This window comes from Conger conger, chromosome 2, assembly GCF_963514075.1.
Source record: "Conger conger chromosome 2, fConCon1.1, whole genome shotgun sequence".
In the NCBI taxonomy this organism is placed as follows: Eukaryota; Metazoa; Chordata; class Actinopteri; order Anguilliformes; family Congridae; genus Conger; species Conger conger.
Window position 1 is genome coordinate 63,499,612 of NC_083761.1, and position 144,179 is coordinate 63,643,790.

The window sequence follows — 144,179 nt, forward strand, 5'->3', positions numbered from 1 at the left end:
ATCAGCTGTACAATGTTATTTTTTAGTCGCTATTGCACGGTCTTGTGTAGGCTACTGGTGCATGCAAAGCGAATTTCGTTTGATTGAAATGTACGTATACTTTGTTTTCCGTTACGTAATTATTTCTATAATGTTTCGTTCTTTATTATTCTGACACAATATATACCTACATTTAATGTATGGTTTGCACTGCTTTTTAAGAGGCGGGGATGTGAGACATTTCATTTAATCGGTTAGCTGTGGATTCGGTTTAACAGTAGCGCATCCATACGTGTTTGAATTTTTAGTTTGGCCTTAATTGTTTGCATTTGTATTTACATGTATGTTTACAGTGCCACTGTCGTCCCAAAGCTACTGACTGAAATCTAATTCAGACTAGCTGGGAACATTAAAATGTACGATACATAGCCTATTGATGCAATTTTGTGGTTACCTTGTTATAATTGGCAAATGTTAACATTCACAGGCAGATTGTTTACACAAAAGCAAAATGCTGAATCACAGGCTAAAACAAACCCCCATTTGTGCAAATGAATGTGATGAACAAAGGGGTTGTTTATTACACCATGTGTCATATATGTATGTGTAAACAAATGCCCGCACTAGTGTTAACAAACAACTGTACAAGTGATTGCATTGTTCGTGGCAGCCTCAACACATACTCTCTCAATTTCCCACTGCTCACAGCTCTCTTTCTCTCCCTCTCTCTCTGTCTACACACACATACAAACACACTCATGGATGGGATGTACACACACCATCTCTCTCTCTCTCTCTCTCTCTCTCTCTCTCTCTCTCTCTCTCTCTCTCTCTCTCTCTCTCTCTGTCTGTCTGTCAGTCTCTCACTCTCTCTCATACCCATGCACATACACACACATACACACACACACACACACACACACACACACACACACACACACACACACACACACACACACACACACACATACACTTAGCACCTGGTGCAGTCTAATGTACTGACACACCCACTTTGCGTTGTATTGTAATTTCACTGTATTGGTGGTGTTTGTGGTTTGTGTCATCACATACTGCTGGCTGGACATTCTGTACTGCCTAATCAGTAGCTGTCTCTCTCTCCATCTGTGTTTATACCCTGTTCCGGGGAATGGAAACTATTCCAAGCCTAATCCACTGTGGGCATTTAAGCTTAGCTGCTTAGGTCTCTCCAGCGGTGGCAGCTGTAGTTCAGCTATGTTGGGGTACACTGAGCTGGGTCTGACAGAACAGAGCAGATCTTGGGCCATGGGAGCTGCATGCTATGTGCTGTGCTCTCCTCAAAAAATGGTCTGATTTGTCAATAGCCTCTAGCGGGAAGAAGCCTGCAGCACACTCAAACTGGTCCAGTTAACACAGGGAGCAAAATACTGGCAGTGTATATGTTCACTTGAATGTACATCTTTACAACTGCTTTACAAAAATTGAAGGATGAAAAGGGAGAGCTGGGCCATGAATGTTTACAGTGCTGAAAGTAGTTTTTTAATAAATTAAAGACTCAAAACATTGACTCTTTATACATGAGCGCCAATGTATGAAGAGGCCACAGTGATGGGCTGCTGACTGGCTGGCTGTGTTTGGAGAGCACTTTCCATGGCTGCAGATATCAGGCAGTGACCATCTCCTCTGAGCGGTGGCTGAGCAAACACAAAAGAGATGCAGTTAGGCCAGACCCTTTGATGTGCTCCAGAACTCCATAACACTCCCTGGGCATCACAACTCACAGCCAAGAGCCCACACACCAGTATATAGATCATAGAGAAGAACAGGACACTAGGGGCTCTCCCGGCTTGAGAAGTGGATTAGTTAAGTTTTCCCCAGAACCCCAAAGTTATGACCCTACACAAGCCCAGAAAAACATTACAAACATTCTGGTTCAACCTCCAAACTTCCCCCAGACACAGGCGCCTGAGAGCAAATAATGAATGTTGACGTGGTTAAGACAGACAATTAACTTGCATCAAATTGAAATTATTCAATTGAGAAATTACTCCCATTTGTAGTGCCCACTCACCTTGGGTAGAGCATGGAACCAATAATTAAATCTTGTTCATTTCCATTTTCTCAGAAGCATTGAACATGGAAACCTGGCAACTGTGTCTTGCACAATCTTATACAAGCAAACTCTTCCTGTGTTACGCCCAGAAAGCTTTGGAGAGATAAGGCTGCCAAGCTGTGTGCCCTGGCCACACTTCTCTGAATCTCACTAATGGGATAGACTACAGAAGAATGTCTGAAATAGTTTCATGTATTTGATTTGGCTTTCATGTTAGAATGCATTTTGTCATGGGTACTGTTTTGAATACTTGCTATTTCTGAAATTTTGTCAGGTTATGTTTTTAATTGTTCATCAGTGTATAACGTCATCTCCCCAGCTGGTGCCACAATCCCTTCCATTATGCCCATGTGTGTATGTTTACCCAAACACACATGAACTCACACATGAATGCGCCCACACACACACACACACACAGTATATTAATTAATCATTGAATAATATAATTATTAAATTATTATAAGTACCTAAGACCGGACACAATAAGTCACAAAAGATCTTGGGATACAATCTTGAGTAAATCTGCCAGTATGGAACATGTGTTAAATTCTAATACAATACAAGTACACATCAATTCCAAATGCCTCAATGCTAAGAATGTCTTGAAATGCCTCTTACGATCCCCAAATGCTTTTTTAGATGAAAGAGAAAAATATCCTATTATTCATGGTAATGATCTTTTCTTTTAATATTTATGTATTTGGAATTGAATATTGAATATTTGGAATCAAAATGGGTGGCGGCACGGATGGTGCAGTGGGTAGCACTGCCGCCTCACAGCAAGGAGGTCCTGGGTTCGAATCCCCGTCGGCCGGGGCCTCTCTGTGCGGAGTTTGCATGTTCTCCCCGTGTCTGCGTGGGTTTCCTCCGGGTACTCCGGTTTCCTCCCACAGTCCAAAGACATGCAGGTTAGGCCGATTGGAGAGTCTAAATTGCCCGTAGGCATGAGTGTGTGAGTGAATGGTGCGTGTGCCCTGCGATGGACTGGCGACCTGTCCAGGGTGTATTCCTGCCTTTCGCCCAATGTATGCTGGGATAGGCTCCAGCCCCCCTGCGACCCTGTTCAGGATAAGCGGGTTCAGATAATGGATGGATGGATGGATGGAATCAAAATGGTGTACGGAAAGTGAGACATATTATTGTTATGCATGTATCTTTCTGATTTGGCAAATTGCAATGGGAGAGTCCTGATGTTGACAGCAAATAATATCCATATAACTTAATAATATCCATGGTGGGGATATAATTTTCAGACTCCAGAATGGCATTGTTGGTGTAATAAACAAGAACTGTAACAAAAGTACAATTTCAGACGAAAGCAATACAAATGCACTTTCCCCTATCACAAGATAATTTCTTTAGAAATATACAATGAAGAAAGTCCTTGTTCTGTAAGCCAGTCAGATTGCCAATATAATCAAAATTGCTTATGGCACATTCTGTAGTGAGAATGTAGGTCATATGCACTGTTTGTTGTCAGAAAGTGACAACAGACTTTCAGTATGCTGTTTCATTTTTCATTTTCTTTCAACCAATATAAAGAAAAATATAAAGAAAAGTACATCCTCTCTTTCTTTGTCTTAACAAAACAGATTGTTTCACCTGATGCCATATAGTATATGCAATAGTGGTAAATTTGGGCTGTTGTACTGAATGAATTCCAGCACTCGCTCTGTGCTCCTTATTAATTGTGTTTTTCAGACAAAGAGTGATTGTCTCCCGGTACTTTGCTATGGCTCTGCTGTTTTGGTAGTGCTTTGTTAATTTGGATCTGTGTTCTGAATGTGCTGTTAAAGTGAACACAGAAGCGCAGGGAGGATTTCTCATTTAGTTGCTCACTTTCACACCCCTGCAGTCTAAACAAAGCGCATCCGAGACGGTGCTCCATCCCCTCCCTCATGGTGTTTAAAGGCTACACAAAGAAACTTGCTGAATTAATTTGATGTAATTGGACACTGAGAGCCAGAGCCACTAGGGATTCATTTTAACTATTTACCAAATGGTTTTTATGTCATAGTGGGATGGATGAAGTGAGAATTCAGTTATATGCAGAATGTAACTGCTGTAGGTGAGGTCCAGTCAGCCCGGAGGTTATTTGGTGAGATTTGGGATTAAGAAATGCCTAGCGTGGAGAGTGCGAGGCAGATTTGATGCGCAGTCACCATGACAGCTCAGAATCCCAGGTACCTGTCTGCTCTTTGTGTTTTGATAGTTGCCTCAGGTGTTCTTTAGTGGGCTCCTCAGAGTGAAAGGTTGTTCTGCTGGGGAACACATTTGCTGTGTGCCATTGGTAAATGTTTCTCTTCCCTGTGTCGGTATTTCCATGGTGTAGCATTGGTCTGTTGACAGGAAGAAACCCACTTGCTGTAGCACGTTGAGGAGTGTGAGTCAGTTATCAGGGTGATGCTGAAGAAGATTTAGGTTCTACCTATGGAGCATGTTATGAAACCTGGCAGCTGCTGCTTGAGTAACATACCACTGCGAAGAGGAAATGTACCAAATGTATTTCCGCGAATTCAAAACTTCAAAGTGTTATACAATAAAGTGGATAACAGGAAAAGATTTACCGGGGCCTTCAAAATTCTTTAAAAAGGCAATTAACAAAGAGGACCAGCTCTGTCAGCATGTAGGGATTTGAGCTGGATTAATCTGGCTGTAGCAATATTAGTGTTCAAGCAATCTGCAGGATTTGTCTAGTTTTGTTTTGGTAATCTGAAATGTAGCTTAACTACAGTTCCTTTTTACAGACCTCTTCAAGTCACCTATATTTTTGGTACTGTTGTTCAACGCACAGATATATTTTCCTTTATTACTGTCTGCCTTGCACAGTCCTGAGGCATTGATTTAACTTTAGAAATGATTATTAGTCTAAGCACTTGTGCTGTCAACAGCACTTGCTGCAGGATGGGACATCAAAGGTCAGTGTAACACAGGATTCTTCATTGCGTCATCCTTTTTTTTTGGATGGGGGGAATGGCAGCTTCAGAGGGGACTGACAGAGAGAGACACAGCAGACTTTCATTTCTCCACAGTTTTAATTCCGGTCCTACTTTCATCCTTGGCCTCATCACGCTTTCCCCCGATTCTCCTACGAGGCTGTCATTAATTGTGAAGTGTGCCTTATAATCGGCTTTGGAGAGATGTAAGAACCGCGAGACCGTAAAACTGTGGCCGAGTCCATCTACCCGTGTGCTGCTGCGTCTATACCCGCAGTGTTGATGCAGCACGCACCACGGTCTGACTGTCAGAGGAAGTCACCACACGCGGTCTGTGTTTGTCACCGCACACGGTCTGTGTTCTCTTGTCACTGCACACGGTCTGTGTTCTCTTGTAACCGCACACGGTCTGTGTTCTCTTGTAACCGCACACGGTCTGTGTTCTCTTGTAACCGCACACGGTCTGTGTTCTCTTGTAACCGCACACGGTCTGTGTTGTCTTGTAACCGCACATGGTCTGTGTTCTCTTGTAACCGCACACGGTCTGTGTTCTCTTGTAACCGCACACGGTCTGTGTTCTCTTGTAACCGCACACGGTCTGTGTTCGCTTGTAACCGCACACGGTCTGTGTTCTCTTGTAACCGCACATGGTCTGTGTTCTCTTGTCACCACACATGGTCTGTGTTTGCTTGTAACCGCACACGGTCTGTGTTCTCTTATAACCACACACGGTCTGTGTTCTCTTGTCACCACACATGGTCTGTGTTGTCTTGTAACCGCACACGGTCTGTGTTCTCTTGTCTCCGCACACGGTCTGTGTTCTCTTGTCACCACACATGGTCTGTGTTCTCTTGTCACTGCACAGGTTCTGTGTTTGTCACCGCACACGGTCTGTGTTTGTCTGTGTTTTCTCGCTGCTTGGTGCTCAGGCTGCAGCACGAATGCAGCGTTCAGCTTCACTGGGTGCGACTCACCACTCCGTTTTATATTATGGATTTTAAACTGAGGTTTTTTGGCACGTTGATGACCAGCCAGGATTATTCAGTTCAGCTACGCTAGATCGCAGTATGATCAATAGTAAAGGCACAGCAATATCAACATCAATACAGCAAGATGAAAATGACAAGAGCGTAATTGTTCTCTGCCATAGCACACTCTGGAGATCAGATGCACTGCTTGAGCCTTTTCGATGACATTTCTTAGGAAGTAAAGGGTTTATGAGTGTTAGATTAAGTGCAACACTGGAGTATATGCCATCTTGCTTCACTTAACAGGATATGAACAGAACATCAACCTTGTTTCAGAAGTAAAAGAGCAGGTGCCTCCCCCAAATAGGATGCTGTTGCTATTTTCCCACCAATCATTTTGCACAGAGAAATCAGTGAAGGGTTTACAATCTGACACCCACTGCAAAAGAGCATAGCACAGCTCTGAGATCCCCTATTTAGCAGGATTTGAATTTTATTAGAATTGTATTCCTGCTAAATTTCTTCATTACCATTATATGGACTCAGGTACATAGGTACTGTAGCACTGCTGTTTCTGGGTGCCCAGGCTACAAAAAAGCTGATGCCCATTGAGGTAAACAATCAGGGCCTCCTTCCTTAATGAGCATAGCTCAGTACTCTCCGTACTCCCAGAAGCCCTCCAGGGAACGGCAGTCACATGAATATTCCAGTGACAAAGCCATCTGTGAGTATTGGCTGCAGCAGAGGCACGCTTTTTAATTGGCTCTCTCCACTTGATTTTTTCCCCTCTCATCTTTAAGCCCTTTATTTAGTCAGAGTGGCAGTGGCACACGGCCGGGGTCTCGGCTACATCTGTGAATGTGTGAACTTCACCCGGCGCTGCTTATTTCCGACAGGAGGCTGAGGCCGGCATGGGTATCAGCCAGGCAGCAGGGGGTCCTTCTGCAGCTCTCTCTCCAAAACAACACCAACAGACACTTCCTGTCCTGTTCAGCTTCTGCAGCTCTCTCTCCAAAACAGCAACAACGGACACTTCCTGTCCTGTTCAGCTTCTGCAGCTCTCTCTCCAAAACAGCAACAACAGACACTTCCTGTCCTGTTCAGCTTCTGCAGCTCTCTCCAAAACAGCAACAACAGACACTTCCTGTCCCGTTCAGCTTCTGCACTCTCCCTCTCTCCTCTCTGTCTAGAGAATGAGAAAATTCTAAATGCATTAATGATATTGTTCATTAATGATAATGTTATTTGTCTAGAATGGCAAAGATACTGTTTGAACAGACTATCAGACTATCAGTGCATTTGGAACACTAGTTTGAGGCTTAATGACATGCCAACCAGAAACAGATTCTGAATCTGGTTCAAAAGCTTGCAGTTAGAACACCTGCCTTCTCGATGCAAGGTTGAGGATGCAATGCTGGGTCACACCGAAGCATTTCAAAATGGAATCCGTTGTTTTTTCTGCTTGCCATTTGTCATTATGGAGATGGATTGGGAGTACTGGATTTGTGACAGGCTGGCATTCTGCTCTTGTGTGTGAAGTTATTTTATGGCAGAGAAGTTGGAGTAGGCGCCGACCCCATGAATCATAATGGCAGGAACACAACTTCCATTTTGTTTTGGACAGAGATGTGCCTGCACACAGAGAGAAAACAGTGCTTATAACAGCTGCCAGCACCACTGGAAGTCTGTTTAATAAGTCTACCTCCAGGTTGTTGAATTCCTGAGTTGAAACTGAAAGCTATTTCAAATATATGATTAAAAAACACATAACTGAAAGCGCATAGCTGAAAAAAAGACAGAACAATTTCCTGAACACAAACATGCCTGTCATGTGCTGTAACCTGCAGTGCAAACTAAGCACTTCTGTTCCCTGGCAGTAACAAATTGCTCCCTGTGTTTACGGCTACCACAGTGCTCCCCACATAGGAGCCACCTACAAAAGCTAACCGCTGTCACAGCAATGCCTGTTATCTTCATCACATATCGGGTCAGAGCCTCAAACATCATTTGTGATAACCTCGTGATAAATGGTGTTATATAACCTGGGCCAGGCTGTGAATAAATACACCAATACATATTTCAATGAGTGAGTAATGCATTTGAAGATTACAGGTTACTTTTCTCATGGAAAGAAGTTCATTTATTTTAAAAGTTGTCAGAAGTATCCAAAGTGGAAATGGCAACTTACTGTTGATCATTTGACTATAGTCCTGTAATGCAAACATTAATTATTTGATACATGGGTTAGGAAGGTTTGGGAATACCACTTTTTTATAGCAATAATGTTAGTAATAGTCATTCACATTTACTGTGAAAAGAACAGTGGAATCATTTCATGATGTATGATGCATTTCATAGATGGGATGAAGTAGAACTGATAGAACTGTGCTCAGATAAGCTTGCTCCATGTGCAACATTGTGTATTATATAATGCTGAGCTGGCTCCGTCTTAGCACACAGAAATAATATGCAAATCTGAAGTATTTTGACTTTAGAATACGAGGAAAGAATACATGGAAGAAGAAATTGTATTCATCTGCAAATAACATATTTTCAAATTCAACTGTAGTCACACTGCAGTACTTGAGGTGATACAGGGGCAAATGTATACATTTCATATCATGAAATGCATCATGACAAACTGTTCTTCAATAAATAAAACATGAACATTTCGTTTTTTTACAGCGCAGATTTTATTCAGTAATAGGTAATTTGTGGAATTCTCTTATGATTGTGTCATTGAAAGCTCTGTTACTTCTTCAGAATATTTCACATTTCTTTTCACATTTATAAATGTGAGTAATGTTGAAACACATTGTTATTTCAAAGTAAATTTAAAAAATTGCCCCAACTATTTATCAGCTCCCAAATCCTTTTATTTTGTTTCTTAAAACATATGGTTGCTGCCAAGGTGCAGAGTAATTTGTTTTTTTATGATGCTTACAATGGAAATTTAAGCTTTTCAGCCAACTGCATGTGCTGCTTTCGGTGTGTTCTTGAAAATAGGGCAAAGCTGGCTTTAATGAATACATGAAGAGAAATCATGTTATCTTAAAATAATGCATACTTCTTCTTAACCATGCTTCTAATTCTTTTGATTTTTTCATATTTAAGTGATACCTTAGCAAGGTTTCTTTGGAGAGAAAGTAGTATGATAACAGAGCAGTGGTTTTGCTTGATTTTACAGTAATTTAACAGTCATTCCTTTTCTGATGTGTCGTGTACTCTAGAGTAAAAATAAGGTCAGGGATATTAAACATAGAAATACCTGTAAGTGCAAAAGATGTTGATTATTGTATGGTCTCTATTATATTATACGGAATGTATAGTTAAACAACAACAATAGTATCATTGTATAGCTATTTAACAGAACACTGGTAATGTTAGGGAAGTACCACAAATTGATTTTTTAGAATTTTGTGTAAGTGCAAAATTCAAATAATTGAAAGTCTCATTACAACATAATTTAACTGCATTATACAACGTAACCTTAAAACATGAAATTGTGGATGCACATTTTCTCATGTCATAACTCATGCAGCTCTAGAAAAATCTATTTACTACAAAGTTACAACAATGTTACAACAATTTCCCTCTTTTTCTGCCTCCAGTAACTCCAAGCAGCCAATCATCGTCCTACTCCACACGTAGCCTGTCCGTCTGTAAGAATGAGCTCCTCCCCCCTTGTGTCCCGGGCCTCCATCGACATCCTGGAGGAGCTGCAGCTGATCGCAGCCCAGAACCTGGAGAAACTCGAGGTCAACAAGTACTATGAGGTCATCCGCGAGCTGGGCAAGGGGACCTATGGGAAGGTGGACCTGGTTATCCATAAAATTAGAGGTGAGCTTTCCATCTAGCCAAACATTAGTCGAACATGCATTTGTTAAATGTTTGTTGTACGGACGATATCAGGACTGGTTCAAGACTAATCTAGATAGCATATCAAATTACTTGAAACTAATCACAGTTAATGTAATAAAGCTTTTCAATAATTGACCGTATTTGTACCCTGCCTCGGAATGATTAAATCTTAATTAATCTTTCTGTATTTAGCCTTCTTTTTGAGGCAATTAATTAAAGCAACTGTCTCGTGTTCTTAAAATGAATGAAATGGAAAATCAGGGAAAGGAAAGAATTGACAGCAGGGAAATGGGATTCCACAATGGGTTTGCACTGTATCAATAGAGCAGTCAATTTATGGGTTCTAACAAGAGCCAACTCCCATTCAGCCTCCAGCATACTGACATGCACTGTCCGCATAATCCTTTAATGTCATACAGTATCTTAGAGTGTCATACAGTGTCATACAATCCTTGATGTGGAACGTCTCATGGAAATCCTGGGCAGCCATATTGCTAGTCAATACAATCCCAATGGCTCTTTATATTCACTCCATCTGAGATGAGAAAACCCTCTCTCAGTTCTCTGAGATTGCTGAATTGTATTTGTGGTGTGAGCAGCTTTATGGCCTAATAGCATTTCCATTAGCCCCTGCAGTGGGGTATTACTGAAGCAGACTGCCATATAAAACAGATTTACAGCCTTCTTCTGAACTTCACTGCCTTTATAATACAAAATTAATATAATGACAACATATCATTTTGAAAAGGAAAATACAGTATGCGCTATTTCTCTTTTAGCAATTGGTAATTAGTTTGGTATTGACTGCAGATGGTAAGGGCATTTTATATACCGTAACACAGCTGTTTCAGACTCTGATCATTGGGGAAAAAATTATAGAGATAATCAGAACATAATATAATATAAATAATGAATCCATTGATCAGGGACCATATATTTAAATATATTCAAGTAAAAAAAAACCACAACCAAGAAACTTCATCATTAAGCAGTTTGATACAAAAAAGTCATTAGATGCCTACTCAGTGGTTGTTGTTTGTTGTGAGCAGTATACAACTACAAGATACTTTTTATCAGCCCTATGAGCTGCTATTGGAGCAGTGTATTACATGAAAGTGCTTCCTTCACTTCATATCTGGTCATTTTCCAGTTTTGGGCATATTTACTTCAGGGCTTCTTGTACTGGAATAATTGGCTCAATCAGCTCAATCTGACTTGCTTTCCAAACAATTTCTTGACTGAGAAAATGCACAGAAATATTTGTTAGTTTTTTCTAAACCCCCCCCCAACTTCTTTAATGTTGCTTGTTATCATGCGGAGCAGCCTGTGCACTGAAGGAGGACTGTTCTAGTTAAAGCCTTTCTTAGTACTATTCTGCTGTTTATGTAACATGTGAAGTGTGGTCATTAAGCCAGAACCCATGATAAAAATTCATTTGAATTTAAAATGCAGTTTTCTAAGTAAATTTATTTAGCCTTGTTAACTCAATTTATCATTTGTGGGCAAGGGTTACACATTACACATACGTAATCATTACAGCATTAAGAAGCCTGATTACCAGTCGCTGAAATGTTTCTGTGTTCTTTAAAATGTCTTGTCTCCAGGCACAAAGATGGCCTTGAAGTTCCTCAGAAAGAAAACCACGAAGCTGAAGAGTTTTCTGAGGGAGTACAGTATCTCGCTCTACCTCTCACCTTGCCCTTTCATCATCAACATGTTTGGAATCGCGTTTGAGACAGACGATTACTACGTCTTTGCCCAAGAGTATGCCCTTGCTGGAGATCTCTTTGACATCATTCCTCCACAGGTATGGTCGACGAGATGTCCTCTGGATTCAGGCTTTCATTATATGAGAGCGCTGTGTGTGTATATGATCATACATGGTGGTGTTCTTATTTATTTACAATATACATTTCAGTCTCATTAGAATGTCCTACTCAGGCTTCTATTGCATGGCAATAGTAACTACACAGATCACAATCCAATTATGTAGGCTCCTATTAATAGACTTTTCCATTGTGGCCAGACATATTATTGATTAAAAGATTCATTTGAAGAGCTAAGGTGTCTACTTGACTAATTATTGCTTAAGTATAATTTTAGAAAATGGTTGGCATTTGAGGCGGCACGGATGGTGCAGTGGGTAGCACTGCCGCCTCACAGCAAGGAGGTCCTGGGTTCGAATCCCCGTCGGCCGGGGCCTCTCTGTGCGGAGTTTGCATGTTCTCCCCGTGTCTGCGTGGGTTTCCTCCGGGTACTCCGGTTTCCTCCCACAGTCCAAAGACATGCAGGTTAGGCCGATTGGAGAGTCTAAATTGCCCGTAGGCATGAGTGTGTGAGTGAATGGTGCGTGTGCCCTGCGATGGACTGGCGACCTGTCCAGGGTGTATTCCTGCCTTTCGCCCAATGAATGCTGGGATAAGCTCCAGCCCCCTGCGACCCTGATCAGGATAAGCGGGTTCAGATAATGGATGGATGGATGGGTTTGCATTTGAAGTATGACATGATGTAGCAGGTTTAAAGTATCAGTCACAACAGGTGCAAAAATACTTTTGAGAGACTATCAGAACTAAATTAAACAAACATTTGATGAGGATAGGGTAACAGCTGAAATGATAAGTGTTCAAATTCCTCATAGGTTAATGCTGCTGTTCTCATGTGCATGGTACTTTCTTCCATGAATATCCAGTCATGGGTCAAAGCAAATAAAAATGTAAAATGTGGCACGAGAATCTTGAGAGGGATGTGCTGAATTATATTATTTTCTTGTGCTTGTGCTTGTGTTTTCTCACATGACCCATTTGTAATACTGTCTCCTTGTAAGTGATTCTTTTTCTGCATTGCCTCACAGGTGGGCCTTCCCGAGACTGTGGCCAAACGCTGCGTCCACCAGGTAGCCATAGCGCTGGACTACCTGCACTGTAAGAAGCTGGTCCACCGCGACATCAAGCCGGAGAACATACTCATCTTCGACAAGGAGTGCCGGAAGGTGAAGCTGTCGGACTTCGGCATGACGCGGCGGGCAGGCTCCCCGGTGAAGCGCGTGAGCGGCACCATCCCCTACACGGCCCCGGAGCTGTGCGACGCCTCCAAGCACGAGGGCTTCTGCGTGGACTACAGCACGGACGTCTGGGCGTTCGGCGTGCTGCTCTTCTGCATGCTGACGGGAAACTTCCCCTGGGAGAAGGCCCTGCCCTCGGACACCTTCTACGAGGAGTTTGTGCGGTGGCAGCGCCGGCGGACGGGCGCCGTGCCCTCCCAGTGGCGGCGCTTCACGGACGAGGCCCTGCGCATGTTCCGGAAGCTTCTGTCCATCGAGCAGGAGCGCCGCTGCACCGTGAAGGAGGTGTTCGGCTACTTCAGCCACTGCTGGATGCTGGACACCGACAACGGGAACGGCCGCCCCGCCGAGCTCTGCTCGTCCTCGTCCGAGGAGGACCTGCTGGTGGAGCGCATGAAGCAGCAGACGCTGTCGCCCGGCTGCGGGGGGGGCAAGGGGGGCGTCCTCATGGAGCCGCCCGCCCGCCACTTCTCCTCCGTCTCCACCAACAGCTCCGTCTCGTCCACCAACAGCTACGAGCGCGTGCCCCGCGACAACGCGGCCAGCAGCCGCATACTGGTGGCCACGCCCATCGAGATCTGCGTGTAGAGAGGTCCGCGTACGGACACGGGACCGTCTCCCTCGCCCCATGCCATCAGACACACGTACATACAGGCACGTAGACGCACTAAAGCAACCATGAACTCAAATGATCACAAGGAAAATAGAAAATCAAAAAATCCGAAAATCAGGACCATTCTGCACAGGGGGAGAGGAATTATGAAAAGAATGAAGACACAAATCCTCCTAGTTACAGCTGTCATTTGGCATTAATATCTATATTAGTATTCAGAAGAAGCAACCTCTGTTTCCCGCAACAAACATTTGTGACGGAGACACTGACCTTTGGAGCCGAACCTCAGCTCTGTAACGCTGAGGGAAAGAGTCTTAGACACGACCCTGTAATCATCCAGTTGTGCGTATGTTACACTTTCCATAGTTTCCTTTTCAGTGCTTATAGTCAAACAGGCTGAACATGAAACACACCAACAATTGATGAAGAAAAGAAAGAAACCATGAAAATATGTATGGGAAAGGCACTCTCAGCTGAGCTGTTGTACTGGCATTGTTACAGCTGTGAAGTTGACCAAAACTTATTTCTTAAAGCAATACGTTTAACATTTTCCTGCAAAAAGAGAACAAAAAGAATTAGAATTGAGTTTTTTAAATGCACGCAGAAGATGCTGGCATAACTTTTTTTGACTGGTTTAAGCAGAAATTCTGAAGGACAAATGAGACCGGACTATTTCTTTGTATTTTTGAAGCTGTTTGAAATACAGCAAAAAAAAAAGATTACCTTGTAGAATGTGTCCTGAAGTAAAAACACTGAATTGAAGTGAACATCAGTTGTGACATTAACTGTAAATGCAATGTGAACTCTGGTACTAAGTATGTGCGCGTGTGTGTGAGCAAACGTGTGCGTGCATCTGTGAGAGTGTGTGTGTCTATGTTCTGTGTGTGAACTGAATTTTCACTAAGAAGGAGCAACAGGTTTTTTTTTTTGCCTTGGGTTCAATTCATTAAAAAATTATTTATTTATTTGAATCCTGTATTCTCAGAAATATATTTTTTCTATTGATTTTGTAATGTAGCTTTATATGTTGGGCGTTTGACTTATTTTAATACTTATTTTAATAGGTTTGCTAATGCTGTTGTGCCAAACACATTTGGCATTGTGCGGCCATTCTGTAATGTGAGACTTGGATGTATTCCTTCTTGGCAAAGGAAGCTCTCATCAAAGCTTTTGGAGATCTCAGTTGTGTCATTAACACAAGTCAGCTTACATTATAGTAGCATTACACTCTTTTGAGCTGTTCCGCCAGGGCGTTTTGATGCTCTATTAATGGGATGTCACCCTGTATGTATTCTCCACTTGACCGCCAGCCTGGTCAGCCCACAGGCCTCCATTGTGATAGAATGGAATGTGCTAGACTCTTTCCAGATGCCACTCATGTCTGCTGAGCACAGGCAGACAGAGAGGGTGGGAACATTGCACACAGTTGGTGTCACCATGATGAAATATATCAGAGGATTTTCATGAATACTCATGCTGCTGATTGAAATGAAAGTATATGGGGTTCATACTTCATTATTTTCATTGTAATGGTTGTATTGTAATTGGGCATATATATGGCAAAACAGTGCAGGCAACCTGTTCATTGTTTTCCGTAACGATAAATACATATGTGCTTTTAACATGGTGAGATTTGTGATCTCCCATGTGTAATCGACTCTTCACTGGCATGGATCTTTTTTCTTAAGTCATTCTGTTGCTGCATTTTCCAGGTGGTCTTTTTTGATGGAGCAATGGCATTGTTAACTGGTGCCGCTATGTAGCTTTGAAAAGATCAGAAACTATTTTCAGGTCACTGAGAAACATTCACAAAGATGAATGTTGTATTGTTGCCAAACCTCCAGATCAAATCAGGCCTATGCTTAACTTGTGTTTATTCTTACTCATGTTCCAAAAATATGACTGCTATGATATTTGCAGAGGTACTGCTTTCACATGGATAGCCAGGGGGAGTTAACCGTGAGCCCTAACTGAATGACACTTCTGGTACTTGTTGTTGGCTCTTGAGGTTTTACCAAATGTTAAAACCCAGTACACGTGTCAGTAGACTTGAAGTCAGTATAAGTGCTAGGTTTTTGAGATGACAACATCATGGAGTCCTTATCAATAATGAAAAAAACATGACCTAAATTTTCTGTTTAAAGGTACAATAGGTAATTTCTTCTCTTGACATGCCATTAATAATGGTCAAGCCACAACCCACAGTCTATGAATATAACACGTAATATAAAGCGTTCAGTATTCTCGTGCACTGTTTTGGAAAGCTGACAGTGACAAACGCAACAGAGCCTGCTGTCTTTTTGTACTGTTCTAGTAAGAAAATGTTTGCCGAACAGGTGATGAAATCTTGACTTTGGTGTGCTACACAAAACCATTTAGGCTGTAGTTTTTGTCTTTTTGGAGTTTTCATTTTAGCTAACCAACTATATTGTGAGCAAGCAAGTTATTTGGCTACGTAACAAGCTGGCTATATAACTGAGATATGATAGTCTACCACAAACGATGCAACTGTAACTTACAGTTTGAGAGAAATAAAGGTTTAGCTAAACACGGATGATTGAACACGTAAATAGATAAAAGGAACGTGTAGCTGCCCAAATTGCACTCCAGACAAGCGATCACTGAAACTCTATACTGTATACTATTGCTTATCTAGCTTCAGAACAATTTCGGTTCGCTATCAGTAACAACAAGCAAATTAGCTATTACTAGTTAGCTTCCCGAATTTCCAAATATCCACCTGAAGCACAACACTTGTGCAATCGCTACTATGTTCATATTGCAGCTACATGGAAAATCGGACTAAGCGCCCACGCCATTGGCTGTGGCAGTTAGAACCAGTTTTCAACCAATGAGCTTGAACTGCTGTACTGCTGTACAAAAACATAGTGATGGCCTGATAAATATACCATTTGAAACTCGAATTAAATACTATAAACAGTCAGAGGGTAAGTAAACATGTCAGTGAGCATTTTCTAATGATTTTCTAAGGATTTACAATGGCCTTGTAACAATGTTTTAACACAAAAATCTTACCTATTGTACCTTTAAGTATGGAAAAATTACATTCATCCAATCGAAGGGGTAAAGCATGATGATGGATCTTAGAACAAATCAGTAAACAGCTTCACACGGTTCTTGCTCTCACTTGTTTTCAGAGCTATCATATAAACATCACCCCAGACCAGGGGCCTATTCCACAAAGCAGGATTACTGAGTTAGCCAAATAACAGCTCTGAGTAAAACCCAGAACCCTAAATCTGTAACATGGACTGGGTTTTACTTTATGCAGTTAACTAGCTAACTCTGTAATCCTGCTTTGTGGAACACACCCTAAGGCTACAATTCTGTTATCTCTCCCTTTGTTTGGCATTTGAAATTCAATTCCTTTTACAGTGATACAGTTCCCATTGCAGAAACATTAAACTGCACATATTTTGTACATGGTAACAGACTTATCTGTTTGAAATACGTTGGAAGAGATGTAGTTTTCTTGATTTATTGTTTTCTTTAAGCTGATAAAGCTATTTTATGGTGCAATGTTGCAAATTATAATGTTGTATAGCAGAAAAGAGTCATTGATGATGTATGAAAGTGCATTTTTAAATTGCATGGGGATTAAAAAACATATCTTTATGAAAATTGAACTCTGTTTATTAAAGATAGGCGCAGAGTGTTGTGATGTGAAATTTTGCTGTAGCACAATTTCTTGCATAATGTTTCAGAGTGAAAATTGTCGTCATGACTTCTCAACAAACTAGGGCTAAAAAAGAGACAACCAGTAATTGTTAGTTTTTATTAAATGTGTTGTATTTGTATGCTGTCGTTATTGTGTTACTGTCTAACCAAAATCAAGGAAGTATGTGTAGAGATTAGCTGCAGATTTGTGTGGAGACATTAGAGAGGGACTTCCTTTTGTACTACTGTAATGAGATGTTTTTTTTTATTATTATTTGTTTTGATGGATGGGATTTAATTTCCAGAAAAACACATCAAGATTGAAAGAAGTACATTTGAAGAAGCAGATAATAGTTTTCTTACTTCAAATGCTGAATGAATTTCCTGCTGCAGTATGGCTCATTACAAAAAAAATACATTTTGTAATAGATTTCTTGCGTTTCTGTGTTCTCCTGACATATTTGCATGGATTTAGGATATTATCCTGGAGATACATTATGGAAAATTACATATGTATAGGCTGCAGTATCCCCGTCAACTGACAGTGTAGAAGATAGGAGACGTTTTCCTTGATATGGTGTGGACTATTTTCCAGTGATGACAAAATGGCATCTCTTGTCTGTGGTGCATAGTGGTAGAGTGTCCTCACTCTGTGCTCAGGACATGTTCAGGACAAGGCCGGATACTACACTCATTACTCATTGTCATTAATTTATTCACCTTTGACCTCAGTGTGCTCTCACACAAAGACTTGTAACAACAGCTGCTCAATCATGATGCAAAGAGCATCACCAGTGGTATTGGGCAATTGGGCACTGTCACATGCCATTAACAAAAAAAAAAGGTTGGACAAAGAGGCCTCAGCAAACTGTCATGATGTAATGTGTTGCCAGTAATGTAGTTGAAATTCCTTGTATATCTGTAAAGTGACATATTTTGCTGCACTATGTTTTTAGTGGAGTTTTAGCCAGTAGGTAACACAATGCTAGAACTCGTGTCCAATGCAGTCATTGCAATACAAATGTCTTCCTGTAAGTTCCTTCTAATTTAATCAAAAGTAAAACAGAATAAAGCAAAAAATAAAAAATTGAAGCGTCCCTTGAATTTGTTCCCTTTGAAGTGTGAGATGCTCTTGAGGACTGTCAACTGCCTGGTGGAGACGGGAAGTGGATCATGCTGGCAGAACAGACATTGAGAAGATTGCCATGAATTACATCATATCTGAGTACTGGGAGCCAGCTGGTAGCAGGAACAAGTACATTGTCACATTGCGTAATCTTAAATACAGTTGCTTGGGCTCTGATTTCCCATTTAAATTAAATATTACATATTTGTGATTATTTGGGCCATTTTTCTTGAATGTGGAATTACTTGTAGCAGCACACTTGGCTTGTTTTTTGTTTCTCAGAGGACATAATGAAAGCAATACATTCATTAAAAAAAATAACGGAATAAGGAATGGAGTGACAAAAGGGGAGAGGCCATGATGCTTGCCCCTCTGATATGGTGGTGGTGGTGTAAAATGGATCTCCCAGAATCTTTTGCCTATAATATGCAAATGTGATGCAGGGAAACCCACTGAAGCCAACCACTGACATGGAACTCTTCAGAGCATTGCACATCCTGCATAGCAATGACTGCAGTGCCAGGCTGGTCTCGTTAGAATGATGGCCTTTTTCCATAGACTGACAGACGTATTCCATAGGTGATGGACATTTTCCTTATACTGACAGATATTTTCCATTGACTGACGGATGTTTTCTATAGATTGACATGTTTTCCATAGACTGACGGATGTTGATGGATGTTTTCCTGAGATGTTGTCTCAGGGCCTCCCTTATACCACACCTCCCACCAACTGCATACAGCTCTTAGTAACTCAAAATGACTTCATTTCCAGTTCATTAATATTCTATAGGGCAGTCACATTGGACAGTGTTCTGTTCTTTTGGCTCGGTACTCCAGAAATGTGAAATGAAACAATGAATATGATGTTAAAGTGCAGACTGTTACCTTTAATCTGAAACTATTTACATCCATATTGGGTGATCCATGTAAGAATTACATCCTTTGTATATGAAGTCCCTCCATTTTAGGGGACCAGTTTGGAGTTTGTTATTGCCTTTGTCAACATGAGGAATTGTGCCAATGACAGTCAAGTCAAGTCTGAGGAGAGAAAAAAAGGACATGGATCACCAGATATGGATGTAAATAACCACAAATTACAAAGATGACAGTCTGCACCTTAACCTCATATTAATTATTTCATTTAAAATCTAATGTTCTGGAGTACAGAGCAGCGATAACATAAATTGTACCACTGTCCAAATACCTAAGGACTGCACAGTAGTTTCTATGACTACATGGAAGAGATCAAGTAAAAGGAATGGCACTTTAATGAGTGTCCGTGAGCATTCATATGTGCCTCTGTAGAAATGTGTGTTTCTGACTGTGTGACGGTGGCTGTGTATATATGCTGTGCATGGTGACGAAACAAGCACACTGATTAATCCAGTAATCCCTAAGAAGTGGCCTTCTGAATCCTAGGATGCTGGAGAATACACAGCACTGCCCACTGCTATATCACTATCTGAACTCGGCTGAACAAAATGATGCAGATACAGCTCATTAAACACAGTCCAGTCCAGTAAGGGACCCAAGACAATAAAATTACCCTTACCGGGACACCATGCCAAATGGTGTTATATCTTCATACAGCTGCATGTTAGAGCACTGGAAACAGAAACATCTTTATGTAACTGACAGGAAAAAGATGGTTTTCTGTTTGGAGCATACTGACAGCATGTCTGATGTTCACAACAACCTGCAAAGATGCCATGATACGATGTTGAGATTACGGCTGTGATTATAATTGAATGAGGCTGTCAGAGTTTACAGGGCTGGATATCGCTGTCTCCAGAGACTACGCAACGTTTCTGCAGTGAGCCTGACGAGAGCAAAAGGATTAAATCGGAGAGCGGCGTAATGAGACAAACTAGGCTTTTCATCTCCCTCTCTCCTTTAATCTGCCAAATAAACAAGAGAGATACGGTCTCATCACAGGAGCTAACAGGCATAGACACAGCCACCCTTAAAACACATCTGATTTGCTTCAGGAAAAACTGGACTCAAAGCTCAGTTCCCATTGGGCATTTCTCACCATGAAATATAAATCATATTTGAATAAAAAATATATCGTCCAAGGTTGTTACCTTGTGTCTCAAATATTCATCTGTGCATATGGCAAGGCTGGAAGGCAGTAAACTGGTGCTGCTCTTCCTACATTTACTGTTATCATTGTTGTGTGGGCAGGAGTCCGCCTTCAGAGTTATAATTGAACAGTACAGACTTTACAACTGTATCCTATGGTTAGTGCCATTATGAACTTTATTAGTGATTGTATCAGTAGTGAATGGCATGACAGTTAAGATATAAGTAGGGAATATGATATTGCAGGTCCTGTTTGAGAGGTTTGATGAAATCATAGAGTGCTGTAATCAACTACCAGCAGCACCTGTCTGCTATGTAAGGTCTACTTGCAGTGTGGGCAACCTTGGAATTTCTCTTTCTGACCTCAACACTACAGTCTGCTGAAACGAATCCGTATTTTAAAGAATTGACACGTCTTGTAAACCAACTGCAAGAGGTCTAGAGGTTATATAAAATACATAATAGCAGCAGACCTGTTAAACAGATGTAAGCTACAGTATATAGCATCGCCTCACTTTCTCAGTTTAACAAGATATCCAGCCAGTGCAGCCTCCACCTCATTATATAAGGCAAGCACATCGTGCCGTGTCTGCTGCAGCTGATGTGTCTGTTGCCAACGGCCTGTGGTGATTATGATGTATGTCATTCACAATGATATTATAACCAAATATAAAATAAAATCAATTATATAACTCATTTCATGGGAAACAATTTGGGAGCAGGGTCTGTTTTTTTATTTATTAAAATAATTCTCACAGTTCATTCATATATGTACATTCTTTATTGATTTATTTATTTTTAACGTTTTTTAAGGCCATTAATGTCCCAGGTGATCTTTGATTTCCTATTATTATCCTGGGTTGTTACTTTTGATTAGTTGCGACATTTACAATTTTCCAACCACTACAACCACTTTTTCGACTACACCAGTATGTGACCACAGGAAGGCGCCAAATCCCTCATTACAATATCCACTGGAAAACGCATCATACTGATTCAGGCACTCAACGTTACAGTGGGCAACACTTACAGTTACAGGAACTAGTAATCAAATAACAAAGTAAACGTGTACATATTTGTACTTAAATATGCCCTATATGTAGTGGTAATTTTGGAAGGAGGTTTTGGAAGGAAAGGCACGGATAGATATCACTTTTCACTGCATGCAACATCAAGCAGATACTGTAAGTCATAAGTTGTCATTTAAATGACTTAAGAGAATTTGAAATGAGCGCAGACAGATTTATTGTGAGGCTATTTGCACTCAGTGAGCACTTTGTTAGGAACATACTAATACTAATACTGGCCCTCTGTTTGCTCTCAAAACCGCCTCAATTCTTCTTGGCATGGATTCCACAAGTTGTTGAAAACATTCCTTTGAGATTCTGTTCCATGTTGACATGATTGCATCATGTAAGTCCTGCAGATTTGTCAGCTGTACATTCAAGCTGCGAATCTCCCATTTTACTACATCCCAAAGGTGTTCTATTGGATTCAGATCTGGTGACTGGGAAGGCCACTGAAAAACACTGAACTCATTGTCATGTTCATGAAACCAGTTTGACCTTTGCTTTGTGATATGGAGCATTGTCATGCTGGAAATGAGCCATTAGAAGATGGGAACATTGCGATGATTGATTGGTGTTAACGAGCCCAAAGTGTGTGAAGAAAAAATTCCCCACAACATTACATCATAGCAACCAGCCAGGACTGTTGACACAAGGCAGGTTGGGTGCATGGATGTATGCTGTTGTTGCCAAGTTCTAACACTACCATCTGAATTCCTCAGCAGAAATTGAGATTCATCAAACCAGACTACATTTTTACAGTCTTCAACTGTCCATTTTTGGTGAGCCTGAGCCCACTGCAGCCTCAGCTTTCTGTTCCTGGCTGACATAAGTGGAACCCGATGTGGTCTTCTGCTGTTGTAGCCAATCTGCCTCAAGGTTTCTGTATCTGCATGATTCTATGCATTGCGCTGCTGCCACACAATTGACTGATTAGATAATCGCATGAATAAGTATGTGTACAGGTGTTCCTAATGAAGTCCTCAGTGAGTGTACATCCATATTGGGCTATTCTTGTAGGATTTAGCCATTTTTATGCATAGATCCCCCAATTTATGTTGCAAATCCTCTGCATTCGATGACTACCTGAAGTTGTGACGCACAAATATCACCAGACACTGGGTATTTTCCCTGGTGGTGCTTTGCCGTGCCTTTACTGCAGCAATCTTCAGCTCCTGTTTCTGTCTGTCCCGAACACTTCAGAATTTATCCTGCTGCTGCTGTCAGCAGTCAGATCATCGGACAAGACACGAGCCAGTTCCAGGGGCAGCCATACATGCCCAAGCCATGGCACTACCTCCATCTTGGATCAGTTCCTTTCTTTTTGGATCACACTTTCCTCTTTCCATCACTTTAGTACAGATTAATATTAGTCAGATCAGTCCATAAGACTATGTTCCAGAAGTATACTTTTTTTCTAACCACATCAATCTATTCAACAGATCTGTTCGACAGTTGAAAATGGTTTTCTTCACAATTGAAAGCATTCTTTGTCATCCACTACAGTGGTCTCACATGGTCTACCAGGTTGCTATTGCTGAGCTCAGTGCGTTCTTTCTTCCTAATAACATACTTTTCAGCCTCATAATAGACATAGTGCAACTTCCACACAATCTTCTGCATGGCTAATGATGCAACAACAGCTGACCAACATGACAGCTGATCAGCCCAATTGTTCAATTACATTTGATCCCCTAAAATAAGGAGACAATGCATGAAAAGCATGACAATTCCTACATTGATCAGCTGATATTGAGGTAAATACCCTTATAATAAAGCTGAAATTCAGTACCTTTTCTTTCAAATCCAATGTGCTGGAGTACTAAGTGAAAACAACCAAAATTGTGTCACTATCCCAAATATTTACACACTGCACTGTATAGTTGAAAGTAAAACTAATTACTGCAGGGCACAATTCCCTTGGTCATAATACCCAATAGATCACCCACAGGAGCTGGATCACACACAGCCCAGCTGCTTGTTGAGTGGGATTTCAGCATTATGCCAAAACAATCCTCAATCTAAAATAGCACATATGGTAAGGGAATTCAGTCATGAATTTGAACAGAGCAGTGGCTCTGAAGCAACGCACCAGAGTATGTCATATCTTTCTACTCATAAAATAAGTTCTTGGGAGTTCTACCAAATTATTAATCTAAATTAGCCTACTACATTTTCTCTGCATTTCCTGCATGTCTAATATGTTGGTTAAAAATGAGCACATGAAACTACTGCTTTACAGAATTCCAGCAGGTCATGTTTTTGCTTGCAAATGAAAATTATTCTACTTTTATTAAGTCAAGTGCATTAAAATCTGGGAAACCAACTGTGCCAAGCATCAAAGTGAAATTATAAAAATTTTATTATAAAAAAACATTTTAATAAAATGCAGAATTAAATTAATAAAAAACATATAATCCTGCAGAGCGGGAGTGAGGATACTCATGAGTCCCCAGCTGGCAGCCTCTCAGCTGGAGTTTACTGCAGTGGACAAGGTCTCCTCAATGCGACTACATGTGGCAGAGAGGGAAAGCTCTATGCGCCATTTTTGGAGGTGGACGGGGTGCTAGAAAAGGCCCCAGCTAGTGAGTCCATCATCCTAATGGGAGGACCTCACAGTAGTCTCTGCTCCCCTGGATTCAGAGGACTCAGTGGAGGTGCTTCGACCTGTTAAAGATGCCCACTGGGTGCCTCCCTTTGGAGGTGTTCCAGGCACGTTCAACTGGGAGGAGACCCAGGACATTTTGGAGGGATTATTAAGTTGGGGTGAGGGATATCTGGACAGCTCTGCTTGACCTGAGCCCACCGTGACCCTGAAACTTAGATTAAGTGGCTAGTAAATCAATGGATGGAGAACAAAGTTCAAGGAAAAGAAAAAGTACAACTTAAAACACTTTTCTTGTTGGACACACTTTATTTTGTACAAATTAAGACATGATTCAACAACTACAAAAAAACACTACATGCCAGTTGTTGCCGAGTTATAAGAATCGCCTTCAGTCATAAGCTTCAAGATGAGAGCACTTGATGCACAACGATGATGACACATATAGATTCATTATATAAGTGCTACACATACTTAACACTTACCTTTGCAAATAGTATGCAATGCGGGGCATAGTTTAACCCATTCAGTCCCCAGCTCAATATGAAATGGCTCCACCCAAATCCCAAGGCGTTTTGGCTTTGGGTGAGTTGAAAAGGTATCAGGTCGAGAGTGCCATATGGAATTCTTGGGATTTTACGGTAATTACGCTTGATGCCATATGGCACTCTTGGGACTGAAATGATTAACTTCAACAAATCAAAATGTGCAAATGGCTTAAATAAAAAAAATAAAAAATCCATACTGATAGCTGTTTATCCAGATATAAAATAACACTATTCCAGGAAAAACAGGTGTGGAGGAATGTGAGCAAATGCCTGCTGTCAGACTATGGTCCTAATTAATGAGAGAAAAGGAACAGAAGAGAATAAAACATGCAGGAGGAATTGAAGTCTAGTCAGTCAGAACACTTTGAATTACCGAGACTCAACCCTGAGATATAGATCAATTTCACACATCATTTTAAACAAAATACAAAAGAAAACCCCTCAATTCCTACAAGCAGGATCTACGAGGATGTATTCATGTGTTCTATTCGACAAAATGTATTTGGACCGCTTTCTCTGTGCAGCTACAAGACTAAATCAATTCCATTGCAACACTCGACATAAGACATATGGAACACAGCAAGTGAAACGTGAACACGTTCTTGGGCAGGTTATGTAACCTTGCCATCAAAAGTGACGTAAACACCTTTTGACCTCAAAGACCTCCACAATACTTTACATTGCAATGCAAAATACAATTTAACATACATGACTAAGAAAATGCCCAATACCCTCTTTGCAGTATTTTACAGTTTAAGCATTTCATCTGCAGCACATCTAAAATGACATAAATTAAAGCAACTAAAGTCAGCCATCCTTCGGGGACTGAATCCAGATAACGTGACTGGATTGTCTAACATGCAGGTTAAGGACAATAAACAGTCAACCACCCATTTCTCCCTCTCAGACTTCTAGAGTTCAAACTTTATGCATCTTGTGCTTGATGCCGACACGGCATATTCTATAAATCTACATTGTTCATTATGTGACACTGGAATGTGGGGGGAAAAAAGCAGCAATTAGCAATGGAAAGACCTGAATAATTTATTGTGCAGATCAGAATCGGGGTGCAGATGAATATCCTGAAAGCAGTAGCTAGTGAAGAAAACACCTCTAGAATGAAAATCACTTAATTCCATAAAGCAGCTATCAAAGGGACCAAAGGGACAGATGAAGGTACTGTACGAATATGAGAGTATTTATTGTGACAGTTCAAGGTCATTGTGTTGTTTTATCCCTTTACAGGACTATATACAGCTACACAGATACACACATACAGAAGTGATAGGAGAGGCCTTTGAGAAAACCCACCCAGCCCAGCCCAGTCACCCCACCCACCACCGCCCAAATGAAAACGCCATTTCACTCTCTTGTCTAACGCTTAACATTAACAATTGACATTGACAGCTTTTATATCACTAGATGCGAAGGAGCTTCCCTTCTTTATCTCCCACAGCACAGCAGATAGTCATAAATATACATAAATACACATTATGCATTAGTATGAATACCCCCTTGGAGCACAGGCAACAACGAGTTACCATGGAGAGTCTTTTATACATTGTCCTATGGCATTCCAACAGGAATAAGAACAGCACTGGGGAGGGAGGGGGCATTTATAAACAAAGTAAACATGCAATGCAAATTTAGCTCATACATTTTAAGTCACAATATATCATCAAAACAATGTTGATTGGGGTTGTTGGGAGAGCTGTGCAATTCAATCATTCAATACATAAAAAATAGATATTTAACTTAAATGTATTGCACTAGCTTCTGTCATGGCACTCGAGTTGCACAGATCTCCTTGGATGTGCAGTACCTTTTTACATGTTTCGACAAACCATTAACCCTAGTCACCCTTCGGGTTCCCACTTAGATGATGGTTAGACATTCTAAGAAAATATCTACGGACGTTCACTGCAAAGGGTGACTGGTAAAAATGTGGGTATACCACTGTAATATGAGAACTAGTCTGTGTTATGGAAACCAATATGCAAAAATGAAAAACCAATACATACATTTTAAAAAGTGCAGTCTTTCCCATAAACATTGGGAACATGGAACATTTCCTTCCAAGGGATGGGTAGTCACCAACAAGTTCATTAGTAAACTGGCCGATGGTCTCAGACAAGTAGAGTCTGGAAGCATTATCTACATCTAACATGAGCTCTCAGTAGCCCGCAACACTATTCTCCCAGAAAAACAGCCAAGATCTCTACGATAGCCCATTTATGCCACCACTTTTGCAACAGCCTGGCAAGCCACCATCACTTAAATCTATGCAGCTGACCAACAGCATACAGATTTACTAATTATACATACTGGTCTCTGTTGAAATGTAGCCATTGTTAAGGAAAATGGTGTGCCACCGAATTTGTAATAACTTCAATTATTGTCCCATTGTGCTGTTGGTTACAGGTGCCTTCAAAACAACCAAGTGCTAACTAGTGACCACTGATACAACCTCAAATTAAACAAGTGCAATTTCATGTGTGGTAAATAAAGGCGGTCTTCTGACAAATTGGAATTTACTTTGGGTATCCATTGCTGTTGAGACCAAGTTGTAACATCAGTTCCGCACAATGGCAAACATTAGGCATTACATCTGAAACGATGACTCCTTGGTTAATATCTCATGACTCCAAAAGAGATTGGGAGAAATTGCGCACATTCAAGCTGTTTTTTGCGGAAGATGAATGTGGCCAAATGAATTGAACCATGTCTGATAATAAATAGAGGGGCTGAGGTCTATCCAAAAATGTGGGGTCCCATATCTCAATTCCCAGTCAGAGGTAATTGTGCCTCCATCCAAGTAAAATAAGGCCAGAAGCAGTTTAATCTGTAAATGCAATTCAGCCTGAATACCATACCATAGGCAATAATTGGATGTGGGACTCATTTTCTGCCTGGACAGGGAATTCAATAACTTAAGGTTTTAAGTGCCTCTTCAAAGTGCTTTCAGCTACCCCTCCCCCAAGTAGCCAAAGGGAAAAAATTACATTCATGAGGTGAAGATATAAACACATCAAAGGAGACAGCCCAACCATCGTCCATTTTAACATTGCATTATAATCACCTTCATGTTTTTTCTTTTTTTAAATAAATGCACACACAAAATATTTATATACACCTCAATTTGTCTGCAAATAATTACATCGAAAATAAAATATAAATTGCTGGCAGCTCATCAAAAACTAGGAAAATAGAATTTGTCCAATTGAGATACAAACTCGGAACTTGAATGTAAAGCCTGTCCTTCCACCCACAAGCCCTTTCTTTTGAAATGACAGACTGAACGTGGTACTACGGTTAACATGGCATTTGCTTTTGTCTGTACTTGGTCACCTACATTAATTAGGGCCAAGGACACAAACAAAATCTGCCATTCTGGGGTGGCTGGACCAGGAGCCCATCTTCATTCAAACCTCATCCCCTGCTACAGGCAGCAGCGGCACCATCCAAGACGACATCAATGTGGGTAGACATTTCAGTGAGGACTAAAGACAGCGGTGAAAATCTAGGTCCTGCTCTGCTGAAGCAGAAAGTTGTGTACATAAATAGTAGATTTGATAAGAAAAAAACGAAACAAAGCAAACATCTGAATTAAGGTTTGTGGGTGTTTGCATTCAGCTGAGCCTTGCTGCCAAACCGAATGACATTCTTCCAGTATCATCAAGGTTGTGGGACTCACTTGAGGAGTCCGCCAGCAGACCGCCAGAGATGGAGTTCATCTGGTAGGGAAAGGAACAAAAAGAACTTAATATTAAGGACGCTCTATTTATACTTATATTCAAAGTCACCATGCAGTCAAAATGATTTTTTTGGAGGACCGTTAACTAAAGGTTCAAGACTGGGAATCTCTCACTTTCATGAGATGCCAAACCATAAGCAAAATGTAAGAACAAAACAAACAAAAAAACAACAGGAAAGGAAAGGAAAAAGGCATCACATTATCACTCTAGTCATATGAAATGCAACAAACCACTTTCCTCCCCTTGTTCAACCTCCACTATTGATTCAGTACAGCCCAGAAGAGCCTGTGCCCTCCTCTGAAGCATATGTCAGCTGTTGCTTCACATCACATCAGTTTGCAAGTGGACCAGAGCAGACATTAGTCAGAGCTTCACATGTAGCTACGTGGTAGACTGGGTGGACACCCAATGGCCTATCACCCTTTGGGAGTGCAAGCCACACTCAGAACAAAACATTTTTTAATTTTAATTTTAATTTTTTTTAATCAAACGCGTTATAATGAGAGTGATATACAGTACATGCAATGTACTAGTACAAACCTTCCAGAGCACCTCCACCTCTCCTGTCACCTGTTGTCCTGTGTTTTCACAGAGGCTCTGACCGACTTATTCTGGAAGAGAGAAAATGCACAACACAAGGATTTATTACACATCAGGAAACTGCTTTGTCTTCGGACATCATGATATAAGCCAGCACCAGATAAACGGCTTTCAAACAAAGATGCAAATCTGAACTTGAGATTTAGCACAGCACTCCAGCCTTGTCTCTAGGGAACAGAACAAACCCTGAAATGCCTCCCTCTGGGTAACAGATTACTTGGCTGAATGCCAACATCCACGCATCCAAGGGTAAATTCTGCTTTTCCAGTTTTGAAATTGCTCTCTGTTCTTGACAGTAATCAAACTTAACAGGACATTCTGTTTTCACCGAAATGCTGAGTCAGCCTTTAAATTAGACTACAAGGACAAAATATCCTATACAGAGTATAGCACACAGCAATTCAAGTAACCAACCAAATTTAAACCGTAAAAAGCAAGACACCAGCACACATATTGCATGCGACAGAAGGTGCTGGTATTGCTTATTTGCATGTAGATACGGATGATGAAGTATGGCTATAAGTGTAGTTATCCTTGTTTTCTTAGTTTTAGTGGACAGCTCCTTTAACATCAAAAACCCTCTATTGCTGGAAAGAGAAAACTGACCTTCTCACAAGAACCAGTCAACAGTGAAATTAAACCAATTTATGCTCAACAGCTTTGTGCCTACTGGAACTAATCAACCTGAGGCTGAAAAGAAGATGAAAGATTGTTATGTTGACAAAATAACAAGTCATCATCAGTTGAAAGTCAAGTTCCAGCCAATGTCCTTACAAGTCAGCTGTTTCTCCAGCAAGAATAATGAAGAAAAATGGCCGACTCCCACCTCCCAGAGTAGTTCTCTGCAAAGTCCCGGAGCAACCACATCCGTACATGCTTTGGTTTTCCTATTTCCTATTATATGTTCATCATCACATAAATGAAACAGAACATTTGAATTAAATTACCTAATAAGCAAAAACTAAACAAAAATCTATCTAGTGCAAAGCCATTTGATGGTGTAAAGATCTTTGTTGGAAGCCACTAGTCAAGGGCAGTCAAATGCATGACAAATATATTCAGACATGGAATAATCGCATGTTTTGCAAGCAATGCTACAAAAGATGTTCTGAGGTGCGAATGAATAAAAAATAATTAATACAAATACAGAATAAAACTAATGTACTGATTCTAGACATAGCAAATAAGAACTACCTTGTGCTTTGTACATTTCATGGAGAAGTTGTCTTCATTGAGTACACAGCCTACAAAGATAAAAGCATGAATCAATAAAAGCAGTCACCAATTGGGAGAACAGTTTCTGTATAGCGTGTTATCAGCAGGTATGGCTAGCCAGATTTCCTCACATGCAGGAACAAAAAGCAGACAAGCACAGAAAAGGCTGGCTGAATACATACCAGCTACATTAAGGAAACAATAGATGATTTGTGTACAAGTGCTATCACAGTCAGAAATGTACTGTGTAAACCTGAGCAGGTAAGAATTTAATGCTGTTCCAACTAGCAATGTCACACCTTGTATTACAAAGCGGTTATAAAAACTATGCTGGTAAAATTTTATCAGGACATTCTTGTTGCTCTGCTCATCTCCATCTCAAGCTCAAACATGTCTGCTGTGGAGTGTCAGTCAGTGCAGCAACTGGGAACAGGCTGTCGTATGAAGAGGCAAGTAGGTGTTAATACCCTCGGTCTCACCATAGAACCACATAGGAACAGTCTTATTCAGTCTCCTAAGCAGACTAATTACACTTTGATCAAACGCACAGGAACAGATGGGTAGGGGTGAAGCTCACCTGACTGCACTGCACAGGCGTAGTGATATTTATTAGGGCATCCTTTGAAAAGGCACCCCAGCGTTGCGCCCACTGAATGGCATATGGAACAAACCTGAAAATCACACGGGTCATGTTACTGACCTAATATGCTTACTGGCCAGAGGAACACAGCATGGCGTCAGCAGCCCCAATCAACTTCAAACAGAACAGTGCCTCATTCAGCCTTAGGTAATTACTAAACCCCTTATTAAATATATATTACAAAATAACTACTGCAGCACAAACGCATGTCAGACCTGCATTAAAGAACTATTTTTTTAATTTGAGAAAACATCCTCTTTTGAGATTTGCCAAATGTTGTGTGTTTCTATAAAAAACAAGAGAGACAGCCAATCACACACAATAGATGGCTATGAGTTGGCACTTAAATTAATGAAATGTTCATTTATAACCAGTATGACAAAGCAGGGATGGGCAATTCCAAACCTGATGGGCCAGTGTGCATGCAGGTTTTTGCCAACACCAATTACTTTTGGCTCAACTGGCCAATTATTGCTATATGTCAACGGTGTTTCACTCAAGGACTAGACACAGTAAATCTATGATTCATGAGCATATCAGTACTGTATTTAGACAAAATGAAGAATAACTTAAATTAATAGGCTAATTAAATCATTAAGAACCAAAGTTGGCATGAAATTCAGTTATCTGATAAGGCCCTCCATGCCCACCCCTGATAAAGCAGTTTAGTACAAACCAGTGTTCTGGGTGTAGGCTATACTTTGGTAGAATAACTATTTTAAGGCACAGCTTAAAACTTTGTGGTGAAGCAAACTAATCTTACGGTCTCTTTTGCCAACCGTACAGCTTCTTCCAGCCCATAGAGCTTTCCTTTGACCAGAAAGACACCAGCCGACCATACGCCGCAGTCCTCGTGAAGCCAGTATTCGCCGGTGTCTAAGGGCACGACGGGGGGGCTGTACCAGTCGTCTGGAGCAGATTCTGCCCGGGGCTTCTTGGCCAAGGGGCTCTGTGAGCCGTCACTGTCACTGCCCCATTTGCGGCATGCCCCAAGCAGAGCCGCCCGTTCAAGCCTGTGCCGTGGCCTCTGGGGCAAGGAGCCGGCAGCGTGGGCGCGCTTCCCGCCCAGCACGCTGGACAGCGAGTCTGAGTCACTGTCATCCTCCTCTCCCTTCAGGCCCTGCAGGCTGGGGTGGGCCTTGAGGGCGGGTTTGAAGCTGTCAGGATAGTAAGGTCCGTGCAGGTCCCCCAGGTCTAAGGAATTGGCCGACTGGCCGCACAGGCAGCAGACCAGAGAGCTCTGCCGTTTGCTCTCCGTGCTGAGGCGACCCAGCTGTAAACACGAGGTGGAGGGAATGGCCCCAGGAACGAAGCCGCTGCCGCCCGCCTGCTGCTGGCCTTTCTTCAGCCGGACATTCTCCTCCTCAGGGTAGTTGATGACAGTGCAGGTGGAGTGCTCCTTGACCTCCAGGCGTACAAACGGAGAGAACCCTTCCGACTTATCCCTTCGCTCTTCCTTGTAGTTCACGTACTTCAGCTTGATTTCCGGTTCTTTTGGGGAAAACATGCAAGACTGCCTGGCGTTGCATTTTCTTTGCTTCCTCTTGGCTTTATGGGTTTTCTTGGCAGTGCACGTGGATTTGCCGCTTGCGGATGCCCTGAGCTGCTTGGTGGGGCTTTTCTGACACACTTTTGGCACAGGCAGTGCTCTCTGAGAGCACTTAGCTGGTGAACTGCAGGACGGTCCCTTTTCCGTTCCCTTCACATTAGAGTCGCGTGGTTTAGATGGCTTTGGGGATGTGCTGCCGTGTTGAGGTTTGGAAATGCTTGCGTGTTCAGAACCTGAGGTAGACTTCTTGTTGCTGCAATGGTCTGGATAAATGTTACCTGTATCCTCTTGCAAGGATGAGGTCTTTACAGTGGGCTGCTTCTCTGGACTGTATATTTTTTCTTTATGGTTTTGGCTGCCTACAGATTTAAAGATGCCTGGGCCTACATTTGCTTGATGCGTTTCATTGGTCTGAGTTTTAGGACTGCAGTGTTTCTTTGTGGAATGGGCACTGCTTGTCACTTTATACCTGGAAGGGGTGATGTTCTGAACAATAGCCTCTAACCTCATCCCCCTCCCGGAGCGAGGTGGAAGTTTTTTCCTTTCGAACCTGCTGCCATCCTCCTGTGCATTCCCATTGAGAAGATCAGGGGTCCTCACCTTTTCCTCCATGACTGAAACGCTTTCTTTACAATCGGGCACACCATCACCCATCTTCGGTGATTCCACATATGGTTTTGGCACAGCTGAGGGCACCGTGTTTATTTCATTTCTACTGATGGGTATTTCTATGACATCATCATCATCATCATCATCACTGCAGTCGCTCGGCAGGGAACTTGCCCCTACTACAGATGTAAGACTTGACTCCGTTACAGAAAGATCAGAACTAGGTCCCCCATTCACTGGATTCTCCCTGGTGGCGTTTGCTGCTTCATCTGTGAAGGAATTTTCTCCGCTAGGAGAATTTAGTGTCTGAGGCAAAATGAAAACATCTTCCATGTCATCCATTGAGGTAGTAGAGGGGGATAGAGGATCTTCTAACGGACTAACATAGTCTCCATTTAAGGAGCTGCACAAAAAGTGTCTAGGACCTTGGCTGTCCTGCAAAAAGATTGGATCATCAGTTCTAGAAATCAATAAAAGCACTTCAGAGTCACACTTCTTCTGGACTCCTGGACCTGTGTTCAGGCTCCCTGAGGATTTTTCCTCATGCGATCTGAGAATCCATGGACTTCCACCCACACCATTTTGCACACAACCATCTTTGTCCTTTTCCTGAGATGACATGCATTTCTTGGAGCTGTCTCTGTGACCAAGCTCAATATTGTCCATGCCCCAAGGACTGGCAGCTTGCTTTCCATTCACCTCAACAGCTTGCTGCACTAAGTGGGTCCCTGTTACACTCTCAAAAAGCTGAGGCTCCTCCTCAGTCTCTAAAAGACTGGACTCTGATGCCAGTCCAACAGGCCTAGTGGCATGTGAGAGGGAATCCTGGCTAACCTCCATGCAAAGATCCCCTCTACCAGCTTCTGTTAGCACTGGGTCTGTTTCAAAGGAAGAGGAGTGGCAGGACAGTTTTCTACTGATGGACGAAACACCACAGAGTGGGTGAAGCTGTGAAAGGGAATCACGGGAAGAGAAAACATGAGACCTGTTCACATAAGACAGTGTGACGGTTGTGTCGGAAAAGGCATCGTCTGGCTGGATCTGCTCACTAGGCCGGGGTGTATGATCGGAGTCATTTTCTGGAAACACTAGTCCCTTGCTAGTCACAGGATTGATGCTGTACCAGCTGGGCCCTTTGACCACATGCAGAGTCTCCATGGCATTGGTTTTCAGCAGACTTTCTTCCCCTTTCCTTGTAAGGTCAAACACAGTGGTCAGGCTGCAGAGGGAGTGGTCTTGAGGGTGTAAAGCACCTGACTGGCCAGAAGGTGGGGGTTCCATATCAACTATAACACAGATAGAAATAAGGTTCAAACAATTGTCTCTCAATTTGATACATTTTTCTTTGCCGTTTGCTTAATTCAATTTTGTGTACAATAGCATGTAAAATCCGATTAATGCTACTGTTAATCTCCAACCGTCACGAAAATGTTAGCCACAAGTGGTTGAAAAGAAATGCACCATCCACTGAGTCACTCAGACACACAAACACACACGCGCGTTAACCTCTTGGAACTCGTTCAAAAAATCTCATGTTTTGTTAGTTACACTAGTTAAGAGTAGCTAGTGCCGGTATAGAGAAGTTTTGACTATCCAGTATCTAGCCAGGTAGTTACTTCCTTGAATAAAAGGTGATGGACAAACTGTGGGGCAAATCCACAAACTGAAAAAAGTGAGGAATTGCTGAGTAGGAACGTAACGTTAAGTCTCACTGTCACTTGAAAACCAGTGTTTAGGTAGCATCTGTCATTTAACCAATTAGCTATGCAAACTAGCCAACGACTAATCCGTTAAAATTTTATCGACATAATGTATACAACATTACATTGACAAGTCAAAAATTAAAGCGACCTGCAAGAGGCGAAAACTAGCTAACAATATAATATCCCGATATAAACGCAACAATGTAACGTTAGCTGGCTAACCTTAACTGTTACTCACCCAGCGTGTAACAATCGTACGCCTCGCCAGCATTAACGTTTCCACATTTAGCTAGCTAGCTTAATAGCCAGCATGAAACAACAGCGAAGCTAGCTAACGGCAAAAGACAAAGCTCAACTATTTTAGTTTGAATGCTTATTTTAACGCTTCTTTTTGTATCATACATTATAACCTGGATAGCCAGGCACGTACATGTTCCTTAACGTTAGAGCCTGGATTATATTCAAACAACAGGAAAATCCCGTCTTGAAGACAAACATAGGGAACTCCCAGCACATCACCAATCGTGAGCTGACAGATCAAAAGACTGTCTCTATCTTCCTCCACAATCTGGTCTCAGGTCCACACTAGGCCCTTAATTTCCGAAACAAAAGAAGCGGTACACTGTGTTGCCTAAACTAGCTAGCAGGCTAGCTTGAAACTTACCAAAATGAGAATTGGGGGATTCTAAAACGTACAATTTAAACAGGAATCAACAGCACCTCGGATTTCGTTCAAGGTCCAGTCTGCTCCAGACATCTTAGAAACTACGATTAAATGTGTATCATATATCTATTTCAGACAAAGAAAATAGGTAAATGGTTGAAAACGCCGCACTTTATACACCCTCCAACACAGCGCGTGAGCCACACTTCAAGAACAGCACCAGTCAGCTGGTCGCCACGCTAGGGCATCATGGGAGACATAAAGGGAGGTATTATTGAAAGAAAACTGCGATTCGTTTCTTAATAATTGATAATCTGATTTAATAAAAAAATTTGGTACATACATGTAGTAACTTAGCCAAACGTAATTCATTCGTAGCCTATATTTAAATAATGGAAAACAGATGGTAAGATATAGCAAATTTAAACAATTCCGTGCAAAATTAGGATGTACTGTATGACGTAGCCTACTATAGACGCACAATGATCGATTTCAGTCATTGATAATACTAGTAAAATGGTTAGCTATATAGGTTCTTCCGTACGTCGACAAGGAAAACAAAAGTAAACGTACCTGTGTGTCGCGCGAAACTACTGTCCCGTGGCCTCCAATGCTGCAAAAATACAATTCCCGTGGGACTCCCTGCTAAACTGACGCATTTGCAATTAGCTATGCGCTGAATCACGGAATCAAAAATAATTTGATTGGCTCATCCTGTCCGTCCTGATCACTTTAGCCAATCCAACCCCTCTCCTTATTCAAGCTGCATTAACTTTAGAGCTGCATGGAGCAGTTATCGTTTTATTATATAGGCTACACTCAGTGAGCACTTTATTAGGTTTTTATTAGACTTATGTTTTAGACATAATTATCTCCTGCTTCTGCAGCCTATCCACTTAAGAGGTTTGACGCATTGTGTGTTCAGAGATGTTCTTCTGCATACCACTCTTGTAATGTGTGGTTATTGTCTTACTGTCACCTTCCTGTCAGGTTTGGCCCTTCTCCACTGACCGCTCTCATTAACAAGGCATTTTTGCCCGCAGAACTGCTGGTCAAAGTCATTTAGATCATTTTTCTTTTTTGACATTTATTTGCTGCCACATGGTTGGCTGATTAAATATTTGCATTAACAAGCTGGTATACAGGTCTACCTAATAAAGTGCTTAGTGTGTGTAGTGTGATTTTATATGTCCACTGAATGGCCAGTGGACATGTAGCCTATAATTAGCATCTATATAATAAATATTGACAAGCAAACAGATTCTGGACATCCACTAAGAGGATTAAATTTTCATCTATGTTTTATGATTTAGACATCTATACAACCTACTTTAATTACTCTGCGGTGCACCTGGCGTTAACTTTTAGTAATCATACAATATGCTAGCTATATTGATTTTAAGTTAAATAAGTAATAATATATTTGCACAATAATTGCTTAAAGATACAATGCAACATGACGTTAATATAAGTGGCTTTGATATGGTTTACCGTTTTTTTTATTTGCATGTAAGATATAAGGAGGTCACAGTTAAACATTATACGTACCATAAACAAAAAAACAAAAAAAAAAGTCATGGAAAAAATCAGGGTGCAAAAATATTTATTGCTAATAAACCTGTAGTCAGTTGGTGTACATTTGCTGTATATTTACAATGACAGAGTAGAGTACTGAAAACGTGTGACAAAAATCCAAAACATTCAAATAAATACAAAGGGACTGCCAATGAAGGACACTACAAACATCCAACTTAAAAAATGTACTCCCACACAGCTGAGCAAACCATTATGATTACAGAAAGGAAAAAATATATATAAATTTATATATTATACCAACAATTTCAATCCATGTGAATTCAGCCATTGCCTTCATGAGTCCTTATTTTATTTTCCCTCTTATAGCTTCCACTACATTTCTAGGCACCATGTATGCACAAGCCAACAATACTCGGGTAAACAAGCAAGGGTCAACCTAGTCGAGTAAAACTTGTAAGATGATGCAGCCACATGTTTCACTTTGAAATATTATTCCTAAAGCTTGCAAACACCTGCAATAAGGGCAATGGAAGGAAGCATTAGAATGTGCATACCGTCCAAACATACCGTTATACACAGTGGGATGAAGGCAAGAACACCTTTACTGCTGACTATTAAGTAATATTCAGTGATCAATGTTGTCATGTTTTGCCATTACAGACTTATTCCTTTGGCTATTCACACATACTAAGAGCATGTTTAACAGTAGCTTACACAGTAATGTTTAGAATACACATTATAGATGCTTCATTAAAAACAATATAGAATATTTACAGTAAGACGTGTCAATGAAAAAAAAGTCACAGTAACTGAAGTGCATGAAATGCAGATTCTAGACAAAAAATTCAAAAACTCCATACCATGTTTAATATAAGACTTATGTGACCAGTGTGTTTCTAGACGATTAATTACTGGGCTAAAATATAGTGTGTCTCAAAACATGCAGCAAGACTGGTTGACATAGTTTGTATATGTTAAAACTCCTTAGTGTCCTTGTTGTCGAACAAATGGAGTCTTTGCTCAGCAGTCAGGCCCTCCTTAAGACTCTAAAGTGAAAGACACAAATAAAACAGCATCAGTAATTATGAACATGTCCATCCTGCAGTTTCAAAAACAGTAAAACACTTGGACACAATGGCACACTGTATTAGATGATATTATATTTGTTATCTACAGTACACCACTCTGTTCTACTATCTCCTGCCTACTACTTTGTCTCTAGCTCAAATGTAATACTGCCTGCAGAAACAAGTAGATTAGGCTGAGGAATTTATGCAGAAACTGTTACCAGGGGTAATCAACTCTGGCCCTCAAATCCAAATCCAGCCCTGGTTTCCTTTTTTCCCCAGCTAATTAGTGCTACTGATTGGCAAGACTGACTTTACACCTGACTTCCAGGTAAAGGAACAGTGTAAAACCAGCACAGTAAGAACTGCTAAGAATCCATTTCCACATGCAAATTTTAAGTAATCCATGGTACATATATCAGTTGCCAAAATAAAATTGAATTGAATTAGAATTATAAACTGTACATACAAAGGTTTACATCGACTTGATGTTGCATCTTAAATTGTAGTATATATAAAGGGGACATAAAAATTCTCCCCACAGAACTGCTGGAACTGCAGTTTTATTCTGCACCATTCTCTGCGAACTCTAGAGACTGTTGTGCATGAAAATCCCAGGAGATCAGCAGTTTCTGAGATACTCAAACCACCCTATCTGGCACCAACAATTATTCCGGTCAAAGTCACTTAGATCACAATTCTTCCCAATTCTGACCTTTGGTCTCCATAACAGCTGAACCTCTTGACCACGTCTGCATGCTTTTATGCAATTAGTTGCTGCCACATGATTGGCTGATTAAATATTTGCATTAACAAGCTGGTGTACAGGTCTAAATAATAAAGTGATTACTGAGTCGACATGTTCTTTCAAAATTCACATTTGACATCAATATATATCCCAGCTATGCATATAATGTTCACACAATAGCATTCAAATGTTTATAAATGTAGTGAATCAAAACAAAATGGTCTTGAACTCCACTATTTCTGAATCTCACTTTGCGAATGTAAAAATACTGTAAGATGTTAGACCTATATATATATTTCAAGTCTATATATATTTCCATAGAAAGCAGGCTTTAAGCTTTAAGCTTTGCTACCATTTTGTCACTTGCTTAATTCAGTCACAATCATAATGCAGGAGAATACATATTTAAGAATACATCACAGCCAGTGATGCTCAGATCTGCACATGCACACTCCCTCATACTGTAAACCTAATGTACGATGTTCACTGAATTCTGCTTTTATTACTTGCACTCACATTATATGTTTAGCCTGAGCCACAGTATGCAAAATTGCACTATAAATGTTAGGGAGATACAGTCGCTTAAATGTTGATTGCATGCCACTTTGTTGCTCCTTACCTTTCACCTTTACCTAGAAATAGCTTAAACACAGCAAAAGACATACACATGTAACATTACATTCAGTGTGCTTTAGTCAAAGAGTGCACTTGAGCGAAATAGTGAGATGTGAGGGAAAACCTCAAAAACCACACGTACACCTTGTGCAAATTTCAACAAAACACCACGGCCTCCTCTTATCCTCTTAAACACAATGGTGCTTCTCCCAGCCTCGACACGCCACAGGAGCCCTTTCTGAGTCAGGATGGAATGTGCTATTTTAGACAGAACGAAACCAGGTCCTGAGACAGCACACTGGCTCTTTCTGGGGAGCACATAATGTAAGAGGGGTGGAGGCACACGGTGGCTACACACCCGTGAGCCCAAACGGTCCAAGGTGTGACCCAGTGTGACCCTCAGACCAGATTTAGTGACAGCCTTCTGTGACTGAAAAGCCTGGCTGCTGAAATAGCACTCCTAATCCCGATGAATAGCATTCTGCAAGAAAATAATGGACTGACTTTGATGAGACGCAGCATCAAATGTGGACACATGCGGTTGGTACTGATATGGCAATCCAAAACAAAACCTGTACTGAATGATATCCAGTACACAGTAGCTACAGGAAAATGGGGGGAAACTTGGTGTTCAGCAATAAAACACTGAACCAAGCATATTATTTCCAAAATGCAACCGCCAAAAAGCAGCCAGAAAATGGATCCTCAGATCTCTGCTACAGGCATTGGTCTTTTTCCATAGGATTTACCTAAAGGAGAAGTCAATAGGTCTTCAGGCAGCCTTAGCTGTCCCAGGGCATGTCACGATTCGCAGACTGAGGACAGAGGGAGGAAACGCACCAGGGTGTGTTAGACAGGAAAACGGAACAACATACCTCTCCATACTACTGCTAGCACATGCCTTTCCCTGGGTCAGATGCAAGAATGTAATAAACCTATTACTGAACGTTCAATTCCTATCGCTTTAGCACCTATAGAAATGTGCAGGGTTAGTTCAATGTATGTGCATTGTACGCGATTACAGCCATAATATGTTGTGCTCTCTGTGGTAACAGGTGTCTTCACAGCAGAAATCATGTCCCACTGCACCTTTCAACATTCAGGGGAAATAACATCAGTAGCTCATCTTGGGTGTGTTTCTATTCATTAGCAACAGATGGAGCATATATAAACTAACATAGTACCAAGGCTGAGGTCACAGCTTACCATGCCGAAACTGCTGACTAACCAACTATTTGCAGGAGACTCAAAAAGAGTATAACTTTTAAATCTGAATGAAGGAATTCCCCAGCATTATGTAAATAAAAAGTACTTATAATATACAGTCAGGTCTATAATTATTGGCACTTCCCAGATATGGAAAATACTTAACACATTTTCCACTTAGAAATTTAGGCTTCACAATTATTGGCACCCCTGTGATTAGTACTTGAGCAGCCTCCCCTGGCAAGGAAAATGGTACGGCCAATAGCACCTGTTTCCAGTCACAAGAAGCTTGAATTTTATGGTTGGATTTTGTCCATGTATCCCTTCAAAAAAACATTTGGTATGAAGGTGGCATGGATTTTGAGACTTGGTGACACTGCACTTATTAAACTGTTACTGCCTGGTTTGTGTAAGTCAGAAATCATCCGTCCCGTTGCTTGGATGTCCCATGTTGATGGATGACAAATTGATTTAACATGTATTTTACCTAACTTTCATGCCCTAGTGAAACAGGAGCTCAAGTGATAAGGTCAAAAAACAATCCCGTAACTACAAAATGAGTTCCTTTGTATTGCAGTTTTCATTTTAATTTAAAACAATCAAATGGGGTGCCAAAAAATCTTGACACAAAAACAAATTGTATTACTCAATAAAAATGTTATATAAACAATAATAACAAAAACTAAATGAATTAAAACATTTGCATTATATGAATTGCCATTGTTATCATGATTATGCACATTATTATCATTATTATAGGATACTCCGACTGGTCTACAGTGTTTTTATTTGAAATTTGCCGATATATGGATAATCATTTGGAAATGTTCCTAATTATAGATAGATGCTTGAAAGAGGCCTGAATGCACACACACACACACACACACACACACACACACACACACACACACACACACACACACACACACACACACACACACACACACACACACACACACACACACACACACACACACACACACACACACACACACACCCACCCACACCTGTGAGAACCTAGTACAAATAATAATAATTATTGTGAGTATATACAAATTCTTCAGTGGAGAATGCCACAGACAGGTCTGATATGAAAGGAGGTGTGGTGCTATTGGCCTGAAGGGGGCAGTGTGACCTTCCTACAGAGGTGCTAGAAGAAAAGGGCCAGGGCAAAGCCCTTTCATGGAGAATTATTTTCTGTTCATCCACCAAACATTGGAAATCAAACATCATTGCAATACCATGTGAATCTAATGCTGTAGTTCATTTTACAGAAGCAGCGATTCACCACAAACCTAATTTGTGCTACACTTTCTTCAAACTGACATAATCATGCCTTCAAGCACTTTTGCTTCTGAGGCTTGCGGTCCCACAAGGACTTACAGCGTTTGGATGCTCACCTTTGACCTCATTGTGCGCTCTGAACGTTTGGCGGCCGCGGCAGCCATCTTGAGGATGTCCGGGTTGCTTTTGGACTTCATGATGTCTATTGGGAGATGGGAGCAGTCAGAAAATATTCAGAACAAGACTTGCAGAAGGTGAAACGAATAAGGGTGCTACTGGGTCACACTGTGACTGATGCATTTACGGTACATCTCTGGCCTCTTGTCCTGAGTGGGGTAAAAAGGGGACAGGTGCCTACCATAACCACTGCGCTCCATATCCTCCATTGAGGGCTCTCCCATTGCCTCATGGGCAAGCTGCAGCTGCTCCCGAAGCCGGCCCAGATCACGCTCTGCTTTGGCCCTCACAATGCTCAGCTCCGTGTATATGTCCTTGTACTTATCAGTCGCATACTTCTTATCCTGGAAGGAACAGACAGGTCATCAGATACTACTATCCACCAGTATCCAACAGCTAATTTAGCCATGGCTGACTTGATTGAATCATAACATCACTGTTACACCATTACTTCTGAGTAAAAAGGTGTATTTGCAGGCACAGTGACATTGTCGTCGCTCTTAGTACGCACTCTTTGGGCTGCCTGGAGCTCGTCTTTCAGAGAATTGATCTCCTGCTTCAGGTACTGTACTTCCGACTCCTTCACCCGCAGCATCACCTGAGTGGAGGAACAGGGTAAGGGGGAGTGCAGTCCTCATCTTCAACACATACATGGACATTAATAACCACTAACATGACACCCCTAAACACAGAGAACAGAGGGGAAGCAATCCCAAACGGCATTGCTCCATTGTTTTTAAAAACAATGGCTTCAGCTTTGTTTGTAACACAAAAACATGGAATTTTCTTCAATTCCATTAGTTATCTTTCAATTCAGACTGAAATTTTCTAAATGTAAATTATTCCTAAACTTAACATTCTTTGTTTGCCATAATCTGAATACTGGGATCATGTTTTTTGTTTTTTTTCCTTCATCTTCCATTGGTAGTCCTCTTTAAGAAACACAACTCTATTGAGTGTTACCTGTTACTCTGGCACATATTACCACCAACTGGCACTTGGGAACAGGGAGTGTGGGACTGCTGTGGGGGTCTCACCTCCAGCTCATACAGCTCCTTTCCCTGGATCATGGGACAGGCGTCGCCTGACTCGTCGCTGGTCATCGACCGCAGTTTGGTGATCTCTGCAGCAAGGCGGTTGTTCAGCTCCTGTGAAAAGAGCATATCAGCCTTTAGTACACACTAATGTCTGTGGTTACATGGTGGCTTGCAAACAAAATCACAGCACATTACCGCCACCTGCTGAACAGGAATGCATTTAAAGAATGACTCCATTTTACACCACACCATATCGGTTTTATTGGCATAAATCATCACAGCCATTCAACTACACACCACAAATGACCAGTTTCATGCTTGGTACAAGTCTCTTTGATATGTAGTGGCTCTAGGGATGAAGACATTGTGGGTCGATATTCAGGCGCCTGCCTCAGTATACCTCTCATCATGTTTAGGGCTGAATGGTGAAACCAACACACCTGGTTGTGCGCATTGAGCTCCTGGTTCTCCCGCTGACACTGCCTCAGTGCCTGCCTTTCAGCCTCCAGAGCCTGGGCCAGGTGTGCATTCTCCAGGCACTTCTGAGAATACTGCTCTGACAGCACCTCGATCTCACGGTGGAAGGAACACAGCTCCTCACTGCCATGCAAACAAATGAAAATGGGAGAGGGAGGGGGGTGGTCAGTACAGTTCTCTTCGGCTGTAGCAAGCTGATTTACGAAATGTCCTTCTTTTAGCACAAGGTAAAAAGTTCAATGTGGCTAGACAGAAGTAGAGCCAAAATGGGACTCGAGGGCAGATTACAGACAGCTAAACCAAACCTTCCAGTTGAAGCAGTGTCACCACCACCACCGTACTCTCTTACACTGGGTATATCTGGCAACCGAGTCCAGTCACATACAACAGCTTTATCCATTCATCTAAAGCCCTCCATTCAGGCCTGAATTCCACAGCGGATCTGGGCTTCTCTTAGCTGCTAATTTGTACAATAGTTGGGAAAAGCTGCCACACAGTAACACCTTCAAGTTGTTATTATTATTATAATACATTAACACCTGTACTTACATTTTGATCATAATGTACCTCCTGCATAAGGACCCATGTAAAGAACCCACCCAGAACACACCAAGATATCATTTCTCAAATGCTGAGAGCTCTCACACTATTCCAACCAAGGGGCCAAAACTGGGGGACAAGTCTCTCATGGACTTAGTAATGGCACCGGACTGTCAATCACACTGTGCCCGGGACCAGCCCAGACTTCATGACCATATGAGGGTCCCTACTGCGCAGTCTCTGGCTCGAATTTCAACATGGTGGAACAAAAGCTGAATTTCCACAGCTTGGGTGACGTGACAGTCACTTGTATATGTAGCTTTTTACAGTATATAATTCAAACTGATACAAGCTTCAACTCCCCTTCCTCTCAAAATAAATTCCATTTGTTTTACTAATCTCCTTGGTGTGTTGTGCTTAGCAGAAATCCAGATGTCACAATGGAAAGGCTCCTCTCTGTCGGGTTAAAGCCGTTCTTCTTGGTCAATGGCATTCTTTTTGTAATGGTGAAGGCCGCTGGACATAAATGCTTGGGGAAGGACGAGGGAGGGAACGACTTACTCGTGTAGCCTATGGATTTCCTCGATATCGGCGTTCTCCGCATTGCAGTTAGCTTTGCGTGCCTTGTCCAGCTCCCTCTCCAGCTCTGTGCGGTGTGCATTTTTCACTGCTTCGATCGCTAAACGCAACAAAAACAAGGGCCTTTACGTGCGTTCTCAATCCATCACTTTTCCCCTCCCCAAATTCCTCCACAAACCAAAGGGACATTCTTCTTCGTGTGACCCAGACAAACACCGAACATTACAATCACTTGTGTCTGTAATCTCAACATGATGTTTATCACTCTGAGCTTAGCAGTAATAACCAGTTTAAAGACTTCCCCCCCCTCCACCCTCCTTCACAAAACCAGAGATCAGAATGCAGACTGACTGAACAGGGCTCCTGCTGTAACATTGACAATGCAGACTCACAGGATTCCCAAAGCAACCAGTGACACAGCGACAATTCTCATTTGACAGTGCAAAGCCATTGCCACCTGAATGCTGCTAAATGTTCTCTTATATATAGACTAGAGCCATTAACAGATATACATTTTAGAATGAACGGGCATACAAAGAGGACAGTGCAATTACAGGTATTTTATGAGTTTAATTAGGGTGGTTATCAAGTAAAAAATCTGGCTTAGGGGTGAAAGTAGTGAAAGGTTAAGTAAAGTCTTCTTCAGATTGGGAACATTATGTCCTGAGCATTAAGCAAAGCATAACCAATAAAATCCAGCTAGTGTCCCCAGTCAAGCACTGCAGCTGTGGGTCAAATCTCAGGTGTCATGAGAAAAACAACATATAAGTCACAAGACCCCTGAAAAGGCGGGAGCGTGGTGACCATAAAACAACAAAAGGTTGGGAGAAACACAAAACTGAGGAGTCGTTTGGGGTAAATGGTGGCGGGTGGAGGAGGTAGCGCTGTCCCTCACCGGCGATGGTGGCTGCAGTCTCCTCAGCCAGCAGCCTCTCTTTCTCTTCCTGCAGGTTCTCCATCTCGCGCTGGTGCTTTCGCTGCAGCTCGTCGATCACCTTCTGGTGGGACTCCTCCATGGCCGTGAAGCCTCGCTCGCACGTGGCCTGGGGGCAGGAAGGGCGTTTCAGGACATTAATTCCCCTGCCTCCCTACTGTAACAAGAAGCCACACACCCAGTTCACCTCAACAGCAACTGCTAATACAACACATCACGGCTATGGCAGTCGCGGTGCCTGTTTACAGGGCCAGAAGGGCATGGAATACAAGTGTGTGAAAAACAAAAGAACACAACCAACGGAAGGTGCGCTAGTGAAGGATGGCTCTGCTCTCATGGGCTGCAATTCCTCTGATTAAGGGTGGAAGACACAGTTCCATCAAGTTAATGAACATTCACTTTGGTTTTACCTGCTCATGTAGCCTTACATCATTGCATTTATATGCGTGGAGAGCTACACTCCGCCATCCTTGTATCCCAGCCAAACATGAGTTTAAAAAAAGAAAACCCAATTCCAGTCTTTACAGGAATGTGGGGATCAGCTGGGTTGTTCACAAATGACTTGCTTGATTTCTGAATGGTGGCAGAAAAACACTATACAAGAAGTGACTGACTAACAGCCCCATCCTTCCCACAATCCTCAGGCTTAGTTTGAATGGTAGAGACTGCGGAGCCTAGACTGCTTTGAATCGTGTAGTACACATTGGCCATTCCCAACAAAATATAAGAGCACCTCATCTTGACAGTTAAAATCAACAAGGTTTTGGAAGGGGACATTTGCACTGTTATTGTAATTACGGTGCAAGTTTCCACAAGAAGGGTTTTCAATGGCCTTCCGACTGTGTCAAGCCAAATCGACTTCCGAGCTCCATTCAGCAGGGCTAATCTCAGTTCTGTCAGCAGCACTGTCTCAGTCTGACCAAACAAGCACACAGGCGACATGTTTTCACGGGGCTTAGCTTGGTGCGCCAGGAGCCTTACTGCTCAAACCGCAACTCACAATTCCAGCAGCCACATCACAGCAGCACCTGCGCTTGTTTACGCCTGTCCATCAGAGCTCACGTCTGTAACAGCTGATGGCACGATTACAGGGCCGGCAAGAGAAAATCATTCTATTGTTCAAAGAAAAATACAGTACTACGTTGAGTGATTTCAGAAACGCACTGCCAGTATACTGCATCACCATAATAATTATTACAGTATACAACTGGAATATCTACTCATCAGGTACTCTGTCCCAGGATTAGAATTTCTTGTGCTCTTCACTAAGCACCTTAAAATGCACTAAGAGAAAGGACATTGCCTGTATAATAGTAAATCACAAGGAATTACACATTACTGGGTGGTGAACAAAAAGTTATTTCAAAAACAGTACAATTATAAAAGCATCAAAGTATTATTGCAGACAATGTGCAAGCGCACTTTAATCAAAGTAAGCATGCTTAGAATCGGTTTCACAGAAAACTCTTGCACTACAATTTAGAAATCTAAATGCCAGATCCAAAGCAATTACGATTCAAAGCATGTTTATTTTGATTAAAGTACGCTTGCACGTTGTCCACAATAATAATTTTTATGATGTTTTTATAATTGTACTGCTTTTAAAATACACCGTTTAACTTCAAGACAAAATTGATTAAATGAATGAGAAAAAGCAGACAATATATTGGTATGGATTATAGCCAAAGTGACATTCAAGAAGTATCCTTCCACAGTAACATCAATAACAAGAGCTGTACTTCCATTCCCTGGAGAACTGACAACAAAGGCACATTCAGAGCAACAGCCAAAAAAGGACAGGCCATCTTAGGTTTAAATGACTTGTGTCTTCTAAAACATACAGCAGGAACAAAGTGGCAACAGTATGATGAAACACCAGGAATTAAACATCAAACAAATCATTTCTATACAAACTGCATGGCAGAGCTAAAGTGAAGTTTAGATTTGAAAATATATTCCAGTCCCTAAAGTTAGTGCCAGATGGAAGTTGGTGCCATATTGAAAACCATCTCATAAGCTTGGTCCTGCATTTCATCAAGTGCACCAATGCTTTTCAACATTAGGCAGAACTGAGGTGCGTCTGCGATGTGTTCGCACAGAAGCTTCCATCTACACTTCCTGTCACTGACACAAAAATAACCATAAATCCAAGCGGAAATGTGCAAAGCTCTCCGCTTCCTTCATGAATTATCCTGCTACCTTGGCAAGCAACACGAGCACCTTTACTTTGTTCATCAATTTGTTTTCATCACCATGCTAGGTCTGAAGAAACTGATACTGAATTTAGACTGATGTCACCCTTAAATCAGAGGATTGAATATTGCTACTACTTACAGAAAACCACATCTACACGTGCCAGTATAAAAATACCCTGGACATACCAACACACCACGCACTAAGCCCACACACATGTCCAATTCCTCAATTTCCCATCCGTATGTTGATTATTTTCCTCTCTTCCTCCCTAGTGGTTGAACTAACTGCCCACCAGCAATAGATCTTATTACTGACTTCACTGGCATTACACTCAATGTTTCCACAAAGGAACATGTTAATGTTCACTCATTCCTTTCTATTATATCTCTTTTATTCATATATCTCATGTTTCAGAGATTCCTAAAAGGGAGAACCATTCTAAATTGCTTCCTAAAATACATTTTGATATTGAAAAATAGTATTAATGAAGGTCAGTATACGAATACTAACAATTTAACTACAAATGAGAAGAGTAAGAACAGGAGGAAAGAAACAAAGTAAGAACATAAGAACTGAATAAACGGAGGTAGAGTGACACAAATCTAGAAAATAGAATGACAGGGCACCTATCAAAGGTATTATTTTCATTTTGTATAATGAATTCAGCAATAAGGACTAAATGGGTCATTGTATACACTATATCTCAAAAAGTAGAAGAACAAACTGCCTTTTATTTGTCATAACCTGCATACATAATATGCATCGGAAATAATATTTTTTGGCAAGACACAGTGGAAAATATGACCAACAAAAAATACCAAAACATACACAATAACCCCTTATATTACGGTCTAAAATAGACAGGAGTTATGCATTATGAGTGAAAATACTTGCTTGATAGATTAGTGGCACTGTGGATACCCTCTCAAAAAAAAAGAAAGGTATTTCACACTAGATGTTGTTTTGCATTACTTAAACTTCAACGTGCAACATTTTCATATGCAGACGCATTCTACTTAATGTTAGGATTCATGGTTATTGGCCGAGATTTGAAACAAAACGATTATTAGAATATATTTGCAATGGCAGAGAAATCCTCTTCAAAGGACAGTAGGGGGAAAGCAGCATGTGTGTTAAGCATACTGTAACAGCAGTGAAAACCAAAAACATGAACAAGTGAACCCAAATTATATCTGCACCCAGAAAAACTGGATGACTAATTAATTAACACCTGTTGACAATTTCTCTATTGAAAAGAAGACCAGGCTTAATGGAAAAATTACATAACTTTTAAGAATTTCAAGGACAATGGAATCGCACAGGGAAAAAATGTTTGTCAAGTCATGCTAAATAAGGGTTCAAATGCATGTTTTCGAGAATTTCAGTATACACTTTAATAAGGGAAGGGTTAGTGTAGTCTGAACATACAAAGCATACTGGGTCATGTCTGTGGAACCCATTTCACAACAAGCAGAAACTAGTAGATGAGGGATAGAATGAATACTGGCAGTTTTGATGTAATTGTCTAAAATAAGTCCATTAAAATAAAGTCTGAACAATAGCTATTGTTCATTTCATATTTCAAATTAGTATCAATTTAGGTCATTTTATATAAAAAAAAATAATAATAATAATTTCTACAAGACAACTTTCTGACTAAAACAAAAGTATTTTAAATAGAATGATACGAAAATGTTTACCTGCAAGCATTGTGTACAGATAGAGATGGTTGTTTAAAAACATAAATAAATAAATAAATAAAATAAAATAAAATGCTTGGCAGGTTCTGATAACCCCATTCACCAGACCAATTTTACCAATGAACTTCCCAAAGTGCTTTTTAAGGGTCAACAACTGTGGTACCAACAACTGCGTACTCTCTATGATAGGAGCTGAATGGGTTCCTCAGTACACTCTGAATCACAAAGGACCATTCACATGTACTGGGTTAAATGCATGCAACATTTCAGGATGTTTGTTACAGAAGCAGAGCTGGATAAGGGAGTAGGGCCAAAATGGGCATAAGGTGGGGTTTACCACAAAGGAAGTTACAAGGGAACACCAAGAAAAGCAGAGACAAGGAACACTTCCACCTTCAGGTTTTCAAGGTCTTTCTCGTATTTCAGGCGGAGAGTGGCCGCATCATCTTCACGTCCACGCTGCTTCATGTCCTCCGTCATGACAGAAACCTGGGACTCCAGCTCCTTTATGCGTTCCTTCAGCGAGGAAGCGGCACACGGGGCCTCAGCTGTGTTCCTGACCTCCTCCATCTTCTTCTCAAAGCTGTCCTCCAGGGTGCTTCTCTCCACCTCATGCTTTCTCTTCATGTTCTCCATGCAGATGGTCAGGGAGTCGATCTCCTTGACATTTTCTTCTGACCTCAGTCTGAGGGTCTCTCCTGTCCTGTCCAGCTCTTGTCTCAGCTTGTTTGCCTCCAGCTCATAGACATCCTTCACCTCCCGCAGCTCTTTCTTATGCTTTGCCACCATATCTTGCAGCTGGATGGCCTTATCCAGTGAGTCAATCGGCTCTCCCTCAATCTGGATGTGCATCACTGGCTTGTCTTCCCATGTCATTGGGCTTTGGAGGTCTGCCCCGACCCTCTGCTTAGTCTCCAATTTGCTTTGAAGCTCTTCATTCTGCCTCTTCCATTTGGCACAATTTATGCAGCCAGTTTCCAAAGACTCAAGTCTCAGCTGCAATTCATCAACCTCCTTCTTGTGTGCAACATCTAGCCTGCTCATCAGATATGATGAATGGGCTTCCATTGATGCCTCCTGAATATATGCAACCCAATCTTTCTTCTGGTTCTGAGAATCACACAGTTTTAGCACCAAAGAGTGGAGCTCTGTGTCTGAGGAGGCATGCATAATGGAGGCAGTTTGATTCAACAAGAAAATTTTCTCTTGTAGGGTCTCCAGGAGATCTTTCCAGATGGCAGCATTGATATCATTACCAAGCCAATCACTTGCATATAAAACTCTTTTCTCTGTATTAACATGGGTGCTAACTTCACCTTCAACATTTTCAGTTGTTTTCAGGCCATCACTAGGACTGTATACATGGACTATCCCTTCTACTTTGTCACATATTCCTTTGTCACCCACATGTATCCCCATCTTTTCTTGGGGAAAGAGAGTATTTGCTAAAAGTAACATCCTCTTCTCAACCATCATGCGCTGTACCACATCGTGTACAAGGCTACCTACAGCCTCACTTTCATTCAACTCCACCGCACTACCCTTGACCGCACTCAACAATTGTGCCCAAAACTCTCCTTCGAGAAGCAATTTGCTCCTCACTTCCTGATTCACTTCCACATTCTCTCCTTCAGAATGCAGGAGGGTTTTCCACTCCTTAAACATTGGTTCTACATTAATATCTACCTTCGCTATCACCTCACAAACTTCACGGAGAGCCTCTGACTTCATTTTCATGTCTTCTACTACTTGCTGAATACCTTTCTCGTCTGAAACAGGTCTTTCAGAACCACGCGCCTGCTCCTTACATCCGTGTACTTCTCCTTCCCCTTGCTCTGACTTCCTAAATCCCTCAATGTTCTCTTGCATCATGCTAATTTTACTCTGTGCCTCAGCAAGCCTCTGGCAATAGATGCTTTCCAGTTTTTGGTTGTTCGCTTTGAGCTCTGCATTCTGGGCCTGGAGCTCTGTGTACGACTTCACAGCAGAGCACAGCTGCCTCTCCTGTTCAACCAGTCGGGCCTCTGTGGCTTGCAGCCGATGGCACAGCTCTTCCTTCTCCTCCAGAAGCAAAAGACTGTCATTGTCTTCTGTCACCTGGAAGCCTAAACCCTTCAGAGTGGCTTCCTTTAAGTGCAGCTTCTTCTCGGTGTCCTTCAGATTGGTGCTCAGAACCTCGATTCTGATGAGAGCCTCCTGCAGCTTTTGAGACTTCTTATTTAACTCTCTCTCACAAATTTCTCTGTCAAAAGAATCTGCTTCCCTCTCTGCCAGTTTTGCTTTGACTTGATTCAGTTCCTCCACCACTAGAATGTGTTGCTGTCCACCCTGCTGGTTGAAGAGCTCAGCCTTCAACCTCTCTATCTCTCGATCAGCCTCAGTCAGTTGGTTTAAGATCTCCTGGGATCGTTGATTCAGCACCTTATTCTCATTGGTGAGCAACTCCACCTGTTGTGAGAGCCTCCTAAACTCATTTGCTTCAGCATAATCCTCAATTTGATATGGCGGCCCATAGCGGCCCTTTAGACTTTCCATTTTTTGTCGCTGTGCCCTTCCCAGCATTCCCTCCATATGCAGCAATCGCACTTCATAGTCACGAATGCTCTCACCAGCCTTGGACAGGCTCCTCCTGAGGGCCTCAATCTCTAAATCTTGATGATATTTCAGGCTATCAAACACCTTTTGACAACAGGTCCTGTCCCCAAGGTTGCCTAGCTCGTGCCCTTCCACAGTGTGAATACGATCCTCCTGGGAGAACTCACTGTGGGAGCCCAGCAATTTCACTAACCCTCTCACAGTTATTGGACTTCCAGAAATCAATTTCTCAAGCTCCTGAAGCTTGCCTTCCCTATCCTGCAGCAAAATGCTAAATGTTTTTGTGTGAATTGGATCAGATGGCTGGGTTTCGGAGATGGCTGAGCTTTGGACTTTGGTTAGATAGGGTTCCTTGGTGGACAGTGGTAATACAGAAAGGCCAAGCTGTGCCTGCATGCTGCGCTTTTTCAATTCTTGTTGTTGAAGGAGCTCTTTGGTTTCCTGGTACTTCTTTTTTAGGTTCTGAGCCTGAGAACTAACCAGCTCTTGTATCTTCTTCTGGGACTCAAGTTCAGCCTCAAGACCCAAAGGGGATTCCAGCTTGGAAAAGGGGACCAGACAGTTGGTTAACATTCAGCAGAGGCGAAAGAAGCTCATTAAATTGTATCTAAATTTATTATTATTTCCCCCCCACCCCAATTTCTTTTTGTTTTTTAGGAATTTTAACATTGATCAAATCACAACAAAAAGTCTGATATGCTGTAATCATAAAAGAAAAAGGTTTCCAGAAAATGCTGCAAACATAGAAAGCACTGGAAAAAAAGATTTAATGGCTGACGTTAGTAGATCACAATAGAACATGCACATTAATGGTTAAGAGTTATTTCATGGTGTAAGTAATGCAAAATTAGTACTCAGTGGTTTACATTGAGATGGAAAGCATACCGTAGTTAGGCACGAACAGCAACTTTGAAAACTCTGCTTTACTTGTCCTGTACTTTCCAAGTCTTATCAAACAGTCCACGTAATTACTGTTCTCTATTTTCAGTACTCAGCGGTTATGGTTTAAAATATATAAACAGTTTCTTCCATTTACGTTTTTAAATAGATATCCAACTGCACACAGTTTGCCAATGCAATAAAGGCACAATACAGAATTTTAAGTTTTTTTTTTAAAAAGGTGAATGTTGAAACAAAACTAGATGAGTGAGTATGCATGGCACTGCCCAAATACTGTCCAAAGCACACAACTGACAGCTAAACAACTCAGGTTGTTGTGGAAAAGTTTAGCATATTAAAAAAACATTTCCTTTAAATAAAAAAGAATGAAAACGTCATCCATGTCAACTGAAACCAGAATAGAAATGTACCCTTTTTTTCGCAAACAATTGCAGAACTACAGAAAACGACCCATTAAAAACTTAAACTGGAAAAATCCGAAAAGCCCTAAGATGAAGTGACCCACATACTCTAACTTAAATTAATTTTTAAAAGAACCTTCACAGGTGTGGTGGAGGGGATACTGCGGACAAAGATGCAATGAGCTGCATCTCTATTTCCAACTTGATGAGAAAAGCCTTTCAGCTGCAACTCATAGACAAAGTTTACTGAATCTATAGATGAAATGGAAAAAGCCACAATTGCAATGTCTAACAAAACAAATTTAAGCAATTACAAATGTAGTTGCCAATACAAGATAAATAATTGAAGCAAAAAATGTTTCATAGATAAAACAATAACAGACCTTTTGACATTTCAGCAAATCACACAGTAAATCTCACACAAAAAAATAACCATGCCTTTTCGACATTTCAACAACCAATCTAGCAACTGCATCTACTTAAAGTCATGTTAATAATTATTTTATGTAGCATGTACATTTCCTAAGTGCTAGTATGACTTGCTTGTCATACTTCAAGAACATGGCAAGAGGAGATGAACAAATAGAAGCCAAAAGCTAAAAAAGATCCATATCTTTTCTTTGACATGCAACTGTCAAACATGCAAGCCAATTCTTTTGTTGGTTTGTAGCTTCAATAAGATGTCAGTTTTGTTTTTCTTTAAAAGAATTAAACATGCAAAGACTGTTTAATGGAAAGAATGCCGCCCTATCCCCAAATATAAACACTACACACACTTGTCTTTGAGTGACAGTGTACAGTGGAGTGCACCCTACTTACCGGTGAGATGTAGCCAGACCGGACCTGCTGCTCACGCTCCAGTGCTGTTCTCAGCTGGTTCTCCAGCTCCAGCTTTTGGTGGTTGGAATCCGATAACTGGTGGTGACAACTCTCAAGTTGCAGTTTCAGCTCTTCTACCTGCAGAGAAATGTACGTGGCACATAAGCTCTTTCGGTTTAACATCAATCTTTCAGCTCGTTCCTTGTGGAGCATTTTCCTTTGCTGCCCAAGATGAGATTCAGACTCACCCCTTTCTTGTAACTTTCTAGCAGCTTCTCCAGCTCGTCTGTCTCAGTGCTCTGCAGAGCTGAAGACAAGGGCACCTGCCGTTCATCCCGGATGGGCGTGCTCTCCACCTGCTGCCAGTGCTGCTCGATCTCGTCCTGCACCCTCTGCTGTCGCTCTGGGGAGGGGGTCTGGGGCTGACTGATACCACTGCTCTCGACGTCCATCTTGCCACTGTCTACGGCGGTGTCCAGTGGCGGGCCTGTCACAGATTCATACCTCTTCCGGCGCTCCTCGCGCCTTTTGCTGCGCTCCAGGTCTGCAAGCTCAGCCTGGAGGGTGTCGGCTTCTTGGGCCCGCTGCTGGGCCAGGGCCTGGGCTATGGGGCGAAACTCGGCCCAGTCGAAGGTCTTGGAGCGGCCCTCGCGCCGCCGTTCTCTGGCCCGGCTCTTCTTGGGCCCCGGCTCCCTCTCCACGGACGAGGTTTCGGAGGAGGGAGAGTCCTGCGTCACGTCAGGCTTCAGCAGGCTTTCCAGGGGCCCGCAAGGCCCGTGATCGTCCGCCAGGCTGCGGAGCAGATGAGCACAGTCAACACGCTTACGCACAACGCCGCCTTTCTGAAACAAAAACCTTCAATACACATTCAGAGCTTAACCCTTGTGTTCTTTTCATATTCTGCATGCAGCCCATGTGCGTAGGGTCAAAAATGACCGAACTTCACTGGCGCCACTATAAAAAAAGGCACTTAATTTAATTTTAAACCAGAAATCAGCATTTTACACCTAGAAACCAACCAGTCACACAGAACTTTTTCTGACTTCACAGTCCTGTATTTCTTCAGTTTACACCACTCGTGATTTTTTGCTATTACATTACATTACATTACATTGAGGGCATTTGGCAGATGCTCTTATCCAGAGCAACGTACAGTTGATTAGACTAAACAGGGTTTAGGGCCTTGCTCAAAGACGCAACAGCTGGGCAGATTGTGGCTACACCGGGGATCAAACCACCGACCTTGCGGGTGCTATAGATGTGTGGCTTACGTAACTTTGATTATGATTTCTGATTCCATAACTGCAGGGTTAAAAATAAAAAGTCATCAAATTTCACGTGGAGAAAATGACATTTCAGGTGTTTTCACTGTTGTTAGACTTTTTAACCCGGAGGACAACAAGAGGGTTAATCACCTATTCATGGTAATCACAGAACACAATCTAGGCACAGAACAGTGTACATTAACACGGCCAGTGGTTCACTGACCTGGCCACATCTGGTGCAGTGGAGGGACGCACGTTCTTCATCACCGCCTGTATCCAGTTCCGCCTTATACCACCAGTCATGGCAGACAGTGTGTACACCGCCTCCTGGGTCTGACGGACAAACACGGTACATGATACAGTAAACGTGCGTTGCCTCTCGTCAAACAACCACAATCCTATAGACCATAGCCATCAATGTAGACACAGAGATCAGCCCCTCAAGTTTGCTGAATCATCACCAAGCAGAGTGATATTATTTCACTGCCCAGTGTAATTAGAGGTGCATTGATCCATTTTCTGAGCTCTGCAATAATCAAGCGTGAAAAAAGTGGTGCATATTGTTTATATACTGCAGTTGCGGTGCAAATTGAGATGTACTGGAATGAAATACAGACCACTATGAAATATGCCCATTATTACTGTATACCAAAACCACTGCATTCCCAGCATGTCTCCAGTGGATTTTTCCAACAACACAGTACCCGACAGAAGTTACAGCTCAGCACAATGCATTTGCATGTAGTAGTTACTTCATCATTACCAAGGTCACAATCAATATACTAGGGCTCAGCTCAAAACACTGATACAACAATATATTGCCCTTTGCCTTACAGTACTGTAGAGTGAATATGTATCATTCTTTTAAGTTTTTAAGATTAGTTCCCGTCAAACGTTTCCATTTAAATGACCAATCATGAGCCAAAAATCAAGCCTTCATGAGCGAAAGCTAAGCATTCATAATGGTCATTGGCAGCTCATTGGACTTTGAAAGCCCTTGTGTATTTTTTGGTTGATCTTTGCAGACATGATATGGATTCTTTAAGTTCCCTTTTCTGTTCCTGATCAATAAATTAGATATATATATTCTCTTTCTATCGGCGCCAGCAGAAGAAAATTCACATCACCATGTATATATGCACTGAATTGGGAGATGCAATGCATCCTGAGGCAACTGACAGTACCCAACCCTACATGTGTCTATAAAGACCCACAGAGATATGGAAAGCCACAGTTAATGGGATTCAAATGGAAACTTTTTTTTTCTCGTGGAGAGGCATAATAACTAAAAGCACAATAACGAATATAATAAGAATAACAACATCTATTTATGAGCCATATTTTTCCATATATATTCTTTTGTGATGGCACCTTATCAGTCAATCACTGCACATCTTACATAAGTCAATCACTGTATACATACATGCATTGTATCCAATTGTATGCATGCATAAAGCAAACATACATAATGGGTATATAATTCAGGTTTACATGGTTTATATATATCTTACATGTATCTGGAAGCCATAGTTCCTCTGGACCTGGTATTCAGTAACATTGTAACAGGTAGTCAGGTCTATCTCCCCATCTAGGTCAGAGGCCTGTAAAAAGGGACAGAAAATAATTTAATGCTAATAAAAACACTGTTTCACACACTGCTCTCTGACAGGATTCTTGTCAGTGCCAAAAAAAGACGAACGCGAATCACCTCCTCTGCAATGGAATCCTTGTAGTATCGCAGACTGTGGTCCGTCAGCACAAACCAGTATTTCTTCCACTAGAGAAGAAATGTAAAATGACAAGTATGAAAAGAGGACATCGAAATTACGCAAACATGTAGCAGGTTGGTATGAGAATGTGCCACATTATTGAAACTGTATATTTGCAATGTATTATTTTGACATTTTCAATAAAAACATATGGGAGGGTTGGTCTCAAGTTTCATTTGAAAAAAAACAGAACTGTGACAGCATTATATTAAAATAAACAATAGAGGATTTAAGGGGAGTGTATACTTGTAGAAGGGCTGGGGCCTCTATTGGCCAATGTGAGGCCTGAGACACACTAATACACATAAACATGCCCTCCCAAGGGGCATCATTCACTGGGTTTTTCCCACAGCAGTCTCAGGCTCCATTTCCAATGATCAAAACGCTCAAGTGTCTCAGCTACTAAAAAGAGCAGAGAAAATATTCTACGCAATCTATTTTTAAATGGAATATCGTGCAAGCAACTTGATGCTAATTTTATTTACGTGACTGTCCAGATTCTGAAGAACGTCACAACTGGACCGTTCTCTCTCCACCTTATGCCTTGCTGCTCAAAAAAGAGTTACAGTAATCCAGGTAAAAACTGAGAAAATGTTATAGATTAAGCTGTTGCTTTTTGCATTGGTAGACACAAGCCAAACTGCCTAGCTAAGCAAACTAGTGGGAGTGAGTTCTTCTTGAAGCAACAAATGGCATTTGAACTTTATTTCAACAAAACAAACCGTGAAAGGGCAGAGCCATGCTTTCAACTGATACCAATTGAACCCTTGGCATCAAAGCCAGACTCCCAACTCCAAAGGCTGCCGAGAGACCCCATGTGCTTTCATAGAACCAATGGCCATTTGTAGGCTCACCTCTGCTTTGATGGTAGCAAAATGTCTCCACCTCAAGAGGTAGGAGCAACAATGGTAGAGAATGCTTTAGGCTTCCTCGACTTATTCTAAACTGTGCCACTGTTAAACTTGGAAGCTGTATTTCAATTAACAGGCAGTCAGTTATATTACTGCATTTGCTTTGATGGTAAGTAGCCTTGTGTATCATCTGCTCATTGGCTTTTGAGCTATTTTTTTATTTTTACCAGAAGCTATGACAATGGCTGATATGAAAAATTACATGGTTTCTGTACATTTCTTTTGTAAAATGCAAAGAGCTGGAAACAAATAATTAAACTTATTCCTGTACAGATGCTATTCTCCACCTTGAGTGATTTAACACACATGCTCACAAATACAGGTAAATGCATACTGTGTGAGATTACCTTCGGCACACTCTGTTTTCACCATTTCGCTCAACGCTGTATAATTATGTATTATTTATTATTTACCTGCCCCTGTTCATCCAATTTCACCATCCAGCCTTTCTTGAAGTTCAGCAAGTCTGGCTGTAACGAGAAGTAGAACACATTAGAGATCAGTCCACTGGGCTTGCCATTGCCACAGAGTGACTCTTAGAATGCCGGAAAGACAGGCTGGTTAACATAATAACAAAAAGGGTGTGTGATAACACAGTACGTAAACAAATGCAAATTTCAAAGCCTGACGTACCAAGCAATCAAGCGAATTTCATCAGACCTACCATAAAAGGGAGGATGTGTACTTACTTTAAACAGAGGCTGAAAAGAAGACTGGTTCCCCACAGCTGCCCTTCCATAATTCAAGTGGTGTGACATCAAATAGTTCACCGCATATCTTTTATTCACCCCACAATTTCTCATACCAATCTACAGTATAATGCAGGGGTATCCAACCATATCCAAAAAGGGCCAGAGTGGGTGTAGGTCTTTGTTTTGACTCAGCACACTTACATCTGATTCAACTAACCATGGTCTTCAAACAAGACCTTGATACTGTCAGATGTTGTAAACGTGGGCTAAAACACATCAGCACCCACACCGACACATTTCAGATAAGATTGGACACCCCTGGTACAATACGTTCATAACAATATTAGGACAAACATGTCACAACGTTTGAGAAACAATGCAAAAAACGAATTCAACTCAGTCTCACAAGCAGATGTTCTGTTATTTCGTTATCACCTTGGTTACACTGAATCAAACGTTAAGGAGACAAACATGAAATGACAAAAGGAAGATGAGGATGAAACAGGCAACATGCTGGACTCTATCCTAAAAAAAGAAAGCATTACTGGTGCTCAGTAACTTTCCTCTGCTGTGGTCCACACTGTGGGAAAATCACTACAAACACATTCACTGTGTGGTGGGGATGCACAAAATCCGCATTTCAGGTTTTTGCCAAATACAAAAATCATTGCAGATTTGGCTGAATACAGGGAAAGTACATATAACACATATGACACTCTTTGCAATCCATTATGACAATGTGAAGGTTACGGTGTTCAGCTGCTTGTATGTCAACCAGTATTTTAAAGCATGGCAGAAATTTGTTATGGTGAAATTGTATATGGCTCAGTACAAAAATACTATGTCACCGGATGAAATGAAATCTGGTTTCCATCATGACATAAAATAGTTTAAAGTTGACGTTTTTCGTTTTTATGATTTATAGGAAACATTATAAAAAATATTCTTTCTGTACACCAAACCTGTGGATTTAAAAATATATATACATTGCCAAATTACTTGTGCATAGGCATATATCACATGTAGAGGCTTATGCAAATAAGTCCTAAGATATATCAGACATGCAGAGTCTAATTTGCTTCCTTACACATTATACATCAGGTATTATTCTGTCAAAGGAAAATGCTCTGGTGAGGTTTTGTGCAGTTATGTGAAACCAAGCCTCCAGATATCTTGTCAATAGCAGAGAGAAAATCTCTTTCGCTGAGAGTAGTATATGAGGGTAGTGTAGAGAGAGTATTTTACATTGTTTTCAGACCATCTAAGGTCGATGTCTGACACAATTTTCCTTGGTGTGTTTGGAGGCTCCGGAGCATTTCTGTGGCAAGCTTAGTATAGTTATTCCCTGTGCATTTTCATTTGCCTGGGATAGGCAGTGTAAATAAAATAATTATTTGGAGGCAGGGGTTTGAACAATAGTTGTATGCAGTTTCTGTTCTTTTCTAAAGTGAGATGTGCATATTCTAGGCAGATCTGGAACATGTTCATCAAATGATCTGCAAAGTATTTGGCTGAATCCAAAAGAAAAGTAAGGAACGTATTCCATCAGACCCAAAACTGAATTTGGATTAAGTGCATCCCTTTTGTGAGGTGAACTGGGGAAGCTGCAGTGACACTCGACAAAGTCCACACACACACGCGCTCGCAAACACTCACATGCACACACAGAAAGACACACACACCGGCATGAACACACACACACACACACACACACACACAGAAAGAAACCATGATAACACTCCACAAAAGTACACATGCACTCGCGTGCGACACACACACGCACACCCATTCATTCATATGCACATAAAAGTAATGGAAGCCATGGCTAAACACAGGAGAGACATGGAAATGACCTGGCTAGCAGGAGAGCGATGCTACACCCAGCACCATGAAGAGATGGTTTAGGACGTCCATGTTCTCAGAAAACCAACAGATGTCACAGGAAAACAAGACAGGCAGGGTAAATAATTACTTTCACTGAAGAAACCAGGAAGAGACTTGTCTAAACTTAATCATGCAACAAAAGACTGTTGCCACCACAGATGCAACATTTGCATTTCACTGTGTATATATGGTTGGTTTAGCTCTCATTGACCTTCCAGCAATATGCATTTGTTTTTAAGTGTTTTTAAGAATTCCAAGTACTTACGGTCAAAAGACACCTGGCTATTCAGGATTATTTGTTAACCTTATTAGATTAGATCCTAATTGTATTATTATTCATTCTTATTACAATATTTCAACAAAACAATGTATTTTTGTGTCTCTCAGCTCATTTGGATGTACGAGAAAACTTGAGAAATAAAAGCCTAAATAACACACACACAGACTATTAACAGGAAAAACAGGAAGTGCAATGTCACGGGTTGTCTGAAAAGCCAATGCCATAGACTCCTGCAGTTGATTTAAAAAATCATAAATCCACAACACTAATCCCAGAGGCATATCCATCAGTGACTTGGTAAGAGCCTTGTGTGACCTCTGGCACTTGAGAAAGGGGGCATTGTTCTGGTGTGGTAGTCATGTCCTTTCTGCTCACACCTTCAGCACACAACAGCTACAGATAATGGCGCTAACCTCTGCATCATATTACCACTCAGCACTCCTGTGCACCTGTGAGACCTGATCCAAAGCCCTCGTATCAGGTGCTGCGCAGTGAACTGGAAAACACAATTACACAGACAACTGAAGAACACACTTACTGTCATGACAGATTCCGTGGTCCTTCTGTCCAGTGACTTGGCTCTTCTCAGGGGAGGAAGGGTGGAATGGTGAAAATCTAAACTTTGTGCCGGATCAGTCCTCTGCTCCTAAAATAAGACAGATACAAACCTTCATTAATAAACTTTCAAAACAAATATTTTTTCTCACAGGGGGTGACACATGTACCAGCAGGTCTATAAAGACCAGCAGTACATTCAGGGGCTTTTATTAAGTGCTGCAGTTAGACTGCATTTTAAACAGTATCTAACATCTGTATGGCTTACAAGATGTAAAGGATTACATTTTGAAACAGAGATAAAGGTGAATGTAATCAACAGAAAGGCGACCATTTCATTAGATCTAACATTATCAAAATAGAAACAGAAATGAGCAATTGAGACTTTACCATTGTGTAACCTACACACCAAATAAATAGTGCAAAATAGTGCCTTCACCTACAAGCCAGTGACTACACCCTACAGTCCACAAAGTAGCACAGGAGAGCTAGCGCAGAGGAGAGATACAGTATGTCAACCATTTCATAGGGAATATGTGACATTTTGCTGTTGAAATAGCTGTATGCTCCTTTTAAACTCAAAAACAAAACATGGGGAGCATTTGGCATCACAAGGAAAGGAAGGAAACCTTTTTTTGTTTATTTCCCCTATAAATGTCTATGAACCTTGGCATATGTGTCTGGGTCCTGGTTCAGTTTCCGCGCTCAAGGGCGTTCTGAGCCAAGGTATTCCGTTGAAATTTATAGTTTATCTCCACAATACACTCTGTATTTGCCTTATTCAGGCTTGGAGAGGGGAACAACTTTTTTTAAAACAATCCAGCTGGCTTATTCTCTCCACCAGTGGGAGAGGCATGCAGGTATTCAAAGCAACACCTGGTACAATTGCCGCCGGGGGTGTGTCTGTGTGCTAAACACGGCTGCATAGAGTAATCTGTTTGCTAGCCAACTACCTCCCCAAGTCTGTGCTTGACATATCCTGCTGGCCTAGCAGACATTAGGCCTTTTCACAGTAGACGTGATGAGAGGGGAGGTCCTAGAGTGGAGCAGGAAAAGCATTCAGGTCAGGACACAGCTTCTGCAGTCAGGAGGGCAGAGGGACTGACACAGGGACTTTCAGTGGCCAGTGCAAACCATCCACAACATTAGATTAGAGTCCTATTTAAATGAGTGCATTATGCTGCGTTTTTGTCTTAAAGGTGCCAATGCACTCAGTTAACAGGGAAATTGCAGGGCACCAGTGAAGGGTCTTCTCAGTCGAATGGAACAAATTGAAAAAGGCTGCAAGAGTTTGGCAGAGGTTTTGGCACGGGCACAATGTGTGGTTATTTAAAAAGAATTATTTAGGGTGTGCTGAAAAGGTCACATGCTTTAGTGGTGTGAGGAACGGTTCTGGGTCAAAGGGCTGGTCGCACCTCCAGCACCTCTTACCCTAGAGGAGAGTGTGGCTTTCTTTCAGTTGGGTACTACAGACAATGTGAACAGCCTTCTGCTGTTCCTAGCGTTCCTCTTTAGCAGACTGTACTCCTTTGGGTTTTAGCTTTCGGAGCCCTGGGACAGAGCCAGAGCTGTTGAAAGCATGACAGAGATCTCGAGGGCCCAAGCTGCCAGACGAACAGCAGAAGAAAGGGCCTCGGTACAAAAGAGCAACAAATGCAAAAGCTTTCAGACAACGTGACCCCGTTGGGCCCGATCCACGAGCAGCTGGATCAAACTACACCATTCCTAGATCAGGGCTCTCTGATCAAACCAGCCCCATCACCAGACCGATTCCCTCTTTTCTGAGAACGTCTTACAAAATAAAACAAAACAAGCATTCATTTTAGCACTTTGAGGCTGCTTGTAACCACAGGGAACAAAACATAAACCAAAACACATGTAGATCTATGCATGTACAAAATCATAGATAAAATCATTATCAGACTGTCATGAGTACAAACTCCTGTGTCTTAATCTAGATCTATTGGGCAATGCTGAACGACTACTGGCCTTGCACTGAACCGAAGTTGCACACTAGTGAGGATAGGGGACATTTCCACTGTTGTGACAGTAAAAATGTGGCCCACATTTAGACTGCATGTGCAAGCTAATGGGTGATGATGTCATTAAGACACGCCCTGGAATTTGATGTCACCCTTCACTGCTCGGAGCCTGACAGTCCAGAGAAGAACATTCTGGCAACTGGGTCAGCAGCCTATTTTAAAATAGCTTCTTTTTCTTTTTTTACTTTAAAGCTCAGTTTTTTTTTTCCCCCTTTCTGAAGGAGTGTTTTCCCCAGGATAGGGTGGGAAAAGGAAGTGCAATTATCTGGGGAATCCGACCGCAGAATGGAAAATGGAAATTAATTCAGCACACACCTCTGACCTCCACTCACAACCAAAACAAAAACAGAGGGAAGAGAGGAGTGTCTGGTTGGGGCGTAACAGATCAAGTCCATGGCTCCGCTTGCATCACTTGGGGTCATGGTTCAGTTTGCACAGCGGGTTCACATTGTTATACTTAAAAATGGCCACTCACATCTGTTTAAATGTAGCTGTATTCAGCCACTTACTGGCACACATGGGGGGGGGGGGGGGGGGGTAAGTAGAAAGTGCTCTAATTTGTACACAGTGAAACCATATATAAATTAAAACCTGGAATAAAAACCTGGAAATCTGCATTTTAACATTTTAAATTATGACAATTGTCTGATTACAAATCTAAAATCATGGAGTACACAGCCAAATAAAAAATTAAAAGTATGATTCAAACATTATGGAGGGCACTGTATATGTATGTACAGTGGCTTCGGAAAGTACTCAGACCCTTCACTTTTTTGTTGTAGATTTAATTTTAAATGGATAAAACTGGATTTATAATGGCCAATTACAACATTCTAACCTTCAATTTATTTATTTTTCTCATGTGGTATCTTCTGATTAAACCATGAACTGCATGGACTGTATCAAATGTAATTGTAATTTTTCAAATGTAGTTTAAACAACAAGTTACATGAAGAAACTACACGCTAGGAAACATCTCAAATAAAAAAAGTGTGTTTGAAAATGGCTTTCCTCATTGTTCCGTCAAGTCCACATGCTACCAATTCATAAGTTATTAATCTGCACTCCGGGGCAGTGAGCCAAGCTGAATGTGAGCCGCGGCAGCACTGTTCCCTGTGGAAGTGTAATGGAGAGCGCTGACAGGAGGCTGCTCGTCCCTACCTCTCTCTGGAACCGCCGTGTCGCGCTGCGGCCCTGCCGCGCCCCGCCCCGGCCTGCCTCCTCCACCTCCATCCTCTCGTTCTCCAGCTCCAGGGCCTCCAGCTTCTCGATCACGTTGGAGCGACTGCAGGGGCACAGGCAGACATGACACCACTAACTGACACCGGGAGTGAGGCAGCACACGGGCAGACATGGCATCACTAACTGACACCGGGAGTGAGGCAGCACAGGGGCAGACATGACATCACTAACTGACACCGGGAGTGAGGCAGCACAGGGGCAGACATGACATCACTAACTGACACCGGGAGTGAGGCAGCACAGGGGCAGACATGACATCACTAACTGACACCGGGAGTGAGGCAGCACAGGGGCAGACATGACATCACTAACTGACACCGGGAGTGAGGCAGCACAGGGGCAGACATGACATCACTAACTGACACCGGGAGTGAGGCAGTGCAGGGGCAGACATGACATCACTAACTGACACCGGGAGTGAGGCAGCGCAGGGGCAGACATAACACCACTAACTGACACCGGGAGTGAGGCAGTGCAGGGGCAGACATGACACCAGTAACTGACACTGGGAGTGAGGCAGCGCAGGGGCACAGGAAGACATGACACAACTAACTGACACCGGGAGTGAGGCAGAGCAGGGGAGGCATGACATCACTAACTGACACTGGGAGTGAGGCAGTGCAGGGGCAGACATGACACCACTAACTGACACCGGGAGTGAGGCAGTGCAGGGGCAGACATGACACCACTAACTGACACTGGGAGTGAGGCAGCACAGGGGCAGACATGACACCACTAACTGACACCGGGAGTGAGGCAGAGCAGGGGAGGCATGACATCACTAACTGACACTGGGAGTGAGGCAGTGCAGGGGCAGACATGACACCACTAACTGACACCGGGAGTGAGGCAGCGCAGGGGCAGACATGACACCACTAATTGACACCGGGAGTGAGGCAGTACAGGCTCCCAAGGTACTGACAGTGATATCAGACACAACAAAGAGATGAAACCGGCTTCCCCACTTGCTTTAGAATGATAATCTTTCATGCTACTATCCCCTTTGTTAGGGCCCCTGCATCATGCCTACAGGTATACAGGACAATACCATTACTTTGCTCATTGAAGAAAAAAAAAAAAAAAAAAAAAAAAAAAAAAAAAACTGGGAGGGAATGTAGCTTTTCATCTTGAGACCTGCTTTCATACACTGAGCATGCATTCAAAATGATGATTTATTTCAGAACATATAAAAAATTATAGAGATAATGTCATATATTTACTCAAGTGTATTCCTTACCCTCTACCTCACATGCAACACAATTGTGTTCCTTGATATGTGCGGTGTTTCACACTTGAAACTCGATACTGCTGAGCTGTCTTTCTTTGATGTTCACTTATTTTCTCACCCGCTTCGCTAAATAGAAGAATTTTGTTTACTGCAGGCCAGTTGGAAATATTAAATGACTCTGAATTCTGACCTTATATGGGGAATCCACTGCAGTGTCAGTGCTCCTTAAAAGGCAATAAGTGAGACAGACGGTAAAATATTTGCGTCACATGACCGCTAGCCACTTTATTGGCTGCTGGGCATAAAATGGCAGCGCTCCCATAAACTAAAATTAAAACAAATGTACCCCCTTATCTCTCCAGCGGACAGGTTTTACTCTTTCCGGGCTCACTCTGTTCTGCCGTTTGCGAGTTTAATACTGAACGGAGTTGGGAAAAGCTGAGGGGAAAAGGGGATGAAATACACCCCTCTCTCTGGGAGGTTGTGTTTGAAGTGTCTGATTGAGAGAGCTTTGAGCACACGCAGCCCAACAGACAGTGCAGTGAAAATACTGCAGGCACATACACATAAACAAACACAAATCCAAACAAATCCCAAAAATTGTCGACAAGTCGATTGATTCCTCCTCGGTTTTCATTTTGGAAGCGAACATATTGTGCCAAGTCGTTTGCTGAAAAGCTTAACGACTCCAAAATTGAAGCTCGTTTCTGTTGAATAGAGTGAAACATTTTATTTTCCCATCAGTACAACAGAATTATTCTCCAGCCTGACCCTCAACTTGCACCTTAGAATTTAGGAAAGAATTAGCAACACTCTTGGACTCAACAGGCCTAATTTCGTTTTCAGTTTTGAGGCCAGCATTAGGCTGCATCTCCCTGACTGGTGGAGATATCTCTGTGAGATACCCCACACAGAGCTCTCCTCCTCTCTGTGAGATACCCCTCTCTGCCCCCACACAGAGCTCACCTCCTCTCTGTGAGATACCCCTCTCTGTCCCCCACACTGGAGCTCACCTCCTCTCTGTGAGATACCCCTCTCTGCCCCCACACAGAGCTCACCTCCTCTCTGTGAGATACCCCTCTCTGTCCCCCACACTGGAGCTCACCTCCTCTGTGAGATACTCCACACAGAGCTCACCTTCTCTCTGTGAGATACCCCTCTCTGCCCCCACACAGAGCTCACCTTCTCTCTGAGATACCCCTCTCTGCCCCCACACTTGAGCTCACCTCCTCTCTGTGGGATACCCCACTCTGTCCCCACAGTGGAGCTCACCTCCTCTCTGTGAGATACCCCACACTGGAGCTCACCTCCTCTCTGTGAGATACTCCACACAGAGCTCACCTTCTCTCTGTGAGATACTCCACACAGAGCTCACCTTCTCTCTGTGAGATACCCCTCTCTGCCCCCACACTGGAGCTCACCTTCTCTCTGTGAGATACCCCTCTCTGCCCCCACACTGGAGCTCACCTTCTCTCTGTGAGATACCCCTCTCTGCCCCCACACTGGAGCTCACCTCCTCTCTGTAAGATACCCCCCTCTGTCCCCAGGTGGAGCTCACCTCCTCTCTGTAAGATACCCCCCCTCTGTCCCCAGGTGGAGCTCACCTCCTCTCTGTAAGATACCCCCCTTTGTCCCCAGGTGGAGCTCACCTCCTCTCTGTAAGATACCCCCCTCTGTCCCCAGGTGGAGCTCACCTCCTCTCGGGGCTGAAGAGCCTCTCGGGGCTGCGCACGCGGCTGCGTTTCTCGGCCTTGCGGGCCTCGGCCTCGTGTCGGCGGGCGCGCGTGGCGTCGTGGAGGCCGGGTGCGCGGTGGCTGTCGGTGCTGGCGACGGTGCTGCCGCTGGCGTCCGAGTCCAGGGAGCTCATGGAGCCGCTGATGTGGGAGCCGTTGGACAGCAGGCTGCTGCCCGAGGGGAAGGGGTCGCTGGGCGCTGGGGAGAGGCAGCGCGGGACGCCCCCCAGCTCCCCGCTCAGCCTGCTGGACGTGCTGCCCGTGGGAGACAGGATGTCCAGGGCGGGCAGCGGGGCAGGGCCGGGGAGCGGGAGCCCGGCGCGGTCCAGCTCGTCACCGTTCACCGAGCCCTGGTCAGAGTTCAGGTCCGCACACGCCGCTTCCGCTGGACCGGGGCGAAACAGCAGAGAGGTCACCGGCATAGCGACAGCCATTAGGGCTACTAAAGGCTCCTTCCTGACATTGAGACGTCGTGATATACTGAGACTTAGTGATATACTGCGGTGATTTACAATTCAAGGTTACTAGGCTTCCTGTAACAGAGCAAGCAGTGTCCATTTAGATGAATTACGCATCTATATATCATCGCTTTAGACACTATAAACATTAGCTGGTATGTGCTCTCCACACTGAAACAGCCACTTTCCCTGGTTTTAAGGTGTCAAATATTTCTGAAATTTTAAGCAACTCAAACTCAAATCCACTTTGCACTATGGCAAAAAATGGGTTAAAATCCCAATATCTATAGTATGTCTTCCAGTATCTATAGTTTAACAGTTCTGCCAAACATCCTTCTTACAATCTGTGACTTATAAACAATCTTACATCCAGAGCAAACCATACCATATTGTTCAGCCACTCAGACGTGTTTCTCTTAACTGAAACTAACTTCTTGGCACAAAATGCGGCCATTTATCATGTCTGAGAATGCACTTGATATTTCCAGAGCTCCCACTATATACCTCCAACACTGTTTTCACAGGACGCCAGAGAAAATTCTGGTTTGTGCTATTTTCATCGCATTAGTCTGGCCAGACTTTTGAACAGAGATGCCAGGTGTAATCAACCTCAGGGCCTCAAATCATAAAAAAAAGTTTATGCAAAGACTTGAGTTCTTTCAGATAATTTGAATGTTCCACCCAAAGCAACAGACTACACTTTGAAAGAACATCTGACTTTGGGTTACATCACTTAAAATAAATATATCAAAGGTTTCAGCAACAGTGTCACTGAGAAATTCATACAAACACAGGTGGCTCGAAAATACTGTACTCATCTGATATTGATCTTCCTCCCACACTGATCTTATTTGCCCAGAGAAGGGTTTTCACTGTAACTGAAAGCTTCTCTAAAGCATGTGGCCAACCATTTACCTGCACAGCTTATAAAAACCCTAGGCTTATAAAACATTTTGTTGATTTTCTTTAATATGAATTTCTAATTAATATGTACGCTCGTCAGAATAAGACAGAATAACAAAATAATAGACAATGACTGAATAAGTCATGCACCTCATATTTTCATGAAAATTCATGCTAGTCTTTAGCAACACCTTAAGGCTGTCATTGAAAATAAGTTGAGAAATGGCACCATTTCCTCCATACCTGTGGGGGGCAGTGGTGAGCCGAGGGCAGGGATGTCAGCTGAAGGCCACACCTGTGCCACATCTGCCTCCCTGCTCTGAAGCTCTTCCTGCCATATGATCGAGCGGGAATCTGGAACCTTCTCTGCTTCAGGGATTCCAGAGCCGGTCACAGCTACCTTGGCCGGGCCCGGCTCCTGAAATTCAGTTACATATTGGAGCCAAAAACAAGCATCAGCCCATCCGCCAAAATGCTACACAAGCAACTGAAATTCATCGTAATCAAATCGTAATCAAATTCGGGGGGAAAAAAAAATCAACATAATGGAATATACTCCCCGCTCACATCACAGGAGCTCACCTGGGAAGTGGTGGGTTCAACCTTGCGCTTCTTCTTCTGGTTCTGCTTGTTGGTCCGAGGGTATACCACCAGCTGTTCACTCCATCTGATGACAGGGAAACATTACACATTGGATTCTGCCTGGAAGAGTGAATCACAGCTCCCTACCTGCAGTTGGAATTACAGTACCATCAATGAGGTTAAGCCACAGGAGCTCACCGGAACCACATACAACAGCAACTTAAGAAAAAACTCAACATTTATTACCAATAGCAAAAGTTAAATGTTCATGGTTTACATAATAAGTACAGATTACTGAAATATAAGCCCTATGCTGTAATTAGAAAAACAAACTTATCCTGTTTGCCGCTTCTTGAATGAATCACCGCTTGAATGAATCACTGTTATTTTACCGATACAATCAGGGGAGCATTTCAGCCACAGGCTTTTGAGCAGTGTCGTATCTTTATTTCGTCTAAAAGCATTTTCTTACGTGCCCCCAAAAAGCTTTCAGGTGTGCAAACCCTATGGTCATGAGCGGGATTCTGAAACGCAGCATTGTATGGAAACCTGATAAAGGGAGAGAAATGGGATGGTTTTACTGGATTCGTACTGTAGAATATACAGCATCGACACATGTGGAGGGAGGGTCTCCTTCCCCACCAGGGGCCGGGTTTCTGTCCGGCGCTTACCCGTTGATGATCTCTTTGTTTTCACCGCGGATGAAGTACTCCTGCTCAGGCGTGATGATGCACAGCGCGTTCTTCTGCCCAGTCCTGGGTTCCGCGTCGATGACGTCTACGCACTGGTTCATGTTTACTGTTCCTTGCGGCAAAGTGCTTGGCTGAAGGAACAATTACCAAAATGATCATGACGGAATGGCTAGTTTTTGATACATGCCATATGCTACACACACACACACACACACACACACACACACACACACACACACACACACACACACACACACACACACACACACACACACACACAAACTAATATTTGCACAACGGAAAATAACCACACAAGGTCTATGAGGACTACCGAGTGCCTCAATCACATTTCACCTCGACACAAAAAAGCCTTTCATAGCCAAAAATACCGCCCCCCCCCCCATACACATACACACAGATACACACACATAGACACACACACACATTATGACATTATGATAAAGTTGATCATATTGTTTTATATGCCGCGGGCCACTGTGGAAAAAGGGTGAGAACCAATGGAACATGAGCTCTTCACTGTATTTAATTTGCAGAACTGGCTGATGGGTACGGAATGGAAAACCAAGGTTATTTTTCAGAATCCTCTAGGCAATATCATTTTCAGAGAGTGGGAGCACATTCTTGACATCAAATTAGATTTTCTTCCAAGCTCCACAGATCTGAGGTTGTTTTAAAATGGTTAAGGTTTTTAGGAAAAAAGATTGGATTCAAAACAAACTGTAAAAGCAATTTCAAAACAAACTTGGTTATCAAGCAAGTAACTGACCATACACAATGACAAAAATGTTATGGTTTAGTTGTTTCTACTATTTGAATAATCAAAATAAAATTGTTGTTGTGAGCGCGTAAAAATAATTGTTTTTGACCCAATTATATTTTTAAACTTGAGAAGTTGGGATGTCATCTTCGGCCAATGAAGACTATAAAAGACCGGTTCATTCTATATAAGCCATATTTTATACTTTAGGAAGGAAACACACAAGGTTAGAAAGGAGGAAATGTTCTATGACATTATAATGCATTGCAAGAAAAACTCTGCAGTCTTGATTTTTATTGAAATCTTTCAATTGGAGAAAAGCAACGATGAAGAACAAAACCAGCCATTTTGCAAAGGGAGAAAAGCATCTGTTCCCAGCTTCCTCATCCCTCTGCCTCTACAGTAAGGACAATGCATGGTTATCGAAAAATTGCCATGGCAACAAGGAAAATCCTTTTGGTTCCAGTGTTTGGGGAATGAATAGGGGAGGCGACAGCCTAGAAAGCCAGGACTAAGCCTCTTTTGTAAGCATACGCAAGCAGTTTGACAGCAGATAAGTAAGAGTGGGTAGGTACGTCAGCGCTTTGTACAACAGAATTCAGAAACTAAGAAACCCTTCCTTTACCAAGAAACCTTTGCCAGGTCATAACTTGAATTATGAAAAATGGAGAATACTTGACCTGTCATATTTTCAGCCCCAAGAAAACCCCACTGTATAATATGTTGAATTACTCAGAAGACAGAGAAGCCTAAAGAGACATAAACCTTGCTGCTAGTCACAATATTCAGTTTTTTGTGAAGCAGACATGAAAATCTTCGTGACCACAATATTTGAGTTGTCATTTTTACTGTTGGAAGAACTCCCACAGAATGGAAGGAGGCCCTACAGAGTATTAGTCCTTTCTGCCCTGGCTGTTATCAGGCATTCTGCTGCCCCTCGATGTAAAACAGGTGCTCCCTTTTTCCTCATGCCTTTTATGGCCATTTCAGTGGTCCAGCTTTATTAAAAGCTGCCAGTACACCCGAGGGGCTGCCAAATATGGCAATTACAGTGTGTCGTGGTAATAAACTGCAGCAACTCTAAAAGCTCGTAAAACGGAGATGCATGAACATAAGTTCCTCAGAACGTCCAGAAATTATGGATTTAGTTAAGATACTGGTTTTGTTTAAAGAAGTGGGGAAAAAAAAGAACACCCTTTGACTGGGGCACATTAACATAAGTCTGTAGTTTTAAAGAAGGATATTGTGTATCAGTCTGCTGCTGCAACAAAAATATATGGGTTTTTTTTTTTCCTCCCATGATGTCATTTTAAAAAGGTGTAAGTGGAGAGGGCAATCTAAAACGTTATTTTTCCTTAATTACTGTTTGGCTATCTCAATAGTCCAGACCTCTACTTCTGTTCACCTTTGTGCGTATGTCTTGTTTCTGTTGACACAGAAGGTAATGATATTTTCTTCACTGTAGCGGTCTGGTCTCAGCCCTGTAATTTGAGGAGAATGTACCCTAATGAATTTAAAGCCAGTGCCTAGTTAACTTACGTTTACACAGCCAGTCTGCAAGAGCACAACAAACAATGCAGAAGCCTTCTGAAATACAAGCATGAGCACAAAATGCCATAAAAGATGCAGTTTTGCAAAAGCAGAACTTAAGTTAAGTTTGAAGTTAAACCAAATAACAGTTTCTGTGAGATCATTTATCAACCCATAATGTTAAGGTTCTCAATGTACCCTTGTGTGGTTTGTTCAGGTAGGTAGCAGGCATTTGCAGACGAGATAGTGTGTTGCAATAGGTGTATGTATGGAATGAAATTGGCAAGGGCATACAGGCTCTTGGACTGCCAAGTTTTTGCCATTCACACGTTTAATATTATTGTGGAATTGATTCCAAAAACAAAATCTAATTCCATATCCTTCAATTGTTGGAGACTTTAGACGGTTTTCTATTTATAGGTCAAACAGAAGTTACAAGAGAAATAGCCTAATGTTCCTCTCTCAGACACAAAAGCAGTATTCTGTGTACGAACTGAGAAACCACGTAGCTACAACTGAGAAAGTTAATTCATTATATATAACTTCATGCATGCATCCAATATTATGTGAACTACCAGCACACAGAGCAGATATTTGACTTAAATCCTTCTACAGTTCTGTCAACTGTTAATCTAATTTAAATAAACATGTGGTGTGGGAGTTATGGAATTTCAAACATTTACAATTTTCACATTGCAACATCCACCAGACAGCCAATCAGTGCTGTACTCATTATCATCACTTGGTATATCCCCCTACCAGCCTGTCAAAATAATCCTACAAAGAGTTTAAACAGTGGACATTTTTATATTTGTTCAGGGTACTTGACCATGTAAGGGTCTATGAAACCATCAACTTAATACAAAAAATACCTGTATTTTAATTTTTTTGGCATCATGGAATGTTGACAAAACCAACCATATAATTTGAACAAACTGTTCATGAGCCTTTGTCATTTTAGAGAATCGTTTGGGTTGTATTCGAAAATGTTATGAAATGCCCTTCCTTTCAAGACAAGTGTCAGCATAAAGTCTTATGGTTCTTGTGTTCTCACAATATCTCTGCTTTGAGATATTTCGGCATTGAACACGCAAATACTCCTTTTATTACAAAGGGAAATGTTTTGGATCTACAATCGTAATAGTTTTATCGCCTTCCGGTCTTGATATTGATTGGGACATATTCTTTTCCTGTTTGTTTCTATATAGCAGCATTGAACATTCAAGTCTCCGCCTTGGATCATGAAGATACGTATATGCATGGGTGTGGTAGCACATGATCGGTTTAGACCTGAAGAAGATCCACTGGGAAGTTGCCTACATTATTTGAATGAAAACACATATTGTTCCCTATAACACCAGTGTAATATTATAAAATCCACACACAATAGAGGCAATCTCACCATGCGTACATGCCTATATGGTAAGAAGAAAGCACAGTTCTGTCATGACCAAATGAGACGACCAGCAGGAATGTGTGGGCTGCAACAATGATTATGTTGGACAGTACATGGAGGAATAGAGACTGATGAAAGAACTGGAAATAAGGCAGTTACAAAGCCAGCACCAGAGAGAGCAGAGAGAAATGGACAGAATCAGCACCATTTTACAATACTAGAGATTAATTAAACGGAAACATTATTGCTCAGGCTTACCTATTGGTGCCATCTAAGCCCATTGTGCAGTGCACTGTTATTTGTTAAATGAAAAAACGTCAATGTTGATGGCAATTTATTTTGCAAACAGCATTTTCAAAGGAGAAAAATTAAATTAAATGTAGGTACTGTTTCCTGCCCCCGGTTTGTTCACTTGATTCGTACAACAAAACCTTTCACTACTATACAGCATGACAAGCAAACAAATAAAACAAAGAAATGAACAGTCAAGGCTTAAAAATAATTCTGTCAACTATGAAACCCTTTGTAAACAAATTTCAACAATCTATTTAATAAAAATGTAACCGTAATTAAACCATTAAAACCTCTGTCAGCAACATACTTGGGAGTTAAATTCCAAGGTAAACATGCAGCAGAAGTCACGTACAACTCTAGAAACTTTCCTCTTCAGACCAAAAGTACGAACAAATCTTTTAAGGCTATAAAGCAGAGTAGTCTATCTTAACACCGGGCAGAAAACGAAAAGCTCTGACATATCGTCCAGCATTTAGGGGTCTGCATTATGTCTTTGAAAGGAAGGCGAACGGGATGAATCCATCCCTTTAATAACAAAAACGATGGTCCTGAACCCCTTTATTTTGAGTTTTATATAATCCTATCCAGTTTACAGAAATAGATACTAAGACAGGCTGCCTGTGGAATGTAAATCTTGGGCATATTTTTCATTTCCATGTGGTTTTCAGGACTAATGTTCTGAGAGTATAGCGCAGTCATCGACAGTCGTCCGTAGTTCACCAAATATGGGCATATTAGAGGAATGCTGTGCGAAGCCCAGACTGAGTGTGTGGAGGATTTCTGTCTGATGGCTGAAATAGACCCTTTCCATGAGCACAGCCTCAGCTGAAGCTCAGAGGGCTAACCTCCAGCGTTTTCATCTCTCCTCATTATACCTGAGGGGCTCATATGTGAGCCTGACTCTGTCCAGGCCATTAAATATGGCTGTTCAGCGTGACGTAGGGCTACAGCAGCAATCAAAACTGCAAGAGGACCCAAATTGAACCTAAACATTATAGCTGTTTATACATCTACTTAAAGGTATGCTATGACCACACAGAGGTTGGTCAAAATCAGTCTTTCAGACTGAAAATATAGCATTGTACATTCTGTTTATTAATGAATTTGAATTACAGTTGCTACTGCTGCGTTCAGAGGATATATTCTGCAATTTACTTAATATAAGATAATATAATATATATGTGGTTACCTACGAAGCAAATTTTTTTTAAATTGTCTAACTTGTCTTTTTAAAAACCATGTCAATATAATTACAATGTCTTGTTAGCATCAGTTTAATTTGAAAGAAAAACCTGCAATGCATGTTTTAAAAAATATACTTGGTTAGACTTATTTGGCCTACTGCTCAGGAATTGATACAGTATTTTCTTTGAATATGTAGCATACTAAAGTAGAGGAAAGTAGAGGAGCCAAATTCAATGTGTGCAAAAACTGGCCAATTTCATAATGAGAGAACATGAAAAATGATAACAAATCTACGGTAAAAAACACCATGCGGATGGAAAAAATCCCAGTGAGGACTATTCAAATTATACATTACAGAACAAATAAATAGGGCATATCTATTTCTGTTTCTGTTTAATTGCCCAAACATCACAAGCAAGTCTCAGGGGCTAAACTCTCCAACATGTTTTATCAGTCAAACGTGTAAGAGTTCCTATTTTGGGGTACACAAAGAAACAGTTTCCCTGACCTAATTTCCCTACTTTCCTCTGAGTGTTCCCAGAGCAGATGAAAAGACTGCAAAGACAATGCAGCTGACAGCATTTTAAAAGGCGTTACAATGGAAGGAAAAGTTGTTCAAGTTGTTTGAGCGAATATCGTATGCACACGCTAAATATTACTCCTACCGAGAGAACACGCCTGACTTGCATACACTCTTTTGGGGCCTGAACATGGGGTTGGGCGGGAGACGGCACTGCCTTGCATGTCAGGGCCCCAGCCTCTCAATCTCCATGACGGGGAGTAGGTGCGAGGGCCGCACTGTTTACATACAAACGGCCTAATCTTGGGGCAGATCAGCCGGCTAATTTGGTCACCCAGCTCGCATTCCTGTGAAACAAACGGGTCAGGCCGGGCGCTCTTAAGCTTCGAGCTCTGTGACGTCACTCCGCCACCTCAATGGCTCCTTTCTCTTTCCCATCAGCTTGTTTATGGCCTCGCCGCCCCATGAACCTTTTTACACGAGGGCGTGGCAGCCCCTACATCATGGTTCACACAGTCACTGCGCATGCAAGAATTCAGAGAACAATTCTGCAGAATGAGAATATTTATATTCAGTGCAGCAAGTAAGTAAGTACTTGAGACAGTGACTCAATCTATATTGTTTTGACTCCAGACATCAGGATATGAAAACACAATGAACATGCGATTAAAGTGCAGACTGTGCGCTTTGCGGATATTTACAGCCATATCGGGTGATCGGTGTAGGAATGACAGCCATTTTATACATAGTCCCCCCATTTTAGGGGAATGAAAGTAATTGGACAGTTGGCTGCTTAGCTGTTTCTTGGCCAGCTGTGTCAATGCATCATTAGTTCAGCTAACAAGAGGTCTAGAGTTGATTTTAGGCGTGGAATCTGCATTTGTCTATTGACTTATCTCTCAACATGAGGACCAAGTAAGTGTCAATGCCAGTAAAGCCGCCAAAACATTGTGAGTTAAAATCAACTTTTTGGTACATCATTTAGAAGCAAAACTCACTGGTGGGCTCAGCAACAGCAAGTGAACTGGTAGACCACGGTCATGGAAGACCAAAGAAAAAATAAATAAATAAACGTTTTTAACTGTCAAACAGATAATTTAGGATGTAGGCATAGATGTGTCAAAGACTACCGTAAAGGGAAGACCATACCAGCATAACCTCAGAGAGTTTACCGCGAGATGAAGAACAGAATGGCCTGGCTAGAGTTTGCAAAAAAACTCTATGGACAGATGAGAAGAGCATTAACATGTACCAAAGTAATGGAAAGAGGTCATTGTGGAGAACAAAAGAAGTTACTCATGATCCAAAGCACTCCCCTCATCCCCTCGTGAATCATGGTGGAGGAAGTGTTATCATGCGTTACTGTACTGTACTGTATGGCTTAGGGCTGTCACTTAATCAATAATCAAACAATCTCAGGATTCTTTTTAATTTTCATGTGCAATTAAAGATTCAAACTTATAATCCCATTGTCTTGTTGTGTTGTGCTCATGGTAGCACGCATTATCAAAGAGACTGATGAACAACAAGCCATGTTTTTGTTTTGTCTGGACAGTATAATGTTAGGAAGCCTAAATAAAGTTCATATGTGGGACATGCTATCAACATAGCCTGTAGGCTATACATTCAAAACAGAGTAGCCAAGAAAAACTTCAACTCCGCAGCACCTCAGGAGTAGCATTTGGAAATACTGCGGGTTCTATGCCACTGGAGAAAAAATAATAAGGAGGAGAAAATCGCAAGCTGCAACTGCCCTACTGATCCTGGACAGATTTTAGTTTAGTTTGAATAAATAATGCCATTGTATAAAAATTCATGCATTATAATCTTTCATTTTCATTTGAGGAACAGTTTATCTAAAAAGTTATTTAATTGCTGCCAAAGGCACGAGTGGTATATTCCATAGTTTTTTGTTGTTGTTAAATAACACTACAAAATACTGCTGTCAGTGTTATTTAGTTTAGCTGCAGGTCTAATAGGAGATTAAAATGGTGCCATGATAATGATACATTTAGGCAACAATGAATTTCTTCCATTACGAGATTTGTTTGAACACATGTCACTGGCTCATCTTCAGTGATGGCTGCAGCAGGTTGAATTCTGAAGTGAATTCTGATCTGCTCAGATACTACCAAATTCCTCCAAACTTAATGGGCGGCACTACACTGTGCAGCAGGACAATTTGGTATCTGCAATTGGTTGAAAGATGAAGATGAACCATGTTTACATTTGTTTAAAAAGTGGGATTGATACTTTTTAATGTAAATAGTTTGTATAATCTCCTTAAATCTCCTTAGTGCTTAAATGTTTATTTAGAAGTAGAACACTGATGAAAAAATGTTGAGGAAAAGGTATTGTTCACACCGATTGCATGACTGCTTGCTTGCTAACCATTGTGGCTGTTACTTCAGGCAACATCAGTGATAGGCCAATAAAAACACATGGGTGTATACTTCCTTTTTACATGAAAACAAATATGGTTAATTAATAATAACTGTATATTTCTCTCCAGGGAACAGTTACTAGACACAAGTCGTGTATTCCTTTTAAAGCATGTTCTGTTGAAATTAGGATAAAAATGTTTACTGTTTCAATGTATATAAAGAATGGGGAAGAAATGTTACATAAGTTACTTTGACCAGGGAGCCTAAGCAGGCTAAGATTCAGCTGACTTGCGGTTGCAGTTCGCTGCAGTTGCACACCGAGGACCGGGGTTCGATTCCCGGTCCTGTCAAAAGCCAAGTTTGGCTGGCTCACGTGGAATGGCATAATTGGCTCGCTGCTCCAGAGGGAGGGACTTGGCAGGGTTCATAGATTGCCGCACAATAAGCACCTCGGACGCCTCGGAATCAAGGTCACGAGTATGAGACGAGACGGCATTGAAGAAGGCATGTTGCTCTCCTTCGGGCCACTGAGGGACGGGGTGTGGGCGGTTTATCTAATACTAGCTCTAATTGGGTTAGATGGGGTACAATTGGCTACCAAATTGGGAGAAAATCAGAAATAAATTACACATTTTTTAAATGTATTGACCATGGGATGATTGTTGGCGTCAGACAGGGTGGTTTGAACATCTCAGAGTTTGCAGAGAATGGTACCAAAAAAACAAAAAATATCCAGTGAGCAGCAGTTCTGCACACAACGCATCAGACATCTTAAGTGGATAGGCTACAGGAGCAGAAGATCATTAAGTAAAAAAAAAAAAAAAAAGAAAAAGTCTAATAAATACCTAATAAAGAGCTCACTGAGTGTATATTGTTACCATCCAAAATTCTCAATATATTGCAAAGGGAATTTTTGGCCACATCACCCAGCCCTAGTCCCAATACTTCTGCACTGCACTGCACTGCACTGCACTACACACACGCCCACGCCCACGCCCACGCCCACACACACACACACACACACACACACACTACAGTCTGTAAGCATTTGGACAGTGACCCAATTATACACACAACATAAATGCATGCGCATATTCATATGTGCTACAGACATTCTCAGTGAGAATACTCTTCAATTGAATTAACAAATGTAGCCAAAAAAGATCACTCACGGGCCAATCAAAATATCAAGATTACAAATGTGCTTAGACCAACCAACCAATTACTAGTGAATTGTTGACTGCACAAACAAGCATCTTTTGGTAGCAACGTTTGTCCTATAGCTGTAACCCAGTTGTCTTTAGGTTTGGGGTCTTTCGGAAAACTGTGTAAGCTAAGATTTAGATCTATATTGTTCTTGGCCTGCTTGAGGCAGCCAAAATCTGCACAATGACGCATATTAAATATTGAAACTGACATAAGTCAGCTCTTGTTCGATTTCCAGTTATGTCTACGCTGAAATGTAAACAGCTGCAACCAAGTGACGTCACACTCCCTAGATGCTTTGCGAACTTCCAAATATGGCTGTGCCCAGAAAATTCAAGTCTGGATGAGCTCCTACTTTTGCAGGAAATAAAATAAAAGCTAAAGCTCAAAAAATAATTTTATTGCCTGAATTTATTTATTCATAGTCTGTATTCATAGAGTAAATTAAGTAAGGATTATCTGAATGTCAGTGGTTTCCTTTAAGTGACACAGGGGCAACATACTGTAAGGCTATTGAGAGAAGCTTTAAGTTTCTGTCACAGAACACAAGGGAAGTAAGCCTGATTTGGTAGCTGATAATGGGAATAATCAGACAACAAATGGAAAGCACTAAAGACGAAAGAAATGAAAGTACAACAATGGCTGGAAAACAGCTTACCGATTCATCCAAAGCGAAGCGCAAGCAGCCGTGTTCATACAGGACAAAGAATCGCCGTTGCCATTTCTGCAGACACAATAAAACAAAGCACATTACGGAAGGCAACGCTTACATTGGGAATGTCAAGAAGGACATAAGACATGCATGTCAATCGAGCAATATACTTTGTTTTGTAAACATACAATATATTAAACCAAACCCAGTGGCAAATACACACATTGCTGAAATTCTGATGGAATATAACTTGTTTTTATTGATGCTAGGGAAACATGTTATGATAAAACACAACTTGATTGTCGGATTTAAATGAGTAACATAAATTGTCATTTAAGATTATGCATAGTTATTTTAAGAATATTTTACTGGATATAGTAAAGACAACAGCCCATTAGTTAACTCAATGGATATAGAGTGAGCACCAGGTTTCACTCATTGGACAGTGACACATTTTGTTATTTTGGTTCAGTCCTCTAGCACTTTGAAAGGATAGAATGACAAAAGTCAAGTGCAGACTGTCAGCTTTAATTTGAGGGTATGGTCATCCATATCGGATAAACTGTTTAGAAATGATAGAACCTTTTGTACATAGTCCCCCCCACTTCCGGTCATCAAAAAAAAATTTGACAGTTTAACATAATGCAGAATAAACAAATCATTTTTATTATTTGGTTGCATATCCTCTGGATGCACTGACTGCTTGAAGTCTGTGATGCACAGACATCACCAGACGCAGGGAATCTTCCCTGGTGATGCTCTGCCAGGCCTGTACTGCAGCCATCTTCAGTTCCTGCTTATTCTGGGGACCTTTTGTCTTCAGTCCCCTCTTCAGCATGTAAAATGCATGTGCAATAGGATTGAGATCCAGTGATTGACTCAGCCAGTTAAGGATTTTCCACTTTTTGGCCATCAAAAAACCTCTAGCTGATCTGTTGGGCTGTTGTCAGGGGTTTTTTTTCTTCTTCACCATTTTCTTGTTAATAATGAACCAAACCATTGACTTGGACATGCCCAGGGTTTTTGCAATGTTGATTTTCATTTCTGAGCCTTATGACAGCCAGCTTCATTTGCATCGACACTGCCGTCTTCCGCATGTTGTCCCACCCCAACAACAGTAAAGTCTAGAATCAAGACTAGACATCAACAGCTCTCTTCTGCACTCGCTAACAACACCTGCCTAACGAAACACATCTGAGAAGCCAAGTCAACAAAAACTTGTAGTACCTTAAAATGGGGGACCAAGTACAAAAGGTGCCGTCATTTCTAAATGGATGAAAATACACTCGAACTGAAGCTGACAATCTAATATTCATTATATCCTTTAAAACTTAAAGTGCTAGAGTACAGAACCAAAAAGAAATGTGTCACTGTCCATTGAATTATGGTGCTCACTGTACGTTGGATCAACCTACAATTCTGCTGATATTGAATATACTGCAGTATGATTCCTAACACATACTTAATAAGTGACATGCAGATTACATTTAATGATCAAACATTTTATTGGTTAACCAATAAGAATTTGCCACACTAACAGATCAGCAAAACTCTGATAGTTTCAGGGCTGTTATCCAGCTCTAGAAATAGATCATCCATGGCGTGGACAAAGATTTGAAGTGTCCGGACATCGTAGTGGTCCCTCGCATGTACGTATGTTCGGTTTTGAGGTTTCCAATTGTGCACCGAGACATCTTATCACAATCCTTACAAATCCTATTACGAGCAATCTGAAAGTTAAAATACTCCCCCAGCTCCACCTCCTGCTCTTCATCTTAAATTTGTTTAACAGTCACAGATCAGAAGGGATTATTACATGCAGATCACAACATCTATCCGCACTGTACCATATTATTTCTGGTATCATTTCTGTCTTTATGAGACACAGAGACTACTAGACATCGTACCACCAGCACCAGCACCCCCACCGCCAAATCTCTGAGGACAGCCTTACCCTGGATCGCTGCATTGGATTGTCAAAATCCGTTCCCTCGGGGGCCAAACACAGCCAGCCTCCATAAATGGGCTTGGCCTGCAAAAGAAACCACAGCAATTTAGGCATTTGTTAAATCTGCAGAAAACAGGCATCGGTAAAAGAAAAGGGGGGGAGGCAGACACCCTTTGAGGTCCACTTTTAATTACATTTTTCAGTACAGTAAAAAAAGAATAATAAAATTTAATTCAAGCCTTCCCGGCAATATCCCAAGGAAACCAAACACAGACCCGCATTCACCATTTAGCGCATTCTCCACTGCATGTAAAACACCACCTGAATGTCATTATGTTGCATTGCACTACATGTTAGTTCAATAACAACAACAGAAAATACTAGTGGAAGCTCATTTGGAAAGAAAGTGTTTTATGGGGTTTTCATTCACGGAAAACAACAGCCATCTGATTCAAAGGCATTATTTTCACAATAATGTTTTGACATTGAACAACAAATTAGAAGACAATGGATCTTTCAGAATGTAAAAACACATGGTCACTCAGTCCGTCCATAAAGACGATTCCTTCAGTTGCACTGTAGCGAGGCCCTTTAAAATGGTGGCTTTGAAGAAGAAAGCATCTCTCAGCTTTTACGTTATAATTAGCATAAAACTGTCAAAAGTTGCATATTTTTTTAGAAAAGCTGAAAAAAAAAACAGCCAAGCGTTTTTTCACTCCTTTGCAGTGAAGATCTGTGAGAAGATAATTTGTGTCTCATCTAATAATGATGAGTATTTAACCCAAGTCTCTACAGGTTAACCGTAAATTCATTTCTCATACAAGCTTGCAGACATCATCCATCTTGGAGTGAAAATAAAATGAAGGGCTTTTGAAATTAATTTGAGAAAAATAAATGTCACGTGGTCGATAAAAGCTCCACGTTAACCGAAGAAGAGAAAAAAGGTTGCCGAATGACATGTGACATCAAGACAGAGCACTTCATTAGTAGGTTGTAGATTACATTTTGACAACTGCCTGGGTAGTGTTCAAAATAGTGTACAAACATCTCATGGATTAAACAATACGAATCCATTTTATGTGATGCTCTACTACAGAGCCTAAACACAAACCCACAATGTAGTGAGAAAAAGAGCGTAAAAATCCACGGTGCAGTTATTATCCTGTGCCAAAGTGCGTGCTCCATTTCTTTTCTTTTCCCCCATAGCAGAAAAAGAGAGGTGCAGCTGTGACATTTGCGTGCGGGGTGGCGGGGCTCAGAGGTGCCAGGAGAGGACAGACACACCCCTCCACATTGCGAGCCGGCTTCCTCTCCGCCGCTTCTCCCCTAACCCCGCGGCCCTCCCGCCGGCATCGGGCTTAACTTTCAATTTCCTCCGGGGGCCGGGCCGCTCCCTGTGGGCCTCTTCATCGCAGCGTCCGCCTCACCCCTGGATGCACTCTGCCTGCCTCGCTGACACTGGACCCCCAAGGCAGCACCGGAATTAAAGAGCCAGGAGCAACCTCTGGGAAACCCTGCTTCGCTCTCTCAACCCGCACTTCCTTTCACAAGCCCCCACTCCTCCTCCACATCGTCCCCCGCCTCCCACTTCTCCCACAGAGCAGACGGCCTGGTCCCTCGGGACACTGAAGGGAAAGGACTTTATAGGGTCAACTCTCAACAGAATAAATCCCAGCTGAACACAATACCACTAATAAAACCACCAGCAACAATACACTGCAACTGCATTCAGAAATGCAAAGCCATTGTATGGAAAAGTAAAAAAAACTGAAAACAATAACCTAAACACATTTTGGTTGTTTCAATCAATAGTGTGTGTTACTGGACATCTGCTCTCTGGCGAGGGATCTTTTGACTTCTGGAAACTTCCGGCCAAAGCAAAGCCTCCCCTCTGCGCAAGTCTATTAAAAGACTTAAACAATAACGCAAGCAAAAAGTAACAAGCAAGGATGCTATGCATACAAAATGATTTACCTTCATTCTTTTTAAAGATATTGGCGAGTCTTGAATCGGACTTCTCTGCACACCTTTTTCTTGTTTTAAATCACGCTACAATTGAGACTATTCTTTGAGAGGTTCTGAGAGCGAAACATTTGAAACCAAATTCCTGCCAGCTATGGTCTTATCACTACTTTAGGAGATACAAACAATGTGTGGAGATGGGTTTACACCAAAGCATTTGCTCAAATTAATGTTAAATATTCCACATATAGGCACTGCAGCTCTCATCACCAATTTTGGAAAAAAGAAAAAGCCTAGAAGAACTCTTTGGAACACAGTAGATGTAAATCTTACTTCACAAATTAAGTTTATCTTTAATGGAAACGGCAGGCTTATAGAAGACTGGTCAACCCTTTTTAGTAAAAGACTGTCAACTCCATATCCTTTTTATTTTGTCCCTTTTACATTTCAAACATTTCACTAGAGGAAAAAATCCAAATGCTAAAATGTTTTCCCTAATTGGGAAAAGATTTAGCCCAGCCTTAATAAAAGCATGAAAGCCTGCAGGAGTGAAGTTTTTCATTTAACCTTTATATAACCAGATGGGCAAACAAGGAAGTCAATTTTCTTTTGCACGGACAACTTGGGGAAGAAGATATTACAATTTAATTTTAATGAAAAGTAGATTTACGACCACTAACTAAAGTTCTGCTCCATGGCTTCTAATTTACTGATTCAAGCCATTTTTAAGTTTTAAATCCTCGTGCCCTCTGGACACATTATAATTTTACAGACAAGCTTATTTATTATTTATTATTTTTAAGCCATCACCCGAGTATATTAACTTTTTACATTTTTGTCAAAATGCTCAGCTGTTCATTGAAGTAGGACACACCGGACGAGCATGCAGTGTTTCGCATGAAGCTCCACCCAGCATGATAAAGTGGAACCATTAGCACACCAAGTCTGAAGTTGCCGTTTGATTGAAAAAAGGCTATTAAAATGTGTGCTGATAGTCTGCCTTGGTGAGTCATCCCCAATGGGACCCCGGCCGCTCTGAATCTCCGCCAGTTGTGGGGGCTTCTGCACAAAGACCTCCATTTCACTTCCTTTCCAGAAACTACAGAGGAATGGGACCTCAGATCTCTCGCAGAGGAAAACAAACACATCTTGGCTAGATGAAAGAGGACAGCTGCAGACAGTAAGGCCATGGGCCCAGTTTACCGTTTAATGGCCAACCTCGTGGTACCAGGATTTTGCCACTTCTGTCAATACTTTGATTTTAATCACACCAAAAATTAATCATGAACAGTGTAGCAACTAGACAGTTAAATGTGAAGTTCACCCGGAAATGAAATTAAGCTTTGTTTTCAGTTACACAGAGTACTATATATCCAAAATATTCTAAAAACTCAACAGCAGCTCTTTCCAAATAAAATACCATCATTATTCAAGAACATCCACAGAGTTTAATTTGAGCATGGTTTCATCAAAACTACTTTCTACAAAAGCACACCAAAGAGCTGGTCGATAAATCGGTTAACCCATTACGGACTAAGGTACCCTATAGAAAACCCATTGAAAGGCCTAGGAATCACAATACATTTCAATGGTTCTGTGTCTTGAAAAATGGTCATATCCGTCTGTTAAGGGAAATGTATTCATTGTCCAGGGTCACAGAATTAGATTCCAAGACATTCCATGTTGCGAAAGTGGTTTCCATTTCTACAGTTGAAAAGTGTGGGTTCATAAACATGCTGTAAACTATTGATCCAAATAGGAGCAGCTGAGCCACAAATATTTTATGAAAGTAGCACTGCCTTGTTTGTAGCCTACATTGAGGTCATTGTAGCTACATTGAACATTGTAACATTCCACAGGGCATGCCTAGGGACTGCGATGTCTTGGCGGTGTGGGTAATTTTCTTTTTTAAGCTCACACTGGTGCAACTGCAAAGTTATAGAATGACCATTTGGGAGTATCAGGGAGTGGTTGAGAACCACTGACATAGACCACTGCCAATTCTAGCAAAATAAAAAATGTGCTATGCCACATCAAAATGTTGTGCCACTACATTTTGTGATTGTGCCACCAGTTGAAAAAGTTAGTCTGGAGCCCTAATGCCTTAAGACAAGAGGCAATAGACAAGCTTGTGTTTCTTGCAGAAATCCTGCGAGAAAACAAAATTATTCTCATTAGTCATGAAATTGTATTCTTAATAAAGAAAATTGCTATTTTAATTATAGCAATTAGTAACTTGGCCCATAGCTGGCATCCATATAGAGTTCCTTTCTCCTTTTCACAACATAGTGCGGAGACTTGATCCTGAAAGTGATCCGTTATAACAGTGTAAGTAATAGCATTAAGCATTTTACTATATATTGCACATACGATCCTAAAACTAAGATTACCATGTGTGGTAAATTCACTCAGATATTTATTTGGATTCTGGCAAGTGATTTGTTCAGCAGCAAATACATGGTTTCACAGATATCACATTTAAACCTGTCAGATACTTCTTCCTAAGTAAAGCGAGATGCACAATTTGTGTTTGTACAAAACTATTTTTCCCCTGGTTGACCAGTGCAGTCTGGCATTTCGATTAACAACTGGACATCTTGTTTTAAATGAGAAGTTCTTCATCAGAAACCAAATTCCAGGAACACCAACCATGGATTGACATGTACCCCAATACCTGAATATGAGCCAATTCCCGAGTCTGATGTGTACTTGCACGTTCAGAGAACCTAAGGCAGGGGTGTCACCAGAGGACTGCAGTGTCTGCAGGTACTTGTAGTCCATTCAATCAGCTGCCAGTTAAGGCCTTGAGAACAAAATGTCTGGATTATTCAGCCATTAAAACACTTGAAATGAAACAAGCACATACTGTGCCCCCCCACCCCCAGGACTGGATTCTGACACTCATGTCTTAACGCAACCAACTGGAATGTAAGCTGATATTTTGCACTTTAAACCAAATCTGACTTACAGCAAATGGAACTTGCTTCGCTCAACTGCTAAAGTGGTGTGCAAAAGTTTGGGCGTCCCTGGTCAAAAAGCCTTTTACAATTATTATCCAAGTGAACAGAAGCGAACCTGACTTCTAAACGGTACAAAGTTAAACATGACATTTCTTCAAATTTTAAACTACTTTAGTTTCTAAATAAAAAGGAAAAAGGCCCTGTGCAAAAGTTTGGGAAATCTGTCAGTTAGTAGTACTTGGTAACTCCTCCTCCGGCAAATATAACAGCTTGTAAACGCTTTCTGTAGCCAGCTGAGAGTCTTTCAATTCTCGCTTTTGGAATTTTTCCCCATTCTTCCTGGCAGAACACCTCTAAATCAGAAATTTTCTTCGGCCTCCTTGCATGTATAGCACGTTTGAGATCTCTTCACAGATTTTCTATAATATTCAAGGCTGAGGACAGTGGTGATCATTCCAAAGCCTTCATCGGCCTTTCCTGGAGGTACTTCATGGTTCATTTCAAGGTATGCTTGGGATCATTGTCTTGCTGGAATACCCAACCTCTCTTCAACTTCAATGTCTGGTCTGACCTTCAAGCCTCTAGAATTACTTGATATATGGTGGAACCCTTTTTTCTTTTCACTCGTACAATATTTCCTGTGTGCCCAGCTGCCACACAACTCCATCCATCCATCCATTATCTGAACCCGCTTATCCTGATCAGGGTCGCGGGGGGGCTGGAGCCTATCCCAGCATACATTGGGCGAAAGGCAGGAATACACCCTGGACAGGTCGCCAGTCTATCGCAGGGTACACACACCATTCACTCACACACTCATACCTACGGGCAATTTAGACTCTCCAATCAGCCTAACGTGCATGTCTTTGGACTGTGGGAGGAAACCGGAGTACCCGGAGGAAACCCACGCAGACACGGGGAGAACATGCAAACTCCACACAGAGAGGCCCCGGCCAACGGGGATTCGAACCCAGGACCTCCTTGCTGTGAGGCGGCAGTGCTACCCACTGCACCATCCGTGCCGCCTGCCACACAACTCCAAAACATAATGAATCCACCTCTATGCTTCACAGTTGCAAGGCGTTCTTCTCGACAAAGGCTACTCCCTATTTTCTCCAAACATACTGTCTTTGGTGGTGGCCAAAAAGTTCCATTTTGGTTTCATCAGGCCAAATCACATTCCAAAATGATTCTGGGCTTCTCTATATTTTCTTTTGCATACTTCAGATGCTTAATTTTGTGTTGAGATTGTTCTTTCTGGCCACTCTGTGTAGGTCTTTGTTGTTTAAAGTAGGCTATGTTGTATTGTTATTCTGTCAACAGCAAGACCTGTGTCTACTACTCTTTTTTGCAGCTCCTTTGCAGTGATGTGTGGGTTCTTCTGAGCATTTCTCACCAGGTCTTGGGCCATTCTATCTGAAATTTTTCTTGGTCTTCCAGACCTTGCTTTGAGTTCAACTGTTCCTTTTATCTTCCATTTTCTAATAATGTTTCTGACAGTGGAAATGGGTCGTTTGAAACGTTGAGAGTTTTTGTAGCCTTCTCCTTCCTGGTGGAAGTGAACCATCTTCATTCTGACATCCTTGGACAACTGTTTGAGGAACCCATGATTGTTAACACCAGACAGAACAGCCACTGTAGTTGGTACTTTATAAGGCATGGATTTACTTTAGAATAAAAAGTTCAGCCCTGGAATTATACTCATCTGACTCACTGAAGCCCTTACAAGTACATCACCCGGGTCTGGGCCTCGGTAATCATCGTTTTTAAAAGTAACAAAGAATAATCCAAAAGGGTTCCCAAATTTTGCACAGGGGCAGTTTCCTTTTTTATATAATTTATAAACAGTAAAAAATGAAAATAAAAAGCAATCTTGCTTTAGAATTTGAAGAAATGTCTCATGTGGTTATTGAGATCACCACAGCAATTTTATGAACAAGAAAATAACTAATAACTAATGTAATGCAAGATGAATTTCCAACTGGAAAAACATGTCAGCCAAATACTTTCCAAATCTGCCACACGCACAGAAATATTTCAGATAGAGTGAAGTCCTACCCCTAGTGTTGCACATAATGTAGCACCTCCATTTTCTAAATTTTTTCATTTTCTCAAACTAAAATAGATAATGCAATGTGTAACAATACAGTGGCCTTGAGTGGAATTCAGTCCTTCCATTTCAATGCAGTATCAACTATGTGTTCATGTGATGCATTTATGCTTCACCATTCCTGTGTGAATAAGAAGTTAATGTACTGTATCATTTGACTTGACATGACAGTTAATGATGATCATAAGATTTCACAACTTGTGGCTGTATCAGGGGTCTGTAACACCAGCACTGTAGAGCCACAGGTTGTCCTGGTTTTGCCATTTCTTAAGGAATACGTGCATACTGCTTTACGTGCACTACAAAACAAAGGGGCCAACTTTTCATCCTTCATCCTTTGCTATACCTATACTGGTCACATATAGCTATACAGTACATAGTTATACTTGATGAAGATCATAGTAGGTTGAAATGTTGCTGACACCATTCAATTTATTTGGCAGTGCAGATAAAACAGTGTGTGGCTTCTTTCCTTATCAATCCTATGTCATAAGCCCAGCACCTTGTTAATCTTGTGGGATGCGTGTACAATTGCCTGGTATTTGTTGCCTGTTTTCAATTACTTTTTTGCTAAAATGAATCACTTGTTATCATTAACTCAATCCACCTTGTGTTTGGGTCTGAAATGGTTGATAATGTGACTATGTGGAACCAGGCTTACACACCTCCGAAATATACATGTGATATGGCCAATAAAACAATAAAACAATGGTAACTGTGTGCTACCGCAACAAGAATGTAAGTTAAGGGGCACTACATGTTGTATTAAGCAGGGTGTGGTGGAAAAGCAGTTACAGTATGTAAAGAATTATCACCAAATGACTGTGAAAAAAGTCTTGATTCCTGGATAAATGAAACCTATATGAAACTCAAGAAGTGACTTTTAGACTGAGGTTCAGGGTGGAGGAGAATCAGGAAAAAAAGTCTCCACTTAAAAAACAAAAATACCTCATTGGGAAAGGAAAAATACTACATCAGACATTACCCCACCTGTGGTCTACTTCCTTGCTAGAGCAGGCACCAAAGAGATGCCTACTCTAGTCCACTAATTTGGCGAGGCAACAAAACTCACTTCCAACAAGCACACACAGAACATGTTCAATGATAACAGTGAACCATGTGATCGCTAAATTCTGTAATCAGTTTCACTGCTATTCTGTGTTGTATAAATTATATAAACTTTTATGAATTAGGCTAAACTTTTATGAAGAGTGCTTTAATATATTTCCAGTAAAAAAGGGGGCAAAAGAATGTTCATACAGCACATTCACTGCAAGTCTAGCAACTTCCTTCAAATCTAGAAGAAATAATATATAGTAAAAATGCAGAAAGCAGCCTAACAGTTTGAGTAAAATAATGATTTAAGATTCTGAAATTCAAATTGTCATACAAAAATGACCTCATGTAATTAGTCATTTAACATGGACAACTAATTTAATATTAGTATGTATCAAGACAAATACAAATCTAACTTACTTAATGTACCGTGCATTCTGTTTTTTACTCAAACTGCGTATTCTGTAGTACTGAAACGTTTAGCTAAATGCAAAGATATGACGCTCTTTTTTTATTCTTTTTTTCTCCAAGATGGCAAGAACAAAGCTTATAACACTAACACTGCTAAAGGTCAGTAGAAGCCCAGATATTGGGAATGGAAAGAAATGTATCTTCAATGTCACAAGACACAAATAGGAAGTATTTGAAACGAGCGACAGGAATTATGACTTGCATGATGTGCAGAGGAGCTACAGATTGACTGGAAAAGAGGCAGTGAAACTTTCCTCCATTACAACTTGCAGCTAGGGTTACAAAATCTGAACTAATATAAAACAAACCTTACTAAGTGCACTAAAACCTTAGATTTAATGAAGTTTTAATGGAGTAATTATTTACTTGGCGTAATTATTTACTTCCTGAAGACATCTTATTTTGTTAGCACGCCAACTCATTTCTGAGTGAAAGTCATTTTGAAAATTTTGGATATTAAGCTTAATATAAACAGATGCATATAACTGCATGCATTCCTCAGGACTGATTAATCATTGGAACCCAAATCACACATTCGTTTTTAACTGAGATTATATCACACAGATCATGCACACAATTATAAAACTGTGTCAATATAAAACACATAAAGTATAATAGAAGTATAAAGCAGATAAATAGTTGTCATGATAAACTTTTAACCAATGTAATCAAGATGGAACACAATTAAAATAAGCATCAGGTAACTAGGCTACATCCTACTAAATAAAACACACTGCAAACCTGAATAGAAAAAAATGAATATAACTGTTATTTGAAATACAAACCAGCGTTTTCTAGGATTTCTATTCCAATGCTTTATACATTTCATTTTCTGCACATTGTGTAATGTGCTGATTGCCATATCAGGTAATGACACAGAGACCATTTCACAAAGAAGGACATATGCACTACTGTTTTGTAGGTTTCGACTGATCTCTACAAGCAGTAAAGTACATCTGTCAAGTTGTGGCAAGGCAAACTATTTCCTTTGTAGCAACATTCAACATTCAAACAAAACCTCTGCAACGTCAAATTATGAGTAGCCTGGTGCATGCCAGCCAGAAACTCTGAAGGAAAACATTCAATCAATCTGGTAGACATTTCAGACAGACCTTCTGTAACATAGCCACAACAAACAGCCAGTTCAGATTGAAAAGCTAAGCATGAAGATGCTCCTTCATTCCATCAACATTTTAATAATCATACCTCTACCCACCATGCCTGAGGTCAAAATTGACCAAAGACAACAGAGAAATACATTATGTTGATTTGCATACTCTTGCACATTTTGACATTTTAAAGATTGTACACCAATGGAAAGTAGGCCAATAACTGTTTAATTATTCAATGGTAACTTGCAGGGCAATGTTCAATGGGTACTGAATGAATGCATGCATTCAGATGAATTACTTTGCAGCAAAGATTTAACAAGTTCACTGAAAAAGCAATACTTGTACAGGTGGCACACACTATATAAAACATCCCTGTTGCTGTACATCATAAAGTAACATGCATTCTCTGTGATAGAACAAATGATGTAATCCAAAAGATGACTCGAGAGTGCGGACAAGAAAGGGTTAGCGTGTTTTAATCACACACAGAACACTGCCCAACATATTCTGAAGGTTGCTGACACCGTCATACAGCTCTTAAGCAGTGTATAAGCTGGCTGCTTTCTCTGGGATCCTTCAAAGGACCATCTGGATTAAGTGAATGGGATCAATTAGAGGGAAATACAACAGGCACTAATGGTCTGAAAGGCTTCCTCTCATTCAGTATTTTAGTATGTTCAGGATATAAATACCAATCCTACACTGCACTTCAGCAGTTTTTTCTGGACACTAATTTACTGAAGAATTTTAGCAGGATCACCCAAAAAAGATACATAATATAGTATTTGCTGCTGGATTTTATGGTAACATTACACCACCCCCTTGAAACTGACTGCAAAAAGGCATGAGGTTTCTGAAGACTTAATTAAGAACTAATGGGAAGACAAAGTATAATGTAGCTCTACACCAAAAGATCATGATGTAGTTATATGCTACATCTTGATTGGTATGTAGTATGGCTTATTGTTATATGGCAATCAGTACAGTTTTAGTTTTAGAGAGTACAGTATTCATAACATATTTTCTGGTTTGCAAAATGGCTATGACATGAAGATTTTTCTTGTGAGCACTGATAGACGGGAATACTGTGTATGTATTTTTTCCCTGTACAATAAAGTTAACAAATTGGTGTTAGTTTAAGTTCTTTTTTTCTGGTTGCAGAAAACATTGAAGATGATGTGCAAGGTTTCACAGGATCTAAAACATCCTGTGGTTTCATACCCTATGGTGTTTAGAAATAAACAACAGAACGTTGTGACCCCACAGAACACAATTGTGGCATGTTTCCTGAAAAGCAATAGGAACAGTTCAGTTATATTTACTATTTTCTACCGTGTTGATAGGGATGAGTGAAATACAAAGCCATTACTTCATAATAATTGGTTTGGAGATTTAGCACACAGAAAATGAAAATAAATCGGCTGTACATTCACAACATAATATTGCCAGAACAGGCTATATTGTAAATAAATATATATATATAATTAATAAAATGTTACAGGTACATCTTCTATAATGTGAAGTAGTAGAGTAGCCAGCACAAGACGAGTAAATAAGAGCACACAGGCTGACGTTACTATAATGTGATGGATAACCTCCAATATTTTACAAATATTTTAATAGTTTAATGCCGGCTACACTACATACAAACATATTATGTCCATGGCATGTTAAAAATATGTAAATCAATTTTCTAACGTACTGTACAAAACACGCCTAATGGAATATGTTTAGACGTAGTTTCAGATTTCACAATCTGTTTTTTGAAACTCGTATTCAAACAGTTTAATATGCTTTACCAAATCTGTAACTTAACTGTTTTTTAACTAAATTTAGGAGTAACTAAATTTTACATTCCTGTAATCTGTAAATTAACTAATTGGCCAAGAACGCATGTGCACTTTATATGACATCAGAGCCCAAGTACATAACTCTTAACATTCGCTTCGTGCATATTTGCAGTTGAGTTATTCGTTGCAGATGGACAGTAAATGTTCCAGACTATATCACGTAAATGAAGCTGAATGTTAATTTCGACGTTGTATTAGAGACGGGCATGTATCAATTGATTTGCGATTGCTCGCGGATTAAGCAAGGACAACTACCAGAAACAGCTATATCATGCATAACATCCTCCGTTATTGTTACGCAGGATAAACTTTTCAAAAGACCACTCAGTTTTGAGTACAAGGAAAACTTAAACGTTACTACTGTGGTATGACACTGCTCGCTTTAACGGGATGCCAGCTTCTAGGAGCACTCCACACGTTCGCTGTCCTATAGCCTACCAAACCAACATGATGGCTTTCTGGAAAGTGTAACTTAACCAATTTAGCCGCGGTAGGATTGTTACAAATGTCCACAGTCTGACAGCACAAGCAAGGGTAACACTAATCATAGCAACCATGTAACCAACCACAATCCATTAAAGTAGGTACCGTTAGTTACCTGGTTCAGATCTTGGTCCGTCAATAGATGCAGCTCCCGCGGTTTAAAGCAGTTTTGGCATTTGCTTTTATTGAAAATGTTCGCTTGGAATTTTCTACAAGAATTCTCTTTAGCGCCAGACATTTTCCTCGGCGTGTTTATCCTCCGTTCACGTTAAAATGGGAATACTTCGAAATTCAATAATACCAAAGGGGGCAATCCTGTTATCTTCGCAGCTCCTCATCCAATCTGGAACAATGGTTTTACGATCCAATGCATGATCTACGCAACGTTTGCATTTCCATTTATTTAGATAATCAGATGGTCTGAGTTAAGTTTTTTCGGGTTGTGTTTAGCTAGCTAGCTAGCTAAAAGTTTCCAATTTCCTTTGCATTTAGCTAGTAGTTGCCGGGTATGGATAGCCAGCTATGAAGCTAGCTAGCTACCTTTCTGCAACGATCTCCAATGATCAGTCTATGGCCCGTGTTAAAAACCGATAGCAATTAGCTAGCTGGCTACTTGATAATAAATACCGTTAAACTGTTATGCTAATAACAGGTCAAAACAGTAATCGTATAATTTTACTTGTAGCGTCCAACTCGGCAGTTTCGGCGTCCACGAAGTAATAAACGGATCCCATTTGTTAAAGAAAAATAACGAAGGAGGTAGATGTACAGTCCTGCTCGTAGCAGCTGATATTAGCAAACTGGCTACTGAAGTTTACCCTTGCTTTTTAGCTATAATGCTAGCAACCTAGCTAACACACCAATGCAATCCCACTCCCAAATTTCTAGCTAGGACCTTCTTATTTGTAATTGTGGTCTTCTGGCTTGCCCGTTCAAACGTGCCATAGAGAGCGATGTTGAGTGCTCTTGCTGAATGACGTGATCATAAATGTGTTTTTGAATGTTTTGTTTCCGTTACTACGTCCCAGGATCTACCTTCTTTTCTTTTTCGGGCAAGATCTTTTCCAATGGAGGGAGGTCGCAGGCTCACAGATTTGCTGCTGGAATTTTATTTTATCTCGCGAGACTGTGTCAGCACGCCATCTTGCAAATCTACTGACTGGGACCGGGGTCACGATTTCATAATACAGCTCAGGTTAATTACGAAGGCTATGTGACTCAAACTCCCAGGTCTTTCTGCTTACACAATCGTCTCTTTCTGGGACATGCTACATAGTGGGGAAAACACCTAGATATATATAGTAGGCTATGTGTAGTGTATCAAAAGTATAATATGTATCATGTTAATAGCAACCATGATTTCACAGACACCTACTGGAAAACTCTATTCATGAGAACATCCCAGAGATTGGTTATTACAACAGGATATATGAAAATACAATTTTCCACTTCCTCGTCTTTAATCGTAGTTTTGCACATATTTCTGACGTATTGTATTTAATTAAGTCTGACTTTACTAAGTCAATTTAAATAGTTGTCCCCATTCTCAAACCTGCTGATTTTACCATTATGTGAAAGTTTCATGGCTTGACTACAATTGCTGCAGTCCATTTCTAGAATGTATCTATTTGTTTATTAGTTTATTTGCTGTCTGTCACATAGTTTCAGTAATTGTGTGACAGGGACGAGCAATGAACTAGGCTATTTATGGCATATTTAATAAACATATTTTATTGTTTTATTTGTGTAATGAATACAATCTATTCTTCCACCAATATAAAGCATAGCTCAGTCAATATATAGTTCTATGTCTGAAATTAATTTTAAAAATATTTAGGGCTGTTGAAGCTGATTTAGTAAATTGAGCAAGCAATACATTAAGAAAGATAATTAAGCTGAATGACTTGTAAGTCTTGTGACACTGAATTGCATACAAAATTGTACTTAGTTTCTTCATGGTAAGTTAACAATATAAAACATACTGTTTAATTAATTGCACCAAATTTAAACTTAAAAACTGGAACTGACATTGTCAATGACATTGTCAATTTGACAAAGAGTCATATTCAAAGTCTTTAATGAGTAATGTATGTACACATTATTTTATTCTCTACAATGAGTTAATTTGAAAGGTAAAGAAACAAGCCTTTAATGAATGACATGCATCTGAAATCGCATACGTAGCATACTACTCATACTGCTCATACTACATTTGTTTGGAAATCAGCCTCAAATTTAGTATGAGTAGTATGCTAGTATGTGGTTTCGGACACAGCCTATGTAAACTAGTCACTGCAAAGGAAAATGCAGGTTGTCAGCATCAAAACTGTTACTATCATAACAAGCTTGAGTCTCAACAACCCCTCTTGTTATTTCAGCTCGATAATATATTTAAAAAATAGGTCACACTTACCAACAAAAGCTATCAACAGAGATTTTTGTTTGAATTTCATTGTCTATGAGTGCACCATATGGCATACTCATGTACTCTTAATTGTACTTAATTATCACTGATAAGTGTGAAGGTGCACAATATAAACAAGATTGAATTATATATGGCATTATGTGACATGATGTCAGAAAATATTTGATTTTTATAGCTACTATATTTTAAAAATAGAAGACCCATTCTACTTTTAAAGGAAAATTTCCATTTCGAAGTGTCCAAAACATTTGTTAATTATTAAAACTATCTAGATAAAGCATGCGTTTCTACTCTGGCACACAGTGTATATTGATCCTCTGGCACATATCCATTGATTAATTTAATCGATGTACTGGCACTAAAGCAAGCATGTGTGCAGTCCATCAGAATGTACCGTATATGTGACTACAAATAATAATAGTCATGTGCCCTTCATTTGAAAACATACACACCCAATACATGTTTGAAGGCTGAAAATAACTGCAATTCCATTTGAGGAAATAATTAAGTGCAATATTTCCTAATAATGCTCATGATCCAATTTGTCATTAATGAAGCTCACACATAAACTGAAGGAATGAATTTCCAGTAATTTGTTATTCTTGTATTGAGAATTCACATACAGCACACAACAGACATTCCAATTTATGTGTAAAATAAATAAATACACAGGATTTGACTTAAAATATGAAATTACCTCAGCTGTGGTTTGTTTTAAAAAAATGTAATGCTCTTGGTTAGGAAAGTTTTTGCATTTGGCATCAGGTACTAAATGGCCTAAACACATATTCACTGATTTGATTTTGGGCACGCACAGTCATTAAAGACCACTGTTGCCTGTCTAAACATATATATCTATCCAAATGAGCAGTTGTGTTTGGATATTTTGCAGATCACCACAGTGTTATGTAAGCATTGAAAAAAGTAAATGCCTAAATGTATCTCAGTTCTTCCAAAAACATTTAAGACTAGTTTCACCGACACAGATTAAGCTTTTCCTGGGTGAAATCGTTTTTTTATGGTGAATCTACATTCAAAATTGAATTTCGTACAGGGCTAGACTTAATCCACTTCTGTGAAACTGGCCCTTATAATCAGGAAAAAATATATGCTAGACATTTTGTGTTGTCCTTTTTTAAAAATATGTCTGGTTCAGTGACTGTATGAATGCCAAGTATTTGTAAATGACTATATAGTGTGCCAAAGCTATGAATCATGAATTGGAAATTATTGGTGTTCTCCAAAGCAGACGTAAGATACAATTGTATGATAGATAAATGACTACAAACCACCATTTCTGGTACTGCCTGATTCAGCAAGCTTTCATCAACTCCAGGAGTCCGCAATAAACACTGGGTCCAATTCCGGCCTAATTCCCTAGCAAGCAATGTAGCCAAAAGGAAAATTGCTGATACGATCCTCTAGTAGGCTTATGAGCATTACTTGCTAATACCTGCATATACAGTTTTAAATCTAATATCAGAGTTGAGGTCTTATCTTTACTTGTTTGGAATTCATTCTAAATCCCTAATGCCTCAGACATGGTATGATATTTTGCCCCAAAGAGCGAGCAAATAATTCTGTGGTCTGGACATGCTCCAAGGGATTGACACAGGGAGAGGAGTGTGCATGAGGGCAATGATTTGTTGATTTGTTGATTACTTGCATATAAAAAGAAATAGATAAAATATAATTAACAATGAATCATTCCTTGCTTACCCCTTTTAACCAACCTGTAATTATGAACTGAATGCCATGCACTTCATTCAAAAAATAACTGACTGATTCATTGGAATATCCAGCAAATATATACATCTTTTATATACATGCTTATAAATAATAAATCCCTCAGTGAAAAGATAAATCCATAAGTGTCCTATAATATCAGACAAATTTAATGCAGCTAATTATACAACTTGAACACTTTCGAAAGCTAAATCAAAAAAGGGGATCTGAAGCTACTAATAGAAAATAAGTACATATCTTGAAAAGTGAGAAAAATATGAAAGGCACTCTTATGGGAAGGAGGAGGAAGAGGAAAAATACAGTACCATTGAATACAGTACTATTAAAAAAGCCTTTTATATTTTGGTATATTGCATAGGAATATTAATAGGACACACAACAAGAATAGCTTATGTGTGCCTACCCCATGTGTCTCCATCAGGGCCAGATAATGAGTATTTATCTTTCACTTCACAGTAAAGTCTCAGAGTAAATATGGAGAAGAATGCTCATTCCGAAAGTGAAGAAAGACAGACAGTAAGCAATGCCAACTTTGATCAAGACAAACTTTGCACATTTACATCAATCTTCCTTTTTAGAAATACAAGTTAGATTCACTGGAAGATATGCTTGTGCCTTGCCAGAATAAATGTGTTGCCAGCACAGTGCTGTCTGGCATGTATATAGTCATTTGGCCACCATCTAGAGACTTGCAGTAGGTGGATGCTACATCCACTCCACTCGCAGTGGTCTTTGCTAGCAGAACTGTCATAGCGATCGGCCATGCAAAATATACTAACGACATATGAGTAACGACAACTTGAGCTATGGGATGGGTCAATAACAAACACAGCAAGAAACATACTGTGGATTGCCACAACTGTGACATTTCAGGGGTTTCCTTTCAGTCAGTAGCATGCACAGTTTACAGCCAAGCTGTTGACACCTGGAATGAGAAAAGCTAAGACCAGCTGCTTTCCGTACCTGACACCACCAGACGAAAGATGAAAAAAGTTAAACACCATGGTTAGGACATGCTATGACATGAGCTATGCGTTTACAGTCCTTCAGGTGTTCAGTCATAAAATTCTTTCCTGAAGGGTCTCATATGTTTTTATGTTATGTCATGATCAGCAAAAGTCCATTTAATATTCAAACACTGTTGTCAGTAGCAGCATGTCACACCTTAGTGCCCAGAGCAAACATGCCACGCAATACCTTGCATACTGCTTCCCATTCTTCTTCTTTTTGAAGAAATAAAAAGTAAAACAATCAGGAGTAGGAAAATACCCCCCCCCCACCAAAAAAACAAACAAAATAAACAAGCAAGCTGTAACAGCAGAGTGTGTACTGAAATGTGTTAAACAAACATTGACCCATGTAAGACATTCTTTAAGAAACATGACACATGTGCCTCGTCTTCTTTTGTCTTGCTGACTGCCAGGTCTCATGCTAAAGATACCGCTCGTCGCATAGGCTACGTGAAAAATGACTGACTCAGCTGCACGCTATTAAAAGAACTGAAATCCCAGGGAGCTGTCCTCCCAGGCGCTCAGAGCCGGTCTGTGAATGGACAGCAAGAGAAAAGCTTCTAACTGATTAACTCATTAAACCTGGAAAACAACAGCCATTCTCAGTGGAGGCTTAACTCCTTACACACGCTGTAAGTGATCTCAAAATATCCCGGATTACAGGTGTGTTGTGTCAACCGGATTGTAACCCTCAGAGCTTGTTGTTTTGTGTTAACCTTGCTTGTTCTCATTGCAGTTCTCATTTGATTTTGATAATGTAAAATGAAAATGAATGTCGGCTGAGCATTTGTGATAAGTGAAAACTGGAAGTGGGGGTTATACATTTACTGTATTTGTGTTACGTCTAGTTGTTTTTGGATATTGTACGATTTTCTGGAGGTGACACACGGTTAGGCACTTGTGTGGGCAACTAAGTCTAGCCCATAGTATATTTAGACTAGGCCATCAGGCTCTCAGCACCTGCCAAACTGTAACTGTGAGCACTGTGGTCTGCCAAACAAATGTCATCTATGAATGATACGTATAATTATACATGTATATGTATACTTATACTTACATGTATGTACGATTTTATAATTTACTGTATTCACACAGCACATGCTGACCTACTTGGTTGGAATATATTCTTAAAAAGAGCAATAAAAACCTTGATTGTATGCTGTAACATACTTTTAAGGACATAATACACAATATTCCAGGTCCTCGCAAATATTCAAACTATTGATCGAATAACCTCTATTGTTCTGCAGACAGACTAAAACTCTATTGGCCTATCATGACGATAAACCGAAATATGTATGAGTAAGGTTAATATACTGTATAAATAAGTTACTTATAGTTAGGTTCGCTGTATTGTAACATATTTTATTTTACATTGATTTCAGCAATGTATGGACTATATATCAGTGTATTTCCAACATATTTCTTTTTTTTCCATATATTATTATACAAAAGAGCTTACCATTCACACTGCTATAAACTGGTTGTGGGGGGAAAGTTTGCATAATTTTGTCCTGCTTGTTTTCCCGTAAGTACTGCAATTGACATCATACTCAGTAAACATATAACTCCCGAGTACATTTGGTTTACACAATGGGTGATAGCGTACACAGAGATGTGACCAGATGCCTCTGTTGTCTGATGTCATATCCTTAAAGTCTAATTTTGAGAAATTCTCAACAAAAATATACAATGAGCTGGCAGTAAATGTCTGTAGTGTCATTTATACACAAAATGTACGGTCAACTGCAGTGTGCTAAGCTTGAGTTTAAGCCTCAGGTGCAGTTATTCCTTGGCTAGCTGTCCCAGTTGTGATGCTGTTCTGTTGTCTACGGGTTTAATAAAAAAAAAAGGGATTTAACCCTTATGAACTCCAATAAAGCACACTGCAGTTGACCTGTATAATGAAACAGCATACAAAAATAAACATTAAAACCTTGTTCTTTCATGAATGTGGTGTAATTTTTCATGTTTTTTATTTCAGTGTATTTAACTATAAAATTTTAATGTTTGTCTTTCAGAAGATGGGATTCACCTTTGTTCTGGTCTTGCCAGCACTGGTAGTGCTGGTAGCAGGGGTCTATTATGTGTACAACGAAGTGATCCGGTTAATGTCAAAGTCTATGGTGCGGAACAAAGTGGTCGTGATAACAGATGCCGTGTCAGGAGTGGGAACAGGTAAGTCTTTTGAAACACATTTGAAATATTCCTTTTTAAATTGCGATCTGGAGCCAAATGTTTTTCCACTGCGTCTCCTCAAATCAGATGATGGAACAATTTTGAGTTCCTTTTGCCTGCCAAAGCGATTCCAAATATGTACAGTACTTGTATCTATATCTATACATTTCCATTTTAAACTCCCTGAACAAAATAAAAGTAATAAAGCCAATATTATTCTATAATTGCTGTGCTGGAGTGCAATGCAAAGCTAGCAGACCAGCGTGTGCTCCATAGCTGAATCATGCTCACTTATACTGCTGCTACACACACCCCACCCCAAACTGCATCAGCCTAATCCACTTACAGTCACCCCGCCCTGCCTGTATTCCTTTGGCGTGGACTCCGGCCAACTAGCCTTTCCATCCAAGATCGCTATCAGGGCTGCAACCTCTGTAGGTTATTAGCTGCTGATAAAATGGAATGGAACACTGAACGAAAAACAAAAACCTGAAAGATCCACAGTGGAAAAGAGAGCAGAGGAGGGTCTGAGCTGAGCAGCATGTCACAGTGGATCAGCGGAACGCTATCGCTTAATATAGCAGCATTTCCACACGCTGGGATTCGACAGATTGTTTTATGTGACTGAATAAATAATGCAGGCCGGCTGCCTTTCTCTCTCTACCCTTTCTTTATCTTTCTCTCCTCATGCAGAGTGTGCCAAGCTCTTTCATAAGGGAGGGGCCAGACTGATCCTGTGCGGGAAAAGCTGGGATAAGTTAGAGTCTCTGTCAGATGACCTCAGCAGTGCGTCAGACCCCAGCGTGGTGGGTGGGCCCTGCACAGGCACCAAGACCGAATATTTTATACACAAGCAACAAAAAAACCCAATGGAAATTCAACATATCCCTATCTACTATAAAGATAGATGTTTATGTCACATCAAAAAGGCCTGGCCAGCTGTATTCCATCTCCAAGTCACTATTACGCTTCCTCCTCACATGAAAAACAAAGGCAGGATATCCTCTCTTGACAACTGGCTGTCCATTAACGCTGCAACTTTTCAGTTTCAAACTCTTATACTTGCACATCTTAGACTACTCATCCTCAGCCACATCATAACAAATACAATGTTGATAAGTACACCAAGTACTCTGCAGCCTCAGGCTATAAAACCTCTTTACCTGCAAAAGATCAAAAAATATTTGGAGTCAATCTTTTTCTGTCTTATTAAACATGAACAGTTTTGTTTGAGCAGAAGGTCACATAGTGCATTGTTGTTTATACAGGCCATATTACAAAGCAGGCTAAGTGGGTTAGCCAGCTAACTTCAGGCTTAGTTTCTCGTATCACAAATGTCTTTTGATTGGGCTAAATCGGCATCTTAACTTAAGTCTGGTGCACACTGCAGGGCAATTGGGCCCATTCTGGACCCAATTAACCCCCCACCCCCCACCCCCCCAACAATCATGGAGGTGTTCCAGACTTGGTCTGAACCGATTTTACTTTTATGCGTTCATGAACAGGAACACACATTATAGGATAATATGGGCAGATAATCGTTTCAGACCAGGCTCAAGTATGGAACACGCCCACAATTGGCAAAAGTGGTGAAACGAGGCCCAACATTGGCCTGATTATCCTGTGGTGTGCACCAGGCTTAAGCTAAGATACTTTTGTGATACAGACCTCTGGATATGTAAATAGATCACTATACGACACTATACGACAGTGTCACTTTCGTTGATATATTGGCGGCTAAAAGTCACTTTTCTTTATAGACTTAATTTCACATCATTAGATTAGAACGGTAAATTAACTATAGACAGTGTAATAATAAGTTACACCTGGAAACATGAGAACCATTTATACTATATCTTACAGTAGTTGGAGAAAAACAATGTGTAACATTAGTTGTTGCTTTGGTGTATGTCACCCTGCTTACCTGTGATATTTATGTGCCCCAGACATTCACACCCAAGCTGGTGTTGCTGGATTTCAGTGACATAGACAGCATGCCAGATGTGGTCACTGAGGTGCTGGAGTGCTATGGCTGTGTGGATGTGCTGATCTGCAACAGCAGCCTGAAGATCAAGGCTCCCGTGCAGACCCTGTCTCTGGAGATGGACAAAACCATCATGGACACAAACTACTTTGGTCCCATCACTTTAGCCAAAGGTGAACTGTCCCAAACATTTTGAGTAAACAGGAAGAAGACTGAGGACAAGCATCTTTGATTGGACCATTTTTTTATTTATTGGCATTTTCTTCAGTTGTTGTATAATATGAGTTGCAATGACTGACATGAATGAATCAAGTTAATGATACAAAACTTAGAGGTTATATGGACTATCATCCTAGAATTCTAATTTCCATGTTTCAGGTGTCCTGCAGTCTATGATCTCAAGGAGGACCGGCCACTTGTTACTGGTCAACAGCATTCAGGGAAAACTGGCTGTACCCTTTCGCACGTCTTGTAAGTCCACTCATTAAAGCTTAATAGATGTAATAAACATATTTTATGTCAAAGAGAGATCATAATTGAAATCTATTCATGTTTGGTAAACTATCATTTCCATTATCTATCCATGCCCTGATATGTTTGTTTTCGTTAAGACGCTGCCTCCAAGCATGCTGTCCAGGCCTTCTTTGACTGCCTGCGGGCAGAAGTGGAGGAGTATGGAATCTCTGTCAGCACTATCAGCCACACCTTCATTACTGCTGTACCGCAGGACGGCGTGCCGTCACCCAAGCCTAAAAACGCCCTCTTGTCACGTAAGTCAAGCAATGAAAGCAAACAAATGCGACAACACAAATGAAAGGCATGAGAGATAGATACTTAAAAAAACATTTTGTGAATGTAAGGCATGCATGAATGTCTTTTTAATCTATCTTGCGGTTGACATCTCATTGTCAAACTACAGCTGTTCTTCAGCCCGTGGGTCACAGTAACTCACCAATCTCAATATCACTGTGTTCAAACTGTGCTGAGCAGCCTCTCCTCACATTCCGGGCTGTTCCAGTCTTTTCCAGGCATGGGGTCTACCCGGCAGAGCTGGCTGAGGAGATCCAATGCACTATCAGCAGGAAGAAGAAGGAAGTGCTCATGGCTCACCCCATCCCCATGGCTGCACTGTACATCAGATCCTTCTTCCCCAGCCTCTTCTTCGCAGTGGTGTCGGCCGGGGTTAAGGACATGGCCATCGCAGAGCAGCTGCAGTAGAAACAAGACCAAATGGAAGAAAATCAGAGAGGCTGCGCTGGATGCAATTTGTCTTTGTTCCACAATGTTTGTACACTGAGGCTAGCATTTCATTTAATTAACCACCCATGCCACTGACAAAAAGTATTATCTCAGAGGCAGATTAATGATTAATGCTTACAGTAGTATGTTTTTTATTTTTATGTAGTATGCTTTTTAGTTACTATGAACAACGTGACTTCATACAATAGTTTGTGTTTTAATTACTGCAAACTACTTATTCCAATGTGTGAATCACTAAGATCTTCAAGTTGGACTGACCCTTGTTCCATTGTTTGTAATTGTGAACAAGTGAAATAATCAATAAGCCAATTCATGGGAAATTATTAAATAACTAGTGGTGCTAATAAAAATATATATTCTGTAACTGACTGGTCCTTCTTGCATTTGTTCCTACATATTAATGCCAAACAGACATACATATTTATTTTTAGATAATATTCATTGCTCACTTGTCTGATATTGAGTAAAGATATGATCCACATAATTCAAAATGTGTGTATTGTCAAGCTTAACAAAATGTGAAATGTCAAGACTGATGTCCAGGGAGTCCTTAACGACGTTAATGAGAGTATTTCTGCTTTAACTTGTTCATGGGGGCTGACGGGTGGAGATCGGCAGTATGAATTATTCCACAATAATTCCGATTTACATATAGCTGCAATATCTCTCTTTTTATTATTCTGATTTTCAAAGCTATTTAATTATCATCTGTATTGCTATTTAGCAGTGCATACATTTTTTATATTCATTCATTCATTCATTCATTCATTATCCTAACCCGCTTATCCTGAACAGGGTCGCAGGGGGCTGGAGCCTATCCCAGCATACATTGGGCGAAAGGCAGGAATACACCCTGGACAGGTTGCCAGTCCATCGCAGGGCACACACACCATTCACTCACACACTCATACCTACGGGCAATTTAGACTCTCCAATCAGCCTAACCTGCATGTCTTTGGACTGTGGGAGGAAACCGGAGTACCTGCAGGAAACCCACGCAGACACGGGGAGAACATGCAAACTCCGCACAGAGAGACCCCGGCTGACGGGGATTCAAACCCAGGACCTCCTTGCTGTGAGGCGGCAGTGCTACCCACTGCACCATCCGTGCTGCCCATTTTTTATATAAAAAGCAGAAATAGTTTTATGTGAATTAACTTTTATTGAGAAATTACTCATATTGTGTAATTTTGTGACACAAAGTTACCCTCTGCTATATAACCTGCTTTGTGGGTTGAAGGCACTTGCTACAACTGTTGTAAAATGGCTCCCTCTTATGATAGCTAGGAGAAATGTAATGTAGTGGATTCTGTTGTGCACAGTCACAATTCTCAACACAGTACACAGAAAAATCATCCCAAAAATGACATTTTACAATTTTAAACTTCTACTACGGACATAAGTGGATTAAAAATAAATTAAATAATGTCAAAATATAAATATTTAATTTAGATACAGATTATTTTAGATACACTGTTATCTGAAATGTAATTTGGATACGGTTCTTTACACACCAGCAGATGGCACCAGTGTTGTTCATACTGATAGGAAAGTATACCCCATTTCAGATGCAAGACTTCATCATCAAACACTTTTATTTTACTGATGCCATGTAATTAATAAAATTATACTTTGTACTGAATGCTATTTCTTAAAAGTATTATAATAAGTACAGAGAACACAAGTAATAACAGAGAACATTTACTATTTCTTGTATATCCATTTTGTTCTGTCAAACTAATGCATGCAACAAAACATTAAATAAATGACTTGCTTCTGAGGCATCACCATCTTTAATACTCTCCTTGAAAATATTTTCTTGGCTAAATAAGAATATAGATGACATTGTTATGTTCTCAACATTCTGTAGAGGCCCATGCATACTGTAGCTAGTGGTAGAAAATCTGCTGTAAATAATAAAAAAGTGTCCTCAGTAAAACATTGAACAGATGAACAAAAGCAAAAACAATTTCAGATCAAAGTGAAATATGATTAAAGTGAATATTTATGCCTGTCTTCCACAACAAAATGTAGCTCAGTTTTTAGTGTGTATGTGATGTCCTACATACAGTCTATCAAGCAGGAGCAATGCTGTCAGTTGAATCTCAGGAGCAAAAGACTTTTAATCGAACATCTAAACCGAAGTGAAAAAAATTGAAGAAAGACCATTATGAAGCCTTGTTCTTAATGTATTCAGTCATCCTGTTGTCATGCAAATGAAAAGGGCAAAAGGCGTAAATCTCGAGTACAGCTGGTCCTCGCCAATATTAATCCCACAGGCTACTCACTCCTCTGGGATTAAACCTTCTCTCTGTCCAAGATCAGGAATGAGATATGGTGACCTCACAAAATCATTCGCTTTTAATTTTATGTAACTGAAACTCAATGGTTAAACAGTATGGTTTGAGTTAGGGCTGGGTGTCAGGCAAATGAGACTTGCATAACTGGAGAAGATTTAGATGCACACACACATTGCCAAGCATTCATGCAATAATCTAAAAATGGAGGGTGAGCATCGCAGGTATCTTAAATATGTATGAAAATGTATGGTTTCTGACATAATAACTCTTCATGACTATGTGCAATATATACAATGTTTTTCAATCAAATTAATAACATGAAATGTCTTCACTACAAACAGGCAGTGATGTTATAAACTATAAAACAAATTAACTACATAAAAGAGTGTTATCTATTGACACGATTATATATGGTATCATTTAAAATAGCCATCAGTAGAGTACTGCTGAGACATACAAAAAAAGGGAAAACACATTTTTAAATGTATATTTCCCTCCTTTTTGATTAAATCTAAATGTGTTATATTGAGTGTGAATGCATAAGCACCACTTATTAATAATAAATAGCTACCCTGATTGGTGTTAGAATGATTTATAGGGGTTGCGCAGAGTGCAAGTTAATGATTTCTTGGCCTCAGCATAGACAGTTCATAATCTATTTGGTAAATGTATCTTTTTCTCATTTTTCACAGCTGTATATTATTATTATTACTATTATTATTATTATTATTATTATTATTATTATTATTATTATTATTATTTTAGTAGTAATAGTAGTGTAGGGGAAAATTCACGACCTTGCTGCCGTGGTGTTGTCTTTTCCCTCGTGAAGATGTTTTTTCGACAAATTGGAGATTTGGACTCTGTCGTTTCCTAGACACGACAGTAGTAGTAGTAGTAGTGGTAGCACTCTGCCATGAGCTTTGATCTTTACAAAATGGCTTGTGAAAAATAATCAACATTATATGATTTGTAAAATATCAATGCAGTATTTCCTATAACTCAATAGGTCAAAGAATACATGGGAGTATATTGAACATAGGTTCAATGTTAATATATACAGTATGTGTGCTCTTTCCCTCTGGTGTTGTTACTTTAAGCTATATAATCTATAAAGGCTTACAATGAGTGTGTCAGGCTGAGAGTCATTGTTCTTACAGTGTTTTAATGATGAGTTCATTTATTTATTTATTTTGTAGATTAGATTTTAATCCGACAGATAGAGCCTGCTTTAATCACATATTAAATTCACTGAGCACAGAATAATCTTTCTTGAAAAGATTTTCATAGAATGATAATAGCTTTATGGGCTTTAGTTCTTCTAATCAAGGGGACATTTCCTTTGGATACACAATAGCGTATATTAAATCTTGACATTTAATAAAGGATTTTGTATCATTGGTAATTATGCATAAACTTCATTGGATATAGCCTTTGCTGTAGACCTGTTCTACTGTTATCTTATCATTACAGTATAATTCGAGTTAACCCTATTTGCACGGTTAAAAAATGGATGCACTCATAGTTTCATTATATTATAAAACACAATATCAATATCATTTGATATTAAACTATTTTAGGTTCAACTAAACCTAAAATATAATTGATGTCCTAACATACTCAATTCCATTGAAAGTTACATGCTTTAAGTGTATTCATAGTTACTATTTATCATGTTTCAAGAGGAAATAAAATATAAAAAAATGTAAGCCAGATGAATGCCAGTTTATCAGTTTATCTGTTGATACTGTTTTATAGGTATAATGTGAGCTGTGATAGCTGATTATAATTTAGTTTTGTTTTTGGCTCAGTAACCAGATAAAGCTACAGTACTTACAGTATATTGTACACACACACACACACACACACACACACACACACACACACACATATATATATATATAATATATTTCCTATTTTGCCTTTTTCAGAATGCCAAAATTGCTTGGCTTTCTACACTGCCCTCATTGTGGTAATGATATTAAATGCTAATTAATGTTTTATGGTGCAAATCACAAATATGTTAATGTTCTTAACTGAACATGCTGATGCTGATATAACAATCATGACTGGTAAAATGGAGTTCTGAAACACTAGGTTAGAATTTTCCATCCATCCATCCATTATCTGAACCCGCTTATCCTGAACAGGGTCGCAGGGGGGCTGGAGCCTATCCCAGCATACATTGGGCGAGAGGCAGGAATACACCCTGGACAGGTCATCAGTCCATCGCAGGGCATACACACCATTCACTCACACACTCATACCTATGGGAAACCCATGTGAACACAGGGAGAACATGCAAACTCCACACAGAGAGGCCCTGGCTGACAGGGATTCAAACCCAGGACCTCCTTGCTGTGAGGCAGGGACATAATGAGACGTATTGCGTTTTTATTCAGGAATATGTTCTGCATCAGTATTGTCTCAAAATTTATTTAGAGAGGTCCTTTTCAAATCTGATATTTCTGACATATCAAAGCAAAGGAGCATCCAGTTGCAATTACTACCGAGAATGATAATGAAATGAAAGAACATTTATTCGACTTATTTTTTGGACTTATTAAGTCTGTAGCCTATCCACTTAGAGGTGTGTTCAGAGATGCTCTTCTGCATACCACTGTTGTAATATGTGGTTATTTGCATTACTGTCACCTTCCTGTCGGCTTCAACCAGTCTGGCCCTTCTCCTCTTACGTTTCTCAATAACAATGCATTTTCCAGCAGAACTGTGGCTCGCTGGATGTTTTTTTGTTTTTCGCACCATTTTCTGCAACACGTCTTGATCACATCTGCATGCTTTGATGCATTTAGTTGCTGCCACATGATTGACAAAATATTTTCATTAATAAGCTGGTGTACAGGTCTACCTAATAAAGTGCTCACTGAGTGTATGATTTACTGATTTTTTGTGTGTAGTGTACTGGGCATATTTGACATTATGCCTTTAAAAAAGAAATGACTAATGATCAAACTTCCCTCCCTGAAGGGTGAAAGAATACCGGTTTGCATTTTAAGTAGACACATAATGGAATTTGTTAAGGCCTGATTAAAATGGCAGTTAATTAAGTGTGGTCAGTTTCCTATTAATAACTTAGACGACTGTCAATCATTATTATTCCATCCCAAGGACTTGTTTCTGACAGAGAGCCTGTCACTCAGCAGCTGACTGCATTGATCTTCTGTGCCTTAATTGGAGATGTTAATAGAGCTTTGGGCTTTACTCCGCTATTGATCAGTCTCCTCATTATCAGCTGATAAACAAGACATGATCAATGTTCAATGTCATCATGCAAGTTTCCTTTTTAAGGTTTTATGGGTATCTATTATTATCTTTATTGTATCTTTATTGTTGTCTCGATATATGTTTGATGAAGATATATTTGGGGTCACTTTGTTTTTAAATGCTTTTCGTAAGCTGGCCTGGAGATGGCAGTGTCCATCACTCACTTGCACACTTGATCATCGAGAGACAAGCTTCCAAAATATCACAACACTACGGCGGCTTTGTTTTACTTGAAATGGCGAAAGGCCAAAGGACATCATTAAGTCTGCCAAAGTACCCTGAGCTTCTGAACCGTGGGTTTCTTAATAAATGCAGCCATATGCATCCAAGTTTCAGTGCCTCGTTTCAATGGTTACCTACTGAGTCACTGAACGTTGAATACTGGCAGCGTTATTGCTTCAGTAAGTTCTGTCTTGGAAGTGTACGCATTGGCTGAAGAGTGCTGGTGTGGTACAGGATCAATAGAGTGTGCAGGGCTGGAGTGCTCTGGCTACCACATGCAATTAAATGAAATGCAAATGGACCTGGAAGCAGAGCCCATAAAATGCTGGTTATGATGTCATCTGGCATTCTCCGTTTCATTTTGTTTACTCCCGACTTGATGGGATGCATGTGTATTTTCTACAGCGCATAGCACTTTCTCAATAGTAAGCCTGCAAAAGCCACGCAATTAAAATGCAACAATATTGACATTGTGTAATTATCAGAGGGGTCATTAGGTCTGCTGCTATTTGAGTGCATAAAAGGGAGTTCATTCCTGGATGCCTTGCTGGCGATGTGCGTACCTTCTCCCAAATTAAACTGTAATGATTATGTGTAGTGGGGGGTGGGGGTGCTCTAATGAAACAGAAGGGGCCCTAGGCAGGCAGGGAATTAAGCACAGCTTTAGGGGAGCAGGGAGGTACTGTGTAATTACTGCAGGCAAACACCCTGACCCACTGAAGCACTTCACCTTTACCACACCAAAATATTGACCATAAACCTGTATACTCCTGTGTTGTCTGTTGTATTCCCGTCAGCTGGATTCCATGAATTTCCACATCATCATGTCTTCATTAAAAAAACATTACATGGGGTTCCTTACAGTACAGCTACATATAGTACAAAATGCTTCCACTTGAAGTTGATATTTCACCAATGAACTGCTGAGTGAACCATGAGTGGTCCATGAGTGGCAGAAATACCAACTGGCATACTGTGTCCCCACCATCAGGGTGAGTCTCCACGTTTCCCATAAATTAATTAATAGGTGATATTCTAGAGCCTATGGAAATACTAGTCAGCGTGAGATTTATTTTAGTTCCCTGATCCATGTGTAAAACCCTACTTAAATATTTATACTGAAGCACTACATTTTTTTACACCACTATTAATTACTTGCTTGGGTATGTTGTTGACCATCAGATATGCAGCGTTCAGTGGGCTCCAGAATTATTGGCACCATTCATAAAAATGGAGAAAAAAGGCTGCATATAATATAGATAATTGCCTATATTTTATGTTCAAACATACAAGAACATTATATTATTTTATTTAAATTCATTTACTCTCATGTTTCAATGTTTAGTATCTATTTTCTTCTGAAAACCACAGCTGCCAAAATGAGTGGCACCCCTAAGAAAGTAAACAGTGGCTATACAATTTCACTTTAATTTAGTTTATCTCAGTGTAAAGGAACTATACTGAGTCTAAAGAGTATAAAAAATAGGGTAAGAAGCATGCTAAATCCCTTTGTCACCCATCAGCATGGGAAAAGCCAAAGAACTGTCAATTCAGAAGACACACACTTTGGGAAACAAACAAAACGACTTGTCACTCTCCCGATTAGTTCAATTTGAGCAACCCTTAACTGAGCAGAAATGAAAGATAATGAATAGTGTTATCGCTGTATTTATATGCTTTGTCGTTGACCAGCCAGAAAAACACATTGAGTCGTATGGGCAGGTTGTCCTCCAGCATAGCAGATGAGTCAAAGTCACATGGTTTATGATGTGTATTAAGAACGATCCATAGAATGGCTGTTAGACAGGGGCGCTAAAATGTGTGCCCTGCCTGGTTTCTGGGAGCAGGCAATCAGTGTGGCACAAATACATCACCCAAAAGAGAAAACACACCCCTCCAATTGAACCCCCATATGGGCACAGTACAAGTGCACCCCACAGCCACAAGCAAGAGGCATGCCCAGCCAAGACTGACACAAATGAGGGAAGAGAAAAGAAAACTGATTTTATATATTATGTATTTATGCATGTACACAATTTTATAGAAAAGTCAATGTTAGATGTTAATTTACAGACAGATCAGGGTTGGGGCAGCACCCCATGCACCCCTATTGACCAGCTGCCACTGCCTTTAACAGTGCCTTGCAGATTTCTACTGTATGTCCTCAACGAACAGCCAATCCTCTGTTCGGAGCCCATGTGTTCACATACAAATCTAGGAAAATCTAAAATCCCAGTTAAGAATATTTATTAGGATTGTGAAACTAAAATAGTTATATATACAGTTGGTGCATTATAAATAAGAAACTATATGGCATATGACATAAATACAATAAATAAGACCAGAACACACAGTACAGCTAAGATGTTGTATATGTAAACAGATTAATAACAGTTCTAAGAACTCATTGCAAACCATGCCCTTTAGTTAAACTGATTTACTACAGAAGAGAGTGTAGAGGAGATGGCCTGTTTTCAGTGATAACTGGTGTTTAGGGAGTTGGAATATTCATGACTCTGACCCTATGGCCCGTGACAATCTCCTTTGTGAGAGCGTTTCTGCACACTCAACACTCAAGACAGCGGAACATCTTTTAAACCAAACGTAGAGTTAAAACTGAGAAGGGATTATAAAGATGAAAAACAGTTACAAATCCCCTGTAACTCCAGTGGGATCATGTAGCCCTTTTTATATCCGATTAAAAAGGAGGAACAGGCGACCACATCTTGTTAAACAGCCATCAGGTAAAGAGACCGGGTAGTCACTGCAGTTATCTCTGCAGTTAAATCTCAAATAATCAAATACGATATATATATATGATTATATGATTTTCTATATTTTCCTTCCTTTTTTTATGACAATGGAAGGGAAAGTTAATCACACCTCATATTTCAAAGTGGGCAAAACGACTAGAGTAGAAGCATGGTCATGCACAATGTGCCTAGGGAGTTGTTTTGGTTGATTTTATGGCCCCTGATTGGCTCTAATCTACATGATTCTCTTGATTAATGGCATTAACACATTCCCTTTTTTACGTGTCTGACCTTCTAACCTTCATTAAGACAATTAGCCTGCTCCCAAATGTTCTCACAATACTTTTTCATAACAGCAAGGGAATTACATATGGTTTACTCCAGACCTGGGTCAAATACCATTTACTGAGCTTGTCAGGTGTATCGGAACCTATGAGACACTCTCAATTGCACCAGGCAAGATCAATCAAACTCAGAATAATATTTTAATCCTAAACAATGACGTATTTAACTCAGGTCTGGTTTACTCACTGCTTCAGATGAACTATGAAAAAGTCAGTCCAGCTATACCTCTGCAGGGAAAACTAAAAATACACAGCCATCTTAGGAGGGAAGGGGCAGCAGATTCATGTGTGTGATTAAAGATAACGTGAATGACCTACTCAAGAAAAAAAGCAAGCACAGAACACAGACCAGTGATGAAACCTGAAAGATCTTTCAGTGTAACGTATAATGTACCTCCCACAATATCAGTTCTGATGCGCTTATTGTGCTCTACGATGGTACATTTGCACACCATTTCATTTCTTGCTGCTTGCAGCTGAGTCTTTTTATGGGAGAAACGAGAGTCCGCAGCTGTCTTCTGCTGTGCAGAGCAGCTCTGGACCTTGTTGTAAATCACCATCGCAGTTTGGCCAGATTAACTGCTGTGTTTATGCGTGCGGGTAGGTTTCCATGGAGTAGTTAAACTTCACAGGGGAGAGTCACCTGTACACATCTGTACGACTGCAGGCGATCTTGCACCTTGTCCAGTATATCTTCTGTAAGACTGCAGGCGATCTTGCACCTCGTGCAGTGTATCTTGCCCTCTGTTGCATGGGGCCTTGCCTCGTGCCTGACCAGTAGAAGAGATTAACAGCCCCTTGGTTTCCCCCTGGCTTTCATTGATCCTGGCAGTTCCCTAGATACCCAGCAATAATAACTGTCCCTTTGGAGATCTCTGACTCATTATCAACCAGGATCAGGGTATACACTTTATCTCTCTGTGTGTTCTTTGACTTTATTAACCTATTGATGTCCACCACTGAGCTCAGTCACCACTGCGGCTACTCACACACAGCAGGCCAGGTTCTCAGTTCTGTTCGCCCACCCTACGGCCTTTTATTTCACCCCCACAACAGTCCTGTTGTTTTCTGCGTGTAATAGTTTTGTGAGCCTGCCACACACAAGTCATGTTGACAGCATGGCCTATTTGGGAAAACGATCTTAAGAATGTTGATAATGAGATGTACATGTCTGTAGAAATGTATGTAGTTGTATTGCAAGGGCTTTGTTTCTCATTTTGCTTTAATATCTTCTAAGATAAATGGGCATAAAACACTGTAAAATCATTAATTCATTGTAGAATTTTCATAATCACCAGTATTGTTATGATTGAAGTATTATGGATCCAAATAACATAGATATGATACGTTGTGAGGTGGTCGGGAGGCAGTGACCTGCAGTGCTGTAGGTTGGGCCACAATATACTCTAGAGTTGTGTGCTGATTATTGCTGAACTATCGGGGTTTCTCCTGCCTCACTGTTCACTGGTACTGCCATTCCATTCACCCTCTGTTTACTCTGGCCCCGCCCCAATTGTGATGTCAGGGTACCTACTTGGGGGTACATCTACATCATGTAGATGTCGATGAAGATATCGAGTGGGGAAATTGTTGACCCCGACAAAGCTGTCCCTTTACTTATTAAAGCTCTTTTACAAAGTCTTACTACCCTTTATGCAAATGAGATGGACCCACCAACTCCACCCACTCCAGAACACATTTTTCAAAATAGTTTCGGAGCCAGGCAGCAGTGCAATGCATAAAATCATGCAGATATGGAGCTTCAGTTAATGTTCAGATCAGCCATCGGAATGGGGAAGAAATAGGATCTAAGTGACTTTGACCATGGAATGATTGTTGGTGGCTGACAGGTTGGTTTGAATATCTCCTGGGATTTCCATGGCTAGTAGTCTGTAGTTTGCAGCGAATGGTGGGAAAAACTAAAAAAGCAGCAGTTCTTTGGGCACAAACGCATTGTTAACGAGAGACATCAGAGGAGAAGGGCCAGACTTACAGGAAGGTGACAGTAACGCAAAATACCACACATTACAACAGTGGTATGCAGAAGAGAATCTCTGAACACACAATGTGTCAAACCTATAAGTGGATAGGATATAGTAGCAGAAGACAAAATAATAATAATAAATAAACATAATAATAACCACAATTAATAATACATGCCTAATAGAGGGCTAACTGAATGTAAATTTAAAATAAATTGGTACTACATTGAAATAAAAAAATGGGTCTATTAATATTGATGCAGCGGAAATGCATTTGAAATGACTGAGACAGTGAAAGGATGACAGTTGTTCTATGTGCTTCTTTCTGGATCAGTGGTCTGCAGCCTGTTAGCGCCTGCATAAAGAACTAGATTCGGGCATGGAAGTTGAGAGGAAAATCTTTTAACAATCGAACGCATTGCTTCCCATAGGGGTTAAACATTCAAGCTGTCATCGCTTGTAAGCACTTAGGAAATGCAGAGACCTCAACTATCTATCTATCTAATGCAGAATGATATGCAACCAGCAGTGAAATACAACTGACCATTTCCTTCTCAAAGAAAGAAACACTAACCAAACCGATCCTATTTCTGATATGTCATTACAGTGATAGAAAAAAGGATGCTTCCCAATATTGTCCCGGTTTCTGGAACTTATGTCAGTCCTCGGTCAGATGGACTGTGGTCACACAGATCTCACTGTGCAGAAAGCCTCAGCGATGAAAAGCATGGAAATGCTTCACACAACCCACCAACGTCAAAAGGCAAAAATTATATAAATTATTCAAATTAGACTGTCAAGGATTGCTAGGCTGTATTTGTAAAGGCAGTGTATCGTATGTATTTCAAACTCAATGCATTGGTATTTATTGTACTTGTTTTACTTTGCTGTATATGGTGTTTAGTGGAATTTCCAGAAGAAAGGAAGACAGCTTAACACCCATTTCTCATGAAAATGTTTAGATTTTTTTTTTATCTAAGGGAAACAGCACAAAATAATTAGTCCTAAAAGAAAACCCTATAAATGAATGCCAAGCAGATGGCACATAAAAATGCATATACTGTTATGGATATAGTTATAGACAAATTTAATAATGGAAGCTTCAACTACAAATAACAGCTCCATCCAATTCTGTCTACATGCGTAATTGCACAAATGCTAGCTATGACCTGTACCTTAATGTTTTATTGCTTCTGTGAACAGCCTTTTTATTCCATTAGATCAGAGCTGGGCAATGAGGACTGTATCACTTTCTGGTTTTCATGCCAGCTTCTGGCCCTAATTACTTAATTACCCCTAACATTTAGGCCTTATGACATGGTAGCTACATTTCTGTATGAATGTTCTGCATGCAGACTGTTCTTGTCCCCCAATATGAAATGTTCTACAGTGATCTACAAGTAACCAACTAGTGTTGGTGAACTAATTTTTTCATTTAGCCTGGGTCATTTGTAGAAACAAAAAGCTGCATACACAGCGGCCCTCCAGGACCTGAATGGCCCGTCTCTGTATTAGACCCAGGACCACTGCCTGGAGAGTCTCTGAGCTGAGCACTCTCCGGATGACAGCAAGGGAGAGTATGCTGGAGCGAGAGGGGGATAGCTTTTGTTTTGCGTTCACTCATTATTACGGGAAAAAGAAAGAAAATGAGATGTGGATAGATCCAGCCGAGTGACCTCAAGTTGATCAGTTCCTATTAAGAACAATGAAGCGGAAGCCCTCGAGAGGCGCAATATGAAAAGGGTCATCAGTCTTAAGCTATTTGCTGCTGTCAGTGCCTGTGGGAGAGTGCCAGCAATTAAACAGCACCTCCGTGGGTGACCTACATGGGCCGATTCACCACACACGCTGCATCGCTTTCCTCTCCTCTTCGTTCACATCTGTTTGCTTTGGGTTTTATCACCTTTGTTATCTCCACGTCATGTTTCATTTCACGCTCGCTTTTATAATGGCCGCTGTGTTTGCCCACTCTTGCCTCTTGCCTGCAGCCGGATGTTTTTCCCATTATTGTGAATTCTTTTTTGTGTCTTAAAAGCAGCAGCAGACCCAAGGCAGGTGAATTTGCTCTATTCAGTACCCTCCCTTCCCCCACTCCCTGGTTGTTGTTCCCATCTAAACTGAAATCTGAATCCCCCTTAGGGAGTATAGTTGGTTATTTTTAAGCACAAGACTCCATTACAAGCTCCACTTTCAGGAACTCATACTTTTGTCTGCTCAGAAACAGGCCACTTTCTCTGTGTAACCTTAAGTTAGGCTCACCTAAATGTAAAAACAGGTGAACAGAAATTACTTGATTCTGAACAAAATGATTAACATTACAGGGGAATCGGGAGCGAATGCATAGATGTCCATCCATCCATCCATCCATTATCTGAACCCACTTATCCTGATCAGGGTCGCAGGGGGGCTGGAGCCTATCCCAGCATACATTGGGCGAAAGGCAGGAATACACCCTGGACAGGTCGCCAGTCCATCGCAGGGCACACTCATACCTACGGGCAATTTAGACTCTCCAAATGCATAGATGTATGAAACATAATAAAAGAACGGGGCTTATCCTTGCCACTATCCACATACTGTAGGACAAACAATGGCAGATTAATGTCACCCCCTGCTAGGACCGCGACCCAGACTTCCATGCTAATGTCGAGGAAAATGTTCCTAAAATCTACTGAGCTACACCTCATTGACTTGAATTTATGCATTGTTATTGCAAGAATACATCTGTAAACATATCATAATCTAGAAATATTAAAATAGGTTTTTGGAAAAAAGGAAATATGGGCCAGTTTCACTGAGACAGATTGATCTTAGTCCTAGATTAAAGTTTTGTATGCAGAATCTCCATTCCAAATGTAGTTTAGTCTAGGGCTAGGCCATATCTGTGTCTGTGAAGCCCTATAATTCCTATTCAGTATTTATTTCTGCGATGTTAATAATCGTGCAAATACAGTTATGTTGCATCTGAACTGCTCAACAATATGACTGTGTCAAAAATGCGAAATGCAGAAACAGTTCTTTGGGTCAAGCACCTTACTCAATCAGAAAATGGTCTGGGAATATCTAATGTTTCATATAGTCTCTAGACTGGAATTTGAAATATTGGTTTTACTGTCTTCTGTCAGAGGCTTTTAAGGGATCCTTAGAGGGCCTGACATCATTGATAATGTATTGTGTGGTCAGTCATTTTTTGGCTACTGGCACTTTCTTTGTTTTTGGATGTCAGTTGAAAAAAAATTGGAATACATGGTTTATGTGTGTACCTGCTCATCACTACATCATCCACTGTCAATTTCGTTGGCTGTCAACAGCAACGCACTCTCCCCCAAAACACATGATGTCATGTTGCTGCTTCTTTTCACTTGAGAGTTCACCAGGTCACAATAGCAGCGGGTCAGTGGATGACACTTGAGGTGGGAGCAGTTTTGAATGAACATTTTTGCATTATTCAATGGTCTACATAGGATCAATAATGTTCAATACTCTATATGAACAGTACTGTACCAATGGTCAACAAATTAACTGTAATTGGATTCAGTTTAGGCACTCGGTTTATAGAACACTCTATGGCACATATACTGTAATGAAAAACAATATTGTTAATGTACATTTCAAACATTTTTATCCCTCCAGTACTAGAAGGCCAGTTTTAGCCAAGTTTGAGTCATCTCCTCATCCCCGAGATGATGTTTCTGAACAACTAAGTGAGTTCAATATAATGTTAATTCATTAGCTAGCCTTGGCTATGTTATTTAAGATGATACCAGTATTGGTTGCTAAACTAGGATGTGTTGGTAGGGTCATCACTCATTCTGTAGAATACAGATTCATTGCTTAGTACGGAGTAAAAATAATTTCATTTCAAAGTTGTTCTGTATGGGATTTGTTCCATATTTTGCCTCTTGGCAGACAATATTAAAAATGCTGTACTCGTTGAACATTGCATTTTGTCATTTAGAGTATTAAAGTATTTATGGCTGAAGCTGGCTGAATAGATGGATAAACACAATAACAATCTTAACAAGCATTCAAATCAATAGTGGGACTATAGGATAGATAGGCCTGCAGTAGCATTTCACACCTTCCCTAATATGATGTTCTTCTTTAAAAGAAAGGTGCTATATGTTAAACAGGGCATTGGGAAGCAAATAGATGCATGCATGAGAGTATAGCAGCCTCGCCATTCACCTCATTCAGCACTACACCACTGATTGCAAAATTGACAAACCATTATAACCTGTCAGGAGGAAGCTGTGAGAGTCAGATGATGTGTGTGGTGACATAAATGGAATCGATGGGCGCAATTTACAAGGTGCTGTTAGTTACTAGAGCGAGCTTAGTGATACTGTTTTCACTCTGATAACTTATCCAGCCTACCTCACCTAATAAAAAATGTCTCTACAATGAGAATAATGTTTTATTCAAGGAAGTTGAAGTCTACAATTACTATACATAATTTTATCCCATGATACCACTTTCACGGAGATGAATCACCAGCACACTTTCAGAGAATATCGGGACATCATAAGATTAGGCCACAATTTTGCAAAAAACAGTGATAACAGATAATAGTTTCTGGTGGAGTGCTCCTTTAACAGCAATGGGACAAGCCTCTGTAATGGTTTATCTCCCTGAGAGACACCACTTAGAGGAAGTGGCTGAGACTGGGTGTGGGGGTGCTGTCTACTGAAACACCCGGTAGGACGAAAGGTGAAGCCAGGAAAGCCAGTTCTCAATGATTACAGCCCCACATTTCACTACCCATTAATCCCACACAGTTGTTTCCAGAACAAATGTCGACAGATTTATCAGGGATAAGAGACAGATTGGACATAATGTCTCCTCGTACCTAACATGATCTCTAATCCCCTCTATTTACTGTGTGCTGTGGGTTTTTAAACAATGATCCCAGATGAATTCTGGGCTAAATCAGGTCAGTTGTACCACAGGTAGTGATCTCAATATGAAACTTATTCCTTTCAGTGGGACCTAGTTCTATGGCTGTTTTCCACCACTGTGTCTCAGGCACACTCCGGCACTAGCCTTTCTGTAGTCGTAGGCGAGATTGTTGGGACATGGGTCAGTGGAGAGAGTGATTGTGGACCTGTTTGGTGCCCCATGGATCGATGATGCCCTAGGCGACCACCTATGTCCTGTTGAGACAGTGCTGGGTGCCTTCAATGGAGACCCTTGAATTATATGAATGAGAAAGTATCATAAAATAAATGATTTAAATGTATACCAACAATTTATTACCCTGTACCTGCAATTTCATTCTGGATTATTGACTTTTAACATTATGTATAAAACAGTTTTTTAATAAGGAAATAAACATGGCTATAGTTATTAAACATTTATGCTGCATGTACCTTATGGGAATATATAACTCAGCTACCATTCTCACTTAAATTAAAAACAGAACAAAACTTCCAATGAGATTTTCATTGTAAAATGTTTTTAAATGGGCTTCCTGCTGTTAAAAAGATAAAATCTCTCCCTCTTATTATCTTGATGCTTCCGGTAGGGATTATCATTTATGTAACAGTTGTATTTTATATGGTAATACACTCTGTTCTAAAAGGCATATGGTCCTTCTCTTTACATTGTACACCATGCACAGCTGGAAGAAATGAATCGTTTTCAGTAAGGGGAGATCAGGATGTTGAGCCACATAATGTGGTATGGAGCATTCTGGGGTCAAACTTTGGTAGTCAGTATGCATTCTACTAGACCAGAGAAAATGATGTTGTTTTACTGAAGAGCCATTCACTATTATTGCTATAGCAGACATAAAGTGGAATTATTGGGTTGTCATATCCTGTGATATTATGTTGTAATCATTGGAAATGGAGTCTAATTCTGTTTTTCTTAAAATATGATCATATTAGAATGCAGCAGTGTACAAGCAAGTAGCTTTAAAGCTTTTAGCATCACCATACATCAGATGGGGCTTTCCTGGAAATGGAGAGCCATGTTTGACCTTCGTGGACCTTTTTACGGAGGTAGGTTTGTGTTGAACATCCTGCTGGATTTTAACAGACATTCTTTAAGCTGCTTGCACAGTGGGCTCAGTAGCTGTCCTCCATGCTAATCTATCTCTTTAACCAAAGGAGTGTTAGTGCTTCAGGGAATATATGATAAATAGGATGATTACCTTTAACATCTGAGCTTCTAAGTATTAATTAAGCATTAATAGGTAATTACTATTTGGTCTCTCAAGCATTCCGTCTCTTGCAAAACTCATGAAAGTTTGTAGAAATCTTTTTTTTCTCAATCTTATGAATGGCTCAAACACCCATTTGGAAATCCTGATACAACAAAACCACATGGTAGTATACCGTGGTCTGTAACTATTTGGATAGTGACACAATTTTTGTTGTTTCACTGTTATACTCCAGCACATTGGCTTTGAAATGAAATTATGAATATGTTTATAGGTTAAGGTTGATTTTAATGGTCCACTGATCCATGTAGAAAGCCATTTTTATGAATGTCTTTCATTTTGTTTCTAAGGGGGCAGTACAATGCACATAGCAATGCACATAGAAATGGTCAGAAATGTAATCACTTTAATCCAATACAGGATCAGTCAGATCTAAAGCAACCATACCATCTGAAGACCAACATAAGAAACCAACATGTTTAAGGACTGAAGAGCATCCACATCCAAGATTCAATATCAGTTGAACAAAGAATTCCCAACCCCAGTTAACAAAAGTATCAAAAGAAGCCAAAGTGGTTAGCATGGCCCAAAAGATACTGAAATCTGAAATACTGAAAAGATACTGTTAAAAACTGGAAGAACATCTTGTTTACAGATTAATCAAAATAATTTGGCTTATGTAAGGCCATGAACGGTTAATGCAACCAGAATAAAAAAAACCTGCAGTCAAACATGGTGGTGACAACATCAATGCCCGAATACATATGGACTACTGTTACTAGAACAAAATAATTTTGAATGAATGAATAAAACTGCTGTTTGACAACAATATTAAAACAAGCCATGTTATGTGTTCACTACAGGAAATACTTGTGAAACAATATTCCTGATTCCTTTTATAATCTAGTCCCTTACGTTCATGACACAGTTAGAGAAATGTGACAGAAGCGACTAACTACCAGTTAGAATCTAAAATGATGCATTTCAGAGAGCCTTCTTTAGTCAGTAAACTGTGACCCTGCAAGTCTTTTATGAATAAACCCATTCAAGGCATTCATCCAAGGGAACTGGTAACTTAGGATTCAGTTTGCGTTGCAAATCAACTACTGCCTACACTAGTTGATTAGGACATCAATATCTAGTTAAGATTTAGACACTTCCAAGACCTAAACAGACACTTAAATTCATACAACTGCTTATTGGAGCAGACGGAGAACGAGAGAGAATATTTATGTTGTTATAAAGCCGGAGGTTGTAAATATACTGCATTCTCTGTATTGTATACTTGCTAGATTATTTACACTCTTTAAATCCCTCATGGCATTATTGCCTTCATATAGCCCATGTGTACGTGACTAGTTCATTCAAACTATGGTAATTAATTTGAGACTGAAGAAATTACACATATTTTATGTGGTTGAACCTTTTGTAGTGCTGACACTTTACTATAAGAAGTACAGATGAGGATGGATAAGATCAGTGTTCTTCAGTAGCAATTCGTTTTTTATGTCTCTTTGCCTCTTAAAAGAAAAAAACACACAGCACAGATGTAGGTTGATGTTTGTAACATTATTGATCACGTAGAGACCGTCTTCAAGTCAATAACAAAAGCGAAGTATTTCTGTACTAATGGTACAAAACAATAAGGACACAACTGTAGGGCATGCTGTGATGGATTAAGCATTCTCTACATTCTCTACTGCCAGGAATAGTACCTGACGGTCACTTTTAATTACTTAAATGGGGGCTCAGTAACTCCCTCTAACTCCCCTGACAGTCTGACATATGTCCATCGGTTCCTTATAATCCAACACAAACTTAAAATAGAGCTGCATTACTGTCCTTATGTGGTAAACCCCTCACTGCACCCATAACTCCAGTCTTGTGCCCATCTGTTCCCTAATTTCTTAAACACCCAACAGACACTCCTAAGAGTCCACTTGACCAATTAACCAATCTCATTAAAATCGTATTTGTCAGTTTATAAAAACAGCTTGGTCCCTCTGCCTGGACTATGTCCATTTCAGGAATGTAGCTCTCAGTATTGCATTTGTGTATCAGTGAGAAAGAGCCATTCCTTCATAAGACAAGTCTAGGAGGCCAGTGAAAACCCATGTGTTTCTGAAAGAACTACAGTAGATGTGACCAATTAACCTTCATTCTGACTCTCTTATGAACTCTTACTTTTTAAAGGTAACTTTATATTGTCCAATATGCAATAGAGATGACAGGCAAAATGAACCTATGTAGCCACAGATGCACCCCTTTCACCATTATGTCCAACAGCAGTGTTCATCCACTCACCCTCTGGCTGGTCCTGTCCATTCTGATTCATGCATCGGGCATTTGGCTGGCACCCAATTCACTGTGAAGCCATGGAAGTTTCACTACTCTGTGAAAAACAGTCATTCTATCACTTTGATTCATAATCCCACTGCTTACTACAGTATATTCCTGTAGCCATAGGAATACAATGTGTGCTGTTTGATTTCAATAGTGATGCATATGTGTGCATATATATTTTGTGTTCATAGTGTGACAGAAACACATGACAGCAATATGAAGATGCACAGATGAAATAAAGTAGCTGTTGTTCTCTTTGTGATCACAGGGATTGTATAGGTACAACATAAAATCTGTTTTAGGCCCCTCTAATTTATCCACCCACTGTAATTTCACCCAGGAGATTGAAGTTATAGCAAGGCTTGGCTTAATGGATTTGCTTTCAAGCGCTGGAATGTTTATTGCATTCATTTATTTTAAATGGTATTCTGTTACTAAAGTCTGCACTAATGAAAGCTGAAATCACAGGCATTAGCCTCGCCACAGAACAAAAACATTCCCTGTGCTTCTGAGAAGGAAAGCAATCTAATCAAACCAACAACATTTGCAGATGCAACAAGAAGTGAAATGGTGGTGACTATTTTGATTGCCTTTTTTCTGTTTCGTATACGATTGACAGTATAAAATACTGCCATTCAGATTGGAGGTAACAGCTTAATCAGTGCAAGACTACCATATTCTCTGTCACTCCTCATCACTAATATTATAATGATCATTGCCAAAGGTGCCCACTGCATGTTTTTGTTAAGAGATTGAAGCTGAACAATGTGTTGTGAGTCACTTTCATTAAAAGTTGTTTCATAATTCATATATGCCCATATTAGACATTATGCCACTTTGGATTGCAATAAATGAATACATTAATTAATAAACAAATAAAAACAAAAAACAGATGCTAAAACACATATTGGTTTAATTCTTACATCCAAAGATCAAAGCAATTCGGCTATTATTAGAAGCTTCTAAGTGCACAATTTTATATTGTTCTGCTTAAATAGAATTGAATGGATGAACGTAAAATAGCTTGAGTGGTCATTAATATTATTCAAAAGGGACGGAACATGAATGAAAAAGAAAGCAGGGAAACAATGACTATTGATTAAGGTTTCATAAGATGCTGCAATCTGCAATCTTGGTTAGGTGGGATGGGTAGCACAGAGGCATTGTTGGCTCTGGCTACATTTGTTGCCTTTTCTCTATGTCGGATAATAAATCACTTGTACTCTTCACTGCCCCTGACCTCTGGGGTCACTACCTTATAGATGGCCACTTCATCATCCAACAATCTTTCCTTGGACTGCACACAAAAGACATGCAATTGCCCAGAATGACTAGATTGACCTTGCCTCCTGATGCTAGGAAGCAAGTTGTAAAGTACCCAGGAAAACCAGCATAAGTAAGTATTTTAAATTCATATACTGTAGCTGCATGCCCTGCAAAGTGCTTCTATTTTATTTAAAATGTCTTTATTATCGTTCATATTTGATATTCATTTGTTCACATCAAAAATACAATAATTGAGTTGGGGTCATTATTGAAACATCAGGTTGAGGTTTAATGTTATTTCAAGGTCAATTGAGCAAGGCTAAATGCACCCCTAATAAAACAGAAGACTGTTTCTATTTTCATCCAGTTTAATAAAAATATTTCTTTTTTTTTCTGGAGTATAACATGTTAAAATGTTACAAGCATACAAAAACATGGGATGTGGGAGTTAATGGAGATGTGACAGTGAGGAAAGATGGGACAGGCACTGGAGATAAATTTACTGAAACCCTTCGTCTACCTGTAGTGATTGTGGGAATCAATAAAACATAGTTTACTTTTAAGCTAATAACCACTAGCAAACCTAAAGATCAGTCGGAAATAGCACAACAATTTAAATTTAAATTATATAAAATCTGATTCTGTGAATCTATTGTGTGCAATGATAGTTTTCAGGTACAGGAAGGAAAATGTTTTTTTAAATGCATCACTACAACCCTTCCTCCATGAGATCCTCAACCGGATTCAGGCAGCAAGCGTTTTTTCATTTCATTTCATTCTCGCTGTTGCTGAACTTGCCAAACTGTTTGTGAAGAAATAAGACAATGAGCAATAAATCTGGTTCAAAATGTTAGTAGGTATATTCATAAGTCAACATTTAAGACAAATGTTCACTGAATAATAGAGAATTCCAGGGTGTCCACAGAATTCACCATTACTTGTAAATAATCAATGAGGCAGTAAATGGAAGCAATTAGTAATTTTCTCTAGGGCCACAGTGAAAATAAACTCAAAGCATAACATATGTAAACTGATAGAAGACGTTTAGTGATTCTGTACATGTACAGTAAATAAGCTGACAAAATTTGAGATGAATCTGACAGAAAGAGTTTGGATGGCTTTGGCCTTGTTTCTATTTCTTTGTAGATTACTCTAAATATTAATAAGCCTAGGATCACACCATGGTATTCATGAATTACTATTAAATAAGAAAAAGGTGATGAAATACTGAAACAAACAGTTCTATATTTTTTGTGTTCCTATATTTTTTTATGAAATCCATAAACAGCACAATGGTGAAATATTGCAAGCCTAATTATGAGCTTAATTTATAAGACACATTCCATGACCCTCATTTAAAACATACTGGGTTGGTAAATGAGGTTCAGTGCTGTTGGGCATTACAATGGTTAATGTAGCAGGAAACCTAAATATTGACTGACCAGTGCACAGATGTGCTATGATCCCCTAAGACTCAATCTAAAGATAAAAGAGATACAGCTCGCTCACAACTGCCACATTCTTTTCTCTTGCTTTTGATAATACATCTACAATACAATACAACTAGTTATAGAGAGTTATAGAGAACAGTTATTACGCTACCTTTTTAGAAGTCAGTACTGTTTTACATATTTCAATCCCCTTAATGCTTCAATCAGAAAATATTTGTCCTTAGGGCAATGGTCACATCTGCTCTTGGCTATTACCAGAGACACAAACATAAATCAAGAGGAAAGGAATGTGGACAAATATCCGTCTCCTGTTATGACTGCAAACTGCTTTTCTCTGTGATCACATTTTGTCACCGTCAGTTTTAAAACTGTAATAGAATGCAGTCCTACTATTTCCATTGGTGTTACTTCTGAAGGAAAGTAGAGCTGTCTTATTAAGCAGTTAAGGACTGCATATTTACAAGTTTGCTTGTCTGGTTTAGTGAGGTGATGCTACTAAGAATAGTAGCATCACCTCAAATGCAACTGAGACTATGAACATGTCTCTGCAATACTATATGTTTTTCAATAGAATAATAGAAGAGTGAGCATGTTTTTACATAAATAAACAGAAACAATTAAATATGTTAGAGCAGGGGTAGGCGAATATTTGGCAAAAAATTCTTTTCATATTTTCACAAATAGCAATTGCTCTGGGAATAAAATCAGATATCTGTGACCGTCCCAGGACAGATTTTCAGGGAATTCTGTTTTTCATCGCTTCCTGTCGCAAACATCCAATGAGGGCAGCTCTCGGGCAGGAGGCGGGCTTACCTGCCTATCAAAATTGTGGCGTGCATCCCCGAGAGGCTCCAGCAATGCCCAACCAGTGTGGGTGACGAAGAGGAGGGGGTGGGTTTTTTGCCACTGTATACATAAAAAATCTTTCTTCTTCTGCCCAGATTCTGCTTGCGCCCAAAAATCGCGCCACATTAAACACAATGTGGACACAAATATTCATACATATAAATATATAATAGTTGTGCACAGTAAACTTCGATTCCTCATTCTTACTGTACAATGTTACTGCTATAATCGTCCTGTTCAAAGACTTACACTGCGTGAAAAAGTATTTGCCCCCTTTCAGATTTCCTCCATTATTGAATATTTTTCTAACTGAATTTGAAAATAAAATATTGGACAAAAGGAATCTGAGAACACAAAAGTTGTGTTTTCAGGTTCTGCCACCTTCTCTTCTCTATTCAAGTCAAGTCAGTACTTTGACTAGATCTCTCCAAACGTTTAACTTGGATTCTTTTCAGTTAATAAGACGTTGACGTGCTTTTGTGTTTTGTATCATTGTCAGGCTAGATAACCCAATTATGCTTCAGCTTCCACTCATGGACAGATGACCAGACATTCTCCTTAAGAGAATTCATGGTTCCTTCAATAGTGACCAGTTGACCAGGTCCTGGGGCAGCAACGCATCCACCCACCATCACACAAGTTGACTTTTGGTATGAAGTCCTTACTGTGAAATGCTGTATTTACTTTTACACCAGACATGATGTATCATTCAAAAAGTTTCACTCTTCAATAATCTACACTAACATTATCCCAATAGGCTTGGGGACCATCCAGGTGTTTTTTGCAGTTGTGAGATGGGAATATTCACCACTGTTCCAATTGTTCTCCATTGGGAGATAAAAAAAACCCAGTTTGTTGGAGTCCCAGAGGCTTAGAAATGGCTTTGAGTGTGGTGGTGGCGCACGGCTAAAGCAACGGACCTCGATGCTGGCATGCAGTCGCTCACTGAGGACTGGTGTCCAGGTCTACCTAATAAAGTGATCACTGATGGTAAAATGGTATGAGTTATTTGGGATTTCAAACCCTTTATGTTTGTTGACTGGACCAATAATCACTCCAGGTCATGCACACCTTGAACTGTCTATTCATCATACATCAAGAGATCATCCTCCATCTGTAACCTATAAAATCCCATGGAGTGAGACCAAGCTGTGCCGTGAAAGGCAAACATTGCCAAGAGTGGGGCCATATCCAAACCCAAAAGTAATTTTGTTAAATGTGATTAAACTAGCTCAGCATCTGTACCATTTCTGCTCTTCTGGAGTTCAATCGCCATGATTTACAGTAACTTCAGAAGCTGTCCTTTTATTATGAGACTACCTGAACCCTTTGGCTGGCTCACCACCAGTGGTAACTACTAAACCAAAAGGTGCTTTGTCACATGGCACGGTTTAATCTCATGGCAGAGAGTGACCTTGTGACACACCCCCACCGTTGTAGGCTGTGTGTGAGCAAGTGTGACAATGCTGTCCTAATACAGTACTGTAGGCATTGAAAGAGTCAGTGTGACCTGTTGTTATGAAAAAGGATGGTACTTTCATTGGTTTTTGGAGTGAAAAACATAAACATAACTCAATTTTCAATTCAAATAATTAGGACTGACTGGTCTTCGTCAGGATCCTTCATTATTTTCTCTAATGTGAAGATTAATCTGGAACTACACCGCTGCAGTACTGCATCAACTAGCTATGGTAACATGCTATTTGAAGGGTGAATTAAAAGTGAATAAATAAAGCTCCATTTCCAGACTTTCCACAGTGTTATTTCTGTGTGGCTGACCTTAGTCCTTCAATAAAGAAACAGATAAACACAAAACAAGCTAGGTAGCTACAATTTATTCAGACCGCTTTATTAGCCACATCAGCTAATTAATATCAGCTTCATCCCTGAGGATGTAAGGTTGGATTAATTAATTAAAGAGTCTTTATAATACAGTTTTAAGGATACATGCATAACCTAACCATGCCTTTGGTCTGTTTGTGCATCCGTAAAAGGTAAGAATAATCTGTGCTTGCAAAGCAGTTAACCCCTTCTGGTGCAATAACTGATATCCTGAAGATTACTTGGCTGAATACATTCATAGATGATTCATTCAGTTATCTTAATTGTGGTTAATGGAGACACTATGAAACTAAATAGTCCAGGCATATCATCTTGCTTTAGAATTGCTTTGTTAGTGACAGTTTTTTTTATTTCAACCTCAAATAAAATTACAACTGTAATGTGAAATTACCCGCATAATGTGGCATGGTTTTTAGATATAACTATGTGTTTACCTATTTTACCTAACGTATGCATAAATACTGTAGGATCCAAGCAGTGTGGCTTCTAAGTACTTTTGTTTTGGATTGTCCAAAACAGCATGTTACGGCATACAAACATTAGTGTTAACACGTGGATGCTATGAAATGCAAGACTAAGACTTAAGTTTAATACAAATTCTAAAAACGTCTTCATTTAGAGAAGCTTTGATGAACAATTTATGAAATGCTAGGCTACTAGCCAATGCAAATCATATTACAGTAAACGAATACGTATGCATGCTTACGCATACACGAAGGTAATCCATGCTAATGCAAAGCAACATAATAAATTGACTTAAAAAATAAGACAGTTCGCTTGTATGCTTGTCTCCCTCCGATAATTCGTACAAACACAAGTCAGAAAGGTCCCTCCATTGGAGCAAACTGAGGGATTTAATCCGCTTTAGGCAGTGTCCCTCCGGTCAGTGTAAACTGCAGGCAGAACTGGCTGATGAGCACACTTTCATGAATGAATGAGCGGTTTCAGCACAGGAATTCCCCAAGGACAATTGAAGAGGCCAGAGGCTGTCTCAGATAGAAATATAACCACTGGCCGAATATTAAACGCACCACCTCTTTTCGCTGCACGAGGACAGAGGTGTGCACGAAAGGACAGCATCTCGAAATATGAAACACCGTCATAGGGAGACTGGTTTGATTGGTCAATATGAATTAAGCTTCCCGGCGAGTTTGTGCGACTTACTCCGCGCAGCATGGCTCTGTGTCTGTCATCGCAAAATACTTCACATTCTCACCATGTCTCTCGTTTTTAAAGTTCAGGGAGCTGTGTTTTCATTACAATGGATACCCTTTCTTTGCACTTAAGGGATGGCAAGTTTTCATCACCCGCACCTGGACTTTCGGAGACTTCTACAGAAACTATTGGTCATGTTCTCCATTGGTATCGTATGCGTCTCTCTATTTTACTTTCTTGCTGGCTGCTGTGAGTCTGAAGTGGCGGAAGAAGCTGGCATGAGGCATTCCAGTCAATTGTCCTTAACGGGATGGCAGCAAGAAAATAATGGATCATTTGACAAGAACTTCATAACCGTCCCGAATTTGGTTGCGGGGTCCCCTAATGTTGATGAATCAAGTGCGCCAGGGTGGGAATCGAACGTTTTAGGGAAAGATTGGACAGCGGTTCGGAGGTTACCACAAGCTCTTATCATAGGTGTTAAAAAAGGTGGAACACGAGCTCTGTTAGAGTTTCTGAGACTTCATCCTGATATCAGAGCTTTGGGGTCAGAGCCTCATTTCTTCGACAGACATTATTCACGCGGGCTGAACTGGTACAGGTAAATGGCCACATGTCATTTTCGTGTCTTTCGGTTATAAAAGTTGGCTATTACAACTGATGATTTCATTGAAGCACACATTGAAAGAGGCAACGATTATTGCGTGCAGATATTGCTAGTATGCTAAATTGTAATGGTTTTATTAGTAAATAAATGTAAATTCTAGTGAAAGAAATGTCAATTTGCAGCAATGACCTAGTTTGTATGCTTTCTCCAAGGACCGGTGAAATCAGCTATACTGTATGACGGACTGAGCACTTCTACGTAGTAGAACACGTTGTTTTAAAATGTTAGCACATGCAGCCATACAAATGTATGTAATTAAATGTTTCTGGTTTAAATTTCAAAAGCTATGCGATGCAATGCAATATGGCATGTACAATCGTCCTATGGCATTTGTAAAATGCTCGGATAGCTTAAGTTCTCCGTTTAATCAGGAATGAAGCTTTTGCCAGATGTTACTACGCTCTCTCTCTCTCTCTCTCTCTCTCTCTCTCTCTCTCTCTCTCTCTCTCTCTCTCTCTCTCTCTCTCGCTCGCTTTGCAGAGTGTACATCACTGGACATGATCATGCACTTTATTCATAGCAGCAACCAATTTAATAGATACAGTAATGTCTTTTTTTGGAATTAAGTTTACTGTGGAGGATGTGATCAGGGATCAGCAGATAAATCATGACATTTCACTTCACTGGTTCGCTGTCACTTTTTCCCTGCACCGATCATTTTCTCTTTCCACCTTCAGACATGATAGCATGTGTTTTTAACACAGCTGGTATAATGCTCCACGACACATTGATGTTTAGCAAGACAGAATTAAGAACCACTTCACAATTCTGTCAGCTGCTCAAATAAAAGCCATTTGAATTTAGTTCACGCCACATAATCAACTCTGCCTTTAAATAGGTATTGAGACTCAGCAGGGATCAATAATTCTGCATTTGACTGCAAATTCTTTTGTCACGCTCAAACCTTGAAATAATGATACCATTAGCATACTGGAGGAACATCATAAAACACAAATGTGAAATTAGTAAGTATATGGAAACTAAACAAAATATTTCAGGATATTTCAGGATACACAATTTGCATGTGTGCAGCCCTATTGTGTAATGATAGTAGGTTTGATACTTTACCAGTATCTTTAATATTAATCAGGACAGACACGTGCTAGAAGGGGTCCCATGTGTGCCTCAGTCTGTTCTCCCTCCAGTGTAGCACTGAGAACAGGGTGGTGGTGGATTGTCATTACCACAGGGCCAGATGGATAACACAGCAAACGAGCAACTTGACATTATTGTGAGACCTGTCAACTGGCCTTTAGCCCAGGTCAGTTGTTCTGTAGAAGATAATGATGTGATCTGGCTAGAGTCTTTAGAACTGTGCTGATGCAATGCCAGCAGACAAGTCTGCGTCTGGCTACTGGGTTTGTGTAATACAGGACTATAATTAACGGCTGGAGCAAGATTTGATAACAAGTATTACTCTTCTGTGACAATATATTGTGACAATATTCTGTCTGATATATTGTAAGTCAGTTTCTTATTGCTACATCCAAATAAAAAAAAAAAGCAAAGTCCCTAATGAATGTCTAGAAAATATCGTTGACAACCCCGGATAATAGATGGAATCAAGTTTTTTGCTTATAGTGTTTCTCTGATCGATTGCCCCTCCAATTTGACCTTGAGTTGATATGAGCATTAAGCAGTTAGCTTTGGTCAGTGCAGATTCAGTTACAATTAGCAAGGGGGTTTATCCTGCTGCAGCGTAATCCTCACACGGATGGGGTAGTGTTTCGGCTTTAAGTACTGTCTGTTTCACTTAGAAATCAATGAACTTTTAAATCTGTCCTTGTAAAGTACACAGTACAGAGACAGATGAACTATATGTTTCTAGAAATATACACATTTAATCAGTTTCAGTGATCTTTTTCTAGATCTTTGTCTAGATTGTATTTATCGCGGTCCAGATATGAAATGGCTGTGAAAGATACATAATTAGTACAAATCATATTTGTGGTATATTGTCTGAATAGTAAGGCTTGTAAATCACTAGCAGTTGGAATACATTTTATTTGATATTATATTATTTGAATCTCCACGATGACAGATAGCAATTTATACCATCAATATGATTTTTAAGTTTTCACTTCATTTTTCATTTCAGATAAGGATTGACTCTGGTGACTCTGGTGACTTTGAAGTTTGTTTGTTTACAAAAGACAAACAGTAGAAAAGTAAGCAATAGCTTTCTGAAAGCTGGAATTGCGTTGTGCTTTTGGGGGTGGGGGGTGGGGGAGGGGTGATAAAATTTGGGACAGGTGTGTCCTATTGCCAGGCATGCCCTGTACTTTATGAAATCACCATAAGGTCCAGACAGTCTGTTTTTAATTCAGTCCTCATTAAGGTACCACCGGGAATTAAGTGAGTCTGCATTGTGAGGGACTGCGGTGATGGATGCGGGCAGGAAGTGGACAGGGCATGGTTACAATTGACTGGCTTTTTAATGGCCATTGTGCCATGAAACGGCTGACTGGGCCTAATCCCACACACCCACACACACACACACACACACACACACATGCACACACACGGACACGGGCACACACACACACATACACACGCATACACACACACACACACACACACGTCTCATTTACTGTACAGTTTTACAGCAGTGTATTGATGTTGATATCCATTGATTTGATGCATTGGCATAGATAGATATCAACATCAATACACAGCTGTAAAAAATAATAGTGCTAAATGGGAATGGGAATTATATTGTCATATTTTTATTTATACCATGAGTTTCAAAAGTCAGGTGACAGAAAATTCTCATTTCTGCCAGTTTAAGCAAAAAAAAAATCCTATACCTATTAAGCAGTTATTCTTTTCAGCCTTGAAATAACTATTTATTCAGTTTCCATTTTATGTAATCACTTCACAATAACAGGAAGAAGGATTTTCGTAGGAATCATATTTATTTTATATTAGACAATTGAACTAACCCAAAACAACATCATCCATGCATGTTTTTGTGAATGCCTGAGTGTGTGAGTGGGTGGGTGTGCTTGTGTGTGCGTGTGTGTATGGAGGTATCCGCTCTCTGTGTTCATGACACTGGAGATTAATGGATGCGGAGCCCCCTTTTTGTCCCCTGCAAAAGTTGCTGCCTGCCACAGAAGATGAAGTAATTAGCTCACATCTGTTTGTGCACAGCAAGCTGCTGATGGGGCTCCTGAGTGCTGCGTCTACAGAGTCCACCTGCCACCCCTCGGACCAGCTGAGGCCTGCATTACCATAGCCCATCGCAATCAATACCCAGAGCTCCACACTGGCCCATTTAGCTCCTTCAGTATACCTCAGAGAGAGAGCAGAGAGCCAACCACAACTTGGGCTCAATTAGAGGGCAACTTATCTGCTTTCTCCTAAAAGGCAGTGTGACAGGACAGCGGTGGAGATGAAACAGAACAATGGGAGAGCTTTAATGGGAATGTTAAGTCACCGCCGTTGAATTGATTCATTAGTACGTACCGTTTTTAATCTTCCTTGTGTTTGCCCCTTTTATCTACAGAACATGTGTTGTGAGAATAGATCTCGACAGAAAGTGCGATAATATTGCTTTTGTATGAACAAGTCTTGTTACAGCCCGGTATATGTTAATGAACTCCAGGTGGCTTTACTAACATAAAAGTGTGATTCCATGCTTTAATTTGTATTTTCTTGTAGATTCTTAGTGTATAAGAATTATATATTGAATATATTGAAGTGCTCTGCAGTGCCCCAACTATACTAGATTCACACATTTAGTACAGAAAAATTATGACTTGTGCACATACTGTAATACATACATGTTGACATAATGTATTGTGCACTACTTCTCTTTATGGACCTATGGCCATAGAGATAGGTTTTTCTGACAAGGATTAACTATCTTCAGTTTGTAAAATAATGTTGTGCTTTAGCCTTGATTTAAATCCCCAACTAGGCTTTTGTTGAAAACCATATGCATTTAATCAGATATCTTAGGCGGTTTAGAGAGAAAGTCACAGCTGTAAGTTGTGAATTGTGTCGCTTTATTTGTATGCATGGCTGCCAGAGGAGAGGGGTCTGATTCTTGAAAAGGGCATAACTTAGTATATGAAGTTGGTTGTCAGTGTTTATAGTAACTAGGCATTTTTTACTGTCTAAGTTGGCTTTTTTCCATGCATTCTGCATGATTAAAATTATTAATATCTCTGCTACCCTTCACAATTTCATATGCAGCAGATCCCAGCAATGAATGAAAATTAGCCACATGGCTGTGGTGATGGTTATAATTCAAAGAGTGCAATGTAATTTGACATTTTAATCAAGCTGTAGTCTGGATAAGTTTTTTGTTTGTTAAATATGTAAAGCGTTAATGGAAATGTGCACCCCTGTGGAGATGGAGGCGGCACTGTGTGCACCAGACATCCGTTTACTGTCTCACAACAGCTGCCATCTTTTCATGAGAATAATTCCAAAGGAAAGCTTTTTTTAAAGATTTGAGATGTTAAAATATGTACTGCTTCATTGAACAAGTTGTACATTTCATTTAAGCGTGATTATGTTTGACATCACTATGTTCGCATATAGTCACACTTGACCAAACTCGTTTTAGGATTTAGCTGGATAGTAGCTGATGAAATCTGTGAAGGTCACACCTTTCCGTTTGATTGGATTGTGTCCTGTCATTCACACTGCATGTAATAAAAGATTTGATCAAAGAAGTGAGGTTAGATACTCGTAAGTTGTTTTTGTGTAATAAAGAGTAGAAAGCAAAACATTGTGTTAGTATTAGCAGTCATTTCATTGTTCTTTTCTTCTGTTAGCAAAAAAGGAAAAAGATCAGATTTCAAGTAATATGCAACATTTTCTTTATTATTTATTTTTTCATCATTTGTATTCATTAATCACTCTCTTTGTATATCATGCCATTCTTCTCTTATGATACATTTTCTTCAAGAGAGTACAGCATAATATACAATGCTTTGCTTTTGAACCAAAAACGGATATAAACCACCAGTGATTAGCACAGTATTATGCTTATATAACTGGGAACCCTGGGTGGGCATTTATGCTTTAGAAAATAAATAAAAGGCTTTCAGGCTTTTTTATTCCCATCTCTTCCATGTAGTTCCCTTTCATCTGTTAATGGTTAGACAAGCACTCACATGCACAAAAAGCACTATATTGTTCAGCAATGAATTTAGCTCCAAGGCTGATCTGAGTGGGTCTCACTAATGGAATTTATCTTTAGAGATTATTATATATTTCCTCTCTTTTCTCATCATCTGGAGGTGAATGCTCCAGGACTTATGCTCTTTTCAGGCTTGTGCATCTGCACCTGCTCCTGCTCTCAGGTCAGAGATTCAGAGTCTCCCAGCAATGGCAGAGAGATATTTTTTCACCAGCATGGCTGGCCGGAGAAAAGGGAGTGGTACCATTTGAAAATACAGATGGATAAACGAAATTGAAAGGTGTGAAATATTAATGGCGATCCCTAATAGACTTGTTAGCCTTCTAATGGCCGTAGGTAAACAGGGAAGTCTTTAGGGTTTAAGTGCTAGCCTTGATAATTCAGTGCTCTGGGATTTTCCATATCCTCTTTTTGGTGCTGTGGGTTTCATCTTGATTAGGGAGGTATTGATTGGAGATCAAGTTGCAGGCTTTTTGCCGCAATGTAAGGTGAGCTCTTCCGGTGCCAGAGGACATTTAAAGCGTTGCATTTTCATAGCTTAATCTGCCCATTCTGTTTGACTGTCAGAAGGCAGCAGGCAGTTTCTGTACTTAAATACTTTTTAGAATACTATCATCTCTCACTCACCTCTCCCAGCATAACAAGGGGTTATTAGTCGCCCTCAACCTATGACCCCTGCCATTAAAATATTACAAATATTAAATGTAATCGGGTCGTTCCCATGAATGTGCAGTACCTTGGATGAAAAAAAGGTTTTAAAAGGTTTTAATTATAAGTATTTGAGTATGAAACTATAAAGATATCACATTGACTCCATTTTAAATGCTCTTTGCCCTTTGAACAATGCCCATTGTAGTGCACAGTAGATTAATTTAAATACAAGGAAGCAATAGTGATTGCAGCTTTTGTTATTCCAGCCCCTTTAAAATCTCTTTAAATAAAGTGGTCACATTTAGTACTTTTGCTAATCCCTTGCATTCGATGACTCCCTTGTCTGGTGATGCTCTGCCAGGCCATTACGGTATTCAGTTTCTGTTTGTTTTGTGGATTTTTGCTTGTCTTCAGCAAGTGAAATGAATGTTCAACTGGATTCAGGTTGAATGATTGAGTTGGCTTCATTTGCAAGGTGAAGTGCCATCCAATGAGTTTTGAGGCATTTGTATGGATCTGAGCAGATACGATGTCTCTGTACACTCCAGAATTCATCCCGCTGCTGCCCCCAGCAGTCACATCATCAATAAAGAGAAGTGAGCCATAAATGCCCCAGCCATAACACTGCCACCACCATGTTTCAATGTTTATGGGTGGGGGGGGGGGGACATTTTGAATGAATCATGATTAGATCCTTTCTTATTCCACACTTTTTATCAAACTAACCTGGCCATTCTGTTCTTGAGGCTTATTAATGGCTTGCATCTCCCAGTGAACGCTCTGAAGTCACTATATGCTGGTGTAGTCTTGCTCAGCTCATGTCCATTGTGTGTGACAAAATGATGAGTAGGTTCCTTCCCGTGATAGCCTGTGTTTCTGCAGAAAGCACTGAGACAGTTACAGTACAAGAAATGTTGAGGCTGAAAAATAATTGTTTTTTCCAACCTGCTAGTCATGCTTAAACAGAAACCGATGGCATTTCACCATGGTATTATTTAGCAGTTAATTACCTAGTTATTTCCTACTATATGCTTTATTTTAGTCTCTGACACATCTATATATGCCTACATTTACTCTGTGGAGTGTTGTTGAACAGTTGAAAATGGGGTTTCTGTCATTCTTCAGTGGTCTGTGGTCTACAAGGTTGTTTGCTATTACTATGCTCAGCATTCCATTCTTTCTTCTTAAGAATGTATGAAGCAGTTGATTTTTTGGCTATGTCTCTGATCGATTTATTCAGGTTCTGCCCCATGATGGCGTGCATGGCTAACTGGCATTGACACTTATGTTGACAGACAACAGCAACAGACTCCAAATGCAAATCACACACTTTATTAAAATTGACTCTAGACCTTTTTTTAACTTTAATGTGCAAGAACTAATGATGCAACAACACACCAGTGAAGTGTCCAATTCTCCAATTCCTGGGGGGGTCGCTATGGATAAAATGGTTCATCCAATATGGATGTCCATTTCCAGAAATTAAAGCTGACAGTCTGCATTTAACCTCATATTCATTGTTTCATTTCAAATCCAAAGTCATGGAGTACAGAGGTGAAAGAACAATGTCACTGTGCAAATACTTCATATGGAAGAAAAAAGGTTACACAGAGTATGTTATTTAAACTTTATTTAACCTGCTGGACTTAGTTTTTTGTCGTAGTTTTAGTTTAGACTGAGCCAAAGTCAAAAAGAGCATTAAGGAAGGGCAAGCTTCAGGGACCTGGGTGATCCATTGTTTGAATAAACAGGGAAATATTGGCTCTTCAGCAAGATGAGCAGAGGTCAGCTGTGGTTAGTCCTCACACTGGGGAGCGCAGGTGGATCTTGGGCCCAGTTAGCACAGCATATGTGTCCATGGGACCACAAGCCACAGAATGTAAATGAGTCCCATCTGCTGGTCAGGCTGGCGGAGGAGGTGAGCAAGGTGCTCGCTCGGCCCATTTATCTTGCTTCACGTGTCAGTAACCTGTGTTGATTGATGCACCCTGCGCATCTGGACAGAAGCTTTTTATTTCTGATGCACATTTAGGCCTGCTGCCAATAACATAAGTAACATGGTTCTCTAGGTGCATAGAGAGCATGCTGTTTAAACTAAAGGACTGGTTCTAAGTGTTCATACTACTCTGTCTCCATGCTACAGCCATGAGAAGACATGAAGAGTATTTCAACAAAGTGATTTAAAACTTTTTTTGAAATCAGATTTCAAACCTTATAGAAGGATTTTTCTTTTAAAATATACAGTAAAGTTGACCAGCCAAAGTAATTTTCTGCTTTGGTTACAGAATATAACATATTTTTTCAGGTTTTAAACTTTTATTGGCTCATTAGCCAGATCCCTGATAAAAGGTATTTATAGTGTAAAGATATTAAAAGTTTTTTTTAAAGGTAAAAATGCTAAATACTGTAAAGATCTAAAATGTTTTGGTTTCAAAACTAATGAAAAATAATGCTCCATGATTGTCTGTGGAAAATATATCAAATATATAGATGGTGTTATTTATGCCACAAACAGATACAACGGATGTGAGCAAACAGGATAAAACCTTATGTAAAACAGGAGGGATAAAGGATAGATTGATCAGCATGATAAGACCTTAAGTAATGTGTGCTTTTGCTATTTAATTACATTTTTAGTTTTATCAGTAATAAGGTATATTCCTGACTACTGTGTCCTCTTTCCTCTCAGGAGCATAATGCCGAAGGCCTTGGATGGGCAGATAGTTATGGAAAAGACACCCAGGTACTTTGTCACAGCTGAGACACCAGCCCGCATTCACGCCATGTCCAAGGACATCAAGCTGATTGTGGTGGTCCGAGATCCCATAACCAGGGCCATCTCAGACTACACTCAGATTATATCCAAAACTCCTAACATCCCCAGCTTTGAGAACCTTACCTTTAAGAACAGGACTACGGGGCAGATAAACTCTCTCTGGAGCCCCATCTGGATCGGCATGTATGCCCAGCACCTGGAGCGGTGGCTGTCCTACTTCCCACGGTCCCAGATCCACTTCGTCCACGGGGAGAGGTTGATCAGTGATCCAGCTGGAGAGCTGGGCCGGGTGCAGGACTTCCTTGGCCTGCAGAGGATCATAACGGACAAGCACTTCTACTTCAATAAGACCAAAGGGTTCCCCTGCCTGAAGAAGCCAGAAGGAAGCAGCAAACCACATTGCCTGGGCAAGACCAAAGGCAGGACACACCCCAGAATTGACCCAGAGGTCATTCAGAGGCTCCGGGACTTTTACCATCCCCATAACCTGAGGTTCTATCAAATGGCCGGGCAGGACTTTGGCTGGCACTGAAGTGACCCTGTGGTATGACCCTGAATGATAAAACACACATTTTTTTCCTTCAAGAACACTTTATGGATATTGTTCTCTTTCAGTTGTGTCTGGTTATCATTTGGACCGAACTGGAATATGTCTCATATGAGGATTGCATCATAATGAAGATTCTGATGCGAACACGTTTTTTTGTTATTGTTAGCACAAATTACTGAAATTATGATAACCCCAGTGTAAACTTGGGAAAGCCTGAGAAACCAGGAATATTTACAAAATGTCCACACATTTTATGTTGAGTGTAAAAAAATGTACAAACTTAACAAATAGCTCAATAGTTCTTCTGTTGTGGAAGTGAAATGTACACTGAGATATATGGTATGGTTTGACATCCGATTTCTGGTGCTGGCACCAAAGCTGTTGAGACATCATTAGCACATTGTGTACCTGTCCAATGGATGGGACTCTTGCTCAGCTCATGTCCATTGTGTGTGACAAAATGATGAGCAGGTTCCTTCCCCTGATAGCCTGTGTTTCTGCAGAAAGCACTGAGACAGTTACAGTACAAGAGATGTTGAGGCTGAGTGGAGTCTACAGAGGTGTTTTATATCAGACAAATAATAGTTTTTTCCAACCTGCTAGTCATGATTAAACAGAAACCAATGGCATTTAACCATGGTATTATTTAGCAGTTAATTACCTTGTTATTTCCTACGTATTGCATTATTTTGATTTGGTTGGCATCTGTTTAGCTGTACTGAATGAATCAATGTAAATCAGCAAGAGAAAAAATAAACACATTACGGAATGTCTTGTCTGCTGCTTTCCAAAATATCACACAGTCAGGTCAACTCAATTTAAAATCATGACTTTATTTCAGCGATAAGATGAGAAGAGCACATGCCTTAATAATTAGGGGAAATGAATGAATAATGACGAATAGGTGTAATAGTTAACATGCAAATCAGCTCTGGCCATGAACTTTTCCTATGTCTTTTTAACGATATGCTTTTGAGACCAATTCTGCCCAGTGGATGAAACCTCAGATACTTCAGCCTGAAACATTTTTCATTTTCTAATTCAGACTTTAGAGCACAGGTGTCAAACTCCAGTCCTGGAGGGCCGTAGTGTCTGCTGGTTTTTGGGATGTTCTGGGTTCATTCAAGTCATTGATTGGTTAAAGTATCCACACGCCTTGTTCTCAAGGCCTTAATTGTCCTTAATTGGCAGCTGATTGAAAGGAAACCACGAAAACCCGCAGACACTGCGGCCCCCTGGGGATTCAGTTTGACACCCCTGCTTTAGAGTGTATAATCCAAAATTTCACCAAAGTATTTGCCGGTATACTATATTCAAATAATTGTGTTATGCATCTAAGTCCAACGAATCTTTAACAGCAAACATTTTACAGGTTTTTTAATATGCGGTACCAGTCAAAGGTTTGGGCACACCTTGCCTTTTTCTGGCTTTTTTAATTAATGTTTATTAATTTCTTTGTAATCAAGCAATTCATATGTGGTCAAAGTGCAGATTCTCAGTATTTATTATGCAATCAAATACAAATACATGACTATTTCACAATATGTTAATCAAACATTGAAATGCGGGGCTATGTATAAAAAAGTACAATAATTACTACATGGTGTAACCTGTATGTACAAAAATACCCTTTAATAAAGGCCTCATATAAATTTTTTGATTATAAACTGAAAATAAAACATTAATAGAAAAAAGCAGAAAGGTCAAGGTGTGTCCAAACTTTTGACTGGTCTTTACTTGGGGCATAAGGATAAATTACATTTGCCACTCTGACAGATGTGACCATCTGTCCACATCCAGTAAAAGGAGCTTTGAAGTAAAAGAGGTTTCACAGGGTAAAGGTTTTGTGGCTAGGAATGCTAATGGATCCACCAACTCAAAGTCCATCTCCATCTCCGTTATACCACGCAATACGTCAAAACTTGACCTCTCATCTTTGGTCCCCTCCTGAATGTTAAGCTACCTGGAATTAAATACGGCTGCACTTTAAGTCCGCCGTGGCCTATTTTCCCGGTTAACTGCATTAACCTGCATTCCAAGCCTTCTTTAACCTCTCAGCCACTCAGTTCACACCATTAGTTGAACTGGTCTTACTGTAATGGTGGCACTGTTTTCACTTTTGAATAGTCAGCTTTTTTTATGATGGTACAAGCACATTAGAAGCACCTTCTGGAAACATAGGACAGTTACATACGTACATTACAGCAGTTACATACACACATATTTTCATAAATGTTGTAGAAATTCCAATTTAATGTATTGTTCGGTGACAGTATTACCAATAGTTACCAAGACAATTCAATTAAATTGGTGAGATTGTGATGGCTTCTCTCTCTTTCTCTCACTCTCTTTCTTTCTGTCGCTCACGCACACACACACACACACACACACATAAACACACACACACACACAGTATATGCATGCAGTGATCACATTATTAGGTATTCATTAGATTCAGTTTTTATGTGTAGTGTGTTCAGAGATGCTCAAATGTTGTAATGCATAGTTATTTGTGTTACTGGATTCTGGCTCCCAATGTATAACTGTGTGTATGTGTGTGTGTGAGTGACACTCAGAATTCGTATACAGGCTTATACATGCCTGCAAATAAGCATGTACACAATCTAATGACAACAGAATAGACTACGGAACGCACAAGAATGAAACAACAATCCTATTTATCGAGCTGGGTTATCTTCTCTCTGTAAACACAGTGTTGCACTGTAGCTTAGTAGGGCAACACTGCTGAAGGATTGAGAGCTTTGCCAGCTGGTGTTGGATTTGAAACAACTCTGATTTACTATAATGCTCTTGTGATATAATGACATGTACTTAGACAGTGCACAGATGCAGCGTTTGACTCCCTGTCTGTGGATAGGCAGCATGTGGGTGAACTCCAGTGCGACTGTGACTGCGTTCAATGGCAGGACAAAATGCCTTTAATTCCTACTTTGTGCTGCTGCATTCAACCCCCCCAAGTGTTATTGAAATTGAGGCTGCTTCAGGAAACATGGAACAGGAAACTTTTTCTACATTATCTTGCCAAAATCTGATTTAGCACCCTGCCTGTTTAACAGAATCAACTTTCTGCCCTCAGAATCTGATGCCCCTACAGTATTAGCCAATATAGTAGCATCCATATCTTATTAGAGCTACAGTAACAAACTTGAGGCGCAATTTCAAATCTGGCCACAGTCAGCCATTCGAAAAAGTGGTTTCAGATGTCCGATTCCAGGGCTGCATTTAGGTAATTGCCGATTGTGATTACAAAAAGCCCAACAAAAGGACTTCAAAATGCTGAAGCATAAGCTCTCATCCACCCCTGTGCTAATGCTTAATGACCCAAGCGAGGAGCTGAACCAGTCAGCTGAACTGGGTGTCATCCTCCTGCAGAAGCCTGAGGAGGATATGCATCCTGGAGATTGACTCCCACAGATTGTGACTGATAGTCAAAGCACACTCCTACACTATCGCTCATGTCTAAATCAGGGTCCTGCTCACAGTGGATACATTGCCTCATACACCAGT

At 40.4% G+C, this 144,179-nt stretch overlaps 5 protein-coding genes across 12 annotated transcripts in view; 3 read left to right on the plus strand and 2 right to left on the minus strand.

Annotated features, from left to right (window-relative positions):
• The window catches only part of bsk146 (brain specific kinase 146), a 13,673-nt gene extending 188 nt beyond the window's left edge, over positions 1-13,485 (plus strand). Inside the window, exons 2-4 of the mRNA XM_061231729.1 lie at positions 9,587-9,815; positions 11,441-11,643; positions 12,688-13,485. Of these exons, the coding sequence (XP_061087713.1) occupies positions 9,644-9,815; positions 11,441-11,643; positions 12,688-13,485 (1,173 nt within the window). The 5' untranslated portion in view covers positions 9,587-9,643. The remainder of the gene's footprint in view (positions 1-9,586; positions 9,816-11,440; positions 11,644-12,687) is intronic.
• Positions 13,486-24,359: 10,874 nt separating this feature from the next.
• si:dkey-94l16.4 (transcription factor 20) lies at positions 24,360-35,564 on the minus strand. 2 transcript variants are annotated; one of them, XM_061232400.1, is made up of 6 exons: positions 35,386-35,564; positions 31,592-34,272; positions 30,766-30,859; positions 30,168-30,217; positions 28,914-28,984; positions 24,360-28,352 (listed from the first exon to the last, which is right to left on the minus strand). In XM_061232400.1, exons 1-5 carry the CDS (start codon positions 35,444-35,446, stop codon positions 28,940-28,942), a joined length of 2,931 nt encoding a protein of 976 aa, XP_061088384.1. In that variant the 5' UTR covers positions 35,447-35,564; the 3' UTR covers positions 24,360-28,352; positions 28,914-28,939. The 2 variants fall into 2 exon arrangements, with proteins under 2 accessions (XP_061088384.1, XP_061088386.1); XM_061232402.1 differs by having other exon boundaries at positions 35,354-35,520.
• A 1,375-nt stretch (positions 35,565-36,939) lies between these two features.
• Positions 36,940-95,381, minus strand: mprip (myosin phosphatase Rho interacting protein). Of its 6 annotated transcripts, none has more exons than XM_061230314.1 (25): positions 94,413-95,381; positions 82,300-82,377; positions 80,352-80,417; positions 70,380-70,531; positions 69,709-69,793; positions 69,370-69,544; positions 67,727-68,150; positions 64,724-64,847; positions 61,504-61,611; positions 58,523-58,579; positions 57,138-57,206; positions 56,941-57,030; positions 55,653-55,762; positions 54,413-54,956; positions 54,165-54,302; positions 49,843-52,584; positions 45,515-45,662; positions 44,602-44,719; positions 43,464-43,623; positions 43,024-43,134; positions 42,498-42,584; positions 42,168-42,330; positions 41,926-42,011; positions 40,069-40,134; positions 36,940-37,935 (listed from the first exon to the last, which is right to left on the minus strand). In XM_061230314.1, the coding sequence occupies exons 1-24, from the start codon at positions 94,533-94,535 to the stop codon at positions 40,102-40,104; spliced, it is 5,991 nt and encodes a 1,996-aa protein (XP_061086298.1). In that variant the 5' UTR covers positions 94,536-95,381; the 3' UTR covers positions 36,940-37,935; positions 40,069-40,101. The 6 variants fall into 6 exon arrangements, with proteins under 6 accessions (XP_061086298.1, XP_061086288.1, XP_061086287.1 ...); XM_061230304.1 differs by lacking the exon at positions 40,069-40,134 and adding an exon at positions 40,195-40,226; XM_061230322.1 differs by lacking the exon at positions 36,940-37,935 and adding an exon at positions 39,324-39,346.
• A 4,592-nt stretch (positions 95,382-99,973) lies between these two features.
• Positions 99,974-105,264, plus strand: dhrs7cb (dehydrogenase/reductase (SDR family) member 7Cb). 2 transcript variants are annotated; one of them, XM_061232433.1, is made up of 7 exons: positions 99,974-100,141; positions 101,500-101,656; positions 102,350-102,462; positions 103,603-103,813; positions 104,019-104,111; positions 104,252-104,410; positions 104,659-105,264. In XM_061232433.1, the coding sequence occupies exons 2-7, from the start codon at positions 101,503-101,505 to the stop codon at positions 104,856-104,858; spliced, it is 930 nt and encodes a 309-aa protein (XP_061088417.1). In that variant the 5' UTR covers positions 99,974-100,141; positions 101,500-101,502; the 3' UTR covers positions 104,859-105,264. The 2 variants fall into 2 exon arrangements, with proteins under 2 accessions (XP_061088417.1, XP_061088418.1); XM_061232434.1 differs by having other exon boundaries at positions 99,974-100,110.
• Positions 105,265-130,986: 25,722 nt separating this feature from the next.
• On the plus strand, positions 130,987-140,633 carry hs3st3l (heparan sulfate (glucosamine) 3-O-sulfotransferase 3-like). The gene is made up of 2 exons (XM_061232185.1): positions 130,987-131,453; positions 140,015-140,633. The coding sequence occupies exons 1-2, from the start codon at positions 130,987-130,989 to the stop codon at positions 140,631-140,633; spliced, it is 1,086 nt and encodes a 361-aa protein (XP_061088169.1).
• Positions 140,634-144,179: the final 3,546 nt, after the last annotated feature.

Coding starts and splice junctions, on each gene's coding strand:
- dhrs7cb (XM_061232433.1), top strand. CDS start 101,503: ATGGGATTCACCTTTGTTCTGGTCTTGCCAGCACTGGTAGTGCTGGTA. Junction 103,814..104,018: donor TCCCATCACTTTAGCCAAAG/GTGAACTGTCCC, acceptor TCCATGTTTCAG/GTGTCCTGCAGTCTATGATC. Junction 104,112..104,251: donor TGTACCCTTTCGCACGTCTT/GTAAGTCCACTC, acceptor GTTTTCGTTAAG/ACGCTGCCTCCAAGCATGCT.
- si:dkey-94l16.4 (XM_061232400.1), bottom strand. CDS start 35,446: ATGTCTGGAGCAGACTGGACCTTGAACGAAATCCGAGGTGCTGTTGAT. Junction 30,218..30,765: donor CGCCTGTGCAGTGCAGTCAG/GTGAGCTTCACC, acceptor TTATCTTTGTAG/GCTGTGTACTCAATGAAGAC. Junction 28,985..30,167: donor TGAAATGTACAAAGCACAAG/GTAGTTCTTATT, acceptor TCTCTCTTCCAG/AATAAGTCGGTCAGAGCCTC.
- hs3st3l (XM_061232185.1), top strand. CDS start 130,987: ATGGCAAGTTTTCATCACCCGCACCTGGACTTTCGGAGACTTCTACAG. Junction 131,454..140,014: donor CGCGGGCTGAACTGGTACAG/GTAAATGGCCAC, acceptor CTTTCCTCTCAG/GAGCATAATGCCGAAGGCCT.
- mprip (XM_061230303.1), bottom strand. CDS start 94,535: ATGTCTGGCGCTAAAGAGAATTCTTGTAGAAAATTCCAAGCGAACATT. Junction 82,378..94,412: donor CGGACCAAGATCTGAACCAG/GTAACTAACGGT, acceptor TTTCTTTTGCAG/GCCAAGCCCATTTATGGAGG. Junction 69,794..70,379: donor AACAAAGAGATCATCAACGG/GTAAGCGCCGGA, acceptor CCCTGTCATCAG/ATGGAGTGAACAGCTGGTGG.